A 127,312-nucleotide genomic window follows, 5' to 3' on the forward strand; every position below is an offset into this window, starting at 1 on the left:
TGAGAGAGGCGGGGAAGAGAGCAGAGCCCCTGGGACGTGGGAGGCAGGGCTCCGCACGCGCCTCTGAAACAAGGCTTTCCTCTGCTCGGATTCTTCCAAGGTGTGGGGTCTCCTCCAGCCTCACTGAGGGCAGCACGTGAGCCCGGGCCCCCGTTGAGAGGAGGAAGCCTCTGGAAGCAGGAGGTTGAAACCTCGCCCTGCAGGTCACGCACTGTCCACACCACCGTCCACACGTGCGGAGGCTGAACCGGAGGCCGGCCTGTGAGACCTGCACACCAGAAGTGACTGTGTGGGTTGGACAACACTGTCCCAGGCACCCCAAAGGCCTTCATGCCTCCCATACTGACTGCCCCCACCCCTGCTTTGACCGGAGTCCGCACGAGGGCCAGACGGTGAATCAGCCCCAGCCACACCGGAGAGCCGGCTTCAGCCCAGCCTCGACCAGCTGGATCCAGTGCCCCGTGCGCAGCCAGGCCGGCCCCGGCTCCCAAACAGGCTCCACCCTGCCCGGCCCCTGGCTCATGCCAGCCCCACTGGGTCCTGTTTCCCACCAGAACGCTGCCAACACCAGCTGTTTTCATTTCTCTCAGACGCTCTCAAGGGCCTTCCTTAAGGCTCTTTCCCTAGTGCAGAGACCCCTCTCTGCTCTCCCACACCTGATCCCGCCAGTCTCTGCTCCCAGGAGACCCTGCGATGGGTACCATTAGCCTCCATTCTCCACTCTGAGCGTGTGGGAAGCCTGGCGTCTCCAGGGGCCAGGAGGGAGCCCTGCACACCCTTCCTCCACACCCCACCCCAGCCCCACTCCCTCAGCCTGGCCCCTCCAAAGTGGCCGCCACCGCCGCCTCCTGAGGGGTTCCAGAGGGAACTCGCCAGCTCAAGACCTCCAAACCTAAAGACCTGTGCACGCTCCTTCCTGGACAACCTCACCCATCCTCTCATCCTTGGGGTCTCCCGTCAAGGGTCCTGTCCTCAGGACAGGCATCGCCTCCCCAGAAGCACCCCTCCCCGGGAGCACTCCTTGGCCTGGTGCCTGGACACGGAGTGGTCTCCCCGTCCAGCCACACCACCACCACCCTCCCGAGGTCACCATCACGTGGCCCTCTTGAAATTTCATCGCACTTGTCACTGTCTGAGATGGTCTGGTGGTGGCTTGTTTCTGGGGTTTGCGGGGGGCTGGGCACTGAGGGGTTTCTGGGCCCGGCAGCCAGCAGGTGCGCCGAGATTTGAGGGCCGGGATGCCCCCCTCAGCTAAGCAGGAAGGGCTCGGAGGGTGAGGGTTGGACCTCCCTCGCCCCCGCAGGTGGCATCCAAGGGTCGGGACGCGCGGCGCCGGCCCCACAAGACCGCGCACCCCCGGGCCAATCGCCGGCGCCGGAGAGCTCGGGTCCTCTCCCCCCGCAGGATTCCGGGACCCCACTTCTCCGCGCAGGCGGGGCTCTCCCCCGGCCAGCCCTCCGGCCGCGCGCCCCGCCCGCCCCGCCCCGCCCCGCCCCGCCGTGCGCGCGGGCTTGTTGTTGTGCGAGCGCCCGCGGCGAAGGGGTGGGGGTGCTGCCGGGCCGGCGCGTGCCCGTGGGCGCCGCGGCGGGAGCGCGCGGGGCGCGCGGCAGGGCGCGGCGGGCGGGGCGGGGCTCGGCATCCTCGGCTCCCCCGCCCGGGCTCGCCAACCGGATTGGCTCCCGGCGCCGAGAGCGCGCGAGGGCGCGGCGCGTAGAGGCGGGCGGGGGGCGCGCGCGGCGCCGCCGGCGGCCGCGGAGGAGCGCAGGGAGGAGGGCGAGGGGAGGGAGGAGGCGCCCGCCCCGGCTCCCTGCAAAGCGGCCTTATTTATCTGGGCACTGCCTCAGCCTCCCCGGTGGGAGGCTCGGGGCAGCCGATCCTCTCCCACCGGGGAGCTCCTCTCCGGGCGCGGCCGAGGGGGCCGGCCAGGCCGGGGCGCGGGGCGCGGCAGGGCCCTGCCGGCCAGGCCAGCACCTCGGCCGCCTCCCCGCTTCGCCAGCGCCCATGCCGGGCTCCCCATGACGAGAAGACGCCCGGAGGACGGCGTGGCATGAGCCAGGTGCCCGGGCCGAGGTAAGGTGTGTGCACCGGGCCAGGTTGCGGGGCGGGGAAGGGGCCAGGCCACGCCACGGCGGCGGCCACAATGAGGATTGGGGAGGGGGCTTTGGAGAGGGCTGCCACCATCCCTGGGGGCCTCACATAGGCGCAGCCCCTTCCCAGGCCGAGGCCACTGGGCCTCTGGCCCTGACAGGCCCTCCCACAGACCCCGATCCCAGCGCCGCCTGGTCGAAGCACGGTCCCCCCAGTAACTGGACCAGCGCTGAGGGTCGGCGCCCCCTGACCACAGCCCTGGCGCAGCAGCATTGCAGGCCTCCAGCCCACCAAGCTGGCTGAGGTCCTGGACTTCCTTCGTGCTCTGAGCTCCCCTCCCCAGCACCACGAGCCCCTGGGCCTGTGAGACAGGTGTTACAGTTACACTCCAGGACAAGCCATGCGGATGCGCGGCTGGGGGCTCTCTGCCCTGGACACCTGGGCTGGTGTGGAGCTGGCCATGTGCCTGGTTCTGGAGGGGTCGGGCCTTGGCCAAGGTTGGAGGGCCTCAGAAGGGGAACTGGGCACCCTGAGGCTTGCTGGGGAGGGGTCTGGCCTCCTGGGATTTGGGGGGAAGAGAGCCCCCACCCATCGCCCCAAGAGGGAAGAAGGCCTAGCTGTTGGAGCCTCAGGGAGCCCAGGGCCCAGTGGCCAATCCTCTAGCCCCTCCCGGCCTCTGCACAGGAACCCTTCCCTCCAAAAAGAGAGCAGATGGTGGATGCCGCTTTACCTGCCCACTCGGTCAGTCCCCTACCGCTACCCGCCACCTCCCAGGCCCCTTCTTTCAGCCAACCCCTTTGAGAAGAGGCCTGGGTGGGACCCTGGGAGGGCCAAGGCCTGATGGAGACTTGCTGGCCTGGTAGGAGGCGGCCCTAGGGCTGGACCGGGAGCTGTGGGGAGGAGGGAGATCCAAATCCCCGTCATAAACCTGGGCAGTGCAGGCGGCCTGTTCCGCTCCCAGGGGACCCCGGGACTCAGCTGCCCGCCGTCTCCACTCATCCTCGGCCAGGCCGGCCTCTCAGCACCTGTCGTGCTGGGCAGGCCCACTGGACAGGCGCTCCCCTCCAGCTCCTGTCCACTTCTGGAGCTCTGCAGTGAGTCCTCTCTCCCAGTGCAGTGAGAAAACAAACAGCCCTGAGGGCGGGGGACCTCGAGGCTGCCAGCCTGGGCCTGGGAAGCCTGTGCCGCTGACCCCCAGGGAGACTTTCACCCCAAGGTGGGGCACTGCTCGGTGACCCCATCTTGTCCCATGTGGGTGCTCCTTGCTGTGTCTCAGGGGGAGGAGCGGAGGTGGCAGTGAGGGAAGGCTCCGTGGGCTAAGTGGGTGGTTCAGCACCATCCCCGCCACTGACGAGGAGCCCCAGCCAGACCAGCCGGAGGGTGGGCTTGGGCCACACTTGGCTGGGAATAGGGGGAGGGTTCAAGGCAGCGACCCAGAGAAGCAGGCACTAGATGCCCCTAGCCTAGGCACTGGGCCGGGGGGTGGGGAGCGGTGGCTCAGATCCTTTCAGAGGAGAAGAGCCAAGATGAGGCTTGGAGCCCAAGCCCATTCCCAAAAATGCCCAGTCCCATGTGGCTGAGCTGTCCTGGGCACGACCACAGGACTCGGTCTGATGAAGCGCCAATCCTGGTCTCTTTGGAGGCCATGTGCTCACTTCCTGGAGCCCCTAGTGCACGGGTGGGGCAGCCTGCACCCCAGAAGCATCTCTGTGCTGGGGGCGGGAAGGGAGCATTTTGCTGGCTCATGTGCAAAGTGGCAGGGATGTGAATGTGCCTGAGTCACGGGGCTTGTCATGGAGTTCGTCAGCCCGTGCTGTGTCCCCAGTCCCAAGCTACCCTGGTTGTCACCCCCGTCCCTGGGGCTGTCACCACACATCAACCTGATGTGAATTTCTCAGGCTGCCCATGCCCTGCCCAGCCGCACGGCCCTCAGTGGGCAGGGAGAAATGGTCAGTGCAGGTCCTGCTGGGGCCAGACCCCTCCAGCACTCCGGGAAGCCTGTGTCAGACAGAGCATCTGAGATGAAGGCAGAGATCTCTGAGTTGGAAGCCATGAGGAGTTAGGGGTTTCCTGGGCATGAGCAGTCCCAAAAGAGGGTGTTCTGGGTGGGCATGCAGCTGGCAGCCTCTGGAGTGAGAGCAGGGGCACAACAGAGACAGTGCTGGGAGAGACCAGCAGCCCAAGGTCCCAGGCTGGGAGGGCACCAGGGACTAAACAAGTAGAACAGGGCACAGAAAGGAGGGAAGGGCCTAGCATTGCCCTCTGCACCTCAGTGCCTAGTCTGATCTTTGGGAGTCAGACTGACTGGGGGTCCTAGGATCAAATTCCAGCTCTGTGCAACCTCTAAAACTGTCCCCAACTCTCCCTTCCCCACGTGTGGTCAGGAAGTGTGTGAGGGGACCAGCAACAGCAGAGCGGCACTGGGAAAAGCAGGGCAGCTCCTCCCTCCCCTCTGGCGCCTCCTGTGCCCTCTCTGGAGATGGCCAGGTTGTGGCGGATGGGCAGCCAGCCTCCCTACCGTGCAACCCCCAGAGTGGGGACTCAGCCAGAAAGGAGGTGTAAGCCATCCTCTTCCCAAGACTCTGACGACTTGCAAGGCCTACCACAGACCCCAGCGACCACCCTCACTGTGGACACTGGCCTCTGTCACAACCAGGATTAACAAACTGAGCTACACGCCCCCCCCCCCCCATCCACCTGCCCTCTTCTGAATCTGGCCTGTCCTCCACCAAGCCTCCTGGGCACCTGGCAGCCACACCCCTTTCTGCATGACCCTGGTGACTGCCCTTCCTCATTCATTCATTCAGCAAGCAGTAAGAGACCATTCAGCCACGGTGCTGCCTGTCTTCCAGAAGTCCCCAGCCAAGGGAAGAGACAGATGGGTTGACAGTAATGACTGAGACCCTGGAGATGCTTTTTCAGGGCTGGGGAGTCCCCCAGTGGGAGACAGGGGTGGTAATCACACTGAGGGGTGGAGGATAAGGAGCTGGCAGGATGAAGAAGCAGGGAGGCCTCCTGAGCAAACAGGGGGACCAGCATGTGCCCAGACAAAGAGGGAGAGGGGAGCAGGAATAAGAACAGGGGGTCTGGCTGGGCTGCAGGTTCAAGGCTGGGGGGGAGCCAGAGGTGAAGGAAGCTGTAACGTCGACATGCTAGGGCTCGGGGCCCTGTGACTCAATGGCAAAAGAGGCAGCTCCTTTCAGAGCCTCAGCATGGACATCTGCAGACTGTCAGCTTGGAAGCCACCAAGTTCTGGAGTCCTCCCAGGAGACTTGAGCCCCCGCAGCCTATCCCAGGAGGACCTCCTCCAGAATTCCGCTCCACACGGAGGCACAACACACCACGGGCTGAGGCTCAGAATAGTGCAGGTTTGGCCATCTTTTTAAAACGCCTCTTTCCTAGCGTTAGCTCCTGGTGCTTATTTCTGAAGGAGGAGGCAGTCGGCGTCAGATTGGCAGCTGACGCTACCCCATCCTAACGAGAAACTCCAGGCAGGTCTTCTGAGCCTCACTGCGTGCAGCAGCAGGTACCAAAAGGGTTGGGATCTCACAGTCCCTCTGGCAGGGTGGGTGGGACTAGACAGAGGAGCACATGTCCCAGCCCCCCGCCCCAAGGGACCTCTTGTCTGACAGGAGGACCCATCGCTGACCACAAGCTCAGTTCTCTCCTAAAGCTCTGACCCCTGGACCAAGATGTGGCTGTTTCCAGCTTTGAACCACGGAGCAAGGGATTCTCAGGCTGGGTCAGTGAGGCTGGGGTGTGCCGCGGGAGCCCGGCAGGACCATGGACAAGGTCGGGGAGCAGCAGGGCGGCCTCCAGGAAGAGGCAGTTCCAATCCGGGGCACGGCAGAAGGGCTGACGGACTGGCAGGGCAGGGCCTGGCGGCCAGGATGTGGTGTGGGATAAAGGGCGGCCAGGCCTCGGACACCTCCCCCCTCCCCCGGGCTGAGGCCGTCCCCCGCCTGGCCCCTCCCGCCGCGGGCTCTCTCCGCGGGCTGGCTGGTTTTCACCAGCTCCACCCCGAGGCCTGAAGAGTGGGGATGGGACTGTGGGCGTGTGCAAATGTGAGCTCCGGTGGGGTGCGGGCAAAGAGCCCCGCAGACGCCCGGGGCATCCACGTGCATCCCGCCCCCCACCACCACCAACGCGGGCACTCCACGTGCACACCCGTGGCTGGGAGCATCTTTAACCTAAATCGGCTCCGCTCCGGAGTTAGTTCTCCCCTGGTGCCGCCTCCGCCGCCGCCTCCGGATCCTGGCGGAGCGGGCGCCTTCTCGCCCCGCCCCGTCGCCCGCAGGGCCTCTCCCTGCCGAGCGGGGTTCGCCGGGCCCGGCCGCCGCCCCGCCCCCACCAGCCGCTGTCCGCGGTGGAGCGCGCCCGGGCCTGCTCCGAGCACGCGCGCGGCGGCTGGCGGGGCGCTGTCCATGGTGCTGCGCTCCGCGGCCGAGCTCGCAGGAAGCGGCAGAGGCTGGGTGGGCGGCGCGCCCCGAGCCCTGAAATCGCGGCACCCCGATCCGGGGACGCAGAAGGTATTCACGCTGGGGCTGCCTCCCTGAGCCCAGCCAGCCCACAGGACAGCCTCTCCCCTGCTCCCTGGAGTGGGGACCCGTCGTGGGCTTCCTCCTGTCCCTCCATGAGGCACTGCTGTTCCCCCATGGTCTCCTCCTCACGTACTAGTTTTAAGAGATCTGGGGCACCCCTCATGTCAGGCTGCACCCCCCACCTGCCACTGTGGGTCACCTGTAACTCCTTGGAGCCTCAGGCTCTACCTGAAAGTGAGGTTAACCGTGGTACCCCCAACACACACACACCTGCCTTGGGGCTGGAACACATGATTATCCCAGTGGGTATTCAGCAAACGTTGTTACGAATGTCATGTTTCAGCCATCGTGAGGCTGCTGCTTTCCTGCGGTAAAGGGACAGCCAGAGTGGGGGAGCCTCCCCTAAGGAGGGCTGGCCTGGTGTGGATTGCCAGCTTGGGGTCTCATGGCTGCCAGAGCAGGAAGGCCTTTGGACCCAAAGCTGGGTTGGCAGCCATGAGGGCCCCGTGTTCCAGTAGACTCCTGGTCCCAGCCTAGATCTGCACCCCTCCCCCGATGTGGGATGCCAGCAAGGGTTGAGTCCAGGGCTTGAAGCCAGTGGGGGGCATGGTCCTGGGTAGAGCAGGACAGGGCAACCCACTTCCCTCCCTTCCAGTGGCTCCTGACCCCTTCCCCTAAGGTGGGCCATGGGGCTCAGAAGCAGCCTCTGGGCCACTTTCCAAATGCTCACTGTGAGCCATGAACTATGCTTAGCCCTTTTCACATGTTGTGCTGTGGGGGCGGATCATCCCTTCTCAGGCTTTAAAGCAAGGAAAAAGGAGGCTTGGAGCAAGGAAGTGGCTCACTGAGGCCACAGAGCCTGGCTGTGTGGCCCCGGAGACTGTGCCTGAGCCCCTGGGTGCAGTGCCTTTCGCTGGATGTCTGGAGTGGGGGTGGGCAGGAGAAGATCTGGAATGTGGAGCAGATAGCGGCATGGTGAGGGTCCCGCTATCCCCCTCTCCAGGGCTGTCTGTGCTCCAAGCCGTTTGCCACCCATTCACAGCCTCAGAGGCCTGAGAGGGGAGTCATGGGGGGTGTCCAGTCCCACCTTGTGAGGAACTCTCTACAAATAGGCTTCCACAGCCAGCTCTGGTTCAAGCCTTGGCTCCGCCATTTATGGTGACCTTGGGCAAACAGTTCATGCTGCTTTGTTTTCCTCGTCTGTATAATGGGCCCAGTCCTCATAGCATCACCATCGATGGGTTGGATGGAGGATTAAAGAGACAGTACATGTCCAAGGCTCACTGTGCTGGCATCATGGTACAGCCTGCCCTTTCTGTGGGCAGATTATTGGGTAGATCCAATAGCCACCGAGATTCTCAGGGGCTGGTATTTGAGTCTCAGACATGTACTAGAACCACTCCAGAAAGCCAATGTGGCACCCCATAGTGGAGGAGCCTGAGACCACCCCAAACCATCTCCTTCCGTTTTGCAGTCCCTGCCCAGTAGAGGTAGGCATGGCAGGCACCGAGCGTGGGCACTGGGGTAGTAAAGGTGAAGGGGCAGTCATGAGCGAGCGTCTTTCTGTGTCTGTCTCTGCCTGCCTCTCTTTTCTCATCTCTAAAATGGGAACTGTAGTGCCTACATGGCCGAAAAAGTCTGTGAGTACAGGTGGAGCTCAGCGCACACACTAGGTACTCAGGGAATGTCCTGGTCATGAACAGCCCTGATTTCCTGCCGCTGCTCACAGTCAGGGAAGGAGTGACTTGGATTCAGGTCCTTTCTGTTGGGTGGTTCTGGGAGTGCCATGGGAGGACATGCGCGGGGATGGGGAGCCCAGCTCTCTTCCCGCAGCGACTCATTACACCCTCCCGGCCTTTGTCCGCAGACTGAGCGAGGAAGATGTCGAGCCCAGGTGTGGACGGCGACCCCAAGCCTCCATGCTTGCCTCGCAATGGCCTGGTGAAGCTGCCAGGCCAGCCCAACGGCCTGGGTGCAGCCAGTATCACCAAGGGCACACCAGCTGCCAAGAACCGCCCCTGCCAGCCCCCTCCCCCACCTACCCTCCCACCACCCAGCCTGGCTTCCCCACTGCCACGGGCTGCCCTGGCTGGGGGCCTGTGCCCCCCACCGGGGCTCCCCCTTGGTGGACCAGCCTCAGCCCCTGTTCCCGGGCCCCCAGTGGAGCGGCCACCACTGGCCACAGACGAAAAGATCCTCAACGGCCTCTTCTGGTACTTCTCGGCCTGTGAGAAGTGTGTGCTGGCCCAAGTGTGCAAGGCCTGGCGGCGTGTGCTCTACCAGCCCAAATTCTGGGCAGGCCTTACACCTGTGCTGCATGCCAAGGAGCTCTACAACGTGCTGCCTAGTGGCGAGAAGGAGTTTGTGAACCTGCAGGGCTTCGCTGTGCGTGGCTTTGAGGGTTTCTGCCTGGTTGGTGTCTCCGACCTGGACATCTGTGAGTTCATCGACAACTACGCCCTCTCCAAGAAGGGCGTCAAGGCCATGAGCCTCAAGCGCTCCACCATCACAGATGCAGGCCTGGAGGTGCGCCCCGCTGGGGGCCTGGAAGGGACAGGGATGGTGTGGGCAGGGCCAAGCGGCTGCAACTGAGCTGGCGTGTGTGTGCATGGCGGGGGGGGGTACCCCCAGAGGGGACTTGGGCGTACGAGGAGCAAAGTGGCTGAGGGAAGCGCCAGTGCTCTGAAGATTGTGGCTCTGGGGGAAGGGAAGCAGGACTAGTTAAGTGATTTGGGGGGGCCCAGTCCAAAATGAAAATTTCAAGCCCCTTGTTCAAAGATGATTAAGAATTTCAAGACAGCCACACCAAAGCAATCGATCGATCCAGTGGGAGGCTCCCCTAAGCTCAGGGCCTATGTGCCTGTGAAACCCTTGGGTGGGGGACGCTGCAGGGGAGCAGGTGCACAGGTCAGAGCACCAGCTGCACAGGCAGCCCCTGCCCCCGGGGCCAGGATTCTAAGCTTCAAATCAGTAACACCAGCTCTGGTGCGGCCCTGAGCTCCCAGGTCCCCTGTGCTCTGCCTCTTAGAAGGGTGCCGTGATGGGACAAACCCACCACAAGGGGCACCTGTCACAGAGCAGCTTGATGCGTGTGTTACACGCGTCTACTTCCGGGAGCCCTGCTTCCTGCCCCGCAGCGGCCCCGCCAGCCTCACCGCACCCTCCGCCCACCCGCCCGCAGGTGATGTTGGAGCAGATGCAGGGCGTCGTGCGCCTCGAGCTGTCGGGCTGCAACGACTTCACCGAGGCGGGGCTGTGGTCCAGCCTGAGCGCCCGCATCACCTCCCTGAGCGTCAGCGACTGCATCAACGTGGCCGACGACGCCATTGCGGCCATCTCGCAGCTGCTGCCCAACCTGGCCGAGCTGAGCTTGCAGGCCTACCACGTGACGGACACGGCGCTGGCCTACTTCACGGCCCGCCAGGGCCACAGCACGCACACGCTGCGCCTGCTCTCCTGCTGGGAGATCACCAACCACGGCGTGGTCAACGTGGTGCACAGCCTGCCCAACCTCACCGCGCTCAGCCTCTCTGGCTGCTCCAAGGTCACTGACGACGGCGTGGAGCTTGTGGCGGAAAACCTGCGCAAGCTGCGCAGCCTTGACCTTTCGTGGTGCCCGCGCATCACCGACATGGCGCTGGAGTACGTGGCCTGCGACCTGCACCGCCTGGAGGAGCTGGTGCTGGACAGGTGCGCGCGTGCCCCACCCACGGGGCAGGTGGAGGGCACGACCGGGGCGGGGCGGGGCAAGGCCAGCGAGAGCGTCTAAGCGGGGGAGCCTAGATTAATGGGCAGACCTATAGCTGGAGCGGCGCTGCGGAGCCACGGGGCGTGGGTTGAGGGGCCTAGAGTGCGCGGTAACTACCAGGCGCCAGGGTAGGGGCCCGGGCCTGGCGGGGGCAGGGCCGTGGCAAGGGAGGGGCTATCATAAGCCCTGCAGGAGGGGACGCCCCGGGAAAGGAGGAAGGGCTCGGAAATGACGGGCGGCGCGAGGTGATCTGAAGGCGGGCAGCGCCCCTCTCTCGCCCCCACAGGTGTGTGCGCATCACGGACACTGGCCTCAGCTACCTGTCCACCATGTCGTCCCTCCGCAGCCTCTACCTGCGATGGTGCTGCCAGGTACCGGCCTTCCCCGCCTCCAAAGACTGGGGAGTAGGCAAGGGGAGGTGGGGGACCCGGGCAAAGCCCCCGCCCAGACAACCCGCCGACCTGCTCCCGGCCCCCTCCCTCCCCACCCCGCGGGCGACGTAGGCGGGGCTTAGGGGCTCCCCGGAGACCCCGCCGCCACTCCCCAGCTGCCTCCTGGCTCCTCCGGAAGCCGAGAAACCCCCGTTTCGGACCCCGCCTCCTGCCCCTCCAGCAGCTCCCGGCCTCAAGGCCCAAGGCCTGTCCCCACAGTGGGCTCCCCGCAGGCGCGAGCGGAGCTCCTTAACCCGCCCCGCCCTCCCGCCCAGGTGCAGGACTTCGGGCTGAAGCACCTCCTGGCCATGAGGAGTTTGCGTCTCTTGTCTCTGGCAGGTGAGGCCCCCACCACCCCGTCCCCGACTTACCCCGACTCCGCCAGCCCTGCCGGGCCCCTCTCGCTGTGTCCCACCTGGAGCCGAGTCCCGGGGTCCCAGGGCCGGGGCCGCACGGAGACGCCGGACGAGCCCCGCCCCTCGCGGTGCGCTCGGGCCCCGCGCGCTCAGACGCCGCCCCGCCTCCCGCCCCTGCAGGCTGCCCGCTGCTGACCGCCACCGGGCTGTCGGGCCTGGTGCAGCTGCAGGAGCTGGAGGAGCTGGAGCTGACCAACTGCCCCGGGGCCACCCCCGAGCTCTTCAAGTACTTCTCGCAGCACCTGCCCCGCTGTCTCGTCATCGAGTAGCGCGGGCCTCCCCGCGCCGGGAGCAGGAAGCCGCCACGCTCCGGGCGGGGACACCTTCTCCCGGCCCTGCCCTGGGGGAGCCCTCGCGCCCCCGGCCCAGCGCGGGAGGCAGGGCGAACCCAGTGAAAGCCCCCGCCCCGCGCCCCTCCTGGCCCCGCCCGGGCCAGGGGGGGGGCGGCGGGCGGGCCCAGCCCCACGCACGCACGCACACTCGGGGACTCTGTGCATGCCCCTCGTGCCCGCACTGCACGCCCGCCCTCCGCCGCACCACAGCCGCCTCCATCTTTCGTCGACCCTCTGGGGGGGAGGCAGGGGCCGGCTCGGTCCTGGGGGGCGCTTTGAGCTCTCCTGACAGCCCCCCCTTACCGCCTTCCCCGCCACACCCCGCTCTGTCTCCCCCGCTGTCCCCCCATCTCGGGCAGGGCCCAGAGGGATTGAGGGGAGCTGGGTCCCCCAGGACACAGGGGCCAGAAGAGCCCCAAGGGCTTCCCGCATTTCCACTGCACCGCGCCTGGAGCCCTCGGAGGGGTGCGAGGGGGAACAGGCCACCGCCAAAGCCATGGCCCGCCAAGGAGCCCAAGTCCCCCCCTGCCCTTGCCCCACTTCATGCCAGCCCCACCCAAGAGACCTCCCCTTTTTCCTTGCCGCTGTAGGAGGCAGCCCCCTGCCCGCCCCATCCCCACCTGCAGGCCTACAGGTCCTTGGGCCAGCCTAGGGAAGAACTGTGTTTGAGGGAGGGACAGACTGGCTGACGATCTTGCTATCATCAACGTCAACCAAGCCGGCTGTAGCTTACCTCAACCTCGGGGTGGGGGGGATACAACCACCTTGACCGACCACAAGCTGGAGCGACCCTCAGGCCCGGCAGGCCTTGCACGTAGTCCTGATGGACCCCAACCACAGCCCCTGTAGCCAGCCAGGCCCAGCCTCCTCAGCGCCACACTGTACCCCCGGGGGGTCTCCATCAGGTGGAGGCTGGACAAGTGGGCCCTGGCCAAGGCCCAGCCAGCAAGTCCAGTCTTAACAAGTGGCCAACACACCCCCAGCACCCAGCGGAGGGAGGACGCCTTTCTAGCTGCCCCCCTCCCCTCCCCAGCTTCCCAAACCTCCGCCTGCCCGGGTGGGCTCTAGCCGTGTTCTGTCCAGTCCCAAGACACATGCGAGCCCTGGGGGGACGCTGGCACATCTTGGCAATTGCTGAGGAGGGGGCTGGGACCCCTTCCCATCCCAACCTTGAGCCCCAGGAAGTACGGTGCCCACACCCAATCTTGGGACCCCCCCCCATCTGGTTGGAAGAAAGTAACCAGTTTCCAGAGAGCCAGAGAGTGAGAGAGAGAGCGAGAGAGCGAGCGAGAGCGTGCGAGCGAGAGACGCTGTTGAAGCAGAGAAAGTTCAACAGCCCAAAGATTTCCCTGTCCTGGAGTGCCCTCGGGAGGCTCCGGGGCTGAGGTGGTCAGGAGCCAGTTTCTTCAGCCCCTCCTCCGCACAGCTCCCTAGTGGGGAGGAGGCAGCTGTCCGTTTGTCCAAAGTATTATTGCAACTGCAACGACTGTAGGAGGAAAAATTCAGGGGAGAGAGGAAAACAAACAAAACCAACCCACCCCGAAAATCATTTTCTTATTGTACATAACGACCTCATTCTCCTGTATATGCGGAAGATATAACCTTATATTTGGTAAGTGTTTCTTGTGCTATTTTATCACGTGACCTGTTTATAAAAATATATATTAAAAAAGTTGTAAAAACACGTGTCCGAGTTTGGAGGTCGTCAGACCAGGCGGGGGAGGGTGTGTCCGCGCGGGCGGTCCCAGGCTCGGGATTCCCCGCGGACTGACTGGGTCTTTGAACACGCACAGGCCCGGGCCCCGGGCAGGAAGCACAGCCGGGACCGAGGAGACGGTCCCTCACCTTTCCGGGCTTTGATGCAGCGGTCACGCACGAAGCGTCCACCTCGGGACACCCCGGGCCTCGGGCGTCCGGCTGGCTCAGCCGCGACCCGGTCGTGGGGGACGCCCCTCCCCCACCCCCGCCGCGCGCTCCCCCCAGACGGAAAGGGACCTAGTCCGGCCGCCGGGAGGGCAGAAGCGCGCCCTGCTCGTGCGCCCGGGACCAGAGCTCGCCCCGCGGGGCAGGGACGCCGCGGGGCAGGGACGCCGCGGGGCAGAGCCGAGCCACGCCGGGGCAGGGAGGCTCCGGAACGCGCGCGGGGGGCGCGGGGGGCAGGGCCCGCCGGCCCGGAGTCTGCGGAGACGCCGCAGCCGCGAGCCCCGCCGGAGCAAGGGGCCAGCCGCGTGCGCGCGACAGACAGCAGGACCCGAGGCCGAGCGCCGCGGAGACGCCCTGCTGCGGGCGCGGGCCCCGGGGAGGCCGCAGGAAGCGGGCCCGGAGCGGCGGCGGCGGCGGGGGTCCCGGGGAGACGGCTGGAGGGACGCGGGGCCCGTCAGGGGGGCTGGACCTGCGGCGCAGTCGGGCACGAGCAAGAGAACTCTGTGGCAAAAAGACCGGCCGCTGAGGCGGGACCGGGGGAGCCCAGGGCAGCGCCTCTACCTCCGTTCGGGTCGCTGCCTCCGCGAGCTCGGCTCCCCGCCCCGGAACGTTTGCGGCGCGGGGGCCCGCTTCCGGTGGGAGGCGGGCAAGACGGGGCCACTTCCGGCGAGCCGGCGCCGGGGGACAGGAAAGCGAAGGGCTGCTTCCGGCGCGGCGGTTCCGGCCAGGCCCTGCCCGGCAATTTCAGGAGACGGTGGTGGTGGTCGCGGAGCGCGAGGCTTCTCCAAGCCCCCTGGCCGCGGTGCCGCTGCCTCCGCTCCCCCGCGCGCGCCGCCGGCCTCCGGCCAGGGCCCTCACGTTCCCGAACGGCTCGGTCCTTGGCGTCCGTGTGCGTCCCCCGCGCCCCTCGGTCCCTCCCGGGAGGCCCCGGACGCAGCGTGTGGGCCGCGGGAACTCCCTCGCTTCCTTGCGGGGACTGACGGCCCGAAAGACCAGGCATCGCCCCGATCCGACTGCTGGGGGCATGGAGCGCTGGCCCGGGCTGGGACGGACCGGGTAGGGGCTCCCCGGACGGCCGAGCTGCGCGACGGCGATGTCTCCTCCGCACTGAGGGGCAGCCCGCTGTTGTGGACGGGCTCGCCCAGACTGACCCGCCCAGGACAAGGCCATCCGGGGGGACCCAACCAGGGTGAAGGGTCGGAACTGACAGGCCCCACCGGGCTGACCCGCCCCGCCCCGGTCACCGACCTCCTGTCCCGCATACCGGCGCAGCCATGGAGAAGATGTCCCGGGTGACCACGGCCCTGGGTGGCAGCGCGCTGACCGGCCGCACCATGCACTGCCACCTGGACGCACCAGCCAATGCCATCAGCGTGTGCCGGGACGCAGCCCAGGTGGTCGTGGCCGGCCGCAGCATCTTCAAGATCTACGCCATCGAGGACGAGCAGTTTGTGGAGAAGCTGAACCTCCGTGTGGGCCGCAAGCCCTCGCTCAACCTGAGCTGCGCGGACGTGGTCTGGCACCAGATGGATGAGAACCTGCTGGCCACGGCGGCCACCAACGGCGTGGTGGTCACCTGGAACCTGGGACGGCCGTCCCGCAACAAGCAGGACCAGCTGTTCACAGAGCACAAGCGCACGGTGAACAAAGTCTGCTTCCACCCCACCGAGGCCCACGTGCTGCTCAGCGGCTCCCAGGACGGCTTCATGAAGTGCTTCGACCTCCGCAGGAAGGACTCCGTCAGCACCTTCTCGGGTGAGGCCCCGGAGGCGGGTCGGGCAGGTGGAGGAGCGCGGTGGGCATCAGAGGTCTTCACACCTGCTCCCGGAGCGCACTGGAAGAGTGGGTGCAGGTCAGCCCGGGAGGGGCCGGTACGGGACCAGGGAGAGGGCCGGCCTGAGCGGACTGCAGCCAACCTGGGCCGCCGAGCGGAGGGTCTGTCTTGCTGCCTCCGAGCTCCAGGCCACTTCATGGCAGGAAGCCCACCGGGGCCTCCCCTCTGGGACAGAGAGAGGGTGGGGTATGCTGCCCCCCCCCATTTCTTTTCCCAGCAGGCCCAGCTTCTTGACAGCTGGCCTTGCGCCACCCAGGCCCTGTCCCACCTGAAGAGACCACACGAAGCATGGGGCAGAACCTGCAGTCGCCTCAGAGCATTGGGGGCCTCCTAAGACCCTGAGCTACCTGCAGTGTGGAAAAGCGAGCGTCCTTGAAGGCTCTTGGGGTGGTGGTCCATGGGGGTGGACACAGACCTTCAAGGTCCCCAGTCCCCTAGGACGGACCCAGCAGCTCCAGCTCAGGGTGAAGGGATGCGGCAGACGCTGGGGCACCCTCACGCAGGCCGCCTCGGGCTCCCTCGGGGGAGCGCACACCGCCAGCACGGCAAGGCTCCCGTTAGCTCGGTGTTCTGACAGCCAGTCCTGGAGCCGCGCCGCAGCTCTGTGCAGGAACGGCGTCAGCACAGTCCAGGGGAGAACCGGGGTCCAGGGTTTGGTTCAGAAACTACATGGCGCCTGGCATCCCGCTCACTGGCCTGGTCTACCGTTTCTTCTCTGTGAAGCCTCTCTTGCCACCGTCCACCCCAGGGCTTTCTACTCCTCCTTCTAGGCCTCCCCACTTTGGCTGCGGACAGGCATGTGACCACAGTCCACAGCCTCTCCGAGGGCTCCGGCCTTGGCTGCTCTCTGTCCCGGAGCCTCCTCACCTTCTCCCTCCCATGACATCCCGCCCACAGGCCAGTCGGAGAGCGTGCGGGACGTCCAGTTCAGCATCCGGGACTACTTCACCTTCGCCTCCACCTTCGAGAATGGCAACGTGCAGCTCTGGGACATCCGGCGGCCTGACCGCTGCGAGAGGATGTTCACCGCCCACAACGGTCCTGTCTTCTGCTGCGACTGGCACCCTGAGGACAGGTGTGGGGCGGGGTGGCGTGCGGGCACAAGCAGCCGGGTGGGATGAGCGGGCTTGTGGAGGGTTGCCTCCAGACCTGGGAGGCAGAGAGGGGAGCCCTTCACCCTTGGCGAGGACACTCAGGGCTTCGTGGATCTGTTACAGGGGCTGGCTGGCCACAGGTGGGCGTGACAAGATGGTGAAGGTCTGGGACATGACCACACACCGCGCCAAGGAGGTGCACTGTGTGCAGACCATTGCCTCGGTAGCCCGCGTCAAGTGGCGGCCGGAGTGCCGCCACCACCTGGCCACCTGCTCCATGATGGTGGACCATAACATCTACGTGTGGGACGTGCGCCGGCCTTTTGTCCCGGCCGCCATGTTTGAGGAGCACCGTGACGTCACGACAGGCATTGCCTGGCGCCACCCGCACGACCCCTCCTTCCTGCTCTCCGGCTCCAAGGACAGCACGCTGTGCCAGCACCTGTTCCGCGACGCCAGCCAGCCTGTCGAGCGCGCCAACCCCGAGGGCCTCTGCTATGGCCTCTTTGGGGACCTGGCCTTTGCCGCTAAGGAGAGCCTGGTGTCCACCGAGTCTGGGCGCAAGCCCTATGCCGGTGATCGGCGCCACCCCATCTTCTTCAAGCGCAAACTGGATCCTGCCGAGCCTTTTGTGGGCCTTGCGTCTAGTGCCCTCAGTGTCTTCGAGATGGAGCCTGGCAGCGGCAGCATGAGCTGGTTCGTGGACACCGCTGAGCGTTATGCCCTGGCCGGTCGGCCTCTCGCCGAGCTCTGTGACCACAATGCCAAAGTGGCTCGGGAGCTTGGCCGCAACCAGGTAGGTTGGGTGGTCCAGGGACCATGGCCTTGGGGGCGCCCCCAGCTGGTATACCCAGACCCTACCCTGGTTTCAGTGCTCAGCTCTGGTGGTGGCCACCACCAGCCAGCACCGTGGTAACTGAAGGTACCCTGTGCCCTCCAGTAGGCCAGATGGCCGAGCCACCGCTGGGGTGCGGGCCTGGCGCATTACGGCGTCCAAGTCCCATCTTGTGGCTCATGTTTGCTTTTGGATTTCCCAAGGTGTCTGACTCCACAGAGGTCCACGTAGCTTCTCACTGTCTTCCTGAGACCATGGGCTCACTTCCTTGTTGGCTGCCTTCAATTTCTGCTCCTTCCTGTGCCCTCGTAGGACGGAGAGTAGATCTGTGCCTTTGGCATAGGCGTCAGTTTCTCCAGCTGGGGTGGACCCCGACATTGGGTGCCTGGGGCGGCTGAACACTGAGTCTGAGTCTGGTTCTGTCCAGGAGTCGGGGGGCAGTCTGCACGGGGTGCCAGGAACCCAGACCCCTCGTGAGTGCCTGGCGTCTGCCCCTAGGTAGCGCAGACCTGGACCATGCTGCGGATCATCTATTCTAGCCCTGGCCTGGCGTCGGCTGCCAGCCTCAACCACAGCGTGGGCAAGGGCAGCTCTTGTGGCTTGCCACTCATGAACAGGTGCGTGTCTGCGGGTGGCTCTCCTCGGGGTGGGGACTGTTGCAGCCTGTCGACCCACTGGCCTTCCCTGCCCCCAGTTTCAACCTGAAGGATATGGCCCCAGGGTTGGGCAGTGAGACGAGGCTGGACCGTAGCAAGGGAGACACACGGAGCGACACAGTGCTGCTTGACTCCTCAGCCACGCTCGTCACCAATGAGGGTAGGCTGGGGGGTGGACAGGGCACTGAGGGGAGCCGGGCTAGGGCGTCCTGGAATCAGCAACCCTGCGACGCATCCCACCTCCGTCACGGGCAGATAACGAAGAGACAGAGGGCAGCGACGTGCCTGCAGACTACCTGCTGGGCGACGTGGAGGGCGAGGAGGACGAGCTGTACCTGCTGGACCCGGAACACGCACACCGTGAGTCGGGGCTCGGGGAGTGGCGCTGGCTGGTGACCGGGGCCAGAGGCTCAGACCTTGCCCTCCCCGTCCCTGCCTCACAGCGGAGGAACCGGAGTATGTGCTGCCTCAGGAAGCCTTCCCGCTACGCCACGAGATTGTGGACACGCCCCCCGGCCCCGAGCACCTGCAGGACAAGGCGGACTCCCCGCACGTGAGCGGCAGCGAGGCGGACGCAGCTTCCCTGGCGCCGGTGGACTCCTCCTTCTCGCTCATCTCCGTGTCACATGCTCTCTACGACACCCGCCTGCCCCCTGACTTCTTCAGTGCCCTGGTGTGCGACATGCTGCGCTTCTACGCGGAGCAGGGGGACGTGCAGATGGCCGTGTCCGTGCTCATCGTCCTGGGCGAGCGTGTGCGCAAGGACATCGACGAGCAGACGCAGGTGGGTGACTGGGCGGGCGGGGGGGGGGTCCCCACCACCCCCAGGACTGCCCCCGCAGGCCTGCCTTCCCCGACCCTGCACCCAGCGCGCCCGGTTGGGGGAGCCCCCAGCGCGCCCGCCTCCAGGCCTCGGCCTCCCGCCCGCCCCCCAGGAGCACTGGTACACGTCCTACATCGACCTGTTGCAGCGCTTCTGCCTCTGGAACGTGTCCAACCAGGTGGTCAAGCTGAGCACCAGCCGCGCCATCAGCTGCCTCAACCAGGCGTCCACCACGCTGCACGTCAACTGCAGCCACTGCAAGCGGCCCATGAGCAGCCGCGGCTGGGTGTGTGACCGCTGCCGCCGCTGCGCCAGCATGTGCGCCGTCTGCCACCACGTGGTCAAGGGGCTGTTCGTGTGGTGCCAGGGCTGCAGCCACGGCGGCCACCTGCAGCACATCATGAAGTGGCTGGAGGGCAGCTCGCACTGCCCCGCGGGCTGCGGCCACCTGTGCGAGTACTCCTGACGCGCCTGCGCGGGCTCGGCCGGGGCGAGCCGGGGCGGGGGCCGCAAATAAAGGAGGCACCAGCCGCAGTCTGAGGCTGCCTGTGCGCCGCCGCTCGCGCCGGGCGACTCTGGGGGGCGGGGGGGCACGTCGCCACGGGAACCGGCCGTGGCCGCCGTCCCCTTTCGCGCCGCCTTCCGAAGAGTGCCCTCCCTTCCGGGGCGGGGCCCGAGGAACTGCTTCCGGGGCGGGCGCCGTTGCCACGACGACGGAGCTCCCGGCATGCCTCGCGGCGGCGGGCTCATGGCGCCGGGGGCGCGGCCGCTCTTGCTGCTGGCGGTGTGGACGCTGGCGGCTCTGGCCCAGCGCGGCGCCGGGGAAGCGGGCGCCGGAGGGTGGTGAGCGGCGCCGGGGGCCGGGGCGGGCAGGAGCGGGCCGGGGCGCGCGGTGGGGCGGACCGCTGACCCGCTGTGCCCGCAGGCAGCAGCGCGAGCCCGGGGCGCCGGCGGCCCTGGTGGAGGAGCAGCGCTGCGCGGTGGAGCGTCGGGCCGACCTCAGCTACGCCGAGTTCGTGCAGCAGTACGTGCGCCCCTCGCACTGGCCACCCCTCCTACACCGCAGAGCGCGCGCCCACGCCTCTGCTTGCGGACCCCCCGCCCCCGGGGCTCCCGCGAGCGACCCCCTTTTGAGCTAACGCGGGTGGGCTGGGGCGGGTGGGCGAGAGTGAGACCTGGCCGTGCCTCTGCCCTTCCAGCTATGCCTTCTCCAGACCCGTCATCCTGCAGGGCCTCACGGACAACTCGGTGAGTGCGGGCGCCCCTCCCGGCCACTTGGCACCCGTGCAGGGCCTGGCCCTTGAGTCTTTTCCCACCCCCTCAGAGGTTCCGGGCTCTGTGCTCCCGAGAAAGGCTCCTGGCCTCCTTTGGGGACAGCGTGGTTCGCCTGAGCACTGCCAATACCTACTCCTACCGGAAAGGTGAGCTGCCCCACCCTGCATGCCGGCATCTTGCACGCAGCCGCGGTCAGTCTTGATCAGCCCCTTTCCCGCAGTGGACCTGCCCTTCCAGGAGTATGTGGAGCACCTGCTGCATCCCCAGGACCCTACCTCCCTGGGCAACGGTGAGTCCGATCTGGTTGGCCATGGGATGGGACAGGGGCAGCTGGGAGTGCCCAGGCGCCAAGATCCCCGCACCTTCTCTCTTCTTTGTCGGCAGACACCCTGTATTTCTTTGGGGACAACAATTTTAGCGAATGGGCATCGCTTTTCGAGCACTACTCCCCACCACCATTTCGTCTGCTGGGTACCACTGCCGCTTACAGCTTTGGCGTCGCAGGTGGGTGCCCTACAGAGGGGATCTGGAAGGGAAGAGGAAACTCTGAATTGGGTGGTGTCAGCAGCTGTTCACACATGACCCCACAGGAGCTGGTTCTGGGGTGCCCTTCCACTGGCACGGGCCCGGCTTCTCAGAGGTGATCTACGGTCGCAAGGTCAGCACGAGATGGGGGCTGGGGCTGGGGCTCACTGACCGCAGCAGAGTGACCTTGCTGCTCCCGCCCCCAGCACTGGTTCCTATACCCCCCCGAGAAGACTCCAGAGTTCCATCCCAACAAAACCACGCTGGCCTGGTTTCAGGATATATACCCAACTCTGGCACCATCTGCAAAGCCGCTGGAGTGCACCGTCCAGGCTGGTGAGGTCAGCAGGTGGCACGAAGGGACCAGGCTGGACCCGACAGCACACCAGCTAACCCGTACCCCTCCCTGCGCCCCCTCCCCCCCAGGTGCTGTATTTCCCTGACCGGTGGTGGCACGCCACCCTCAACCTGGACACCAGCGTGTTCATCTCCACCTTCCTCAACTAGGCAGCCTGGGCGGCCGGTGAGCCCAGCACACACCAGCACACACCAGCACACACCCCATCGTGCTCACAGGTTTTATTACAGGACAGCGGCGGTAGCCCCCCACCCCTCGCCGGCTGTTTCTGGCCCAGGTGGGGGTGGAGGTGGGGCTCGTGGTCCAGCAGCAGAACGGATGAGGGTGGGGTTGGGGACACCAGGGTGGAGATCTAGGGACACAAACTATGTACAGGGACTGGGAGCTACGGCCCCAAGGCCCTCCTGAGCCAGGGTACTAGGCAAGGCAGGCAGCTCTGGCCCTTGCCCGGCCTCAGTAGTCCTCCACCCAGCCGTTCTCGGAGATGAACGCATCAATGACCTCTTTCATGGCCAGGTTGGGGATGAGCTGTTCCTGGGTCAGGGGGCTCCGGGTGACAGGGTCAAAGTGGCCCACGCGCTGCAGTGTGCAGTGACAACAGGGTCAGAAAGTGCTCAGCGGTTACGGGTCCTGCTCCCAGCACTCGCGGGCCCTCACCTGCAGGTGCTCCTCAATGTCCTTGCGGTCGTAGGTGATGCCGCTGGGCGTGATGCAGGGCTCGCGCATGAGCTCAAAGCTGATCTTGCCACACAGGTAGTCCGGGATATCTCGCTTCTGCAGCACGTGGGGTGAGATTAGGCACCGGGATGGGAACAGTGCTCCAGTTCCTGCTACCCAGAGGACAGACGGCTTACCTTTCTCTTCTCATCCACCTGGGAGAAAAGCTCATCCATGTCTGCTAAGTACTTGTCCTGTGAAGAACCAAGCAGCTACGCGTGGGCCATATGCCCCATCCCCCTTCCCCGGGCACAGGCACGGGCACCCTCCCGTCACAGGCACGCAAACACGCACACATCCACACGTGGGCTGGGGCACCCTCACGTGCTTGGCCTCGATGCAGGCCTGCTGGGCCCGGATGTGGCCATCGTCCTCATCACCCTCATGGTTCCGCTGGCATTCTTCTAGCTCCCTGGGGGTCGACCAGGGCCTAGTCAGAAATGGGTCTGGCCAGAAGAGCTCCCACTCCACCCCAACCTCGGGCTCATTCAGGTCTCGCTTCCCTCCATCTGCTCGCCAGTGCCGGCCTTCAATAAACACGTGTGTTCTGGACTCAGTTAACCCCGGAGTGCTGACTCGGGGTGGGTGGGGCCCTGGAGCCTGCCCCTAGCGCCGCCCACCTCTCCCGCTCGGCCACAATGAGGCGGGTGAGGTAGGAGTGCAGCTCGTTCTCCTGGTGGATGCGCCGCTCCTCGATGCTGTTCCAGCGCTTCTTCTTGGCGATGCGCAGAGCACTAGGGATGTCATCCCCGAAGTTGAGCCGCTGCTCCTTGGCCAGGTTGTAGGCTAGGGGAACAGGGGCTCCCGTCACCTGGCCAGTCCATTCCCCTGGTCCCAGGCGCCCCTGTAAGCCGACAAGCTGTAGGCCCACCTCGCTGCAGATTGGCGATGGCCTCGTCATAGCTCTCCATCTCCAGCTGGCACTGCCCCAGGAAGAAGTGTGCCTTCACAGACTGCCCGTCCAGTTCCAGGGCCCGCCGGCAGTCGGCCAGGGCCTGCTCGTGCTGCTGCATCTTCAGGTAGCACAACGCCCGGTTGGTGTAGTACACTGCCACCAGAGGATTCCGGGTCTGGGGACCAAGGCCAGGCCAGCCAGCATGAGGGAGTGAGCTCTGCGCCTTCCCCGTCCCAGGCCCTGTCCCAGGCCCAGTTTAGAGCCCACGGCTAGCAGCGCCACACCAGAAACTTCTCAGCTTCGAAGCCCCTGCGTCCTGCGGGCCGCTGGAGGGAGAACTCCCGGTCCTGAGGCCTGCATGAGTCCCCCCTCTTGACTCCCAGTAGATCTCAGAAGCCTGTTTCCCAGACCTGGGGAGAGCCCCAGCTTTGGGCCCGGGGTTCTCAAGGGACAAGGATCCCTGGTCCTCGGTCTACGGGCCTCAAGCACCCTGAAGCTCCCACCCGCCGTACTTCTTCGGCAACCAGCACTGGCTCGAGAGCCGCGGCCCTGACCCGACCGAAACAAGATCATCACTGAGCTCTCAGCGCCCCAACGCCCCCGCGTACGAACCAAGAGCCTCCGAAGGTCCGGAGGGAATGGCCGGGCAGGGGCTCCGGGGAGGACGCGGGGCCGAACCCCGGGCCCCGCCCCCTCCCCTGGCCCGGCCGCCGGTCCCCTCCCCCGGCGCGGGCGCACTCACGATGGCGCGGCCGTAGCAGGCCGCCGCCTCCGGGTACTTGCGGCCCACGAAGAGCCGGTTGCCCTGCTCCTTGAGCTCCTGCGCGCTTGGGCTCTTTTCGGGGCTTCCGCCGCCGGCGCCCAGCCGCGCGCCACCCTCCTTCTCCTCCTTGCCCTTCATGGCGCCGCGCGGCACAGCCTGGGCTTCGCTCCCAGGCTCCGCGTCTGGCCCGCCCTGCGCCCGCAGCCCGAGCCCGCAGCCCGAGCCCCCGATCCGCTCGGGCCCGGTCCAGCGATCCGCCACCGGAAGTTCCGGCTACGCGGGGCGGGGACGCGCATGCGTCCCACGGGCAGAGGGGAAGGGGGGCGGAGCCGGCTGGGAGCATGCGCTCGAAGCAAAGCGACCCAGGGGTCCAAGTCCGGAGCAGCGCCAAGAAGGTGGCCGGCTGCTCTCGGCCCCGCCCCGCAGAGGCCCCGCCCCGCAGAGGCCCCGCCCCCCGCGAACATGGCTGCGGCTCGGCCTCGAGCCGTCGGGCCGCGGTCCTGGCGCCGCACGGGGAGGTGCCGTGGGCGCGCGCGGACCGCCAGGGGCGGCTGGAAACCCCCGACCGAGGGTAGGGCGGAGGAGGGAGGGGCGGCCGGTAGGGCGGACGAGCCCGGTTGCCCGAGCCTCCGTCACCGCCCTTCCCCAGGCACCGAGAGGAGCGCCCGCGGCCACCGGGCGCCGAGCGGGGAAGCACGTGACACGAAACGAGCCCGAGCGGCCGCGGGCGTGGAAGCCGGCCCTGAGGCTTCCCACGAGCGGGCGGGGCCTGGCGGCGCGGGCGGAGCTTCCTCGTGGGGCGGGAACGCTTATCGAGGTCCGCCACCCAGGACCCCCAACCCACCCGGACCCGGAGCAGCCGGGAGAGCTGGGCGCCCCGCGGGGTCGCGGCCCAGCCGGCCGGTCCTTGTCCTGGCCTGAGAAACGGGCCCGTGGCCGTGTCCGGGACACTGCGGGTCCCTGGGAAGGGCAGCCCTGCGTCGAGCTTGTCCAGCCCTGGTGGGGCACGAGTCCGGCTGCAGGGGCTGTGGAGGCGGCGCCTTCGTGTCCCGCCGCACAGTGGCCGCAATTCACCCTCCAGCGCTCCCCGCTGCAGCCCTCCGCAGAGGTGAGGGGCGTGGGCAGGCAGGGGTGCAGTGTGCAGTACGGGAGGACCGAGTGGACAGTGTCTCTGGGCCCCGGCAGCTCCCTGCTCCTCCCTAGGCAGGCCCTCAGGGCCGTGGACCCCTCACCACGTCGAGGCGGCGGTAGGGACATGGGCTGTGAGGCAGAAGCTGTGCCCCAACCTGCTGCCGGACCTGAGCCCCAGGCTGGCCATGCCTGAGGGCACCACGCCCGCCGAGACGAGCAGAGCACAGGCTGCCTGAACCCAGGGTCTGCTCACCTGCCCGCAGCCTCAGGCCACAGGTTGCCCTAGAGGGCGGCCTGTCCGAGCAGGCGGCTAGCTGCTGCAGGACCTTAATCAATGCTAGAACTCACACCTGACCACGAGGACCACAGCTGCTGCCCACACCCGTCTGTCTCTCACACACACACCCTTCCCTCACACCAGCGCAGACGAGCAAGGGGAAAGCTCGGGCTGTCCACGTGGACGGAAGGGCCCTTACACTGCTCAGTGAGAGGCAGGGAGGCCGGGCCGGCCCCCAGAGCCCCGGCACAGCCACCCGGCACAGCCACCCATATTTTACCTGTGTAAAATATTTATTCGTTCTCCAAAAAGGCTCAGACCGCAAATCGTGGGGGAGAGGCCGGGACAGGGTCTCCTCTGGGGCCACACCTGGGGAACTCCACTGCCTGGCCAGGCAGTCCTACCTCCCCAGGCCTGGGAGGGGGTGGCCAGGGCTGGCGTAAGGCTTGGCCTGGACTCCATGGGCTACTGGGGACACCTGCCCCCACGGAGGAGAAGCAGTACATTCACGGAGGGCAGACATGCAGGCTCGCCTGGCGGCCAGCCCACATACACCTGTGCCCTGGCCTGTGCAGCCCTGGGGAGCCCGTCAGGGGGGTGGAGGGGTGTGGGCGCCCAGCAGGTCGTAGGCGAAGACGTTCCAGAAGACGGCAAAGAGCAGGAAAGTGCCGTAGGCAAGCAGCACCACCCACCAGCCGCACTGGTCCCGCAGGCGCTCCTCGTAGCTGCGCAGGATCGTCAGACCCATGCTGACCCCCACCACCGCACCGGCCAGGTGTGCCATGAAGCTGGGCTGGGGGCCTGAGGCAGGCAGTGGTGGGGAAAAGCGGAGCCACACGGCCCGGCCCACCTCGGAACTCACTGCAGAGAAAGGCGGCAGGTGGGGGGCGCCCTGGCCGTAGGCTGAGGCCCCCCAGCCCCCTGACCCCTACTTACTGCACACCAAGGCCAGCACCATCCTCAGCAGCTTGTAGGGACACCTCATCCCAGCCCAGTTCTGATGGGGCGTGAGACAGAGCCTGTGAGGCAGGCCTTGCGGGCCCCTCCCCACACCCGCCCCGCAGTCCGCCCCGTTACCATGACGACGTTGGCCAGGTGTGCCGAGCACAGGGCGTAGACCCCACCAGAGCCCCCCACCACAGGGGCCCGCATGTCGGTAATGGAGACCGTCAGGGAGCCTGTGTGAGCAAAGGGAGAGCCGTGAGGGTGAGGCTCCCCAGGAAGATGGCCAGGGGGCCCCGCGCCCGCCTCACCTGCCAGCACACCGGCCAGGTAGAGTAGGCTGATGCGGAGCAGACCGTGCACCATCTCCAAGGGCACCCCGATCATGAGCTGCAGGAGCGCGTTGAACCCTAGCTGCTCCAGGCTGGCCGTGTGGGTGCAAACAGACACGGGGTCAGCGGTCAGGCCGCCCGCCTGACGGGCCGGATGCCGGGGGTGGCCCCACTCACCCGACGTGCATGAACATGTAGGTGAGGAAGCGCCAGGCTCGGGCGCGGTGGCCAGGGTGGTAGACGAGCGGGCTCTTCATGTACTCGGGGTGGTACGTCTGCAGCACCCACTTGTTGAGGCGGGCCCCGTAGCACAGGAACACCACGATCTGCGGGGAGAGCGTTAGGTCAGGCCGGGCCAGGCCTGTGGGCGGCCGCCGGGCGGCGGGGAGGCGGGCACACCTGGGCAAGGGTGACTGAGGCCATGAACACAGGCGGTGGGCAGCTGCGGTGCCGGGAGAAGTACCAGTGGCGGTCCACCTCTCGGGGCAGGATCTCGTAGGCCACGTAGCGCACAAACCGCTTGTAGACACCCAGGCCTGGCTCGTCCAGCAGCCCGTCCCGCGGCACTGCCCTCTGTCCGTTAGCGATCGCCCGCTTAAAGCTGCTTGAGCGCTTACTGCTGATCTGGGAGGGGGGCGGCCCTAAGCATGGGCCGCTGTGCTACCCCCCCCACCCCCGCCACAAGCCACCCTGCCCCCTTGGCCCTCCAAGTCCAGTCCCAGTCCCAGTCCCCAGCTCCCAGTCCAGTCCCAGTCCCCGCCCCAAGTCCACACCCCTCCCTGGTGGGAAGGGCAGGGAGAGGGGGATGCCTGCCCACCCCACTCGGGCCAGGCACCGTCCCTGCCAAGGCCTATGCCCCTACCCCTGCGATCCACCCATTATGGCACTGACCAGGTCCACCAGCTCCTGGTAGCAGACCTGGCCCCGTTCGTTGCTCTGGGCCAAGGCCACCAGCATGTCCAGCTTGGCCGGGTCCAGGGGCAGCTCATGGCTGTGCACCAGGCCGGTGAAGGTGTCCGCACCGATGAAACCTGTGTGCTCAGGGTCCAGCTGCTGGGGTGGGGGGGCCATCGGCCAAGGCTTGAGGGTAGGTCAGGCCACAGGGCTGGCCAGGCCAGCTGTGAGAGGCAGGCTCCAAGCACCCCGGGGTCAGACCTCTGGACCGGCACAGTCCCGGAGCCACCAGGGGACCAGCGCCTGGGTCCCAGGCCTCCAGCTCCTCCAGCACTCAGGGACCTCCCCACCTCATTTCTGCCCTGCCCATCCTCCTAGACGAGTAGGTCCGAGGTCTGAGGATGATCTCCCTCCCCCCTATGCCTCCCCAGGACCCCTGATCTGGCTCACCCTCTTCTGGGGTGTCAGGCAGGGGGCCAAGGTCGCGGAAGAGGGGGCCAGAGTGTAGGCGCGGAGCGGGGACTGGACCGCGGCTCTCTGGGAGCTCGGTCGCCTCGGCCCAGCCCAGCGGCGAGAGGGCTGCGGCGGGGGCGGTGCCGGCGCCCCCCACCCCCCCCACGCACCTGCTCCTGGATAAGCTGCAGCAGCGAGCTCCTGTCCATAGAGCCAGGCGGGGCCGGGGGCCGGGGTCGGCGGCCGCGGCCGGAAGGGGCTGCTCTGCGGACGACTCCGCTCCGCCCCGGCCCGGCCGCTCCGCCCGCTCCGCGCCGCGCCGCGTCACGGAGCCAGAGCCGCCCGCCCCCGCGCGCGCGCTACCGCCGCCGGCCCCGCCACGCGCGGCCGGAACACGCGCGCGCCCCGCTTGCGGACGCGCCCGGAGAAGGAACGGCCCCGACCGGAGCTCGGGTCTTGCCGCCCCGCTCACCGCCTTCCCGTTCCGTGCCGGGGCTGCTCATCAAGCGGGCACGGAGGCGGGGCAACTGAGTCACAGGTCAGCACCCAGAAGCCTCCCTCGCGCGCCCCTCTGCCTGGGGCTTTAGCGCTGAAGCCCCCTCCTGGCTGCCCAGGACGCCTTCCTCAGGCCCGGGAACCCTGCCAGGCACCCACCGCAGCCCCGCTGCCAGCAGAAGGGCCACTCGTCGGGGCTGGTGGAGGAGGCTTGGTGCAGCTGCCTCCACTCGGTCCACGGACACCAATCCACAGCACCCACCTGGGACCAGAGACCCCTGACCGCGCCTGTGGCTCGATGCTGGACAGGGGGACCCAGGCAGACCCACGGACATCAGTGCGGGGCTGCAGCTGGGCTAGGAAAGGGTCCCCACCTCCTGGGGAGGGCGAGTAGAGCTCTCTATAGAAGGCGGCGACAGAGAGCATGGGGCCATGCCATCAGAGCAACCCCTCAGGGGCCACTCACAGTCCCGATGCCACAGTCCACGCTCCTGGCAGCCAGCCCTACCCAAAGGCAGGTGAGAACCACACCTATGGGACGAGGACCAGCAGGGGAGGCCAGTGGAAGGACTTCAGGGTCAAGCCGGACCTGCATCAGGCCGCCGCATCTCTGGGGAGCGTCCCCTCCCACAGGCAGCACCTTGGGGCTCGGGGGAGGCCTGCCCTGCAGAGACCGCAGGCTCTCCGCTCCAGGCCGCAGAACACAAACCAAGTAGATGCCCTGGCCCCACATTGGGCCCTCTCCTCAGCCCAACAAGCGTTCTCAGTTCCCCAGCCTGCAGGGTGGGGCTTTCTGGCTGTCTCCCACCCAAGGTGGGGGCTAAGGCGTCTGGTCAGGGTGTGAAGGAAAATGGTGATTTGCCAGGCCAGGCCGGTCCAACGCTGCACACCAGAAGCGAGGTGTCTGGGCACACCCCGGTCCCATCCCAGAGTCCTAGACCCTCAGCACACCCCAACCAGACTGCTGAGCTCGCGGGGGGGTGGGAGCAGCCATCAGGAAGGTCTCGCCTCTCAGAACCCAACAGGCCAGCTCAGGCCTGGATGGGATGCAGAGGCTCCCAGACCACAACTGGGCCCTGAGGGAGACCTCGGAATGGGGACCCAGGCCTGGAGAAGGGTGTGGGGCTCAGGAGTGAGGTTTCCAGCCCACGCCGAGACAAAGGACGTGTTGTAGTGGATTCGAGGAAAGTCACCTTCAAAAGCAGGATCCCAGGTGCAAAAGACACAAGTGAAGTTTAATCGGGGGACCCCACTTTGCGTCTTCCGGGAGGAGGGAGGCCCCGAGATGCTCAACCACGTCGTCCCACCCCCCACCTTTGGCCCAGAGGTCGGTCCTCTGACCCCCCTCACACCCCCTGGCTGCCCTGAGAACACGGGATCTGGGGTTCCTGCTTGCTCACCCAGGACGCCCGGTCCCTCCAACACGTGACACCCCAACGGGGTGATGCCTGCCATCTGCAGCTGGGTAGGGACATGGGCTGCCAGGCTGGGGGGGGCTGTCCTTGGGGCTCAGACAGGCCGGTGGGCAGTGTCCCCAGAAGCCCATGTGAGAAAGGAGACCCCGCAAGCAGGCGGCCCCACACCAGTACGCTGGTGGCCTCAGCGGCTCTTCGCCAGGGCCCGGTAGAGTGAGAAGCTGAGGACAGCAGTGACAGCAGCCCCAACGGCCCCCACTGTCACCCGCAGCCAGAAGGAGGTGGCGTGCAGCTCCCCGTGGGCCAGGTGTCTGCAGGAGAGAGAGGCTACTGGAGGCGGCCTGGGGGGCTGCCCAGGTGCGGTCACGGCCCCCTCCCCGCCGCCCGGGGCTGCTCTCTGCCCACCCGGGGCGCAGCCGAAGTCCCCGAGCACAGGGCCCACCCCACACCCAAGTGACTCCGGCCTCGACGCTGCAGCGGCCCTGCCCTCTGGGCCACAGGGATCACGGGTTCCCTGGGACAGCGCCCGGCCTCCCACCACAGGGCCGCGGGCGGGTACACACGGGAAAGCGGCCATGGCGGCGAGCCGGGTGAACACAGCAGCGCTGGGCTTGGCCGGGCCCACGCACGAGAACGGGGTAGGGGCGGGCAGCCGGTGTCTGCGGCAGAACTCCGCAGGCGACGGGCCGGCCGGCAAGATGCCTTCGGGCAGGTCTGCCTTGGAGGACACGAAGAGGCAGGGGGTCTGCCCGTCCATGTAGTGGCGCTGCAGAAAAAGAGGCTGCGTGAGGCGACTGTCCCGGGCGGCCGAGGTGTGGGGACTGCCCCCGAGGGACCCGCCAGGGCGAGCTTGCCTTGTAGACATCGGCACACAGCGCAAAGGACCCGGGGTCGCTGCCGTCGAACACCAAGCAGGCCACGTCACAGGTGGCATCGGGCGCGGGGGCCAGCAGGCTGTCCGCACTCACCTCGCGCAGCTGGACAAAGGCTGGGCTCAGGGAGGGGCGCGGGGTCGGCCCCGTGGGCCACGTGACACAGCGCACCCCAGTGCGGACCGGGTCTGTCCCGGGGCCCCAGCACTCACTATCAGGTATTTCTCCTGCCCGTTGACCTGCACCGTGTTGATGGCATAGATGGCTCGTCCCTCCGCGGCCTCCCCGGTGTCCTGGTGTGGAGAAGGGAGGCGACTGACGCTCGCCGGCCCAGACGCTGCCCAGAGCCCCCGGCTGCCCCCTGCAGTGCTCACCCCCAGGCTGCGGCCCAGAAAGGCCTGCAGGAACGCGGACTTGCCCACTCCGCGGGCCCCCACCACCTTGCACAAGAGAACGTTCCTCTGCGTCTGCCCCTTCTCCTGGTCCAGCCTCTTCTCACGAGTGACTGCGGATGGACAACCAGGAGCAGTGTGACCGACAGAGGCGCCGGGGGGGCGGCGCTGGGCTCGGGGGAGGGCGGGCACCCACCTGAGATGGCGAGGGCCTGCGAGTCCTGCTCGCAGAGCGTGGGGTAGCCCAAGTAGCCCAGGTGCTCGAGACAGCGCCGCACGTCCACGTAGGTCACCAGGCTGAGGGCGGGAGGGCGGGCGGTGCAGGGTCAGGGCCGAGCGGCCGACATGGGCAGTGTTTCCGTGGGCGAGGGCTGAACTCACGTCCACTGGCAGAGGTACCCATGCAAAGACAGCCGGCCCGCCTCGGTGCAGACCTCGAGAGGCAGCTGGGGGCCCCACGGGGCAGCGGGGAACACGCTGAAGAAGCTGTCCAGCTCTGCAGGCGAGAGGCAGCCATCGCGGTCCTGCGGGCAGACGGGCTGCGGTGACACAGCCCGGAGCTGGGTGGGATCGCGGCGGTGCAAGGCAGAGCTCAGGACACCCTCACCTGGTCGTACTTCTCAAACACCCTCTGCACGAACTGGTACCCGAAGTGGTTGAGCTCAGTGCTGCAGCCGGGGGGCACGTGGAGCCTGCGGGGAGGCGGGGCAGTCCGGGTCCCGGGGGAGCCCCTTGCCCACCATGCTCCCCACGACTCCTGTGTCTCTGCACAGGGAGGCTCCTGCACCAGCCCTCGGCCAAACACCGCGGCAGGAAGGCAGCTGGGATGCAGTCGGGGCAGGGCCCTCCGCGTCGTCCCATCCCAGCTGCCCACCACCGGGGAGCCCCGCCCCCACTCACGGCGGGACCAGGTAGTCCGGGGTCAGCGCCAGTGTATCCCCATAGCCGAAGCGCCGTAGGATGGTCCACGTGGTCTCGTGACGGCCCCGCTGGATGAACAGCGTGTTCAAGAACAGAAAGCCTGTTCCAGAAGAGACAGACAACAAGTAGCGCCGAGCACAGGCAGGCCCCTGCTGTTCCCAGGGCACGGCAGGGCGTCCAGACTCACCGTCCAGGGTCAGCCGGTCATCCTGCACGCCTCCGGCCACGTTCTTGCACACCACTGTCTTCACGTCCTCCAGGGCCTGAGGGGCCAGCGGGTGCCCAAAGCAGGATTTCTGCCCCGGAGGGAAGTCGCCGTCAGCGAGCCAGTTCCCCCAGTGAGTACTCGGCTGTACCCTCCAGGGACGGGCGGCAGCAGCAGCAGAGCGGGGGGCCGCACCTGGAAGGCGTTGAGCTCCTCGTCACTGAGCGCCTGGTCCAGATCCTGGTCCGAGAGTCTGAAGATGCGCGTGAGGGCTCGGACACACGCGGGCCTCAGCTGCAGAGACAGCCGGCTCAATGCGGGTCCGGCGCCCCCGCCAGCCTGGCCGCCTCCCCAGAGCCTGCTGCCCACCTGCTTGGCCTCGGGGTCGTAGAGCGGGGCTGTGGGGTGCAGCACCGCCTTCTGCGCGTAGTAGAACAGCTCCGAGATGTTCCTCAGATTCTTGGCAGAGCACTGGTGGCCGCGGGGACAGACGCAGAGACGTGACCAACACCACCAAACGCAGAGGGACCCCCCCCCCATAAGAGGCAGGCACGGGCTGTCTCCCAGGAGACCTGGGGTGTCCAGAGGCCAGCAGCAGGGGCCGGCAGCGCCTGGGCACGTGCTCCCCCCGCCCGCGTACCTGCACGCACGTCTCGATCTCAGGGAACTGGTTCATGACGGGCAGCACAGCCCCCATCGAGCTCCCCGGCCGCAGGTCCGACTTGTTGCCCACCAGGATGATGGGGACTCTGCAGGGAGGGGCCAGCGGTCACCGAGGATGGGGGACCAGTGGCTCCCACCTGGGCCCTGCCCGTTACCTGGAGCCTTCGTCAGTCTCTCCGTTCACCAGTGGGATCCACTTGGTTCGTATCTGAAAAGCAAGGCCTAGCCATGAGCGCAGGCAGGCCCCTGTCTGGAACTCCTGCATAGACTGGGGGAGGTCAAGGCCTGCTGAGGAACAAAGTTCTGGACACTAGGAACACCGCCACTTGGAGACAACAGTCGGCAGATGGACCTCACCTGATCCTAACAGTCCCCAAACACCCCCAAGGAATCTGGAATCAGCAGCCCGAGGCAGCCCCTGCCACGGTCCTGGTAACCACCCACACACTCTGTGGCTCTGGCTACAGGCTCCCAGTGCCCAGGGCCGGGATCCGCCGAGCATCCGTCTGCAGTTTACTCGGTGGACAGCACCGACTGGGGCGTGGAAGGAGCTCGAACCCTCACCTTCTCAATGGTGGCCTCCTCGGACACGTCGTACACCATACACACCACGTCTGCCTGTGGGAAGGGGGTGAGGCACGGCGTGAGCACAGGCCTCCGGCTCCACGCCGGCTTGCTGGGGCCAGATGCCTCGGAAACCCACCCCTCGTCAGCGCCCCGCCACAGCCGGGGCTCCCCAGACGCCGTCAGCTGCTGCTCCTGAAAAGTCCTCCCGCCCCTCCACCGGAGCCGCCAGGTCTGCCCGGTCTCCCGCAAGGCTCAGGACAGACACCGGCAGCCTTGGAACTGGGCACCGGCAGCAGCCCTGCATTCCCGTGTCACTGCACGCACGGAGTGACAAAGACACAAGGGAGGATCGACAAGAGGCTGCTCCCGGGTAGCTGGGGCCTTCGCCCTAGCCCAGTGATGCCCCAGTTCGCAGCAGAGGCTCCCTCCGGCGCTCGGCTCGGGCAAAGGTGCTCCTGATAACAGGTGGGCAGCGGTGACCTGGAGCCTTGCCCAGGGCACCTGCTGTGGCTCCGAAGCTCAGAGCAGTGCCCTGGGCTACGGGATGGTGGCACGGGCCTGGGTAAGGGGTCCCTTCTCCCCAGAGCCAGCGGCTGGCCAGCCCTGCGGCAGCACGGTCCCTCTCCTCTCCAGCGTCCGGCAGGGCGAGCCCAGGGAACCGGACGCGTGGATTAGCGAGGCCTCGGCCCCTGACCTCCTCCACCTCAGCCCTGGCAGGCAGCAGCGGCGCGCAGCCCTCGGGACACAGCGCACCTTGTGAATCTCCTCCCGGAGCTCCTCCGGCGTCTGCTCGGCTTCTGCGGGGAGGGAGACACCGGGGCTGCGGAACCCGCCGGAACCCGCCCCGCCCCCGCCCCCGGGGCACAGCGCGGCCGGCCGGCTCCACCTGAGTAGTCCACGATGTGCGTGGGCACCTTCTCCGGGGTGACGTCTGCGGGGATGGTGATCTCCTCGGCGCGGGGAGGGACCTGCAGCGGACGCGGCGTGAGGGCGGCCCGAGGCCCGGGGCCCGCACCGGGGGCTGCGGCCGCGCGCGCCTCTCACCTCCGCGGGGAACTCCTCGCCCACGAGCGACAGGATCAGCGACGTCTTTCCCACCTGGGCTGCGCGGGGCGGCGCGGTCAGCGCCTCGGCCACGGTCGCCGCGCCCCCCCCAACCCCGGCCCGCCCCGGCCCCCCGCCCGGCGCCTACCCTCGCCCAGGAGCAGGATGCGCACGTCCCGCTTCATGGCGGCTGCACGGGCCCGGGCCCCGACCTCGACCCCGGCCCCGACCGCGGCCCCGACCCCGACCCCGGCCCCGACCCCGACCGGCGCTCCCCCTCCCCCCCGCACTTCCGGCCCCCGTCCGCACTTCCGGCCCCGCCCGCCGAGCCGCACGGAAGAACCGAGCGGGCCAGAGCGTCCCGGTCGTGCGGCAGCGCCACCGCGCGGACATACTGGGTATTGCAGGCCCGCCCCGCCCCCTCAGGCACGGGCAGCAGGAGGTCGGAGCCTTTGGTGGAGGCCGCGCTCAGCCAGGGCAGCGGGAGCCTGGAGTGACCAGCTGACCGCACGCAGAATGCAACAGCCACGTTTATTTCAACTTTACAAGGTAGAGACCTAGGAGAGCCCGCAGGTGGAGAGCCCGCAGGTGGAGAGCCCAGCAAGCACCTTCCGTAAGTTCGGGGGCTCGATGACTGGCAATCCCAGGCCCTCTGGCGCCGACAGACCCAGGCCTTCTTGGCTCCGCAGGAGGCCCTCGGACGTCCCCGCTTCTCAGTCAGGCGGAGGCCCTGAGCCCAAGGGCCGCTCGGAGGCCCGGTGGCCCGTGACTTCCCACACCAAGATGTCACCGTGGGCCACAGAGAAGAGCAGCCGGGCCGACGGGGCAAACCTGCACCGCTGCACCACGTCGTCATGGCCCGCCAGGTCCCGCGCCGCCCCCGACCGACAGTCCACCAGCCTCAGCACTCGCTCTGGGGGCAGACGGCATGCGGCTGGGGCGGGGCAGGCGGAGGGCCGTGCCCACCACACCCCGTGGCTCCGTAGCTCCAGGGCCCAGGGTCCCTGACCTGTCCTAGTGCCGGGGCCTCTGGAAGAAGGTGGGCTCAAAGCCCTGTGTCCTCCACACCCCGGGGACCGCTGCAGCTGGGACCAGGGGTAGCAAACCTCATGGGAGAGCCCATCGGCTTCCAAGGCCCCAAGCCAAGCCAGTGAGTCCCTCTGCTGAGGCCCTGGGTCCGGGTCCCACAGTCCGCAGCTCACACGCCCCATCTCCTGATCCTACAGTGCGCCTGGGCGTGTGTCCTCGCCCCACTGCAGGGATGAGGAACTTGGGGCACTGAGGTGAGACCGGTCTCAGGTGAAGCCAGGACGAGCCCCTCGGCTCTCCTCGGTCCCACTGCACCTGGACTCACCGGCAAAGCCAACTGCCACGAGGTGGGCCCCGGGGGACAGGCTCAGGGACACGGCAAAGAACGGCAGCGGGATCCTCTCCACCACCTGTGGACAGTGAGCGTGAGCCTCCCCTCCCCAGCCCTGGGGCCCTCGGGCTCCCGGCACCACACAGGGGTGGGGGTACACGTGCCTGCTTCTGGCGAAGGTTGTAGAAGACTAGCTCTGGGTGCTCGCTGAGGCCCGCGCACACCAGCAGCGCCCCGTCCCAGGGGCAGAAGGCCGCGAGACAGGGCGGGGGATGGCTGGGAGCCTGGGGAGGAGCACGCACACGGTGGTCAGATGGGCCGGCACCACACCCCCTCCCCCGTGCCCCCGGGACCCTTACCTCTGTGAGGGTGGGCGACGGGGAGCTGAGCCAGTCCACGAGCTCACAGCAGCCCCGCGGCCAGTCGGCGGCCCAGATGCTGATGCGCTGGTCTGAGCTGGCGGCCAGCCACAGGTCGGCCCCCTCTGCCCCGAAGTCTCCATACTGGGGTTGGGGAAGGGCTGGTGGGTGCCTCCCGCCCTGCCCTACCCTACCCAATCTCCCTCCCCTGCCAACATCCCCCAGGCCAGGCCCTGCCTGCTCACGTCACCTCTCTGCTCGTGCTCTGGATGGTGGAGATGAGAGCGCCCTGGTGATCACTCAGGACACGGAAGGTCATTCCTGTGCGGGGGCGGCTCACAGCCACGAGCCCATCCTTGTCTCCGGAGAGGATGGTCTGACCTGGGCCAGACAGGGCCACGCCGTTACCCCATGAGCCCCTGGCCCCCAGCCCAGACGGGTGAGCACACGGGGGCCCCGGGGGCCCCCACTCCTCACCATCGGCGGAGTAGGCCAGGGCCGTCAGCGCAGCCCGGTGAGGGTGCATCTTGAGCTCCATAGCAATGCGGGTGACGCTGAAGACACGCAGGCTGCCGTCACTGTAGCCAGCCGCCACCTGCTGCTGCTCTGGGCGTCCGTAGGACGGGGGGCTCCAAGCCAGACAGAGGCAGCTCTGGGGGCCCACAGGAGGAAGACACGGGCACTCCCCTGGGCATGGGGAACGCAGGCCCAGCCCCAAGGCTGGGAGAGACACCGAGGGAGGATGCGGAGAGCAGGCAGGGCTAGGAGAGGGCCTGGCTTGGCCCTCGGGGCCCCCAGTACCTGGTTCAGCACCTGGAACTGGATCAGGAGCTCCATGCTGGCCAGGGACCACACCCTCACGCTCCCATCGTCACTGCACGTGGCCCAGTGGGATGTGCTGGGGCTGAAGACCACTTCGTTCACCTGCAAGGAGCCAGCCGGCCGCGCTGAGGCTGCGGGGTCCTCAGGCACAGCAGAGACGCGGCAGCGCCAAGGCTGCTTTGTTTTTTAAAGATTCCATTTTTTAACCTAACTCTAACCCCAATACGTGGCTCAAACTCACAGCCACAAGATCAAGACTCGCACGCTCGTCGGACCAAGCCCACCAGACGCCCAGGTGGTCTTTCTGACGAGAACACCCTCTCCCGCACAAGCCTGCCTGGCCCCGTCCACCTCCACGTGGCATCAAGAACCCATCCTGGGGGGCGCCTGGGTGGCTCAGTGGGTTGAAGCCCCTGCCTTCGGCTCGGGTCATGATCCCAGGGTCCTGAGATCAAGCCCCGTGTCGGTCTCTCTGCTCAGCAGGGAGCCTGCTTCCCCCTCTCTCTGCCTGTCTCTCTGCCTACTTCTGTCTGTCAGAAAAATAAAATCTTTAAAAAAAAAAAAAAAAAGAATCCGCCCTGGCCTCCATCCCAAGTGTCCCCACACGAGACCTGGGTGGGACGGAACCTGATGGCTCACTTGCTCAGACAGCACAGAGGGGACTGTTCTAGTTGGCCCTAAAAAGTGGTGATGTGACGATGGGTGACGTGTCCCCAGGCAGCCGCACACAAAAAGTGGAGGAAGACAGCCCAGGCAGGAAACAGGAAACAGGAGACACAGAAGCCACGTGCCCACAAAGGACAAGAGCATGGTCTAGCCTCGGACATGAATTTCAAGGATAAATGCGAACTCCTAATACATCCCCGGAAGAAAAGTAACCAGGGGCGCCTGGGTGGCTCAGTGGGTTAAAGCCTCTGCCTTCCGTTCAGGTCATGATCTCGGGGTCCTGGGATCGAGCCCCGCCTTGGGCTCTCTGCTCGGCAGGGAGCCTGCTTCCTCCTCTCTCTCTGCCTGCCTCTCTGCCTACTTGTGATCTCTGTCTGTCAAATAAATAAATAAAATCTTAAAAAAAAAAAGTAACCAAGCTGTCTGGCTGAGCAGCGGCAGGCCCCTCTGGCACTCGGACCACGACCCCTATGTCCATTTCTCTCAGGAGGGGCCCCCAGACTCTGAGACGGAACAGCCGAGTCTGGTTCTGGGTGGAGCTGCAGAGGGGACCCTGGGATACCTTGTCCCTCCACACGAGAGGGACGTCACCAGGGACCACCAGCTCTGGTCGAGGCCGCAGGACCGAGGGCACGTGTGCCAGCAGGGGAACGGACACGGAGCCGTGTCTGGCGCGGACGCATGCTGTGCTACAGACAACCTGGAGGGCCCCGGGCTCGTGGGAGAGGGCAGACGGACAGGAGCGCCCAGAACGGCTGAATCCACAGCAACAGAGTCGCCCAGGGAGTCCCAAGGGCTGGGCAGGGGAACTGGGGCGGGGCGGGGGAGGGCGCAGATTGTTTGAAGGGTAGGGGGCTTCCTTTTGGGGAGGGGAAATGCCCCAAAATGGGATTGTGGTGAGGGCCCTGCAATTCTTTTCTTTTCTTTTTTTTTAAAGATTTTATTTATTTATTTAACAGATCACAGAAAGGAAGGCAGAGAGAGGGAAGCAGGCTCCCCACTGAGCAGAGAGCCCAATGCAGGGCTCGATCCCAGGACCCTGAGATCATGACCTGAGCCGAAGGCAGCGGCATAACCCACTGAGCCACCCTGGCGCCCCGAGGGTCCTGCAATTCTGTGAAGATAACAAAACCACAGACCCAGCGGGTAAGGGCTACGTGTGTCCTTCGTTCCCGAACGGAGAGCTGCCAGCAAAACTCCACAGGCAGCACACAACACTCGCCCATCCAAGTCCCTCTGATGACAACCACTGTATCAGAACACACGAACAGAGGTGAAAAAAAGAAAACGGATTCAGGAGCCAACTCGAAGGACCTGCCCCTGGCCAAAGACAGGGCTTGAAGGGCATCACGAGAAGCAGTGACCGCGAGGAAGCTGGACCCACATTCCCACCCGGCGGTGCGCACGGAGCCTCGCAAACCTGCAGACCCCGGCGCGGCTGAGGAACCAAGCCGGCACTCGGGAGACCCACCCACCCCGCACTCCCACCTCCGCGCCGCCTCGAAGAAACCAAGCTGGCGAGGTCGTCTCTCCTGGTCGGGATCCCAGCAGCACCCCCGCAAGCCCTGCTGAGCAGGGAGCCATTCTACGCGCACAGCACCGGCAGGCAGGCAGCCCCGGACCAGACCCCGGCCTGGCCTCCAGCCCTCTCGGACCCCAGGAACATAAGGGCCTAGCCGGTGGGGGGTTCCAGGACAAGGAAGCTCGTTTTTCCAACAAATAAGTTATGAGAAAAAAAGGACAAGATAAGGACAGAGAAGGCCAAAAGGCCCGGGCGGGGACGCATGAGAGGCCTGTGTGCAGGCGTAAGCACAGTTCCAGGCTGTCCTCATCTGGGGACTGCCGGGACCACTTCCACGAACCCGCTGCGCTGCTAGTCCTGGCCTGGGAGCAAGCGGGGAAGGAGGAGCAGAGCAGAGCCCGTGTGGCCCACCGCCCCGCCTCCGTCCAGGGTGGAAACGCCCTCACCTTGCTCCTGTGGCCGCTGATGAGGCGGGTGCCGGTGCCCTCCGCCCAGCTGACGTGCCAGAGCGTGCCCGCCGTGGTGCCCACCACACCCACGTCCATGCTGTCGTGGAAGACGGCGCTCACGATGGCCCCGTCCAAGGTCAGCTCGCGCTCCAGGAACACAGAGCTAGACCTGCGGTGGGGGGGTGGGGGCAGGGGGTTGAAAGGGCGGCGGAAGCCACGGCCCAGGGACCTGGGGCTCTGGGGATATGTGCGGATCTTCCGGCTGCAGGACCCCGGCCTCCCCTCCCCCAGCGCCGCGGCCGGCCGGCAGCTCACCTGGCCCGCGAGCCCTCGCACCGCAGCTCCGCCACGGCCCCCACCGCCCAGAGGCGCAGCCGCCTGGTGTTGCTGCCGCTGAGCAGCCGTGCCCCCGAACACAGCAGCACTCCTGGGAGGCGGGAGGTAGCCTGAGCCCCCGCCCCAGGTGCCCAGAGCTCCAGACGAGGTCTCTCAGGGAGGGGCCGCGGGGACGCTGTTGGGCACCCACCGATCTCCCCGTCGTCGGCTTCCCAGGCCAGGAAGCAGCGGCCGGCACGCGTGTCCCAGACGCAGACCTGGCCGGCGTTGGAGCCGCAGTACAGCAGAGGGGCCGCCCCGTAGCAGAGTGAAGTCAGCTCGCCCGCCCTCACCTCCTCGGGGATGGGCACTCGGTGCCCCTGAAGGGACACGAGGGCAGCGGGGGTCAGCAGTGTCCTGGGGCCCAGCCCGACCCCGTCGTCTGGAACAGCCTCTGAACCCTGGCACCTGGAGGCTGACATCGGTCCCGCCGCGCTGTAGGAGCCACAGGCTAATGGCACCTTGGCCCACACAGACCAGCTCGCCGGCGTCCCAGGGATGAAAGGCCACACCGTGCACCGGCTCCGGGAGGCGCGTGGAGGACAGGAGCTCGTACGTGGCCGTGCTCCACAGGGCCAGAGTGCGGTCGCCGTAGTCCCCTGGCGAAGACAGGCGGTAGCTGCGTCAGCTGCCCAGGAGTCCCAGGACGGGCAGCAAAGTGCAGAGGCCACTGTCCTCCCCATACCCCACCGACCCACTGTGACAAGGAGCTCATCATCTGGAGAAAACGCCAGAGCCTGCACGGCGGTCCTGTGGTAAGAAAGGAGGTGCCGGCAGGAGCCCCCCGGCACGTCCCAGATGCGGATGTGGCAGCGGGAGGCCGTGCCGAGGCTGCCCGAGGCTGAGGCCAGGACCTGGCGGGCAGGAGGGCAGGCAGTCAGCTGGAACGGAGTGGCCCACAGGCCCATCACGGTGCTGGCTGGAGGGAAGGCTAGAACAGCATCCCTCGTCCCGCTCCGGAGGGGAGAGCGGCTGCGGCTGTCAAGGACCGGCCGGGGGCGGGACGCGGGGCTGGCACCTGAGCGCCGTGGCTGAGAGCCAGGGTGGAGATCTCCGCGGGGTGGCCGAGCCAGTGCCGCTGGGCGCCGGAGCGCAGGTCCTCCACCACCACCAGGCAGCCGCACGTGTAGGCAAAGAAGCCTGTGGGCACAGAGGGCACCCCTGAGCCAGGCCGCTAGTGCCCGGGCTGCACCATCCCTGCTTGCCTCCACAGCCACGGGGGCTCACGCCGGGAAAGCCACTCGGGGTCTGGAACACAAGATGCTACGAGGAAAAGCCGTCCCAGCTCGGGCATCCGAACCGCCCGAGACGGCAAGTGCTCACAGGCTCTCCCCGGGGCCTGTCCCGGGGCCGACAGAGCTGGCCCCCTCCCTGCCGCTGAGGGGCTGGGAGCCAGGGTGCGCGCGGCCCACACCTGTCTCTGGCTTCCAGACCACATTGGCCCGCCCGTTCCCGTTGTAGCCCACGACCACCTTCAGCAGCAGACGCTCCAGGCCGGTGTTGGACACAGAGACACTCTGCAAGGACACGGACAGGACGCTGGGGTGCCGGCCACCCGCCACCCCTCCCCTCCGCCCCGCTCAACATCTCCCTGATCAGGCTGGGCCCTGGTTGGAGCCTTGGGAGATGCGGGCTCCCAGATGGACACAAATGGCAGGAACGTAAGTCCCAGAACCCACGCGAGAAGACGGCAAAGCGCGAGTGGGAGGCACCTGGCGTCTAGGGAGGCTGGGCAGGGCAGCGAGGCCCAGGGCGGACCTTGGGGAGGGCGCGGGCACAGGATGAGGAAACGGGAGGGAGCCAGGGCCGAAAGGGACGGCTCATCAGGACACCGCCCGGGGCTACCGTGGGCGTCTTCAGGACAGCCAGAGCCCTGGCCGGCCAAGCCAGAGTGCGGGCACAGGGTGGAGGAGGGACCTGCAGGGTACCCGTCACCAAGATCCACCTCAGAGCCCGTCACCAAAGCTGTAAGCTTTGGAAGCCACCCCAGGGAGACCCCAGGAAATCAAGTTTCCCGGGGAAAAGGGACACTCAGGGAAATTACGGGGCCATGCCACCCCCACCTCTGGGCCTGCAGGGCGTCTGCTTGTGGAAGGGCCTGCGATGACCCCCCCACCCCTACTGACCTTGGCCGGCAGGGGGCTCTTATAGCGCGCCAGGAAGTGCCTGTAGCAGTCCGGGCGAGCAGAGGGGCGGACCTGAGCTTTCCTGACGCTCCGAGCACCTGACGAGGGAAGGAAGAGGCCTCGAAACATCAAAGCACCCATGACCCCTCAGAGACCCCTCCCTGCACACAGGCACCAGGCACAGCTGGGCAAGACACAGGTCTGACCCACGGCAGATCCGGGGGGTCAGGCAGGCCACACCCCACTGCTAGCCCAGCCCGGCTGGGGCCTCGGACTGGCCTACTTGCTTGCAGCGAACACGGCTTGTCTCACACAGTCAACCGCGGCCTGTCCGGCAGCTGGGCCTCCCTCAGGCCACCTGGAGCCCGCGCGAGACCGTGGTCTGTCACGAGCACCCCCCCCATCCTGCTGCCCCTCTTCTGCTTACTGGACCAGCTATGGGGGCGGGGACCCATGCTGAGGCCCCAGGGGCCCCCTGGAGACCCCCAGACCCCATCTCCAGCCCTGCTGGCCTCCTTCACCAGCATGGGCAGGCATGAGGCCTGGCGGAGCCGCGTGGGGCCGTGGCTCTCCTCAGAGACTGCTTCTTCATCCGACGAGGAGCAGGCAGCTGGGGAGGAGGCGGAAGGCAGCCATGAAAGGGGCAGAACTCTGCGGCCGCCCCCCTCCCGACCCGGAGCAGAGAAGCGCTGTCCCCTCCGGGGCTCTCCGCCCTACCATGGTCACCCTTGAGGGACGCCACGCAGACGGCCGGCTGGGGCGGGGATGCTGGGGACGGCTCGGGCACCTGCTGCCGGGGGAGACCGCTGGCCCCACACACCGTGTCCTCCAGCTGCCTTGCGTCCAAGCCTGGACACAAAAGAAGCCGGCCTAGGCCACACGACCCCACTTCGGCACTAGGAACCCCAGGAAAGGAAGGGGCGCTACGCCACCCACAGAGAGGGCAGAGCCGGCCCCAAAGATGATCACAAAGCCTGCCCCTGTGGTGGGGCCACTCACCAGCCTCGCAGGTCAGGGGGGCCGCAGGTGAGTGTCCAGCACTGCGGAGGCAACGAGACCGGGTGGGAAGGGGGTAGCAGAAGGCCGGCAGACGCAGCTCGAGGGCAGGCACTTGCCTTCCTGGGGGTGACCTCTCCGGGGGACCCAGAATGTCCCAGAGGAAGATGGCATCCCCCACGCTGAGAAGCTGCTGCTGGTCAGGGCTAAAGCCCACAGCACGTACAGGCTCTGAGTGCCCAATGTACACCTGGGGGCAATGGGAGTCACATAGAGGGACCCTGGAAGCACAGCTACGGCGCCACGGTCCCCCCGGCACCGGGCGGAAGTACCGCTCCCCGCTGCGTACCCTGCAGGCCTGGCTGTGAGGCCCCTGAGTCGCCAGACGGGGGCGGGAGGCAGCGGCTCTCAGGGGCTGCAGGCCCCGGCAGGCACCGGGGAGCAGGGGGAGGGGTCTCGTCCGCCCTCCCTCCCACCCACCCACCAGGCACCTGCCTGCGGCCCCCCACCTGGCAGCTGGGGCAGGACTTCGTCACGTAGTCCCACACCTTGATGGCCCGGTCAGCGGCCATCAGCAAGAAGCAGGCGTCCCCGCTGAGCGCCAGGGAGGGGCAGGCCACGGTGTGGATGCCTGGCAGCTGCAAGAAGCGCTCTGGTCGGTGAGGAGAGACCGGAATCACAGGTCCCCGGAGGGGTCTCCCTTCGCGAGAACTGCCACTTCCAAGGAGCAGCAGGTGGCCCGGGGCCCGCCCTCCTTGTGGCCCCGCAGGCAGGAAAGCTGGAGCGCGGAGGGAAGAGGAGATCACACCGCTGACCACAGCCCCGGGCTCACCTCCCGGACCACGCGGCCCGATGCGGTATCTAGCACTGTGACTGTGTGAGAGGACGTGGACACCAACAGGTGGCCAGGAGGTCCGGGGCCAAAGCAGATGGCCACGGCCGAGTCCAGGCAGCTGCTGGCCGGGTCCAGGGCGCTGACATCGATTCGCAGCAGCTGGGGGAGGGCAGCAAGTTGCCCCCGGCCCGGCCTCCAGGCAGAGCGAGCACCCCCGGAGCCCGAGCACAGAAAGGGAGTCGCCTCAGGCACCCGCTCGGCAGTCCTGCCCACCTGCGGCTTACACGTTCTGAGTCCAGGCAGCAAGGATCAGGCCCTCTCGGGGTCAGCGTGACCTCCCACCCGCCCCCTTGACTCCCTGGCACTCCACCCAGGCCCAAGGAGAGGGCCTGTCCCTCCCTACCACCCTCCGCCCTGGAGGAACCAGAAGAGCCACGTGTCCCCAGCGGGGCACATGCAGAGTGTGCTGGCCAGGCCCGCAGGGACGCAGAGGACCCCAGCTCACCTCCTCCAGGCAGGCTGCGGTCATGACAGTCACCACGTACTTGGAGGGGCCCACGAAGGCCAGCAGGCGGCCGTCCCCGCTAACCGCCAGGGCGTTGGGGGTCGGGTGGGCGTCCCGGCACACCACGTTAGCTGCCGGCAGCATGGGGGCACAGAGTCAACGGGGTGTGGGGGGACCCAGACCCACCCCCAACTGTGGGAACGGACACCAGTGGGCACGAGCTACCGCTGGACCAGCTGGGGTTCTTCCTGGACCACGGCCAGCCGCCAAGGGACCACCTGCTGGCCCAAGTTACTACCAAGTGGCCACAAAAGGGAACACACATGTTCGTCTGACCCGACCCTACCCAGTACTCAGGCCATTCGCCTCCTCCCGCGGCAGGGTTGGCACAGACCCTCACTGACCTTTCGTGCTGGGGGACGCTAAATTCTAAAACCACACTAACCGGGGAGCTGCGGGCAGTGAGCCAGCCCTACGTCACGGGGACGGGACAAGGACGTGGTCAGGAGGCTGGAAGGGGCAGCGTGGGGGCCTGACCTGCCACACGCAGGACGCGGCATGGGGTGCTGACGCACTGGTACTGGGCCAGGGTGCCCGAGGAGCAAGAGCTGAACAGGAGGCCGCCGTCGGGGCTGGTGGCCAGGCCGGTGACGGGTCCTCGGTGACACCTGCACCACACAGGGACAGCCGCTGCCCCGGCCCCGCGCCGCACCACCCACACCTCTCCCGGCTGCTCCCGACTCAGCTCCCCGGGGACAGCAGAGGGCTGGGACTTCTGTGCACGGCCCGTCCCTGCGCGGCCCCGCCGCCCACGTGCCAGCTTCCGCCTCGGGGCTCTGTGGGGCCGGAGCCAACGGGCACCCACCTGTGCTCCACCGGCACCTCAGCGGCCCCCAGGCTGAAGGAGCGGACGGCCCCGCTGCTGAAGCCGCAGAACAAGGCTGGCCGCGTGGGGTGGAAGGCGATGGTACAGGGGGCCTCCTCAGGGGACCGCAAGTCATAAAGCTGGAGGGCAGTGTCCGTGAGGCCGGGCGGGGACGGGCTAAGTGGGCTTCAGGAGCCTGAGAGCCCATCCCTCCAGGTGGCCCCGCGCCCATCTGCACCCCACCCACTGGCCCTCGGGCCCTCCCTCCGCAATGGCACCCTTCTGGCCGCACCCCACCTGCTGCAAGGTCACCAGGTCCCAGACGCGGACAGTGTGGTCCTGGGACACTGTGGCCAGCTGGCCGCGGCGGCCCTCGGTGGCCAGGGCCAGCACTGGCGCGGTGTGGGAGCGAACCAGCACGCTGTACTCCCGGGACGGGACATCCAGGACGCCCAGGAGGCCGGAGGACGTGGCGGACAGCACACGCTGACCGTCGGGGCTGATGCACACGGAAGTGACTGGGCCCTCGTGCTCTGCGCACAGCGGTGCTCGGTGAGCTCCCGGGTCCCGCCACCACAGAGGAAACCCACCTGTCCGCGGGCCAGGACAGGCAGGCTCCCCGATGACCACCACTCCTGGCCTCGAGACTCGACCCCCCGGAACCCTGGGCTGAAGTCTAGCCAGGGGATGACCCAGGGACACGGCCCTCCCACGGCTGCTCTGACGCCGAGACGGCTTCGCGGTCCCACCTGCCTCCAGAAGCACAGAGGAGAAGTCCAGCGGCCAGAGGCGCAGGTAGCCGTCCTCAGAGCCCACAGCGCATATGGCCTGGGATACGCTGAGGCTGCTGATGGAAATGCCAGGGCCTGGGGGGTGGGCAGGGTCAGCCGACAGCGTCAGGAAGCTCCCCCCGCCCACGCAGCAGAAGACCCTCCTACCCGAACTGAACGTCGGCTTCTGTGCGACGGGGCCGTCGGGGGGCCGTGCGGGCAGGAGCCGGCGTGCGTGCCGCAGGGCCATGCGCTGGGGGTCGATCTCCAAGATGTGGCCACTACGGGCGCACACGTAGCTGCTCCGGGAGGAGACCGGTGAGGGCTGAAGGGACAAGCGCGAAGGGGACCCAGCCAGCCTCGGGAGTGAGGGCAGGACTCACAGCATGTGGCCGTCCTGGGCCTGTCCGAAGGCCAGACCGGTCAACTCCAGCGCGCGGTGCTCCCCCAAGTCCACGGGGCAGGACCGCAGCTCCCCGCCTCGCAGCCGCCACAGCCGCACGCTGCCCTGCCCGCACGATGCCATCCTGCGAGGCAGAAATGTGATGCTATGGGGGGGCCCCAACCCAGGGAACAGCAGGCTCCGCCCCCATCTGGGCCCACGGGCCACCAAGGCCTCCTTCCTGCGGTGCAGGGACAGCACCGTCACCTGCGTTCGTCAAAGAAGGCCACTTCGAATGCCTGGATGTCAACGCCGGTGTGCGCCTTTGCCAGAAGGACTGCCTCACCGCCTCGTCCCACCGGGGCTGTACCCCAGGCCAGCACCACCTGCAAGAGGCCTGTACTGAGTGCCCGCAGCCCACCCCCACGCCGCTCGGCCTCTGCCAGGCCTCAGCTCTCCTTTCCCACGCAAGAGTGCCGGGCGGCCAGAAGCAAGGGTACCCCTGGGCTTCTGCAGTCGAGGCTGAGCACGTCCGTGCAAACAGAGAAAACCCCGAGCTCCAAGCAGACACGGGCTTGTGCTGAAACACGGGAAGCTTCCGACACACCCGACCTCAGGAAGGCGGACACATGAACGCGGCCCGTGGAGAGAGCAGGCGGAGCACCGACTCTGGGCGTGGGCCTGAGAGCACGCGGCACCACACGGGGCACACGGGGCCGGGGGCTTGGCAGGGGAGCTCTTCTTCCTAAGGACCTGGACTCTGCCCGTAGCCTGGCACGGCCACCCCGTCCCCCCGACCCGGGCCTGTTACCGTCCTCCCGTGGCGGTCCCTGCCGACGCCGCAGAGCAGCGCCCCGCTGTCGGAGAAGCTGCGGAAGGAAGGGAAGCAGTGAGCGTGGCTGGGGCTGGCCCCCCACCCCTCACCGAGGCCCCGTGCCCACCTGAGGGAACAGAAGGCATGGCCTGGGCTCTGGAACAGGGACAGGCACTCCCCGGTCTGGAAGTCCCAGAGGCGCAGCATGCTGGGGCGCCGGGCCTGGGCTGAGGCCAGCAGCAAGCCGCTCCCAGCCAGAGCCAGGGCAGAAACCTGGCGGCGGCGCACACTGAGCAGACGGCACTGGGCCCGCAGGCGTGAACCTCCCCTGGGATAGGCCGGTGGCGCCCACCTTGTCCGTGTGGCCAAGGAAGCAGCGCTGCTCCCGGGTGTTGAGGTGCAGGACGACGATGACCGCGTGGCAGGGATACACCACGGCAGCGCCGTCCTTGGTCCACAGGGCCTGTGCGCAGGGGCCAGACCCCGACGTCCCAGGCTGCTCAGCCTCCGCCCGCCCCAATCCCAGCACAACCCCCCGTGTCAGGAGCATACACACGCGGGACGTCCCCGAACCCTGCCTGCGGTATTAGAAACTCCAGAGCAGAGGCAGAGAAACACCAGGACCCATAGACACTCGGCCCGCGTCTAGAAGGACCTGGCAAGCACAGGGCCACAGACCCAAAACCGGTGCCCACATCAGCCCCGCACACCAGACAAGCATCAGAGCCTCACAGGAAACGTGCGAGCTCTTGGGTCTAGGGAAGCTCTTGCACCCAGGCCCGTGGTCACGCGGCCTGCGCTCAGGACAGAAGGAACGGACACCGGGATGGAAAGCCCGCACTTCTGCCCAGCGAACGCAGAGCCGTGTGGAGACACAGGCAGGGCGGGGAATCCGCAGGGTCGGGGAAGGGACTCCACACCCTGAGGACGCTTAGACGTCCACGTAACCACGCTGGGGAGACACAGGCTTTTTCCATTGCCCCAAGCGCGACTGACACTCACGCAACCCAGCAAGAGCACGGGACCCTCACCCATTTGGTGGTGTGGCCCCCAAAGCCGATGACTCCCTTGAGCCTCAGGACCGGATCCGGGAGAAGGCTCTGAAACAGGCGAACTCGCACTGAGACCCCAGGAGGTGAGGCTCCTGCCCACTGGGGCCGCACCAGCCCATGCGGGCTCCTCCCTCCCGAGAAGCAACGTAGTCCCGGGGGTTCTGCCAGCTGCACCGGGGCGGAAAGCCAGGACCTGGCCTCAGTGCCGGACCCTTGGGGGAGCCCAGCTCCAGCCCCTGCCTGCAGCCCCTGGCCTCCACAGATCACCTGGTGCCTCCGCACCCTTTGTGGGAAGAGACTCTTGCCCAAAGCCACCTCCTGCCCGTGCTTGCTTTCCGTCAGAAGGCTGGATGACCACAGGCTTCAGAGACCCAGCAGACCTTCCCCACACCTCCTCTAGGTCCCGCCCACACTGGGAACCTGCTGACCCCTCACCTTCCCCGGGGTAGACACTGACCTTGTGCACCGCCACACCCTCGGGGGCCACGGGCAGCACGGTCTGTTTAGGAGCAGACGCGGGAACACCCCTACCGGCTGCGTGCTTGTCAATGACCTCCAGCCTGGCTGAGGGCTCTTGGCTACGGTCACTGGGGCCATTCACAGCGGGGAGCTCTGAGCGCTCACAGAACACGCTGACCTCTGGAAGGGGCCTGGGCTCCAAGGGGGCCTGGCAAGACAGCAGGGGCACGAGGGCCTGTCAGCGCCCTGAGGCTGCCACCCCCCAGCCCATCCCCAGGGACACAGGAGCACTCACAGCTACGGGGCCAAACACCTGCACCACGGAGGGCACACGGTCCTGGCGGGGATCGCTGAAAGCCACCGGGTGAGAAAGAACCTGCGGCATGCGCCCCAGGACATCTGGAATACAGGCAGAGGCCACAGGAGCCGCTCAGCAGAGGGCACAGAGGCCTGGGGAAAGCACATCCCAGGGCCTCGCCACTCCTGCCAAGCCACAGCCGCGGGCCGCTCCTCTACCCCGGGGCCCGGAACGCCCTCCTAGCTGGAGAGGCTGACAACACCAGGCACCAACACCCCCCACACGGGGCATCTCAGGACGTCCTCGAGGCGAGCCCTGGGCCCCGTGGGTACCCCTGCCAGGGTCGCCACTGCCAGCATCGACACCCCCTCCCGCGGAACCCCACGTCCCTGCGTGCTGGAGCCCACCCTCTGCTGACCTCCCAGGCCCACCTGCCTCCGGAGGGGAAGAGCTCTCCTGCGCCGGCTCGGAGGACGCTCTGAAGCTGTTCCTCGGAAACCTGGACAGGGTGCGGGGAAAGTCAGCGTCCAGCGACCAGCCCGCCGTCCCTTCGCCGGCCTCCCGCAGGATGGGCGGAGCCGCTCACCGGACGTGGACATAGCGGTCATACCAGCTCTCCCCCTTTGGCACCGGGAACGCCATTTCTCGCGGTACGGGTGTGACACGCAGCTTCGGGCGCCGCGCCTCGGCAGTGCTGACAGCTGGAGAGCACAGAGCCGGTCCGGGGAAGGAGGCCCCGCCAGCTCCCTCTTCCAGCCCAGGCAGGTCTCCACACCAGATGCCGCCAGCCCAGCCACAACCACCCCCTGCCCCCGACAGGTGCCTCGGTTGCTGGGGGACTCCAGGACGGCACAGCACACGCGTTTCCCTCATGGGCCCGGCTGTCCGCCCCTCCTGCTGAGAACGAGCGCGGGAGCAGGCCGGGGGCGTCAGCACGGCACTCACCAGGGTCAAAGCACAGGTCGCTGGTGTAGAGATTCTTCACCAGCAGACTGGAGCACAGCCTGACGCTCTTGAGGTGGCCGTAGCGCCGGTTCAGGTACAGGAGCAGGACGTCCCGCAAGTCCAGCTGCAGGCATGTCCACCGTGTACCAGAGGGCGTGGCGGCGGCCGGCTCTGCAGAGTGAGCGGAGATCAGTACCCGCGGACCCACCGGCGGCGGCCGGCTCTGCAGTGAGCCGAGATCAGCGCCCGCGGACCCACCGGCCAGCCCGCAGCACTCCATACGTGGCTCCACCACAGCCCGCCCCCCACCTCCCTCTCTGCTCTCAGGTCGCCTGTCCAAGGCTTCCGCCCCCACCCATGCCCCCTTCCGGCATCACCTCCTGACGAAAACCCAGCCTCGCAGACGAAGGGAAACTGCAGCCACGTGGCTGTAGACTTGAACTCCTTGAAGAGGTTGGAGAAGGACACACGGATGACCTGGCTGTCCTGCAGGGCACAGCACGACGGTGAGGACACGAGGGGGCGGCAGGAGGGCACCCCCACCCCCGCCGAAGCCCTCCCCCAAGCTCAGCACCTCGGTGGCCACATCCAGGTGGATGACGAAGTGCTTGGCTGGCAGGGGCCTGAAAAGCACGTACAGGTACCGGCCGGTCAGCCCCAACGACTGGGTGCTGGTTTTGGGCAGCTGGACGTAACTGCCGGCAGAGACGGGACCCCGGATGCGGTACACGGTGCACTTCAGGGTCTTGTCCTGCAGAGAGAGACATGGGGGGGGCAGCACGGTCCGCCCAGGGACGCTGCGAAGGACACCGCCGGCGGGACCCTCCGGTGGTTCTAACAGGTTTCTGGGGGGGCTCAGAGGGCGTCGCGACGGCTGCTGCCAGGTCCCCGGGCCCACTTACGGTCACGGGAGCCACATCGCCTTCCTTAGCGGACCGCTTCCAGTCGCCCACCCGGAAGTGTCTGAAGACGTCGACGAACGGCTGCTGCCACACTGGGGAGCCAGGAAGGGGCGAGGACCCGGTGGGCATGAAGGCGCGTCCCCAGATGCCAGGCCCCGCCGGTGGGAAGGGGCGTCGCGCCGCGGGCCTCCACACCTTCCAGGGAGCGGCCAAAGCCGGGGCCTGGGCTCCCCCCGCCCCCACCTCCGCGCGGCGACAGCGACACTGCGCGCCATCCCGCGTCCTGCCCCGGACCACGGTCTCCGCGGCGCGGACTACCGCCCGCCCCGAGCCCCGTCCCCCACGCCGACCCCCGGTCTCCGCCGCGCCGCCGCCCCGGGCCCCGTTCCCGCCCCCTCCCGCACCGACACGCTGCCCCGGCCCCGGCCCCGGCCCCGGCCCCGCGCGCCGGTACCTTTCGCCATGGCGCAGCCGCTCGCACTTCCCGCCTCGGCCGCCGCGCGCTCCACGCAGGGCACGCAGCGCGCTTAGCAACGCCGCCTGGCAACGGCGCCACGTGACCGCGACGGGCCGGGCGCGCGCCGCCACGTGACCGCAGGGCGCGCGGAGCCGGGTCGCGTGACCGCGGCCGGGGAGGAAGGCTGGCGGGGCTCGCGGTGGGCGGCGACGCGGCCCGGGGCCTCTGCGGTCACCCGCACGCCAGCACCGTGTGGCGACGCCCTAGCGCGGCTGCCGTGGGCCCCCGGGTGTGTGGGGAAGGACGCGCACCCCGTGTTGGACGGCAGCGGTCACACCCTACGGCCGGCAGCCCTCCAGCGCCCACACCTGGCGTGCGCCACTCCGGTCCGCAGGCCGCGCCACCCACCGCAGAGGCAAAGCCGTGTCCCCGAGCCACTCGGCCCCGGGGGATAAGACACAGGACTGAGCATCGGGCGGTCCGGCCCCACTCCTGGGCCTCTGGGACGCTATCCTGGCCAGGTGCTGACAAGTGTGGACCATGAGATGGGGCGCAAGCCCTGGCTGGCAGGGAGAAGGCGGGTGGTGTGGGTCAGGTCCAGCGACATCCAAGGAGGAGGAGCTGGCCCAGGGCCCCAGCACCTGTCAGGACACAGGAGGGCCAGAATTGGGCAGAGCTGCAGCTGAGGGGCCAAGGAAAGGTTAGGCTGGACTGGGTATGTGAGGACCCTGACCCCATCCCCACACCAAATAAAGAGCACTCAAAAACAGCAGTTTCTCAAATTTATTAGCCTGGAGCTCCTCCCTGCCAGCCCCAGGGGCTGGTCCCTGGGCACAGTGAGCAGGACTGAGGTCAGACAGACTCAGCTCCTGGCCCTTGGCAGCACAGGACAGCTGGTCCAAGGGGTCACCAGGTGCAAAAGTCCAAATGCTGGCACTTCAGGTGTGGACGGCTCCCGGCCAGACGCAGGGTGAGGGAGGGCCTGCCGCAGTGGCTAAACAGGGCTCCGCGGTCCTCTCCTGGTGGGGGGGCGGGGTGGTCCACCACGGGGCGGGGCCGAGCCCTGCACCCACACTCCTTCCAAGGCAGCTAGGAGCAGTTCGTGATTCTGGCCAGGAACTGCTGTGCCCACCACTCGTCCAGGTCAATGGGCACGAAGTCTGTGGGCAGAGCAGAAGGCTGGGCAGTGAAGCTGCCTCCCGGATCAGTCAGTGTCTCTCCCCCGGAACTGACCACCAGCCCCTCCCCCAGACCCAATGCAGCAAGCACTAGGAAGAAGCAGGTCAAGTTCAAGTGCCCCCCCAGTCCCCTAAGGCTAGAAGCCAGCAGGGCCAGGACGGGTGGGAGGGAGTGGAGGGGACCCCCTGAGAGCAGGGGAGGGCTCACTCTGCAGCCGGGGGTTGGGGGTCTTCTCCACGTACTGCACAGGCCGTGGCCCACTAGCGCCAGCTGGACCACTGCCCAGCTGCTGCTCCACTTGCTGCCAAGCTGTGGGGAGAGGGCAGTCAGGCTGAGCCGGGCCCCTGGCATCCTGTCTCCCACCCGGGGCTTGGTGGCCACCCTGGACCCCAGCCAAGAATGGGAATGGGGAGCCCACCAGACAGTCACAGGACAGCCAGGGAGACAGTCTAGGAAGAGCCCGGCCCTCTAGGTACTTTGAATCAGGTCACAGTGGGGAGAGGAACAGGGGCCCAGGCCTCACCCTCCGGCCCTAACACTACCTTCAGAAACAAACCGGACGTTTTCCTCATGGGCCAGTGTATAGGTCTCTTGGGTTCCCTCAAGGGATGGAGATGTGGCAGCGGGCCGCCGGCCATTCACCCGATTGAACACAAGCCTTGGCCCTGGACTGTGGAGGGGGGAGGAGCCGGTCAGCAACTGTCCCAAGCCCCAAGGTGACACCTGGCAAAGCTCCAGGAGCAGCAGCAACAGGCCACCCCCCCCACCCCCCCGCCAGGCCCAGCCTGGACACTTCCTTGACCTTCGGGGTAGCTCTGTGCCGCAGCGGGGGCAGAGGAGGCCTCTCTCCTGCAGGCCCAAGCTCCCAGCAGCTCGAGTCACACCTGAAGGCCCCCGTCCAGTGTCCCAGCCCCCAGCAGGGTTCCGTGCTCAAGGCACATGGGCACTCCCGCAGGGGTCTCTCGGGCTCCCCTCCTGCCGCCTGCGTTCCCACCTCCCCAGGCCCGGCCGGGTCTCCAGCAACCCATGTTCGGACCGAAGCAACAAGCACATCACTCCCGACCCAGCCACAACTGGCCAGGAGCAACTCTTGGCCGTCTTCTCCCCCCACGGAAGCTTCTCCATCTCACCACTGCCCCGTGTGGGAGAAAGGACCCAAACAAGAAACAGCCCACCTTGGCCCTTCCCTCTTCCTGGCCGTCCCAGGATCCGTGGGGATGAGCCCCAAGTGATGTTCTGGCCAGAGAGCACTGAGTGGACGAGTTGTGACTTCAACCCCGGCCCAGCCCTGCAGGTCCCAGACAGGCAACACTCTTGCCCCCGGGGGTGGGGGGTGCTGGGTGGGGAGACGGACCCAGGCGCTGGAGCTCAGCCCGATGGGCATGGGGTATCCAGGGAGCCACTGGGCCTGCCCGGCTTGGTAATCAGCGGGGCCCAGGGCAGGGATGGGCTGCCCTTGCCAGCGGCAGCTGGCCTAGCCCTGCACACACAAAGCCCAGAACGGGGCTGTGGAGGGAGCGGGGCCGCACCTACAGCAGGAGGTGGGAGCCGGGAGTCCTGGGCTGCACGTGCCGCTCCGCCAGGCACTCGCGGTCCCGCCGGCCTGCTCGCCTTCCTGGGCTCAGGTGCCCCACCGCCGCTCGGGGGTCCTCCTTGGCTGAGAGGGGCACTAAAATAAAGAGGAGTGTCTTGAGGGGCACCGGTCCCGCCAGCTCCGGGCCAGCGAAGAAACTGTGGCGGGGGCAGGGCTCCTCCCAGGCCTGAGCTGCACTGACCAGAACCTATTAAGGTTTGTCCTCAACCTGGACGCCCCTCGCCTGCCGCCCCCACCCCCACGAGCCTGCGGACTCCAGGAAAGCGGAGGCTGGACAGCGAAGTAGGAAAACCGGAAAGGAAATTGCAGCCATGGGATGTGGCCTCCCGGGGACCAAAGCGGTGGCCCGCCCAGGGCTGAGCACAGAGCAGGTAGGCAGGCACCCACCTGACCCCCCGCCACCCCGCTGGGAGTTGGTTCCTAAGGGTGCTGCACGAGCCCTCCAGGGAAAAGGGCGCTGGCGCGCGTGTGCACCTGCGGACGAGCTGTGCCTGCTCCCGAGGATGCCGCCTCACCGGCCGCCCCGGTGTCCCCACTCAACCCACACAGGCGTCCTCATAGTCCTCTCCAACCCCACTTCCAGCCCTGGGTACTGGGCTCCAGAGGGAAGTGACCCCCCAAACTCACACCCTGCAGCTGGGCACTAGTTCCAGGACGTAACCGCACAGCTGGCGACCTCCAAGCCCACGACTCAGGAACCCAGGCCACCTCCCTGACCTCCTCGAGTGGCCTTCTGGGGGGTCACCGGGTGCCCCGGTATCATATTCCCACCCACGGATATCACCGCCCCTGTCCTCTGCTGTCTGTCTCACAATGGGAGCGAGAGCTGCTCAGAGGCACGGCCCCATGGAGGGCCGGGACCCCAGCCTGCAGAGTCAGCAAGTCAGCCGTTCTGAGCACCGGCCGCGCGCCAGACACCCCAGGCGTGGAGGAGGCGGCCGTGGCCCGGACACCCCCCGTTTCGTGGGCAGGGCAGGGTGAGGGATGCTGGATAATAAAAAGGCACGGCAGAGGAAAAAAACCGGGAAGGACGGACAGAAAGGCAGGTGGAGATCTTTTAGAGGCGGCCCTCTAAGAAGGTTCAGGAGAGGGGACAGGGAGGGCTCATGGGCAGCCCTGGCCTCCCAGCAGGGTCATTTCGAGGCCACGGGGACTGGGAAGGGGCAGCTCTGGAAGAGGTGGGGGGCCAGCCTCACCCTGGGGCACGCAGCAGGACCCCCAACCCTGTGCCACGCAGGGCTGAGGCAGGCCGAGTGTTGCACTCCCTCCGGCCAGGCTCGTCAGCACCCTCCTGACCCGGCAGGCCGCGATGTGCCCAACTGGCTGAGGGCCAGCTAAGGGCGAAGGTGAGGCCTGGGGGTATGGTAAAGGACTCTCTGCCGTCTTTCCCATCTCCCTCCACACCACTCCCCGACCCTGCTACAGGAGCACGGGACTGTGGAGAGGGAGGTGACGGGCTTCTCCAGGTGGGAGGGTCCGGGTGCCCTGCACCACTCTGCCCCCAGGTGCTCTGCCTGGGTGACCAGTCGCAGCTACACACCACACCGTGTTTACTCCTCTGGGCAGCGGAGCGGCTGTGAGGACCAAAGCTGAGGTCACAGGGCGATATTCTAACACAGCCTGGGTCCCAGGAACTGGCCCCCGAGGCCCTGCTTGCTCACTGGTCTCCCCAGGACACACTGGTGGTTAGCCCAGAATGTTTTCGTCACTAGGAAGCAGCCTCAAAATGTCAATGTGCCCCCAGCAGAAGTCCCCTTGCCCCCGCAGGAAGGGCCTCAGCCCAGAAACACCCCCACAGGTTGGCCCCTGCTGCCAGGCCCCCATCACCTGCGCCCTCACAGCTGCCTGGGGGGGGCCCTGAGTCAGCCACCCTGTTTCTCTGCGGTGCTTACCCACCGCCTAGCCCAGGAAGCCTCAGGACTTTGTGGGCTTGAAGAAAGCCCTGGGTCCAGAAAATGCACGGAATAAATGAAACCCAAGGTCCAGAGCTGACACAAAAAAGGGAAAAGCTCTGGGGCATGGGGGGATCTGACCTCCTGGTCAAGGTCATGTGGAGGCCAAACTGGCCAGGACGGGGATTCCTGTGGGGCAGGCGGTGGGCATGGCGGAAGAGCTGGTCAGGAAAGGCAGGAACTGCGGGTTGGGGCTAGGCCTGAGCATCTGTGGGAGGCCTCCAGTCCCCAGCCAGGGTGTCTGGGGTGAAAGGCAACGGGGAGCAGGGGCCTGGTAGGGCCAGAGGGAACCACGTGCACTTTCTCCCCCAGCCCGCTCTGCAAGGACGGGGCTGGCAGCCTCCCGCCCGGCCGGAGCCAGGAGGCCTCGAGGGCCCGCACCCGGGGTTATTTTGCTCCCGCCTTCCTGGGCAGCTGGCCTCAAACCTTGGACTCGCCGCCCAAGGTCGCCCGGGGCATCTGAGTCAGCCGCGTGGAGCTCCTGCGATCCCGGAGCTGGTCCGCTTCCTCCCCACTCGGGCTCCGCCAGGGTCCCACGGGGCCAGAGAGGGCGAGGGGCTCCTGCGCGTCCGGCCGGGCCCCTCCGACCCGCCAGGTGCCCGGGGAGGCGGAGAGGCCGAGGCGCCCAGGGCGGAGGCGCGGAGGCCGGAGCCGCCCGCGCGGGCGGGGTCACACGCCCCGCCCCGCGCCCGCCCCGAGCACGCGGCGGGGTCGCCGTGAACCTTCCCCAAGGTCAAGCTCCCGGTCCCGCGGCCGCCGGCGGGGCCCGCGCGTCTCACCTCGACAGGGGCCAGGGTCCCGGCGGCTGCGCCCGCGGGGGCGCTGGGGTCGGCGGCGCGGGCTGCCGGCATTTCAGGAGCTCGCCGAGCCGGCTGTCCACCTGCTGCTGCGGGGGCCCTGCGGGCACCGGGCGCGTCAGCCGCCGCCGCGCCCGGGCCGTCCCTGCGCCGACCCTCCCCCGGGCCTGCCCGCCCGCGCCCGCGCCCCGCGCCCCGCGCACCTGTGCGGCGCTGCGCGACCAGCTTGCTGGGCCCCTTGGTGATGGTGTACATGGTGCGGAGGGCCCGGCCGCCGCGCGCTCCCCGGGACGCACGCCCTGCCCTGCCCTCCGCCGGGGCTCGCACTCGGCGGGGGCCCGGGGCGCGGCCCCTTTAACGGACGGCCGGGCGCGGCGGGGAGGGGGCGGGCCGCTACACGCCCCCGGCCCTTAAAGGGCCCGCGCGTCCCGGCCGGCCTCGGGGCCCGCGGCGGAGGCGGCGCTCCGGCCCGGGCGAGGCTGGCCGCCCCCGCGTCCCACCCCACACGGCCCAAGGCCAAGGCAGAGGATGCGTCCTGCGGCCCAGCACGGTCTTCCACCGCCGGACGGCCAGGTGAGCCGCGGGGGCGGTGCGGGGGCGCTCCGTGCGGACCCTGGAAGCAAGGCTGTGCCCACTCGGTGGGGAGCTCCCGCCAAGGGGCCTGGGTGGGCCCGGGCCAGCGTGAGGGGTCATTCTTGGCCAGGGTCTTGGGACGGAGGACCCAGAGACCAGAAGTGGGTTTGGGCAGAAACTGGACTCCCTGGGAATCTCCCTTCCACCCGCGGGACAGGAATAGGGGGTGCACTCTGGTCCCTGACGAGCCTCCCTTGCCAAGGTGCACCCCCAGCTCCAGGGACGGGAGGCCCCATTCCGTCTAGGAGCCGCGTGGGGCTGGGATCTTGCCGAGAGAGAAGGTGGGCCTGTGAGGACGCCCGGTTTGCCTGTTTCATCCCCATTGGAGGGGCGCAGTTCCCTCCCCCACCCGCATGACCTGGGCGGCCTGCCGGGAATGACCCCCAGGGTTCCTTCCTGAGAATTCCACAGAAGTGCCCCTTCCTCCCAGCTGCCCGCTGCGGGGCTGGGGGCCTCACCACCTGGAGGGCTCCACCTGAGGCTCCCCTGTCCTCCCTGTGGCTGAGCTCAACCCTTAGCATCCGCCCCCAGCGAGAAATCACCCTGCAGAGTGGTCTTGGAATCTGCCCGAGGCCGAGGCCGACGGGGCTCACGCGCTGCTCCACAAATATTTGAGGATGCCCAGTCCTGCAGGCGCTGGGGCCTTGTTAGGGAGCTGCCGCCCCACGGGCCAGTAGGACTTAGCAGCGCCACGAGATTTCCTCAAGCGTCCCCCACACCTCACTTTGGGAGCAGACCTGAAGCCTCTCCACCCGGGCAGAGGGCACAATGTTGGGGGGGGCAGCACCTGTTGGGGCGTGACAGCAGGAGGAACTCCCTCCCCACCTGCTCTGTGCAGTGTCCCTTCCCAGCTGTGTGACTGCCGGAGGGAGCCAGGCCTGCTCAGGTGCTCCTAGGGAAGCTTAGGTCCCTGGGGCCCCCCTCCCCAGCTTTCTCCTCCCTCCTCTGCAGGCTGGGCTGGGCCGAGCCAGGCCAGGCCTGTGATCCTCGGAGGAGACAGGGTCCCTCCCAAGTGGGCCCCTGCCCTGCCCCCGCCGTGCACCCCTGCAGTGTCTGTCCCTTGCCCCCCCCCCCCCCAGCAGAGTCAAGGCCAGCATGGTCTCGCACACCATTGGTGCTGGCTTGCCCGGCCTTGACCTCGCTGCTCACTCACAAGCTGGGGAGACAGCACACGGTGAGGGGGGAGGACAGAGGAAGCAAGGCCCGATTGGGGGAGCATGGGCCCCAAGTGGACCCAGACGCTGCAAGTCCCTCCCTCGGGCACACTCCTCAGGCCTGCACCGACAAGGTCCCCTCCTCCTGATGGGCGGCGCATTCGCTTAAGCCACCTGCAAACCAAGGCCTGGAGGGCCTGACCAGCAAGCCCTGCCCACAGGCCTTGTTTGAGGTCAAAGGTTGGGTCCAGAAACCTCAAAGCTCTGGGGAGAAGGGCTGAGCAGAAATGATCCTGACAGCTGAGACGGGAGAAAGTGCAGGGGCAGCAGGGCGGGGGGCAGGGGTGAGGGGGAGCCCAGCCCCCAGGGTAGATGGAGGAGGAGGAAGGCCAGGTGCTGGGGGGCAGGCAGTGAAGCTCTCTGCACCTGTTGGGGGGCTGGTCTCCCCCAGAGGGGCCTTGCCAGCCTCACTGCTCCGGGGCACGCAGTGTGTGTGGGGGGGTGGGACCTGGGGACGCGGGGAGCTCAGACTTCCGGCCCCAGCCTCACCGACCTTGCCTGGAAGGCAGGTTGGCTGGGAGGCCTCTGCAGGGAGGGGCGGTCACCTTCCCTGTGGTTGGGGAGGTTGGGAACCTGTCCCCAAGCCCGTGGTGCGGGACGAAGGGGCCTCACCCACTCGCAGATAAAAGTGGCTATCAGGGTAAGACAAGGCTTTCACCTCACAGACCCCACTCGTGGTAAGAAAAGCAAACAGTAGTTTTCTCTCAAAGATTCTGAATACAATACTAAAACTTTATCTGAAAGAAGGTTTTCAGTCATCCCCAGAAATTTTCTCCATCGGAAACCTCTGCCCTCTCCAACACAGAGCGCACGATGGGCTTCTGCCTGCGCGAGGCCGCCCAGCAGACCCCCCGGAAAGGCGCTGCGGGCGCTCCTGTGTCCACTGCCCGGTGTCGGGGATGGCTTGGCCATTCCCAGACCTAAGTGCAGGGGCTTGAGTGGTGTCCCCCCAAGCTGCGTCTCCTGGGAACCTCAGAATGTGACCTTATTTGGAATAAAGGTCTCTGCAGATAGAAGTCCGGCCAGGTTTCGAGATCAGGCTGTCCTGGATTGGGACGGGCCCTGAATCCGGCCGCGTGTGTCTGTGGGAGGAAGGAGAGCCGCGTGCGACCCGGGGAGGGATTAGGTGAACGTGGAGGGAGGGCGGCCGCAGCCCCCGGCAGCTGCAAACGGTGAGAAGCCACCTTCCCGGAGGGCCTCTGGAGGGGCCAGACCGTCTTTATCTCGGACTTCCGGCCTCCAGAAGGACGGGAGGATAAACGTCTGTTGTTTGAAGTCTCGGAGTTGGGGGTCATTTGTTACAGCTGCTCTAGGAAGCCCGTGTATCAGGGCAAGTGGTGGTGTCCGAGGGGATGGGCAGGGACGTGCCCGGGGCCTGGCGAAGCGCTTGGAGGAAGGCTGCGTCCCGACCAGGCCTCCCGTCTGTCTGCGTGTGGCTTCCTCCGCAGTGGAGAGTGCATCGTCCACGTAGACGCTCACGGCCAAGGGTGGCCCGTGCTGGCCTTGCTGGCACGCGGCGGGTGGCAGGCTCTAGAGGGCTGCCCAGGAGCTGGATCCGCCTCGGGAGACAAAATCCTAGGAGGTTCCCCACCAGGCATAGGCCATGGACGGGGACAGACATGTCCAGGGCTCCGCTGTTCAGCATTCACTGCGGGTCCGGGACTCTCCCGGAGTCTGACACACAACCACGACTTTCCAGAAAATGTGTTCAAATGTGTATACACGGGCATTCACACGTGTGTGCGCACACTCACACACACTGCGGCATAAGCCACGGAGTGCAAGGGGGTGTCTCACACAGCGTCCCTCCCGGGGGACACAGGTGGCAGGTGCAAAGGCAGCAGAGAAAAGAAACATTTTCCTTAACTACCCGCAGCCCAGCCACAGGTCCTGGAAGCAGGCAGTGACCTTCCTCTAGGGCTTCAACCGCCGCGCTGTTGACTTTGCTAAGGACAAAAGGCAGTCCTGGCTGAACCGCCCTCCCCACTGCCAGGATCCTGTAAGTCTACTTTAACATATAAAAATCCCTTTGGAAGCTCCCTTTAGTCTGGGCCGTACCACCCTGAAACCCTCTCATCTCGTCTGATCTCGGAAGCTAAGCGGGGTCGGGCCTGGTTAGTACTTGGATAGAAACTCCCTTTACCCCTACCCCTGAGATACATGTTGGAGTCATCCCCAAGCACGTGGCCCACTGCGACACACACCTGAAGAGCCTCATGACTCCGGTTTTATTAGACGGTAATAAATGACCTTTCCTGACAAGAGCTAGCCCCCTCCAGGCCCTGGAAAGCTTGCTTCCAGATTCCTAGGGACTGATGCTCTCCGTAACCCCCTTCCAACATGAAAGTATGTCATAGGAGGCTCAGTGGGTTAAGCCTCTGCCTCCAGCTCAGCTCATGACCCTGGGGTCCTGGGATTGAGCCCTGCATCGGGCCTGCCCGGCAGGCCTGCTTCTCCCTCCTTCTGCCTGCTCTTCCCGACTTGTGTTCTCTCTCCGTCTGCCAAATAAAGCTTTAAAAAAAAGAGTATATAATGGACCACTCATATGACCCCGGTGCGGCTCTTTCTGCCCACGGGTCCCCTCTGTTGTGCTTTAATAAAACAGTTTTGCACCAAAGATGTCTTGGGGATTCTTCCTTGGCTGTTGGCTTCGAACCCTAACGTCTTTCCTACGCCAGCGGGCAGATAGCAACTAAGGTCACGTGCTGTTCAAGGGAAGACACGGCTGGGCAGCTTCTGAAGCTGGGCCGTCCGACCGGGAGGAAGGAGACTGGCCAGTCTGGTTCTTACAGAACACCTGGTGTAAAGGAAAATGCAACACTTGCTGCCGAGGTGTCCTACAGTTTAACTCAGTTCTGGCGCCAGCTGCTGGGCCTGAGTGCGGACCCCCTCCCCAGGCAGCGGCCAGGTCCCACGAGACCGCCCCCATGTCCAGGCTGTCACCAGCTGTAAGTCAGGGTTCCAGACCCCCTTGTCCGGCCATAATTTGCTAGAATGGCTCACAGAACTCAGGGAGACACCTTACGCCCGGTTCCTGGTTCATCGTCAAGGACAGGACAACAGCCAAGGAAGACACCCGCAGGGCGGGGTGTGGAAGGAGCTCGGAGCTTCCAGGCCCTGCCCCTCCCGGGGCCGCCCGTCCCCTGCCAGCATCCCCTGTCCCCTGCCGGCACCCCATGTGCCCGGAGGCTCCCGCACCCCTTCATTTCGGGTTCTTAGCGGGGCTCGGGGCGGATGGGCTCGTGGGTCGTGGGTCATGGGCTCGGTCTCAGCCTTCTACTCACACGTCGGGGCCCTCGGCCACCAGCCCCCCAGCTGCTCGAGCCCCCTGGCTGGTGTGAAGCCGGGCGAGGCGGACCAGGGGGACTGGTCGGGCCCCCGCGGCTGCCCCTCTCGGCCCCGCCACGGAACGGGACGGGACGCCCGGCGCAGCCGACGAACCGGGCGGCGGAGGCCCTGGGCTGGGAGCTGGGTCGCCGAGGGAAGGAAGGTGGTCGCGAGCAGGATGCCCTGGGGCTGCGGCCCGAGTGACCCCCGCCCCGGGGGCCTGTCCAGCCCCGACGGCGCGACCCCGCTCCCCACCCCGGGCGGCGAGCCCGCGCTCCCCGCCGGACCGACCCACAGCCCGGCCCCTCCACGACAGCCGCAGGCTAACGCCGGGGTCGGGGTCACCTCCCGAGCCCCGGCCGAGGGACGTCGGTGCACACCCGCGCGGCCACGGAGGGAAGCGGGCCCAATGCGGACGCGGCCCGGGGAGGCAGCCGGGGAAGCGCGCCCGGACCGCGCAGGGGAGGCTCCGGCGGGAGTCGCGGGTCCCCCGCCCCCTCACGGCGTCCGCGCCCCCGGGGCGGGCGCCCATCGCGGCCCCCGCCGCGTCCCTTAGTCCCGCTCCGTTCGCTCTCGCGCTGGGGGGAGAACGAAGCGACACCGGAGCCTCCCCCGCCCCCTTCGCGCGGACCCGCGCTCCCGGCACTCGCACCTCAACGCGCCCGCCGGCTGGGAGGCGCCGGGACCCGCCGCTCTCCCGCGCGTGCGCCGTTCTGTCCTGCGCGCGGACGCTGCGTCACAATCTCTTAAGTCTCGCGGGCACCCCATGCACCAACAGCGCCGCTGGTGTAGTGGTATCATGCAAGATTCCCATTCTTGCGACCCGGGTTCGATTCCCGGGCGGCGCAAAGCCTCGTTTTCGTTTTCTTTCCCCCCTCGCTAACGACCGTGCTTCCGACAGGAAAGAACACCGGAAACGAGGGAACACCCGCTCCGGAGCAACCCGGACCAGGCAGTGTCAGGGAACGCGAGAGTGACAAGCGCTAGGAAAATGCCGGAGCGGCCTTGGGCCCCCGGGTACTGGGCGGTCGCTCACCCGTAAGCCGGCGACCCCAACTCGAGCGACCGGTGCCCCCGCGCATTTGCCGCTCCCGGTGCGCCTCCCGCAGCTGCGGGCCCTTTAAACTCCCCGCCGGTCTCGCGGCGTCGGACTACCGCTCCCGGCGGGCCGCGCGGCGCCGGACTACCGCTCCCGGCGGGCCGCGCGGCGCCGGACTACCGTTCCCGGCGGGCCCCGCGGCGCCGGGCTACGGCTCCCGGTGGGTCTGGCGGCTGCGGACTGCGGCTCCCGGCGGCCGGCGGAGCTGCTGCGATGCTGGTGGCGGCGGCGGCCGAGCGCAACAAGGAGCCCATCCTGCGCGTGCTGCGGCAGTACATGGACCCGGCCCAGCGCGGCGTCCGCGTGCTCGAGGTGGCCTCGGGCTCGGGCCAGCACACGGCGCACTTCGCGCGGGCCTTCCCCCACGCCGAGTGGCAGCCGTCCGACGTGGACCAGCGCTGCCTGGACAGGTGCGGCGGGGCGCGGGGAAGGCGGGACCCCGGCCGCCGAGGGGCCGGAGCGGGGGCCGGCGGAGCGGGGCCCGTCCCGCTGCCCGGCTCCCCGCGACCGTGCGCTGCCCTCCTGCAGCATCTCGGCCACCACGCAGGCGCAGGGGCTGTCGAACGTGAAGGCTCCGCTGTACCTGGACGTGACCTGGGACTGGGAGCACTGGGGCGGGATCCTGCCGCAGTCGCTGGACCTGCTGCTGTGCATCAACATGATCCACATCAGCCCCTTGAGCTGCACCGAGGTCTGTGCGCGCGCGGGCGAGCCGCCCACCGGCGCCGCGGGACCGCCTCTTGGTGCGGGGCGGCGCGGGCCCCCCTCGGTGCGGGGCGGTGCGGGGCGGCGCGCCTGCCCCACAGCCCGGCGGGGGCCCTGGGGCCTCTAGCCGCGGGGGCAAGCCGCTCACTGACCCCGCGTCCTCCCTCCCCAGGGGCTCTTCCGAGCAGCCGGACATCTGCTCAAACCCAAGGCGCTGCTCATCACCTATGGGGTGAGTGCTCCCGTGGCCCGGCCTCCCCTGGCAGCGCGGTCCTGTTCCCCGCCAGGGCCGGCTGTGTCCTACTTTCCGCACTCCCTTCTCTCGGCCGTATTTTTAGTTGCCTTGTCCGCTGACTACCCGCCGTCGTTAAGCGGCACCCAGAGTCTTCCTTCTTGAGCACGCTCCCTGTCGCCTGCCAGTCTCCCTGCAACCCCCCGCTCACCAGCTGGTTCTCAGCTGTCCCCCATCTTGGGGGCAGGGAGGGGTGCGTCCTTACATTCTCTGGGTGCCAGCGTGCAAGACTGCCTGTGCGTCGCCGGAGGCATGGCTGACCCCTGTCTGTGGGTGGCGGGCAGAGCCGTGTCCCCCTCTCCGCAGCCGTATGCCATCAATGGGAAGATCACTCCGCAGAGTAACGTGGATTTTGATCTAACTCTTAGATGCAGGTCAGAGCTGGCTGGGGGAGGGCGGCTGGCTGGGGGGAGGGGCGGCTGGGCGACCACCCCAGCCACAACTCCACCTTCTTGTCCCCCTCTGCCTCACTGCAGGAACCCTGAGTGGGGGCTGCGGGACACAGCCCTCCTAGAGGACCTGGGCCAAGCCAGTGGCCTGCTGCTGGAGAGGATGGTACGTGGGAAGGGCTGGGGACACAGGGGACTTCCCTGGGGACCAGGTCACGCTCCAGCCAACCCCTCTCCCCTAGGTGGACATGCCGGCCAACAACAAGTGCCTGATATTCCGGAAAGAGTAACTCTTCTGCTCTCGCATGTCTGTGTCTCCACCGAGACCCCTTCTGGACCAAACCCAGATGCCAGCCCCTGCCTCCCTGGGCTGGGCCATGAGGACTGGCCTGGCCCACTCCGGGGCCTCTTGGCTGATGGCCACAGGGCTGCTTAGAACCTGGGAATAAAGTGTTTTCTGCTGCTCACTGCTGGGGTCTCCCATGCCACCCATCACTCCTGGTGGCGCTCAGGGGGCAGGCTGTGTCTTCAAGGGGTCTGCCCTAGTGACAGAAGGGTCTGGCCTGTGGGGTCAAGGCTTGGGGGCCTCCTGGACTGTGCTGCTCTGCTGAGGGCACAGGGGAGGGAGGGAGGACTCGGGCCCTGTGGGTTGAGCCGGCTGCCGAGTTTCCCCGCAGCAGGAGCAGGTGCCCGCCTCAGGCTGGTCACGGCTCGCGCTCCTGCGGGGAAATGGGAGGCTGCGAGGAGGGAGCTCCGGGGGCGGGGAAGCGGGAAACCAGCTAAGGGTCCCCCGAGGAGGTCCATCCTGTGTAGTCCACAAGTTCTGGGGAAACGCTGGCTTTTATTCCATGGGGCAGGAAGGCGGGGGTCGGGGGAGGGCGCGGGGTGGGTGGGGTCAGTCCTGGAAGCGGTTCAGCAGCTCGCAGGCGTTCTTCTCCAGCAGCTCCGAGATCTTCTTGACGCGCTTCTCGCTCGCCGCCCGGACGTAGCTGCCCGCGTCCAGCACGGCCACGCCGTCTCGCACCTCCCCCATGATGACCAGCGGGCCGTCGCCCGCCGTCACGTTGGGGCAGGGGCAGGCCCAGTCCATGCCGCTCAGCGTCATCTCCAGGTACCTGGTGCCCAGGAACCGGAGGCCCATCTTGTCGTCCTTGAGCACCTCGTCCAGGGCGACGCGGGCGATGCTGCCGCCCCCGGCCTCGGGCTCCTCCAGCAGCTCGGTGAGCCGCCCCACGACGGCGAAGTCGCTGCGGCATAGGCTCAGCGCCAGCTTGCTCCGCAGGCGGCAGGCCCGGCAGGGTGGCGTGCGCGGCACGGGGCAGGCGTCCTCGCAGCTGGCGCGGCTCTCGAAGTTGTTGCCGTTGCCCTCGCAGCCGCCGTACAGGAAGGGGTAGCACTGCCGCAGCAGCGGGCTGTAGGCCCAGCGCGGCTCCCAGCCCTGGCAGCGCCCCTGCACGGCCGGCAGCACGCACGCGTCGCCTGGGCCCTTGGCGCAGGCCTGCTGGCACGCCTCGTAGCTCTCGAAGCCCCGGCTGCCGCCCTCGCAGCTGCAGGCGGGGAAGGTCATGCAGCCCCCGCGCTGGGGGTCGAAGTGCCAGAGCACGAGGCCGGAGGGCGCGCTGCCGCAGGCCTGCGGGTCGGGCAGGCACTCGGCGGGGCCCGCGGGGGCACACGCCCCGTCCCGGTCCGCAGCGGAGCCCCGCCGGAGCACGGACAGCGGGAAGTCGGCGCGCAGCAGGCCGGCGGCGTTGCGGGCAGTGCACGTGTAGAGCCCCGCGTCCTCGGGCCGCGCGTTGTACAGCACCAGCTGCCCGATGCTGGTGACCACCACGTTGCCGTACATCTGGTCCGGCCGCATGATCAGGGTCTCCCGCTGGTCGCTCTGCTTCTCCCAGGTCACGGCGGGCGGCGGGCGGCCGCTGACGTCGCAGTGCAAGCTGGCGGTGCCGCCCACGAACACGGCCTGCGGCGCGGGGCTGCTGTAGAGCGCGGGCGGCATGGGCGCGTGGCCGGGCGTGGGGGGGGCCGTGGGGTCCGGCGGCCCCGGGCTGGCGGGCGGCCAGCCGCGCACACGCTTGCAGGGCACCACGTGCAGCCGCAGCCCGCGCCGGCAGGCCTCGGCGTCCATGTAGCAGCGGTTGTAGTAGGTGAGGCCGTCCGAGGCGCAGGTGAAGCTGGGCTCCCTCTCGCAGCGGTCGCGGCAGCGGCACGCCGGCTGCCCGTCCCACAGGTGGCAGGCGGAGCCCTGCTGAGGGCAGGGGAAGCCCTCGCAGGAGGCGGGCGGCGGGGGGCGCGGCCGGGCCCGCAGCAGGGAAGCGGGCCGCCACGCAGCTCTGCAGCCCACACACGTTGGCGCAGCACTTCTCGTGGGCCGCGCAGTCCTGGGGGGTGGGGAGCGGCTCAGCAGGCGCCCCTGCTCTGCCCGTCAGCCGTGCAGGGGCCGCGGAGCCGCCGCCGCCGCTCCCCAGCCACCTGCCCACCCCGCGGAAAGCTCGCCCCGCGGGCTGGCACGTCCTTCCGTGCTCCGCACCCTCAAACTGTCCGCTGTGTCTCGTCACCAAAGCCCACTGGATCCTCGGGTCCTCACCCCGGGAGCGGAGCGGGTTTCGCGGCACCCAAGGAGACCAAGGCGCCAGGTATGGGCGGGGGGGGGGGGGGGGGGGGGGGGGGGGCACATGGACAACGTGTTCAAGGCCACTGCGGGGGCGGCAAGGGGGCGCTGCAGGGCAGATGTCCATGTGGGGCTCCCGCCTTTCAACCTTGCTGGCCCTGAGAACAGCCGGGCCCAGGGTGGGGGTAGGCAGGTTTGGGGGCAACATGAAGGCAAAGACTAGGGTGTTCCCGGGGACCCTCACACGCGGAACAGCCTAAAACCCCAGCTGCGGGACCATGGGGGGCCTGAGGAGGCAGCAGACTCCCAGGAATGGGGGCGCAGGGCAGCTGCTGGGGTTCCCCTGCGGGCAAGGCCTGGGGTTCCCCTAGATTCACGAAGCCTCCGAGGTGCCCCGAGCCCCCCATGGTGTCCAACGCCCCGGCAGGGCCGCTGCGCACGGTACCTGTGCTTACCTGGTCCCCGACGCACTCACGCTCGCAGGTGCTCTGGGCATCCACCCACAGGCTGGGGCTGAGCTGGTTGGGGCACACGCCTGGATGGCTTCGGGGTCCCGGCGGCAGGCTGGCCCCCAGGGTCAGCCCGACCACGAGGAGCAGCAGGAGGAGTGGCCTCGGCGCCAGCATGGGGACCGCGGGCCAGGGGGTGGGGGATGTGACCACCAGTCCCAACGCAGCCGCTGCCTAGCCTGCCGGATGAAGGCATCTACCTCTCCGGGCCTGTGGTCGCTGCCCCTGCCCTGGGGCTCCTGCCTGGTCCCCAGGGTTCCCCCCACCTTGGCCTCCAGGGTCCGAGCCCACAGCAGAGGCTTCGTCTCCCAGAGTGAGGGGCTGGGTAGGGGCTGGGTAGGTTCGGGGCCTCTCCCAGCTCGGAGTCTGTGTGTGTGGCGCCGGCCCCTCCCCTGCCTGGCCCCTCTGTGGTCAGCACAGGGCAGGGGGTGGGGAGGAGAGAAGGACTGGGGAGGGGCCGAGGCCTGGGAGCACAGAAGACACTGGCCACAAGGGTCACAGAGGGGCGGAGAAGGGCCAGCGAAGGGCCGGCTCAGCGGGGGAGGGGAGGAGAGGAGACTCTGTAATTGGAGCCCCTCCTCCCTCTAGGCCCTGGGCTGGGGATAGAAGGGCCGGGGGATCAAAGCTCCTCTCAGACCTTACCCGTCCAGGTTGGGAGGGGGCTGGGCCGGCCAACCCTGCGGGCTCCCCAACCTGCCCCAGCTGTCCCAGGGCCTGGATCTCCCCCAAAGCAGGTCCAGACCAGCCCGAGATTCATCATGTCCAGCAAGACAGAGGCCTGGGGGGTCTGTGTCGGCCCTGCAAGGAGCAGGCATTGTTCCCCTCAAGAAAAAAATCTCACAACCTTCTCCGGGATCCTCCTCAGGGTTACGACCTACCAACAGGTCTTGGGGTCACGATGAAACCATTCCTGCTAGTGGGGAGGCCCCCAGTGACCCGAGCTGATGGGGCAGCTGGGGGCTGGGGGAAGCCGACACAATGCAGGACTCTGCATTTCCAGAGCGGCCCCCAGCTTGGCTCCCGGTCCGGGCGTGTTCCAGAGATGTGCAGTCCCAGGGTGCTCAGCGGGGAGGAACCCGCACCGGCCCGGGACAGCCAGCTGTCACCGGGTTGGGGCTGGTGGGACCAAGGACCTGTGTGTTTACTTGGCCGGACTGAATTTCGGTAGCTGAAGCCCCGCCACACAGCGCTGAGGCCAAGGTCATCTAAACAGCACCCTGGGCAAGCCCTGGGAGGGGCCCTCCCTGAGCAGGGGTGGGGATGGAAGCCCCCTTGGCAAGGCAGGGGCAGGTCCCGGGCTCTTTCGCAGGATCTGCTGTTCCACACCCTTCCCAGGGGCCTGGGGCCGGAGGAGCATCTGCTCCAGCACATCCCAGGGTCCTCCATCTGACCTCCTGACCTGGGAAGCAGGGTAGTAAAAGCCTAGTGCGGTCAGAGTGGGACCAAGAGACACCCCGAGACAGAGGACGCATACCAAGGGGCCATGGGCGCGGCGGGTTCCAGGTCCAGGACAGTCCCTCGGAGCTGCCCAGAGGCCTGGGCCCGGGAGTGTGGGCGGGGCTGGGAGTGGGGAGCTCCTTCAGAAGAGTTCCCCAGCCCTCAGCACCCACCACATCCCAAGGACTTAGCCGCACACACCCCGTCAGCGGGCGGCTTTCCCACCCCAGGCCCAGGTCTGGGTCCAGGAGGCTGTGCTGAGTCTCAGCAGGTGCCCACCACCCTCTGGGAGCAGAGCCAACTTGGCAGTTAGGCCCTGCCTCGGGGCGTCCCGGGTGCCCCCTCCAGAGTGCAGAGGGCTGCCTGTCTGGCTCCCCAAGAACTATGCCGCCCGGGCTCGCCCGCACAGCCCAGACTGGGAGCAGCTGGTGAGGCCTGGCTCCGCCCACACAGCCTGGACCAGCAGCAGCGAGTGAGGCCGGCCCCCGGGGCAGGGGTCCCCGCGTCACCATCACCTGCCACTTGGCCAGTTAAATCCAGAGGCTCAGGGCACCTGGGTGGCTCCGTGGATTAAAGAATCTGCCTTCGGGTCGGGTCATAGTCGCAGGGTCCTGGAATCAAGCCCCGCATCGGGCTCTCTGCTCGACAGGGAGCCTGCTTCCTCCTCTCTCTGCCTGCCTCTCTGCCTACTTGTGATCTCTGTCAAATAAATAAAATCTTTAAAAAAAGAAAAGAAAAAAAGGGCGCCTGGGTGGCTCAGTGGGTTAAGCCGCTGCCTTCGGCTCAGGTCATGATCCCAGGGTCCTGGGATCGAGCCCCGCATTGGGCTCTCTGCTCCGCGGGGAGCCTACTTCCCTCTCTCTGCCTGCCTCTCTGCCTTGTTGTGATCTCTCTCTGCCAAATAAATAAAATCTTAAAAAAAAAAAAAAAAAAAAGAAAGAAAAAAAAATCCAGAGGCTCTCACGGACAGAAAATGCAACCTGCAGGCAGAGCTGAATTAAGTTTACTGTACAAAGAAAGGAAAACCGTCCAAAACGAGCCCAAGAATGGTGTGTCAGACAGCAGCAAAGGGTAGTGTTGATAAAGTGAACAAAGGACTGTCCATGTCCTCGAAACAAAGTCTGTGTGACTGGGTTCAAAGTCCAAAGAAAGGGGTGCCCCCAACACAGGCGAGACAGGATAGGTGTGGCCTCCCCTGCCTGACCCTGCTAAAGCCAGGCCTCATCCGGGACCCCCAGCACACCGGCCGCGGCCCCCATCCTGCCTTCCAGACACGCAGCACAGAAGAGTCCCAGAGCCCAGCGCGGGGCCGTGAAGACGAGGTAGAGCTGAGCACCAGTGTGACCGGTGGCCATGTCGCCAAGCGGGCGGCAGGAGGGGCTAGCCGGCGGGGTCTCCAGGAGCGGCTCGGGTCCACTGCCGGGATCAGTCCTGGCAGCATCACGAAGAGATGCGTCAGACCAGTTTTAGTGATGTACGACGCCAGGCGAGGAGCAGCTGTGGGCTCACACCCCAGGGTGGCCAGGGCAGCTGGCGAGAGCGGAGTCCGGGTGGCCCGGGGGACAAGCAGGCAGGCTGGCGTGCACAGGCACGGCACCCCGCTGCCCCCACCACCTTCTGGGTCTTCTCCTCCGAGGGATAGGAGTGTCACGGGAACGGGGGCGCAGAGCCCCACCCCGTCTGAGAAACACCAGCAGTCCCACGGGAAACCGAGTCCTCACCAGCCCTGAGCCCGTCCACGACACGCAGGACGGTGTCCAGGGGGGCTGGCGGGAGCCCACGCAGCTGCAGCCACACCCAGCCACTGGGGCCACAGCCGCCGCCGGCCATGCTGGGGTGCGCCCTGGGCCCCCACGCTCTCCAAGGCTGGCACATGTGCCCCCCCGCCCCCCACCCAGCCCACACACCGCACGTGAAGTGTCTGTGAATTCCAAGGTTGGAGCCCCGACCAGGACTCCTCTCGACCTCTGCCTCAAACCCCCTCCCGCTCCACATGTCCCAAATCCTGACCCGACCCCGCCGCCGACAGGGCGCACCATGCAGCCGCGTGGAGGCTGCCCTGCCTGCGTGTTACAAATGTACAAAACGGTGAACATCTTCCATATAAATAAGGAAGGGCGCCAGGATCCCCTGGAGGCTGGGGCTGGGCAGGGCCACCCCCGGGATGCCTCCCAGCCGCACCGCACGGTGGGGCCCCATGGAACCTGTCTGGCTGCGACCACCGGCTGCATTGTGCACCCCCACACTCCCTGGGAGGCGGCGTGGCCACAGCCCTCCCTGACACGGCGCCCGGCCCAGCGCCCGGCCAGACGCGTTCCCCAAGCGCGAGCCCTCGCAGAGCGCACCGGACGGCGGGCACCCAGCCTGCCCGCTACGAGATCTTGCAGTTGCTCCTGGAGCAGTTCTGGGGCGGGCTCTGGGGCGGGCGGATGGACTTGGACCTCTTGAGGCTGTTGCCCTTGCTGCTGCCCCCTGCCCCACTGGCCAGCGAGTAGGAGCGGCCGTGCATCATGACGGCATTCATGCCGTTGGCCATGGAGAAGGACTTGAGGTGGCTCTTGATGGTGACCGGCAGCGGCAGCTTGTCGATGAGGTGTACGGGGGTGCAGGACACGATGGCTCGACAGCAGAGGTCCTGCAGGCTGAACACTGCACGTGGGCCAGGCCGCGGGGCAGAAGGGAGTCAGACGGCAGGGGGTGCGGAGGTCAGCCAAGCCCTCGGGGTTCCCCTGCCCTGCACCCTGGACGCCCAGCACACCACCCCAGTCGCCATGCCCTGGCAGGAGATGGAGGCTTCTGACCACCCCGGCCCTTCCAGCAGCTCAGGTGGGACGGGGCTCAGGCTGAGGGACAGGCACGGCTCCCACCCCCGCTGCAGAGAGGGCATCCTGCACGGTCCCCTTCTGGAACACCGGGACCCCACACAGAGCTAGCTCAGCCACCCAGGCACTGCGGAAGCCGCGGAGGAGACCCAGTCTGTTTCCACTTTCTGGCCCACAGCTCGGACAGCCCCTTACCTCGGTTGGGCCTCCAGATCTTCTCCATGCCATGCCTCATGAGCACGATGCGGGAAAGCTCGGTGAAGGACTCGATGACATTGAAGTTGCACAGTGGACTGACCTCAAAGAAGGTCATGCCATTCTTCTCTGCGTAGGCGCGCGCCTGCTCTGTTGGGACTTGCCGCTTGAAGGCCAGGTGCAGCCGGTTCCCAACCAGGATCCGGGGAACCCCAGGCGCATGCTTGGGGGGACACAGGTCTCAGCAGAGGCACGACACAGGACACCCCCTCTAGGCACTGTCTCCCAGGTCCCAAAGTGGGCAGGGCCCTCACTGTCCATTCTGTGGCCATCCAGTGTTACGGGGACACAGAGCGGAGCCCTCCAGGCTTCCTGCTGGGGAGGGTAGTGTGCACACCTGGGAAGGGCGACCCTGGAGGGCTCTGTGCGGGCTTACACCTACCTCATCGATCTCCTTGATCCACCGGTCTATGCCATCGAAGGACCAGCGGTTGGTGATGTCATACACCAGGAGGATACCCTGCAAGGGAGACGCAGGCGTCAAGAAGCCAGGGGCCGCCTGGATGGAAGATGTCCTGCTCCGGGCACAGTGTGGGCCGGTGCACCCAAGGGCCACTCCCTCCCAGCACAGGGGACACCTGGTTCCAGCCACCGGCTTTCAAGCCGACCGTGCGGGTCACTTGCGGGAAATCTTGCCGTGAGATCCCGCCATGTTTCCGAGGCACAGCTGGTACGGGCTCTGCACGCATAGTCTGGCCAGCTCTGCACCCGCCTCCTTGCGGAGGCCAGGCTGTGGCATGGACGGCCTGCACGTGGGCCGTGGCAAAGCGGAGCTCCGGGCTCAGTGCTGCCCCCCGCCCCCATCTTGGGCACTTGGCTGGGACAAAAGGCATTTTTTCAACTTTTCTGTTCCAAACACACTGTAAGCATCAACCTGCGATCATTTAGAAATCACTCAGGTGGGACAGGCAGTCTACGCAGGTCTACAGGTGCGGCAGGCCCTGCCGACAGGCCCGGCAGGCAGACGGCAGCTGGGTCCCCCGGGCGCTGGGCAGAGGGGTCTGCGCTCCAACCCAAGCTTGCGGAGCAGGACGCCAGGCACCGCCACAGGCCCCCTCCAGCCGGTGGTGATCTGCTGCCAGGATCGTCCTGTCACATCCCTCAGAGACCCATCAGCTGGAGCTCAGGTCTGGGCTGTGTGCACCTGCACGGCTCGCCCGGCCTCCCTGCCCCGGACGTCTCGGGGACCCATCACGAGCCTCGGAATGGCAACAGCACCGAGTGAGGGTAGCTGCCGGCCCCCACCTGTCTCCGCCCCCGGAGCGCCATGCCCAAGCAGGCCCAGGACCCACCCGGTCCCGCCCCAGCAAGGCTCTGTTCAGCCTGTGCCCCCATCACACACAAGAGAGTGCCGCTGAGATCTAACAGGGCACTCTCCACCTCCAATGAGCCTTTCCTCTCCAATCTGTCCCCCCAGTTCTGGAAGACAAGTATAGCTCTGAGGTCTTGTAAGCACGGAGGTCAAAATCCCACTCTGGCTGGAAAGCCTCCAGCAGGGCAGCACGGAGCCACCTGCCCACCAGGAGGGACGGCTGGGGAGGGACACTCGCTGGGGAGGGAGAGTTTCCAGGACAGGTGGCCACAACCGCATGAAGTCAAGGGCTAAGACACACATTTCGAGGGCCCTGGAGTCAGAATGGACAGGTCCCGAGACCAGCTGGGTGTGAACCCTGCCGTCTGGGGCGCAGGGAACAAAGCCTCCAGCTGGAGTGCAGTGAGGGCCCGCCACTGACCCTCCCACCTGGAAATAGCCCTTCCAGAAATAACCAGAACTGTGCCTCCGTGGGGCGCCTGGGTGGCTCAGTGGGTTAAAGCCTCTGCCTTCGGCTCGAGTCATGATCCCAGGGTCCTGGGATCGAGCCCCCCACTGGGCTCTCTGCTCGGCAGGGAGCCCGCTTCCTCCTCTCTCTCTGCCTGCCTCTGTGCCTCCGCAGGGTGCCTGGGGGCTCAGTCGTTGGGCGTCTGCCTTCAGCTTGGGTCACGATCCCAGAGTCCTGCGATCAACCCCCGCATCGGGCTCCCTGGTCAGCAGGAGCCTGCTTCTCCCTCTCCCACATCCCCTGCTTGTGTTCCCTCTCTCGCTGTGTCTGTCAAATAAATAAATATAAAAAAAAAGAACTGTGCCTCCACGTCCCAGGACTGCGAAGGAAGTCGAGCTACGGACGCGGCACAGCGATGACCCCGCGCAGGCCCTGAGAGGCACCGACACACGGCGACGCACGGAGGAAAGCGTCCGTGCACAACCACACGCTGGAAGGCCGGGCAGGCCGTCCTGGCTCCTGCTCCCCTGTGTGAGGCTGAAATGCTCCCGCAAGCGGACAGAAGCTCCTCCCTCGGGCCCAGGCGTCTGCCGTACCCCTCGGCCGAGGGAGAACCCCTGGCTGCCCCTCCCAGCTGGCACCGACCTTCAACCACCACCCCTTCTGGGGCGGCCCCAGTCTGACAGCACGGGTCTGACGGAGGAGCTGCCCACGCACACCCGTTACCCCTGCCCCCAGCGGCCAGCACCCCACGCCAGGCTCGCGCGGCAGGACCGTGGCGGGCGCGCAGATCATTTCTCCCACAAAGAGCCCCCGGGCCCTGGTCGGTAAAATCCCTACAAGCGGGCCCGCGGGCCCAGGGGCTGGTGCCCTTATTCTATGCAGGTTATTCCTACTGACTCAGGAGAGCACACGTGTGTGTCGGGGAGGCAGAGGGAGACTCTCCAGCAGACCCCCACTGAGTGTGGAGCCCAACGTGGGCCTCGATCTCACGACCCCGAGCTCATGACCTGAGCTGAAACCAAGAGTCTGACACAGAATGGACTGAGCCCCCCAGGCACCCCCAGGTCACTCCTTCTGAGCCACAGCCTGTCCCTCAGAGGAGGCAGGGAGTCTGGTGAGTTTGGACAAACGAACACCCCGTGCCAGCGGCACCCCGACCCAGGTGCTTAACTGCTGGCACACTTTGTCTGCTCCAGCCCCCAGGGAACGGCCATGAGGGACAGCCTCTGCCTCCCCCCAACGAGCAGCACGGACGGTGGGAGCAGCTGTCAAACGGCAGCCACGTGCCACCCCACCTGGGCAGGGACAGGTGGCAAGCCTGTGCCCCAGCAGCCCTCCATTCACAGAACCTGGGAGCCCTGGACCACTTCCCACAGGAAACCCCTTTCCGTGGAAATGAACTGAGCCTTCTCTGACCAGACCAGTGCCTGGCCATGCTCAGCCCAGCACCGATCCAGCTCAGCCCAAAGCCTTCCCGAAACAACCTCCCCCACCCAGCACCCTCCTTGCACTGAGCCCGGGGGACCCCAGTGGGCAGTGCCAGCCTCCCAGGGCCATGAGTGGCCACCTCAGACCCCAGGAACAGCAAACATGGGCCACGGAAGAAAGCACCCATGGCAAGAGCCCCAAGACAGCCCTGCTGCAGGGCAGATGACAGCAGCCGGGAGCTGGCCAGGGGCTTCTGGGACCGGGACCCTCGGGGAGCTGCAAGGCCTCTCTCTGGTCCTCACGAGGGTAGGAGCTCAAGGAGAGGCCCCAGTTGTCTGGGCGCAGTCCGCTGCACACGCAGGGAGGGGCCCCCGGCAGACCCCTGCACCTGCTCACTGCCACGACCCGGTGGGACCGGAGACCACAGGCGCTCACAGCCGCCACCCGCCCCCGCCCCCTGGCCAGAGATCTGCCGTGGGCCGCTCCGGCCCCAGAACCAGCGGAGCCAAAGCAGGACGCGGGCTGACGCTCTAGGAGAACAGACGAGTAACGCGTGATCCGGCAACCGCGCCGGCTCCTGCTCCCCCCGGGGCACTCCCAAGTGCGTGTCTGCTCGGCCCCCGGCTGACGCTCGGCTGAGCCCAGGGACCCAGCACCACACCGGAGGGGGCCGGCCGCAGCTCTTCACCTTCCTTCCGAGGACAGAACAAATACTGTAATGCGAGAGGAGCACAGCTGAGCTCCCAGAAGCCGCTGGTGCACAAGGACCCCCACAGCTCACGTCTCGTCTCACGCACATAAAATCACACGCAGGCCCCTCCTTAAGGGAGAGGGGCCCGGGCACTGTGCTTCTGGGTGCCTCGGCTCTCCCCACACTCGCCTGAGGGGCTGTTCCTGCTCCTTCACCTCAGCCCCGGTGCCGCCGGCACACTGACAGACGCCCCACAGCTGTACCCTCACCCCGGGTCCTCCTGTGTTCCGTCACGAAGCAGCGGCCGCTCCCGGAGGGACCACCGGCGACACAGCTGCCCTGCAGGGCGCCCCCGACACTGGCGGGGGAGACTTTGGACAGGTGACATGACCAGGCCAGCGGCACGGCTCACACTTCTGGGCCAGCTCCCAGGACAGGAGCCCCCAAGCCCAGCTGGAGAGACTCTCCTGGAGAAAGGGATGGGTTGTCTGCTCCTGTCAACAGCTACGCAGACTCGGTCTGACTCCATCACGGACAAAGTGTCCCTCTGGCTTCCCAGGTCCCACAGAGCAGAAAGAGTGGCACGGGGCGGGGGTGGGGGCGTGCTGGACATTCGTCGCTGCTCACGAACATTCGTCGCATGGGGCTCCTCCCAACCCCAGCCAGAGTGTGTGCGGGGTACCAGGCAGCCCCTGCAGCCCGCACCCCACATGGCCAGGGGCCCCTGCCTGCCGTGCACAGCAGGTCTGACGTCAGGAGTCTCCTTGGCAATTCCAAACCCTGGGGGGTCACAGCCTGCCCTGCAGCACAGATGAGACTCCTGCGTCCACACCGCTCAAAAACGACACGGCAGTGAGAGCCGAGAGATGTGAGCACACGGCCACCTTCCTTCCTCCTCCAGCCTCGAACCATACGCATGCTGGCACGCAAGCATGTTGGGGGGAGCCAGAGGACACAGAAAGGGGGGGGGTGTCCACGCCTGTGCACACTGCCCAGCCCTGCCCTGCTGAAGACCTGCGGCAGCTCCTTCCACGGCGGCTCCAAGGCTCAAGCCCTGCCATCCTAGTCTGCGGTCCAGGCCGGCCCACCCTGGAGCCACCAGGCAGCCCTCCATCGGCAAATCCCAGTCCCAGGACGCAGAGAATTCACCTCTTCTTCCCAGGGGACCGGGTGACTGAGCGGCATGCCCGAGGGTCTTGGCACACATTCTCTGGTGCCTCCTACAGCAGGAGCCACGGGAGCCGATGGCCACAGAGGGTACCCGAGCTGAGATTCCCAGGACGGTCCGACAGCGCGGCCGTAGGGGTCACCCCAGGTCACGGCACCACACAATCGCTAGGCTTACCTGTGCGCCCCTCGAGTAGGACCTGAAGATGGTGCAGAACCTGCCTTGGCCCGAAGTGTCCCTGAAACACAGAGGGTTGGGGGGCGCGGCCCGTGGGACCCCAGCGTGCCCAGCGTCCTCCCTGCGAGGCACCAGCACCCCCAGCCCGTCCACAGCACACCCTGGCGGACCTCCGTGGGTCTGGGTGTCTTGGAACCTTGCCCTGCGGGGCTGGGGAACCCTACCCTGCGAGAATCCCCGCCTCCCGCTGAGGTTCTGGAAAGAGCTTGCTCTGGAGCCCAGAGAAGGGTGATGGCAGAGGGCCGTGGTCACGGTGGAGATGACGTTTATGGGCCAGAGTCAGACCGTGCAGCCCCGACTCCTGGTTTCTGCGTCGGAGTCCGTTCCACGGGGACCCACTGTGCAAACGGCTGCTCCCGTCAACAGGACTCCTGACTCGCCTTGGGCATCATGCAGGGACCCTGGGACACTGCGGTCCCCGCCCTGGCACCTCACCCCGCAGGGCCTGACTCACCAGAGCTCCAGCTTCACGCGCCGTCCGTCCAGCAGGATGGTGGTCGTCTTATAGTCTATTCCTGGAAGGAAGCAAAAGGCAGCTGCAGGCAGCGTGTGGGGACAGGCCCATGAGCACCCACCTCCCCAGGGCCGAGGGCGGTGTCCACCCCCCCACAGACCCTTCCCATGGCTTCAGCCCAGCAACCCAAGCGGGCCACCCCGGTGTGGCCCCAAGAGCCCGTGCCGGGTGCTGACAGACGTGGTGTGGACGGAGGCTCATCTCCGTGCCGACCTACTTCATGTGGGTCCTGACGCCGGCTTCCCAGCGGCTCAGCGTGCCTGGGTTCTTGGGTTCACCGCAGCCCCCGGGTATGGACGACTGGAGCGTGCCGGGAGCACGAGGAAGGGCCAAGTAATCTCTAATGCCGTCTTGGGAGCACTCTCTGCAGAAGCCACACCGGCCCCAGCTCCAGGTTTCACTTTTTTACTCCTTTACGGGACGCAGTCAGTCCGCAAGAAGGCGGTAGGAGAAGGGACGCTTTGCTGACGCGCGACATCTCCCAGTGGCCTGCGGCCACCAGAGACTTCCCGCAAGCTGTGTCTTCCCTCCCCGACTTCTAAGCCTTGGAGAAGCTCATCAGCTTCCTGGCTTTTTGTAACACTTGCTCCAGGAGGGCTTGAGAATGGGCTTTCGTTTTAGGTTTCTTTTTTATTTTAAGATTTTATGTATTTGAGAGAGCGAGAGCGTCAGCAGAGGCAGGGACAGGCAGAGGGAGACGAAATCCCAATCAGGCGCTGCACTGACGCGCGGCTCGATCTCGTGACCCTGAGATCAGGACCTGAGCCGCAACCAAGAGTCAGACACTCACCTGATGGGGCCATCCAGGCACCCCGTGGTTTTTGTGTGTTTCTTAAAAAATGTTACATATGTCTGCGTGTATCTGAGAGCCAGAGCAGGAGCACGCACAGGAGCAGCAGCGCAGGGAGAGGGGGACGCAGACGCCCGCCGAGCAGCCAGCCTGCCGCGGGGCTCTGTCCCAGTCAGCCCTGAGATCCGAGTCACGCGCTCCCCTGACCGAACGCGCCAGGCGCCCCCAAAATGGGCACTTTCAATGCAGGTGTCGTTGGCACACGCGCCGTGTGCCCCCAGCACCTCCTCTGTCCTTCTGCCAACAGCCAGCTGCGCGTGAAAACCCGGCTCCCGTGTGCGAGAGGACATGGACGGCGTGAGAACGGAACTGACCGAGCGGGAGCAAAGGTATCCGATAAGGGACTGCCATCCATAACACAGAAAGATATGCCCAAACAACAAAAACCACCCGATTAAAAAATGGGCAAAAGACCTGAACAGCCATTTCTCCAAAGAGGATACACACACGGCCAATTCGCACGTGGAGAAGTGTTCAACCCCACTCGTCATCGGGGACTGCCACGGTGAGATGGCACCGCGCACCGTTTAGTTACAAGAAAAACAAACAGAAAATCACAGGTGCTGGTGAGGGGGTGGGGAAGGGGGCGGCCACATGGAAACGGGCTGGTGGCCCCAGGTTGCTGGGCACAGAGCTGCGGTTCCACACCAGCGCTGCCCGCAGCATCGCTCACAACCGCTGAAAGGTGGGAACAGCTCGTGTGTGCATCAGCAGACCAAGGGTCAGCGGCGTCGGTCCATGCACTGGACAATCCGCCTGAACGGGGCGGACACGCCAGGGCGGGCTCCACGGGGGGCGGGGGCACCCTCGGGGGCGGCGGTCAGACAAGCCTGTTGCAGGGAGACAAACTCGGGGGCTTCCCCTTCTCCAGGCTCCTCCCACAGTCAGATCCCTGGAGACGGACGGTCAGCGGAAGTCCCCAGGGGCGGGGGCGGGTGGGGCGGGGGCAGTTCCTGGCCATGAGCTTCGGTTTGGAAAGATGGAAAAGCCCCGTGGATGGACGGTGGTCGTGGTCCCATGGCGGCGGGAACGCGCTGCACACTATTTGGAGCTGTGCAAAACCCCCAAAGAGGGAGGATCTTCCATGGCCCCACGAGGCCTCCCCTACATTCCGCGGCCATCCTAGACACAAGAACCAGAGGCAAAAGCCTGAGCTTCCGCCTCACACTTGCCCTAATTTCAGATTGTGAGGGGCTCGCCTCAGGGTCTGCAGATCGGGCCGGCCCTACCCTCGGAGGTGGCAGGGCACCGTGCCCCCCAGCCCTGCCAGGAGCAGCCCCCACAGAAGGCTGAGCAGCCTGTGCGAGGGCACTGAGGGCAGCGGACAGCGGGGCCCAGCTGCGGACGGTGCGGCCGGGCCGAGAGCCCGTCCGCGGGGCACCAGAACATCAGACACACCCTCATCCCCATGCCCAGACCCGCACAAAAGCGTACAGGGCACTTTATAAAGTCTTCGAACACCAGACCAACAGGTCCAAAGAGAGGCCGTGCCCTCAGCAAGGACACGGGCCGACTGGACGTCCCTGCTTGGCCGGCGCCCGCGAGTCCTGGTCTCGAGTCTGCTGCTGCAGAATGCGGTCGCGTCCCCCTGCCTCACCCCACCCGTCCGCAGCACCCAGCACCTCTCTGAAAACCCGTGTGGAACCCAGACCGCGCCGGAAGCCCGGGCGTGACCGCGAGAGCGCCATCCGCGGCGGATGCTCCAAGGACCGCCCGGGGGCGCAAGGGGCTGACCAGGCCTCCTGAGCGCCCGACGCCCAAGCTGATGGTGGCAGCTCACTCGCAGGGTGCGGGAGTGAGTGACCCAGTGACCCAGGTGGGGTGACCCAGTCTCAGGTCCCCACACTCTCTGGACAGGCACAGGGCACCGCGATGCCAGCGGGCCACAGCGGCTCTGCTGATTCCTGAGCCTTCCTCCGAGCCCGCTGTTTCTCCGACAGCCGCTGGAGCCTGGCACCGGCCCAGGGTCTGGGGGGTCTTCCCGGGTCGCTTTCGGCGACTCCAGCTCTCCCCTCCACCCGCTCGGCTGACACGGCGCGCGCCCCGGCCCAGCCGGCAGCTAGTTCTTCCCACTCCCACTTGGCGCCTCCCCCGGGGTCCTGGGAGCTGACCTCGGCCATACCGACCTCGGCCACACCGCTCCCCTCCGCGGCTCCTCCCATGCTGCCTCCCAGAGCTCTTCCCGGGCCTCGGAACGCTGCTTCCCAGCCACAGCTCGACCCTAGTTCTCGCACCCAGTGCGCCTCTGCCTCCCGGGCAACGCCAATGACCCGCCGTTAAGGTGCTCACACCGTGGGGGCGCTCGGATGCCCACCGCCCCTCAGAGGCCCCCAGGAGCGGCCGCGGTTCCGGCGACTCTGCTCGAGGGGGGCTCCTGACAGAGCGGCCGGGCACCTCAGGGTGTGCGGAGGCCGGTCGCCTTGGACTGGGGGCTGTCCCTGCAAAAACCAGCTGCTGCCTCTGGGCAGCTGCGGACACGACATGAGCACCTGCGGTGGGGCCGGTGGGGGGCTCCGCTGCAGCCGCTCCTCCCAGGGAGCAGATCTCCCGTGTCCCCCCTCAGGTGGCTGCGGTCCCAGCAGGACCGGGGCACAGGGTCCCTGCCGGCGCCTCCCAGCCAGGCTTCAGGCCTCCGCCTCGTCTTGGCAGCAGCCCGGCGTCCCGCACAGCCAGCCTCTCTCCCCCAGGGAGCCAGGAGTTCCTAAGAAGGTCTTTTCTGTTGTGTGACCGGGTTTCCCAGGGGAGTGGCAATTCCCGGGACCGACTGGAATCCCCCGACTGGAATCCCCACCTCCCTCCCTCCCAGACACCAGGCGCTGTTCCGGGCAGGCCCACAGCGGCACCCGGACCCAGAGTGACAAGGATCCCTCTGAGGAGGCCCAGGCCCGGGACCGCAGCTGAACGGCCATGCACATGGCCACCGTGCCCGATGGAACAGTCTGGAGCCGCGCAGGCAGCTCCGGCACCCGGTGGGTACCGGTACACGCGAGGCACGCCCGGCCCTCACTGTGCGCCCGGACCCCACGTGCGCCAGGTGCGAGCCTGTCCGACACCCCCACGCAGACGCGGCGCGGACGCCACCACCTCGAGCGCCACGGGTGTCTCGCTGGCTCCGACTCTTACAAGTTCTTCACTGTGGGGAAAAACCATCTTCCCCAGGAACACCTGCACTCGGTAATGTCTGATGTCGCCTCGTCGGCGTCCCTGGGTCCGAGCACGGAGCACTCAGGACGCATGTCCCACATTTAACGTGCCCTGTAATGTGCGTGCCAGCTCTGCGCGCGGAGGGGAGGGATGGCCTGTCCTCCATCTCATGGCCTTTCAGGACAGCACTGGCCCCAGAGGGCCTGACGCGGCTGAGGACGGCACCTGACGCCACGTCCCCGCACCCCAGCCCCGCCCTGGGGGACACCACGGAGGCCGCAGGAGCAGGAGCTGTAATCACGGGCTGCTGACCGGTGTTCTCCGAAGAGACGGGCCAAACAGGAGGTGGAGGAGGAAGGACCAGTCCAGAAAAGGTGACGTTAAGTTTCAACTTTCCGAAATGCCTGTTTTTGACAGTCACCCCGTTCCCGGTGGTTCGGGGGGTCCAACAAGACGCCCCTCCTGCTCGCAGAGACCCACCTCACCAGGCCCTGTGAGCAGAGCTGCGGGCACGCGCAGAGGAAGGCTGAGCACTCCCCTCCGTCTCCCCCGGCCCCTCATCCATGGGAGGGAGGCATCCACGGCCGGTCAAGGACAACCCGGAGCTGAGCCGTGCTGTCCCGTGGGAGTCAGCAGACGGACAGGCTACAAGTCACACTCCCCACTCCACTCCCTCCTTCACAGCTTCACCAGGGCTCCCCCGCCTGTCAGCACGGACTCGGGACCGCCGGCCTCCAAGAAAACGCACGGTCACTAGAATGACGTACCGCTCACGGGGAGGACGCACAGAGCGGAACGCGGCAGCTCTGGCCATCTCCCCGTCGGCCTCACTGGGTGTGCCCGTCGAGGCTGTGAGCTCAACGTTCCACTGCTCAGAGTGCAGACCAGCAGCACGCCTGGCTGGCCTCTGGGTGCGGGCACTTTCCACACGCCTGTCAGACCCGCCTGAAGGGAGAGAGCAAGGAAGGACGTCACCTGCCCAGACAGGACATCAGCCACCACCCTTTCTGTGCCAGGTTCGCCTTACGGAAAAACGGAGACATCAAAGCGTAGTTACGTAGCTACCTCCCAACACGATTAAAGGCCACAGCACGCCTTTTTTTTCTTTTCATTTTATTTTTAAAAGTTTATTTATTTGACAGAGAGAGAGATCACAAGCAGGCAGAGAGGCAGGCAGAGAGAGAGGAGGAAGCAGGTTCCCCACTGAGCAGAGAGCCCGATGCGGGGCTCGATCCCAGGACCCTGAGATCACGACCTGAGCCGAAGGCAGAGGCTTTAACCCACTGAGCCACCCAGGCGCCCCCTTTTTTTTCTAAAGTGAGTTTTACACCCAGCATGGGGCGTGAGCTCACAGGGACGAGAGCTGCACCTCCGCCCACAGAGCCAGCGGGGCGCCCAGCTCTGCCTCCGGCTCCGGCTCTAGTCACGACCCTGGGGTCCAGGGATGGAGCCTCCCTCTCCCTCTGCCCCTCCCCCACCTCATGCTCTGTCAAATAAATAAATAAAATCTTCTGAAAAGGAAGAAAGAAAGAGGTGAGAAAACAAAAAGAAAGAGAGAAACGGAAAGCCCTAGCTGGTGTCCTCCTCTGGAACTGGAACACCAACCGGTGTCTGAGGGGGAGGAGGCCAGTCCCCACAGGCTCCCCCCACCGTAGAGGCTCCTGACAGGGGAGAGGATCCCCAGTGACGCTGGGAGTGCCCTGGGAAGCCAGCTCCACCCCTCCCATGAGGCAGGTCACCCACTGAGCGGGTTCCAGCAGCGACACGTGGATGGGCGACCCCCAGATCTGGCCTCCCAGGAAGGACAGCGGGAGCCGGCTGTCTGAGCCAGGCCGCTGTGCACATCCAAAAGGACGTCCAAACGCAGGGGAGGCAGCTACTGCTTCTCCGATGTTCCTCCCTGGGGGGCGGGGGGCGGGAGAACAAGCGCTCACTAGTCCCAAAGATAGACAAGTGGAGGAGAAACGCTAGGGTCTTCCAGGAGCTGAAAAAGCCGCCGTAACATAGAGGGACGCACACGGCAGTCGTCCCGACGGGCCCGACCCCGACAGCCTCCTGCACACACATGCGGCCTTCAGGCTTCCTCCTCCAAGCAGGGGGCCGCAGCACACGCTTATGCCCCGGAAACGCACCTCTCGCCACCCAGCATGCTTGGGGACATGAAAGGGAACTCCGCATGTCCCTGTTGACAGAGGCAGCAGTGAGCAACGAGGCAGGCACTCCTGTGTGGGCACAAGGTCCCGCGTCCCAGCGCTCATGCCCCTGGGGTCATCGTACAGCCCTCCCCTAGCGGCCGGTGGGAACGAAGACCTGCTGCCTTGGACAGATATCCCTCTGAGGTCCGTTACGTTGGACTGTCTCCTAGGCAGACTCTCTGCCTCGCTGGTTCTCCGAGGCAAGCCGCCCCACGCGGAGTCTGTGTGCCTGGGAAGTGAGCCGGCGGGTACTGCCAACAACCCCCACAAGCCTGGAAAGGATTCTTTTTTTTTTTAAGATTTTATTTATTTATTTGACAGACAGAGATCACAAGGAGGCAGAGAGAGAGGGAAGCAGGCTCCCCGCTGAACAGAGAGCCCGATGCGGGGCTCGATCCGAGGACCCTGAGACCATGACCCGAGCTGAAGGCAGACGCTTAAACAACTGAGCCACCCAAGCACCCCCTGAAAAGGATTCTTAGGGACACTTGGGGGGTCAACTGGCCAAGTGTCGGATTCTCGATTACGGCTCTTGCCATGATCTCAGGGTCGTGGGATCCAGCTCCACGCTCAGGGGGAGTCGGCCTGAGATGCTCTCTCCCTTTGACTCTGCCCCACCCCCACATGGACACTCACACTCTCTCAGATACAGAAATCTTCAAAAAAAAGGTTGGGTCAGGGGCGCCTGGGTGGCTCAGTGGGTTAAGCCGCTGCCTTCGGCTCAGGTCATGATCTCAGGGTCCTGGGATCAAGTCCCGCATTGGGCTCTCTGCTCAGCGGGGAGCCTGCTTCCCCCTCTCTCTTTGCCTGCCTCTCTGCCTACTTGTGATCTCTCTCTGTCAAATAAATAAATAAAATCTTAAAAAAAAAAAAAAAAAAGGTTGGGTCACCTGGTAGCTCAGTGGGTTAAGTGTCTGCCTGTGGCTCAGGTCGTGATCCCAGAGTCCTGGGCTTGAGCCTGCCGCAGGCCCCCTCCTGAGCAGCGAATCTGCTTCTCCCCTTGCCCCTCCCCTTCCCCGTGTGCACACGCACACTCTTCCTCTCTCTCAAATAAATAAAATCTTTTGGGTTTTTTTTCCTTAAAGATCTCATTTATTTATGATGGAGAGAGACAGCGAAAGAGGGAACAGAGGCAGGGGGAGCAGGAGAGGGAGAAGCAGACTCCCTGCCAAGCAGGAAGCCTGACACGGGGCTCGATCTCAGGATGCTGGGACCATGAGCCAAAGGCAGATGCCCGATGACTGAGCCACCCAGGCGTCCCTCAAATAAATAAAATCTTAAAAAAACAAAAGGATTCTTTCTGTTCCAGCTGACCCCTGACTGCATCCCAAGAGAGACCTCGTGAGGACCCAGCTGAGCTGCGCTGGGTTTCTGACCCACAGAATCTGCTGGGAAGTGGGTGCTGCTTTAAGCCCCTCATCTTGCAGTAATTTCTTAGTCGGCTTGGGGCCACTGTGCCAGCGTTCCATCATCCAGAGATGGGCTGCTCATGCTCCAGGGGCTGGAAGCTGGAGACAGGGCGCCAGGAGAGCAGGAGTCCAGGGAGGGCTCCCGTCCTGGGTCACCAACAGCAGGGGCCAGGGGCTCTCTGGGGCTCTCTGGTGAGGGCACTGACCCCATTCCCGAGGTCCCACCCTTGTGACTCAGTCCCTTCCCAAAGGCCCCACCCCTGACCATCACCTGGGGGAGTTCCGTGTGAAGACAGGAACCCTGGCAGACACCGACACTCAGTCCAAAGCAAGAATGAAGACCAGCGGGGTCTACCAGAAGCGCAAACACGCCCTCCTCTGACCAGCCACCCCAAATCTACCCAAACCACAACAACACAGACAACTTTCCAGGGCGGTGCGCTGGGCAGAACAACCCCCCAAGCTGCCCCTGCAGGTGTCCTCCCTCTAATCCCCGGAACCTGCAGCAATGTACCCTGCAAGGCGAAGGGACCTTGCAGGTGTGATTGCGGGATGTGCCTCGAGACGGTAAGGGTCCTGGGTTATCCGGGTGGGCCCGAGGTCATCAGCAGTCCTTAAGATGGGGACTCCGCGCTAGCTGAGTCAGAGAGGAGGCAGGAAGAGGAGAGACTCAAAGCCCAGAAGGGCCTGACCTGGCTTTGAAGACAGAGAAAAGGGAAGGTGAGTGAAGCATGGGGGTGGTCTCCAGAAGCTGGGGCAGCCCTGGTGCACAGCCAGCAGAGACACGCGGGTGGGGATGGGCCGGAACAGACCTCCCTGAGAGCCTGCAGAAAGGAGCGCCCGCCGCCAGAGCGCGGCTGCACGGTGACGTGCTGCAGCAGGAGCAGGGCCGGCGTCGCTGCAGGAGGCAGCGGAGGGCGTCTGCTGTTAGCACACGGGGCCCAGAGTAAAGCCCGCCCGCTGGGCCGGCAGAGCAGCAGGACGTGAGCCCTGGGACCCAGCGCTGTCCTAAAGAAACAGCGTAAGAGCAAAGTGGACAGAACTCTCACCCGCCCTGGCCTCGGGACTGTCCGAAAACCGTGGAGGGGTGACTACTACGGCTGGACACACCCTACAACTCAGCAGCCCCACCCCTCAGGGTGTCCCTGACACACACACACACACATGCAGGCACATTTTCACAGGAACATTATTCAGAAAAAACCCAAACATGAAAACGTCCCAAAGTCTCTGTGCAGAAGAACAGGCAGGGACACCGCAGTCCGCACAGAGGGTGCGCGGCACCCAGGACGCAGTGACAAGCTCGCCACCACACCGCCGCGTCTCAGGGAAAACGGAGCGTGTGTGACTCCAGGAACACCGGAGAAACACCAACTAGTCTGGAACGGGAACACGGGCTGGTCTGCAGGGACCCCGGGGCCGAGGCTGGTGATGCTTTCTCAGGTGTGCCCGTCCCAACTCTCAGAACTGCAAGTGTGAACTGGACCCGGGCTCTGGGCTCATAAATTACACTGCGAGAGCTGACTAAAAATAACCCAAGGCAGGGAGTCGGCCGTGAAGCACCTGCCTTCAGCTGAGGTCATGATCTCGGGGTCCTGGGATAGAGCCCCGCGTCAGGCTCTGCACTGAGCAGGAAGCCTGCTTCTCCCTCTCCCTCTGCCCCTCCCCCTGCTAGTGCTTTCTCTCTTTCAAATAATGAATCTTTTTTAGAAAAGAAAAAAGGCTGACAACATCAAACTCTGGCCGAGACCTACAGCAACCGGACCGCACACATGTTGCTGGTGGGCGTCCAGCATGACGGACTGCAGAGCACAGCTGGCCGGTTTCCCGTGAACTAAGCGCGCACACACTTCGGAATCACGAATGGGTTTCATACCACTAAATCACACGATTATGAATGGTCAGCACAGTACACGTATTTACCACCAAACTGAACTTTTTCAAGTTTTATTTATTTAAGTCATTTCCACACCCAATGACTTTGGGGCACAAACTCATGATCCAGAGACCAAGAGTCACACGTACCTCGGAATGAGCTGGCCGGGGCCCCCACAAAAATAAAAAGTTTAAAAAACTGTACAGGGACGCCTGGGTGGCTCAGTGGGTTAAACCTCTGCCTTCAGCTCAGGTCATGATCTCGGGGTCCTGGGATCGAGCCCCGCATCAGGCTCTCTGCTCAGTGGGGAGCCTGCTTCCCCCCGGTCTCTGCCTGCCTCTCTGCCTACTTGTGATCTGTCTATGTTAAATAAATCAATAAAATATTTAAAAAAAAAAAACTGTACAGACTTCAGGTGCCTGGGTGGCTCAGTCATTAAGCATCTGCCTTCGGCTCAGGTCATGATCCTGGGGTGCTGGGATCGAGCCCCGCATCGGGCTCCCTGCTCAGCGGGAAGCCTGCTTCTCCCTCTCCCACTCCCCCTGAGTGTGTTCCCTCTCTCACTGTGTCTCTCTCTGTCGAACAAATAAAATCATAAAGACAAAAACAAAACAAAACAAACTGTACAGATTTGTACAAGAACATTCATACCAGCATTCTTCACAGCAGCCCAAATCAGGGAATGACAAGTGACCAGAGCCGACAGGGGTACAGAACTGCAAGGGAACGCTTCTCGGGAACAGAACAGACGGCTACGCGTGTGCCCCACGTGAGTGAGTCTCACACCATCCTAGAGAGTGACGCAAACCAAGAGCACACAAGACTCAATTTACAGGAGGTTCTGGAGAGGCAAAAGCAACCTTACAGGGACCCGAAGCCGGCTGAGGGCTGGGGAGGGGGCTGGTCTTCCAGGAGCCACGAGAGAACTTTCAGGGGGAACTGGAAACGGCCGGTACCCTGATTAAGGCAATGGATATACAGATACGTGCCTGTTAGAGCTCCCTGAACTCTGTACTCAAGATGGGGCCACTTCATTGCATTTAAATTGTATCTCAATAAAACTTATTTTATTTTTTTAAATTTTTTTAATATTTTATTTATTTGACAGAGAGAAATCACAACTAGGCAGAGAGGCAGGCAGAGAGAGAGGAGGAAGCAGGTTCCCCACGGAGCAGAGAGCCCGATGCGGGGCTCGATCCCAGGACCCTGAGACCATGACCTGAGCCGAAGGCAGAGACTTAACCCAATGAGCCACCCAGGCGCCCCAAAACTTATTTTAAAAAAGGAAACCCACAGGACATTGACCTGCGCGGAGTTTAGGTTAATAGGTTTCTGACCACGGGGTTCTGCATACAGATGGGAACTGTTCGCGAACACCCGTCCCCTAGCACGCTGAGCACACAGACGTGGTGGGAACTGGGACACGCCGTGAGCTCCTGTCCTCCTCCAGGCCCGAGGCTGCCCCCACGGCCCACATACGTCTGTCGCTGGAGAAAGGAGGCGGGGGGGGGGGGGGGGGCGCCTGATGAAGGACAGAAAAGGAAGCAGAAGTTACCTAATGAATTTCAAAATGCCTTTCTACATACACTCCACGCTGGTTTCAGGAGAAGCTCTGGGGCAGTTTGTGGACGGGTTTCCTAATAAACCAGACCAGACCAGACCACGGCAGAATCCTTCATGGAGAGCAAGCATGCTCTGCGGACAAAACATGGCAAAATTCAGAACACTTAACATTAAAGAAAACAAACACACACACAAAAATTACCCATAACCCCAAAAGTCAGAGATAGTCACCGTTACTGTTTTCGTGTGGCTCCCGGTTCTTTCATTTCACACACACCTGTACATGATGACGTTAGACTCTGGCGGCTTAACGAGGCATCAGAGCTCTCCTCAGGCCCTCGGATGCTCGCTGTTCCCAAACCACCACCTTTAAAGGCTCTGTATGTGAATGTACCGTATGACCCTTGAGGGTTTCAGACTTTTCATTTCTATGCTTATCAAAGAAAAGAAAAAGAAAAAGCACCGTGATTGTTTTTAGCGGTGTCCCCTGTCCTTCCGCAGGAAAGACACCCACCGACTCTCGAAGGCTTGGGAGAGCACAGCCAGCAGACCACTCCGGACACACTCCGGGCACACTCTCCGGGCCGTGCACCACCAGACTGACTCTGTCACGCACCGACAGGTGACCCTCCATCCCCCGAGTTCAACGTCTTTCAGTCTGCTTCTCATGAGAGCCCCCTTCTCTGTGTGCCCGACGGACTTCAAATGAGGAAAATCCTCCTGAAAAGGCTACAACCACCAAGGTGTCCTCACTTACCCAGGGATCTGGTCACTGCTGGACCCAAATCAAATCATGGCCAGCGCCATTGACCAAGACAGCTGTGAGTGTGACAGTCCCCAGGACCTCTGGCTCGCACGGGAGACCCAGCTCAGACCGCGCCACGGCTTCTGCAGCTGACCCGGGACCTGGCAGCTGTGCTCAGGGACGTACGTCCTCCCTGTCCAAGCCGTATCCGTAACAAAACCAGACCCAGCTCCTGCCATCTTCCTGCCAACGTCAGACCCAGAAATGACCAGACCACCCCATGAGAGGTCCCCACGTCCCCGCCGCCACTCAAGGCCATGCACCGTGTTTCAAGTCTTGACAACATCACTTAGCCCACTAGCCATCCTCACAGACCTGCTTACTAGGCACTCACCTGACCTCAGCTGTCCGGGAAGGGGCAGACGGGCAAAGACCCAGCTCGCGACCCCAGAAACTACTAGATGGCGCGCAGGCCCGTCTCGATCACAGCAGCGCTGCCCATCTGGGAACCGCAGTGCTCTGCTCGGCCCCGTCCACACGGCGTCCTGGGCTCACAGACGTGTGTATCACCAGCCAGGATCTCTTCCAGGGTCCACGTGGACTCACGTGCCCAGAAATCTGGCAGCTGGATGTCTGCACCGCGACACTTCTCAAAATCCGTCCAGTCCCTACCCGCTCCCAGGGCTCTCTGTTCCCGCTCAGAGACGCCGGCCTCCTGACACCAGGCCCTCCGCACTCCTTCTTGGTGAGGCCCCTCTCGACCTTCCCTCCCTCTTCGCCATCCCGCAGCCCTGCTTGTCTGAGCAGTGCCCGCCCAACCCGCACAGATCACAGCGCCCTACGAATTCCAGCCAAAGGGCCAGACCCCTCTGCTCCACAAACACCCACCAGCTCGAAGGGCCAACGCTCGTCTGGTGTCCTCGGGTCCCCGCCACACCCACAGCTGCCAGGTTTACGGGGCCGCCTCTGTCCCCCGTCCCTCCCCGACCCTCCCCCCCCCGAGGACGCACGCCCAGAGTCAACAAGGCACTCGACACTCCAGTCTGGGCATGATAGGAGACAGCCGGTCATTACTGGGCCTACAGGAGCACAACCATGAGAAGCAAACCTCGTTACACAGACGCCTTACCCGACTTTCTCCAATGGCAGATGGCAGTACCCGGAGCCCTGTGGCCCCAGGCCCCACAACACCCACTGCCTGGGCCTGGCTCCAACTCCATCCTCTGCCTTCTCCTCTTCCTCCCCACTGGCCACGGCCCCAGACCAGGGACAGGTCAGACGCAGCAGGACGCCAAGTACCCGACGCACCCCGCCCACCCACTTCCTTGGGCCCCACTGGGGTCTCTGCTTCCCGAAACACGCTTCTGTTCACTTCACCCAGCGAGCCGCACTCTTGCGAGTGGGAACGTGACACCGCACAGCCCTGGTAGAGAGGCCACTTGGCACGGCCCTGTGCTGGCCACTGAGGCCTCCGTTCTCTGCCCGCCCGAGCTTACGGAGACCGCTCAGGGTTCAGATGCTGCAGCTGCCGACTCCGGGACAACGTGGGCAGGGCCAGGCCACCTCAAACGGCCACCCAGCCCAAGGAGCTTCATCTGAAGCGGGCACAGAAGCCTGCATCTCCCCGCCTGCCTCCCGGTCAGACTGGGGGAGGCCGATCTTCACGCCACACACACAGCAGGTGAACCCCTGGCCAACGGGGCGCTAGGAATCCAGCCCCGCGCAGACAGCTGTACCCGCGGCACCCTGTGGCCTTCGCGAACCTTCTCTGGAAACTGGGGGTTTGCTGCCCGGGTCAGCAGCTGACCCTGGGTGCTGTCGGGGCTCTGCTCTGCTGCTCGCGGCCAGGAGGGAGCCAGGCAGGGCTGGAGCAGCTCAGTGGAGGGAGAACAAATGGGCCTCAGTGACTGTCCCAGGCCCCAGGGCGGAGGAAGGAGGCAGCCGCAGGGCTGGGGAGGGTCTGTGTTGAGAAGTGGGTCACCCCTGCCAATCAGCACCAGGTGCCCAGTGGCCAGACTCGACTGACAAAGCCTAGAAAGAAGCGTCGACCAGGAACTCAGTGACCAGCTGCCAAGGCCCAGGCGAAGGGGGTCTGGGGAGACGACGGGCGTCAGGCCCCACGCGGCCCACGGCAGCTGCTCTCTCAGCTCGTCCGAGCCTTGGCTCCTCACGCGCCAAACGCGGCGCCGACGGTGCCTCCGTCACAGGACGGCAGAGAGGACTGGCGGATGGAGAGAGCACGGGGGGCCCAGCACTGTGACCCTGCCGGGCACACGTCACACTCCAGGCCAGTAACCCTCTTTGGAACCTGGCATCTGACAGAAGAAAGGCAAATCCCAGTAAATCGTGCAGAAAAACGGCCAGAGTCCAGAGACGAGCACCAACCACACAGAGTAAGAAAAGGGACGACGAAGGGTTGTCCAGTGACCCAGCGACCAACACCAGGTTTCTGTCAACACACTGACGCCGCACGCAGGCTGCTCGCTCCTCTGGGACACACACCAGTTGCTGTCTCCGGGGCGTACACCTCATGCCAACACCGGGACGAAACAGCAGACGAGACGCCACAGGCACACTGTCCAGAGACCGTCCTGACTCAGGAAAACAGCACGCTGGGGCACCTGCAGAGGCCGTCTCTCCTTGGGAAGCCAACTTCCAGCTGGCCGGAACCGTCCGTGAAACACCATGGGGACGTGGTGACCAACGGCCCAGCCATCGGGGTGCTGAAGTGGGCTGAAGCCACGCTCCGGACCGGTCCCATGTGGGCACGGCAGGCACTGTTTGGTCCTACAAAGGTCCGCAGCCAGCAGGCCCCAGACACTCCCAGAGACGTCATGCTTGCCTGGCTTCGTCCGTACCCGCCACAAACACCTCACTCCTCCTCCCTTCCCCGCCCCGGACGCTGGGCTCAGAGCACATGGGCAGCTCCCGGCACACGGACCCCAGAGGAGCAGATACGGAGATGGACTCGCGTCCACTCTGGAGTCCTCTGGGACGCGGGCCTATCCACCACGGCACATTCTCCTCAACGTGAAGGTCTGTGGGAACCAAGGTGCTCGGCGTGTCCCTGCCCTAAACGTTCACGACCCCCAGAGAAGTGGGAACAGGCCTGTGCACCGCAGCAGGACACTTCCTGGGCCTGGGAGTATCCAGGAGTACCCAGCATGCGGCCCTGGGGCCGCACACACTGCCCACCACCCCGGCGGGTGACCTAGGGGTGCCCTCCGGGGTACCAGCTCCTCATAAAACATGGGCACCTCCTTGCAAAGCGTCCTATTACCTCCCCAGGAGGGCAGGGGCCTCCTCTGAACCACTGCCGTGTACCCCGAAAAGAGAACTCGAACCTCCTGAAAGGAAGGCTTCGGGTCTACAGAGACCCGTGAACACAGCGCACACGAGCGTGACCAGACAGCCGGGGCCTGCCGCAGGCGCCCCCGGTGTGGCACACGGTCACAAGCCGCTGTCACGGCTCCGGCGCCGGCCCGAGAAGAGGCCGTCCGATGACTCGGGGTCTGCAGAGCCGGGAAGACGATGCGCGCTCACGGACCTGTCCGAAGAACGAGCTAGACGAGCCTCGGCCGCGGGCGAGCAAGCAGGCCGGCCCGAGGAGAAGAGTTTGACTACACGTCCTTCACCAAGTGGGGGTTTCCCTGCCACGGGTCATCCGCTCCTGCGAGCCCCCGGAAGGCCGGGCAGAACACAAGCCCGGAAACGCGCCGAGGGCTCGTAGCAACGAAGACGACGGGGAACCGCAAGCGCGTCCTTCGTAAGAGAACAGAGACTTTCAACTCGCGCGCTGCGAACCCTGGAACCAGCTGCCCCAGAGCTTCCAAAGCCCTCAAGAGTCGCCCTCAGGAAGCCTCCGAGGGACAGAAGCAAGGGCCCACCCAGCTGCCAGCTTCCCCCGGTACAGAGCCCTGGCCGCTGGGCCCCCCTTGTGCCACGCACACGCTAACCTCCAGGAGCCGAGACCCGGGATGGCACTCTGCCCTCCGCTCGGGGCCGGGCGATGGCCGCGACCCGCGCGTGCACCTCCCCTCGCCACTTCTGGCAGACGGCCGGCGCGCTGGACCAGCTCGCGGTGACTCGGACCGCTCCGCTGCCTCAGGCAGGTCACCACCTTCTCGCTACCGGCCACAGCTCAGTCAGTCACCACGTCGCCACCCGACACGCGCCACCCGACGCCCAGGTCACCACCCGACAGAGAGCACAGGGGCTGGGCCCCGTCTCTCCAGGGAGCTCGCCACACCCCACTGCACCCGCTGACCCTCAGAAGCCTGTGGCGACGTTCCAGGAAACCACCGCTGCCCCAGACGAGGTCCGGCCTATGCCACCCGCCCCCCAGGACGGGCGCTCCGGGGCGCGATGGCACCACGGGAAACGCAGCTCGCCCACTCGCTGTCTGAGGCAGGGCAGACGCCTCTGACCGTCACTGCCCGGCATCCACTGAGGTGGCGGGAACGGATGAAGGGGCCTGTTGAGGACGCAGCCGAGCTCTCCCTCCCCTAAGAAACCCAGCGCGCCCCGCTTCTTGCCGCCCCCTGTGAGGTGGGGCTGAGAGCTCGGGGTTCAGGAGGCGGCCCGTGGCTGAAGCTGCCCCAGCGGGAAGGGCGTCCCGCCAGGGCAGGTGACCCGGCAACCTGGACGAGCCCTAAAATGAAAGGGTCGGAGAGGCCGCGACCTGTCGGCAACAGCTCAGCCGACCGCAGGTGCCGCAGCCGCCGGACAGGACCAACCGGAGTCCCAGACACAAAGTAACCAAGGGTGTGGACCACAGAGGCCGAGGAAGTAAAATCAGGGGAAGGTCCCGCAAACCGGCGGCCGGCGGCCGGGCAGACTTCCTGGTGCCCTCGAAGCACGGCGTGCGGCGGGTCAGGGCCCCATCACAGGGCGGTACTGACCTCCCATTCGGCCTCAGCCGTGGTGCCTAGGGGAAGGCGGAGAGGGGCGAGCTGGGCGCGGCTGCATCGGCCGCGGCGCTGACGACGCCACCCACGGAGGAGCGGGCGTCTCCTTCCACGCGAGTCCCGCCGGCGCCCAGCCCGGCTCGGAGGGGCCGACGGCGCGCAGACACCACGGGCCACACCTGGCACCGCTGCCGCGAGCGCCGGCGGCCGCGCCCTCGGGGCCTCCCCTCCCGGCTCCGCAACACCCCGCTCGCACGCACCCTGCGGGCCGGGGTGGCGGTGCCCACGCGGCGCGGCGCTGCTGGACTCCGGGGCGCACGGCGGAGCCGCCCGCCTCGGTAACGGCCCGGCTGACCGGCGGGCACGCGGACGGCGAGCTCGGGGCGCAGCCGCCCCCGCCCGCCCGCGCCGGCCTTACCGTTGCTGTAGGCGTACGGGGACTCGGCCGCGCCGTCCTGCAGGCTCTCCAGGATCTCGCCCTTGCCCACGTCGCTGTCGCCCACCAGCAGGAACTTGAGCAGGTAGTCGTAGCTCTTGACCGGGCTGCCCTGCGTCCCCATCCTCGCGCGCGCGCGGGCCGCACCCGCATGCCCGCCGCGCCGGCCGCGGGAGCAGGGCGGGAGGAGGCCTCGGACCGACCTGCGGGGCCGGGGCGCGCGTGAGCGGGGCCGGCCGGCGAGGCCCGGGCTGGCGGCGAGGGCCAGGCCCCGCCCGCGCCGCCCTCCCCGCCCGCGCCGCCCGCCCCCGCCGCCGCCGCCGCCGCCGCCGCCAGCCTCACCTCAGCACCGCTGCCGCCGCCCCGCCGCTTCCCGCACGGCGCCGCGCAGCCCCGCCGCCCCGCCCCCAGCCCGAGAGCCGCCATTGGTTGCCCCCCGGCCGCGCAGGCCCATTGGTCCGTGCGCACGTCCTTCACGACCGTCCGCCCCCCCCCTCGCCGTTTCCCACACTCCACCGTTAAGCCCCCGGTCGCCCCGCCTCCATGCCGTCGCCATTGGTCGCCCGCCGCCGCTTTCACATGGCCATTGGTCCGTACGCACATCCGTCACGACTGCCCGCCCCCACCACTCCCTACTCAGCTTTCGTTGGGGGGAGATTCTGGCCGTCGCCGTCGCCGCTGGCCACTCGCCTCCGGGCTTCCCGGAGCCGCTGGTCCGCCGGCACGTCCGCCAGCACCTCTGCCATCCCCGGCGCTCCCCGCAGGGCACCCGGAGTCACCAGCAACCCTGCTCTCTGCCCCCCGCAACAACTCGGCCCTTGCCCGCCCCCTCCCCGTCGCCATTGGCCACCGCTGCCGATCCTCCCGGAGTCACTGGTCCGCCCGCACGTCGATCATAGCCCCTCTAAGCCCGCCCCTCGCCCCGTGCTTCCCGCCCCTCGCCCCACACGCTCACCAATCAGGAGCTTGGGACTTCGGGTTGTTTGCATACGCCCCCTTCCCGCGGGCGGGAGCGGGTGGTGGCTGTGCCCGGCCTCACTGTCCCGCCAGGGATGTGACGCGGCTGGGTCCCGGAGGACGAAGGCCCCTAGCAAGCCGCGGCCGCTGCTCCCGCAGAGACCCCCGCGAGGGTGGCGAGGCGCCTGGAACTGCGCTCTCGGGAGCCGCCCGCCCCGCGGTGGGGCGGGGACTGGGCGTGGCGGGCTGGGGCCGACCAATCAGCCCTCGGAGAGGCCCGGAGGCGGGACTTCCGCTCCGGGCGGGGGCGGGGCCGCCGGCTCGACGCTCGGAGCCGCCCCGGGGGCCGGAGTCCGGCGAGTAAGGCCGCGGGCGCGGGCGGCCGCCTGGTCCGGGACGCTAGCTTGCGGCGCGTGGTCGCCACGGCCCGCCGTGCTCGGGTGTCGGCGGCGCTCGGGCCCGAGGGCTGCACGGCTCGGCCCCCAGGGGCTCGTGGCAGCGGGGCGGGCGTCCCGGGAGCGGCAATCCGCGGCCGCTCCCAGGAGGAACGGGCGGTCGTTCGTGGCGGGCAGCGATGCGTGAAGGCCCGCGCGCACGGCCGAGGGCGCCCTTGCCCGCTCCGGACGGCGACTCCCCCGTGCGGCCGGCAGCACCGGCCGCCCGCGGGGAGCAGCCCTGCCGGAGCCCGCGCGTAGCCCGGTCCGCCGGGATGCGAGCTCCGGGACGGGGCGCTGCGCCCGGGCGGGTCTCGGTGCCCACGCTCCCGCAGGCCGCTCTCCGCACGCAGCCGCGGACTTTGTCCCGCTCGCGTCTGTCCGACGAGGACGTGCAAACGTAGGACGCCCGGTAACGGGCGACTCGGGGGTTCGGGTGAGAGTGCCGGCCGGCCTGGGGGCTCGGCTGCGGGGAGACGGGGCTCTCGTCCGCGCACACTCTGACCCCGGTCGTCCGGCAGCACCGCTCCAGCGGCCCGAGGCCGAGAGCGGTGGGCGAACGCACAGGGGGCGCGGTCCCCCCAAAAGGAAGACGTACTGGTCGGCGCCCGTCCCACTTGGGTGAAACCCCCCGAACGGCAATTCCATAAAGCAAATGAGTGGCTGCAGGTCCCCGGGGAAGGCGGACATGGTCAGTGACGGCGTATTTGACATGGGGTTTCTTTCTGGGGGGACGTGAAGCTGGCCACGGTCATACTGCTTGGGAAAGTTACTAAAAATGATGGACTCGGCAGCTCTCTCTGCCCACGGCCTGTCCCCAAGCTATGACGAAAACACTTTTTTTCACCATAAAACAAAAATCACTGAATTGTGTACACGAAATGGGTAAATTTTATAATATGTAAAACATGCCTCAATAAAGCTGTTAATAGGGGCGCCTGGGTGGCTTCATTGGTTAAACGACTGCTCAGGTCATGAGCCCAGGGTCCTGGGGTTGACCCCATCGGGGACTGCTTCTCCCTCTCCCTTGCTTGTGCTGTGTCAAATAAATAAAAAATTAATTAAATCTTTTTAAAAATAAAAATAAAGCTGTTAAAAACAAGTAAGTGAAAAGAATTAGGTGTCCAACGGGAGCTCAGCACAGCCCTTACCAGGCCAGGTGCTGAGTGCTGTGTGGGCAAAGAGGCCACAGAGACGCAGGCCTGTGCGGGGGCAGCATGTCACAACCACCTGACCCAGTGCACAGCGCTGAGGACAGCCCTGCTGGCACGTCTTCCCAGCAGGCAGGGAACAGGTTGGGTTGCAAGAACTTTCTTCCCAAGGGGTCACTGAACCTGGGCCACGGCTCCAGCAGCAGGTGGCTTTCAGAGAGCAGACCCCAGCCCAGCCGGAGAGGCACCACACCGAGGGACCCCACCCCCGCAAGCTGCGGACAGCCTTTGCTGGGAAGTGTGCCCGCGTGCACAGGGCCAGTTCATTTCAGCCCGTTGCCTGGGGAGCTTCCGGATGAGCTGGTCCCTCGGCTGGGTGAGCAGCACCTGGGCCTCGCTTCCCTGCCTTCTGAGAGGGGCTCTCCTCTGGTCCTCCTGGTCCTCCGGGGAAGCATGCAGCTGGGACGTGGGAGGGCAGAGGCTGGCGGGGGGATGGGCAGGGCCACTTGGCTCATGCATAATCCACAGAGAGGCCCTGATGTTCCTGCTTGTACCTTTGCTCAGGCCACGTCCTGCTGGGGAACCACCATTGCCCAGATGCTGAGTCACAGCAGACAGCCTCTGGCGTCTACAGAGAGGGCACAGCCAACCACAACACACGACGTTACAGAGACAGCCGTCGGGCAGGGTCCTGTTGGGAGGCAGGGGCCAAACCCCCAGAGTGGCCAGGGACTGACACCGACAGGCTGCCCGCCCCTGCACCTCAACCTGTTAGGTCAGGGAGGGCCCGTGGGGTGATGGGGCTGGACCTCTCCCGCGGAGATCACTGTGAGGTAATTTCCTTCTTGGCTCCTGAGGCTGCCTGCAGGGAGTGACGGGGGAGAAGTTTTCATCCCCCTTCCAGAGAACTTAAACGAGACACGTCCTCTTCACTCCTCTCAGGGCTTCCCCTGAAGGGACTCCACCGGCCTTGGGCCCGGCGGCCTGCCCTCCCATCATCCAGGACAAAGAGAGGACTTGGGCTCAGCACACGTTTTCTGACTGAACCTTTCCCAGCACAGCCCGTGAAGCGGGTGCAGCCAGCCCTGTGCTGGGGTGTGATCCCGGGGACAGGCGTGGGCGCACTCTCCTCAGGGGCTTCTGGTCCTCTGCGGGTCCCTGCACCTCTCCCCTCCCCGCTCAGACCAGAGAAGCACCGCAGAAACCCACAGGGTCTGGGGCTGCGGGGCCCAGTCCGTGGGATGGGGGATGGCCCGAGGGGTGCCCCTCCCTGGGCTCCAGGAGGCCTTGTGGGCAGAGGAGATGGCCTCCCACATTGCTGCGTGCACTTCTGCAGAGCCATTCCGGGACCCAGTAAGTGCCCGACCCGGCCCTGGGGACTGAGGAAGGGACAGGACAGCCGCCCCGCCTCTGAGGGACCGCAGGCCAGCAATGAAGCAGCGCAGAGCAGCCCTCTGCCGGCAAGTCCTGGGTCAGCCCTGCCGAGGTACCCCGTAGCAGGTCAAGGATAATTCTGGGTGCCCCTGCCCAGGAGACCAAGAGAATCCGCCACACTGTTGGCTCTGGGGAAGGATGGGAGCTAGGCCTGCAGACCCGGCTCCTGTCCAGGCAGGCAGCGGGGAACAAAGGAAGTGGTCTGAAGTGGTCTCTGCCCTCCCCCCCAGGATAGTCACTGCCCTCTACGCTGGACCCCAAGCCCTGCTCTGCACGAAGGGTCCACGCTTTACCCCTTGGGGCAAACAGAACTTGGCCCCAAAAGCTCTGTGCCCAAGCTCAAGACAGGTGCCAGGGGAAGGCCGGGTCCCGTCAACCACGGGCGGAGGGAGCCAGAAACCTGTGTGCGCCCGGCAAGGGCGGGTGGTAGGTGCCGCAGCCCGTGCACAGAGGGCGGGCGCGGGCAGACAGGCACGTGGTCCCGGATGCCGCTGTATAAGTTACTCCTGAAAGCGTTAGTGGCCGGGGCGCCTGGTGGCTCAGTGGGTTAAGGGTCTGCCTTTGGCTCGGATCATGGTTCCGGGGTCCTGGGATTGAGCCCCACATCTCTGCTTGGTGGGGCGCCTGCTCCCCCCTGCTCTCTCTGCCTGCCTCTCAGCCTACTTGTGATCTCTGTCTGTCAAATACACAAACAAATAAAATCTTAAAAAAATAATAAAATAAAGGGGAGAACCTGGTGATCAGGTGCACGTCACCAGGATGGACAACGGGACACCTCAAGCCTCTCAGGGTGACGCCCTCGGAAGGACACTGCGGCACTGACGTGCTCTTTGTGGCAAGAGCTGAACCTCCCGGTGAGAGTCCTCAGATGAGCCCCGCAGAGGCACAGCCTACCGAGTGACTGGCTGTGTCTTCCACGTCCACGTTGTGCGAGGCAGGCAGGCCGGGACGCTGGCACCAGGCTGTGGCCAGGACGGGCCACCTGGCGAGAGGCTCTGTGGAGGTCACTGGGGCACAGCAAGGGGCCCCATGCAGCTAACCCAATTCCCTGCACCGTGCGTGGCTGCTCTGTCCGTCCTTCGGCCTCGCGGGATGCAGCGGGCATGTGAGGGGTAGAATTCGGGGTAACTGATGATCAAACGGTTTAGAAGAAAACAGCAGAAATATAAAAAAGCAAATGTGGCAAAATGAGAACAAAGCGGAATGCGGGTCAGGGCCGTGCACGGCTTCCCTGCGTCTGAAACGCGTCAGAGCAGAAACCTTTCAAACACAGGGGCGGGGCGGATGGCGGGGAGTGTGTGGTGGGCTCAGACCTGCCTGCTGTGTGGCCCTCGACTCGTCCCCATCCCTCTCTGAGCTCGTCTCCTGGGACGTTCGTGAGGCTGCTCTCTTCCAGCAGCCGTGAGAACCTGAGTGGGAAGTGACGGCCCCAACTGCAAAGGAAACAATGTCCACTTCTTGGGGCGACCTGAGGTCCAGCCTCAGGGCCCTGCCCAGGCCAGCATAGCAGAGGCAGTCAGAGACCTGGGCTGGGGACAGGAGGGCCCACCGAGGAAGGTTTTTCCTGGAAGCTGAGAGTGGCCTGGGAGGTGCCGAGAATGTCTCTTGCGGCAGGAGGCTGGAGTGACTGGTGTTGCCCTCAGGAGACCGAACGGCAGAGCAGCACAGAGAGGGACAGCTGCCACACGAGGCCTGGGACGTGGCCACTACTGCCCCGTGGGCTGGGCAGAGCCCCAAGCGGAGGGGTGACACTGGCCGGGGAAGGCAGCCCCAGAAAGACAGGCAGTGGAGGCCACTCTCAGCAGGCTCTAGGGGCTGGGGGCAGGCCTGGGCACATTCTCCTCGGGGACTTCTGTCCCCTGCAGGTGTCCCTGCATTGCTCGAATGCCCTCTGGCCTCTCCCCTCCCTGCCTCACACAAGGAAGCCACAGGGACCCTACCTGGCTCCCCATCCGGCCGCTGCCGGCCCTTTAGTCGAGGCTGACCTCTCTGGACCCCAGCCCTTCCCTACAAAGCCGGGACGCCAGGCACTCGGGTGGCCACCCGAGGGTCCCTGGAGCTGCACGAGGGGGAAGTCAGGCAGGCAGTGCCTCTGCCCTGCGTGGAGCCCACAGGTTTCAGGGGACAGAGTCACCAGAGCCCGGGCAGCTGGAGTAGGGGAACCTACGCCCCCGCCCTCGGCCCTGTCCCCAACCAGGGCAAGGCCAAAACCAGACAGCAAGCGGCCCTGGCTCTATCCACGCATGCCAGGACACAGTCAAGGGGTCAGACTTGCAGGGAGGCCTGCTCCAGGGGACGGGGTGTCCAGTGCCCGCCAACTCGGCATCAAGCAAGAAACAGGCATCGCGGACGCCTCTAGACGAGCAGTGGGGGCCAGCTGTCCCATGACCCCAGGAAAAGGAGAGCCTCGACACACCCCCACCAAGGTTAGGGCAGAGGTGTGGGGCCTCCTCAGACCCACCGCCCATGCAGCAGCGGGAAGGCAGAGGGCGCACTGCAAACAGCTGGGGGGTTTTATTGTCACCGCAGAAAAAGGCCGACTAGGACCTGGCCCACGAGACGAGACGCCGGGCAGGGGGGACCGCGTCCGTGGGCTCCCGCCGCGGCCCGCAGTCGGAGTCCCGCTCCAAGAGGACTCAACCCGTATGATGCCATCTGGTCACGCAGGCCTCCCCCCCGGGCATGCTGGGGCTCACGCCCACAGCTGGATTCATGTCGGCCAGCGGGCAGCCGCAGCCTGAACACTAGGACGCGCCCTCTGCACACGGGAGGCCACAGACATGTCTGCCCGGGAGCTGCCTGCTTCTGAGGGAAGCCGGTGAGGGAGACGGAAGATCTGGGGCCTCTTCCTGCACGGGCGCGGGGCAGCAAGGTGAACGGGAAGATGGGCGGGTGCTCGGGCTTCAGGAGGCAGTTCCGGGCACCCTGCAGGCCCTGGGGGCAGCTTCCGCTGCAAAGCAGTCTCCCCGGGGGGCATCGTGCAAACCCCGCATGCTCCAGGCTGAGCGCTGCTGCCCGGCCAGCTTCCAGAGGGCCCTGGGTCGCTGGGGCTGCTGGCTCTGGCCAGGGACACAGAAGTACAGCCCCAAGCAAGGAGATGTTTGGGGGTCAGCCTCAGGAGCTGCTGAGTGCGTCCGGGGAGGGGTCCTTCCACGCCACGGCAGGGTGGGCTGCTGGGAGCACCAGGGAGACCCGCCAGCTCGCCCCACCGGGAGCGGGTGTGGTGGGCGGAGGCGGAGGCTCCGGGTGTGATCCGGGTGGGGGGGCTGGTGGGCCCGGGCGGCCAGCGCCATCAGGAGAGATCAGGAGGCGGGTCCCGAGGCAGACACGCTAGTGATGGATGACAGGCCAGTTGGCCTGGCCGGCCGCCCCTATCCACCACCTCAGAACCAGGAGGAGGCACAGAGGCCTCCAACGACTGTGGGCAGAGACGGCCAGACCAGGGACATGTGCCGTCCTGACGGTCCGCACCCCCGGTGAGAATGAGGGCGGAGGGAGGCCGCACGGTGGTGCTGGGCAGCTGGCCGCCAGGGCCTCTCAGTCCTGCTTGTCCCCTCTCTGCCTCCAGGGGTAGAGGAGCTCCCCAAAGAACAGCTTGCGGCACAGGGAGCCCCAGGAGTGCGTGGGCTGGCAGCCGCAGCTGGGCAGGCGGTAGGCGTGCACCACGCGACCATAGGGCAGGGGGTTTATCTGGAAGCGCAAGGGCAGCGGTCAGCGGGGCGACGCCCCCGAACCCCTGAGGCTCCAGCTTGCCGGTCCCAGTGCTCCCTCACGGGGGTCGCTGGGCTGTCGGCTATGGGTCCCCAGGGGCAGGCTAAGCAGCGGGAGAGGCAGCGCTGGGGCCAAGCTCGGGAGTGCTCTCCTCCCGCGGGCTGCGGGCAGGCGAGGCTGCAGGATGAGCCACGCAGGGGTCACGTGGCAGAGCCCGAGAGCCCGAGAGCGCGCCGGACCCCTGAGGAAACCACGCGGGGCCCCAGCTGCCTCGGCACCTCCTCTCTCCCCGAGACGTGGCCCCGGCCAGCCCCAGCAGCCCCCAGCGAGTCACCCAGGGACCCGCCCGCACATTCCCACAGCTCGGAAGGACTTTCTCGGAGCAGGAGTGTGTCCTGAGGCCTTGGCCAAGCCTGTGCTCTTCCTCCTGGAACGAGAGCCTGTGGGGCTCAGGGCAAGAGCCGGGCTGGCTAAAGGCTCCGGACACGGCACAGGGGGTCCCGGCCGGAGGAGTCACGGTGCCCAGAGGTCTTGGGGGTGAGGAGGGAGCCTCCCCTTGGGGCGCCACCCGTCAGCTCTACTGCGCCCGCTTGGCCCTCCCCCAGGGCAGCACGGAGGGGCCGGGAGAGGGTCTGTCCGTGGGCACCGCTATGAGAGGCGCGCAGGGGCCTCACCTGCATCAGGAGGCGGAGGGGCCCGCCGGCCTTGTGCTCCAGGACTCGGAACTTCACACCCGCTGCGGGGATGGCAAGGTGCCCGTGAGGCACACGGGGCCCTCGGCAGACAGCCTCCCGGGCCTCCTGCCCCGTGTGCCTGCAGGGGAAGGGCTGGGCACCGGGGCTGTGGTGGCAGAGACCAGGTGTCCCAGCGGTGCTCAGGAGGCCACAGCCGGGCTCGTCTCCCCCCACGCCGCCCCCACGATCCCGGCTGCCGCTCTGAGCTGTCCGCCCAGCAGCACCAAAGCCTCCGCACGCTTCACGGAGACAGAAGCTGCGTGTCTGGGAGGTGGGGAAGAGTCGGTAGGGCCTCGGGGACGCAGGTGGCGCTGTTCTGCAAGGGGGGGACGGGGCTCTTCCCCCAGAACGGACGGGGTATGCGGCGGGGCGCGGCTGCCCTGCTGGCATCCCAATGCCAAGCTCCGGGTCAGCGGCCGGCTTGGGAACCCACTGTGCCCTTGGCCTGCAGTTGGGGCTCCCAAGCCTGGGAATTTCCGAGGCAGAAAGTTCTTGAAGAGAGAAGCAGGAGCTAATTATCAATTCATGAAGAGCCCCCAAGGCAAAGTCGGGAAAGAGAGGCGGCGGGCACGTCTGTGGACTCGGCCATGAGGCTGAAACGACTCTGCTCTGACCGTGGGCTTCGGGCTGGGTGGGGGCGGTGCTGGGTCTCGGGCTCTTTGCCTGCCCGCTCCTGGGGCTCATTCCCTAGTGAGGACAGAGGCTGGGGTCCCTGGCATGGGCCACCTGGGGGTCTGCAGGGGAGGTGGCCTGCAAAGAGAATTTAAGGGCACCGGCAGGCAGACTTGGTCCAAAGCACACAGAGCAGGCAGGTTCAAGTCCCCTGGCTCTCCTCGGGCTGGAAGCAGCTGCCCGGAGCTCTGGCGAGGGGCTGGGCATGCTGCTCAGCACGGGGGCTGCGGAATGGCTGCTGGTGGGGTCCGTACCAAGAACACCCGCGTTCCCTGATGTGTTCAAAACCCCTGAACAGGGATGGGCTGACTCACGATGCTGGGACTCAGCACCCACACCCCCTGCAGTGGGGATGACCTCCCCTCAGGGGCATCTAACCTAGCAGTTGGTGTCAGCATGAAAACCGGGGCAGCCACCTGCAGAGGGGGACGGCCAGGGGCAGTTGGGGGGGTGCTGTCCCCATGCCGTGGTATGTGGGACGGGAGTGGGAAGCTGCTCTCTAGCACCCTCCAGGCTGGCCTGTCCCCTCCAAGGCTGAGGGGCACCAGCCACACACCCAGTCCCACATGAGCTCACAGGGACGCTTCTTGGAGCCACACTTAGGTACCACCTACACCGCAGACGTATAGCAGCGTAAAGGTCCACACGCGTCACAGAAGCAGGTGACGCAGGAAGGGCTGCCTCTGTCTCCTCTGGACCCTCCAGCTCACTGCAGGCGGCCGGCCCAGGGGAACCCAGCCGTCTCTGCCCGCCCCCATGCCCAGTGCCCTGCACACCGCGGCTTCCAGGCAGGGCCTGCGGGGCACCCACACCCACCCCACACGCAGTCCTACCTGCAAGCCTGTAGGGCCGGCAGAGCCGGAGGCCAAGCGAGTAGAGCGGCAGGGAGTTGATGAGGTCCACGAGCAGGTGGATCAGGCCCTGCACGGCCACCACCAGGAGCCGGAGCTGCAGCAACACATGGCACTCAGAGCCACGTGCCCGAGAGCGTGGCAGCCCAGAGGGTGCTGGGCCACAGCAAAGGGGAACAGGGGCTCAAGTCCCCTGGGGAGGGCCCGGAGCTCATCCTGAGGAGGGCACAGCTCCCCCCAACGCTGAGCCCAGCTGTGAGGGGGCAGGGAAGCAGTGGGCAGGGGCAGCTCACCCCCGGGAAACATGCCACTGGCCCCTTGGGTCCTGTCCCCGGTGCACCCAGCTGTGTGTCCCAGAGCGATGGGTGGCACCCCCAGGCTAGGACCCCTGCCTGCTCTTGGGCCCAGCACACAGCGCCCAGAGAGTCTGGAACAGGCGGCCTGTGCCACACAGCCGGCACTCCCAGTGCTGGGGCCGAGGGCCATCGGCCAGATCCGCCAGGGCCACGCGCAACGCCCGCTGCGCCGCGCGCCTCTTGGCTCACCAGGGTGAACACCAGGTAGTACAGGGCTGTGGTGGGCAGGAGGAAGAGCAGGACGGTGAAGAGCAGAGTCCCGACGAACAGCTGCAGGAGAGCCGCACCGTGTCAGCGCCAGGGGAGCGGCATCGCCGTCGGGTCGGCGGGAGCCCACGCCCGGCAGCGAGCGCCACACCTCCGTGGCCGCCCGCACCACACCCCGCGACAACCAGGCAGAAGCGGGCTGTCTGCCAGCAGGACACCTGGGCTTCCCCAGACACTCAGGAACACCCGCTCAGGACAGCTGTCTCCAGCATGGGAGACACTCGGGGACACAAAACCACCAGCAGGGTGTGAGCCTGCGCACCAAAGGGGGGAGGGCTGTGACCTGCCGACAGGAAGGACGTGCATCCCAGCGGCACGTGGGGTCCCCCTGCAGACCAGCTCAGGTCTGCGCACGCTAGGGGAAACGTCAGAGCTGGGTCCTGTGCATAGGTCACACGTAGGTCGACTCCATGGGCCAGGAGCTGCCGGGGGCCCACCTCCCACCTGGGTTGAGGGCCTGCACTATGAGGGCTCCACGCGCCCCTGGCCCCCTGCAGACCACTCCCGCTCCCCAGGCTCAGCCCTCTGGCCGCCGAGCTGCCCCGTCGCAAGCTGAGCAGCCGTCCTGGCCAGGCTCACAGAGGTGGACAGGAGCACGGGCCAGTCACCCGTGGGTCCCGCAGGCTCCCTGGGCTCCGCTGCCATCTCCCCTGCCCTCCGGCTGCGTACCTGGTCAAGGTCATAGGAGCACGAGTCCACGCGCTGGCGCAGAACGTTCCACTTCTTCCCCCGGAAGAGGCGCCAGAGCGAGGACAGGCCGCAGACCTTCAGGCAGTACAGCCTGTGGGCCACGGTCCGCGTCAGGGCTGCGCCTCCCCGGCCCCGCCCGCACCCCCCCCCCCCCCGCCCCCGCACACTCGGGGCTGGGGCCGCCGCAGACCGGCCGCACGGGGGCGCGCTCACCCACCTGGCGCCGTAGACGTAGAAGCAGTAGATGTGGAAGGTGAGCACGGCGATGATGTCGGACAGCGTGGACAGGGCGACCGTCAGCCCCAGGCAGGCCGAGAGGCCCACGTGCCACAGGATGCGCTCGATGAAGGGGGAAAGGAGGTGGATATAGCCTGGAGGGACGGGGTTGGCCCTGAGGGAGCAGCGGGGGGAAATCCGGGCCCCCAGTCCCTCGCTTCCAGAAACGTGAGCAGCCCCGGCAGGGCAAGGACGGCACTGGGCCCGGCGCGGAGGCACTCACTGATCCACAGGTGCAGGTGGTACAGGAAGAAGCGGCCCAGCACCTGGTCCAGCGCCCGGTTCATCTTCAGCCCAGCGGGCGCCCCCATCAGCCACTGCAGCAGGAGCTGGAGCGCCTCGGCCACGCGCTGCGGAGACACCGGAGGGACAGGAAGCCCACGGCCTGGGCCCCCGCACGGCCAGCCCGTCTGCGCAGGGCAAAGGGCGTCTGGGCCCCCCCACCCCAGGTGTCTCCTAATGTGCTGAGCACACAAGGTCTCCTACACTCGTCTGGCCAAGGAACCTCTCTCCGCAGAGGCTCTGGGACCTGGGCCTGAGAGGCAGAGCCCACGAAGCTGAGTCTGCCCCGGTCCTCGGGCCCCAGTGGGCGTCACATTTCCTCCACCTCAATCCTCTCACCGCTGGACCCCCAGGCGTGCTCAGTCCCACGTGCCCGAGGTGGGACAGACCCCCGTCACCATGGATCTCGCAGAGGGAGTTGATGGGTCTAAGCAGCCTGAGGACACACCCCACCACCTGGCATGGCACCACCCAGGGCCTGAGCTGGGTGTGACCCCGGTGACTCTGCGGGTGTCCAGCCCATCAGGGGCCCAGGGAGAAGGGGGAGAGCTGGAGGGCTTCCTAGAGGGAAGCACAGACGGGGTCTGAGTCCGGAGCAGTGTCCAGGGAGGGCCAGAGACGGCACAGGGGCTCTCACGCAAGCAGGGAAGATGAGCAGCATCCTGGCTACCCAGGGACGAAGGCCGGTGGCCGGGAGCTGTGCCAGTCCCAGCGCACAGGCCCCGAGGCCCCGAGGCCTCGTCAGCAATGCTGAGGCGGTGGCCATGCCGGCCCTGCCCCAGAGCCAGACGCCTGCTGTCCCCCACTGCCCACCGTGCGGGCCACGGCAGCGAGGAGAGGAACAGGACATTCTTTATAAATCGAGCTTATCTAATATTTAAAGGATAAGAGCTGAGCAGCAGGAAGAGGCTTTCGTTTTTAAATTAAATATTTATATTCCCGCACAGTTCTGCAAAAGAGAGATCGAAGACAAAGCCGGCCAAAAGGCAGAACGTGGGTTAGCAAAGCACAGCAGCTAAGTCCCTTCCTGGCCTCCAGGCCCTCCCTCCTCTTGGACCAGGTCTCCCCAAGAAGGATGGGGGGCTCTCGGCCTGTGAGGGGTCCTGTCCACGAGCGGGCCCAGGGCACGTCTGCCGCTGGACGCTGACGGCCACGCCAGAGGCAGCGAGCACAGACCACCCCGCCAGGCCTCAGCCCCGCGAGCACTGCGCGGCCAGTACGTCACTGGGGGAGGCCAGAGGGACTTCCCCAAGCGGGAGGACAAGCTCGCAACAGGAGCGACAGGCCCTCCGGCTCTGAGGAAGGGAGGCAGAGAAGCCAAAGGCTTCGCCCAGCAGGGAGAGCAACAGGCTGGAAATCCGGGAAACCGGGGGAGGGTCATGGGGGAGGGAGGGAGCCCCGCGGCGAGCTGTTGGCACTCAGCGTGGGGACTGCAGAGTCAGCAGGGGAAGCAGCCGATCGCACAGACAGCCCTGGACCCCCGGGAGGTTTCTGTGCGGCTTGCTGCGCCGACAGCCAAGCCCGGAGCCAGTGCCCTAGAGAGCCGGAGCCAGGGACACTGGGCCTAATGGAGGTGGGTGGGCTCCTCCGCCAGACATGACCACCTCCGGGAATGGAAGGTAGAGGCCAGGAGCTAAGATGTGACCCAGTGGGGGCAGGTGGGCAGCCGGTAAGCCAAGGCTGTGCAGCCCAAGGACCCGTCTGGAGTCAGGGATGAGGGCTGCTCCTCTGGCCCAACAGCGGGAGAGGGGCATGGGGCTCTGGCCAGCTGAGGGGCTTCTGCCGCCCCAGGAAGGGCCCCACCCCTACCCCCACCCCGGGACACGGGTGCTCCAGTCGGGACCAGACTCCACCCAAACAACTCACATCAGCCACAGGGACGAGGGCCTCCGCCAGCTGCCCGATGCGGTCCTTCCCATGCAGCCAGGACAGCAGCGCAAGGCCGAGGGCCACATCGAGAAGCACAGAGACAAGCACGTTGGCCTTCCTGGAAGGAAGGGCCGATGGGAGTGGGTGGTGAGGGGGCCTGGCCAGAGGGGGCCAGCGTGGGTGAGCACAGCACAGGGAAGTTGGGGGGCGCCACTGGCCGCGATAGAAACAGACAGGCCCTGCACCTCATCAGCTGAGTGGGGTTCTCGGCCTTCTGGGTGCTGAAGACGAGCGTGAGCTGCTCCAGCCGGTGCCCGAGCTGCCCACACACAGACAGCTTGCTCCAGATGAAGGACAGCGGCCACAGCTTGAACACCCTGTGACGGGCCAAGAGAGGCGGCCGTTTGGGCCATGCAGCGTCCCCTGCCTGCAGGAGCAGGGGCCCCTCTGCTGGCGCCAACACCCCTCCCCAGGCCCAGCTCAAGACCCTGGAGGCCTCGAACACGACGGCCACGCTTCCGAGCTCAGCAGGACAGGGACACCATGGGGGCGGAAGGACACAAGCAGTGACTCGAGGCACCCCCAAAGTCACGAGCTGAGGCCTCGCCCCTGGAGAGGAGAGAACGCACTGTCCCGCCAGCCGGCGCCTTGCCCTGCTGGATCGGCGACCCTCGTCGGGGGTCTGCGGGCCGATCGGACTGCCCCATGGGACTGATGCTTCTGCTCGCAACCCAGCACTGAGAGGAGATGTGCGCAGGCAAAGGTAAAGAAGGCCCTCCTGGCCGCCGGTTCCACGTGTCCGCAGAGCCTTGCTGCCGCAGGAGCCTGCAGGGCCCAAGCCCGGTGCAGAGCCGCCACCCGGCCAGACGCTCAGACGCTCAGGAGGAAGGAGGAAGCCTCCGAGCAGCTCTGAGCCGGCTCCAGGAAAGAGACACGTTCCGCACAGCCGTCCCGAACGCCAATCAAGTGGAAGGCACCGAGCCCCCAACCCCCGCCAGCACGGCGGGGTCCCTGAGGCTCAGACCAGCCCAGGGCAGCCGGGCCCAATAGCATCACTGGGGCTGCCCTAGAGGGCCGGGGGGCTTCTATCCTGCACAGTGACGACGAGGCCACACATGACTGCCACTGTGCTCTCCCCACAGCTCGAGCTAATGAGCCGATCAGGGTCGGGGCCACGCCAGCATCACTAACCTTTCTCAAGTCTCTGGAAGATGGTAACAGCTAAGGACCGGCCCCCAAACTGCACCTAGGCTGACACTCACTTTCCTGTAACTCATTCCAGGGGGTTGTGATGATCCCAAACCCACTGTTCACGTCCAGGTCCCCTGAAGCCCTTAACCCAAGGCACCGTCCACACATAGCTGCCCAGGAGCTCTGCCAAGACAGGCCAGAGTGCTCCACAGCCCTGGGTCAGCAGGCGAGGCCAGTCCCCAAACTGGACAGCCGGAACCCCAGGACCTAAGTAGGGGCACCACCGGGGAGCCAGCTTCTCACAGAGGGAGGGGCCCTGCGGCCGGAATAGCCGGTGCCGCTTCAGCGTTCCCTGAGCCCTCAAGGGCTACTTCCGGGCTGGGGCCGCAGCCAGGAGTATTCCAGGGGACAGGGGCCCACCAGGGCCCGGGAAGCAGGAGGGACCTGCATGCCTTTCGGAGGACCGCTCCCAGGCACCGGGGCGCGCAGACACCAGCCGTTGGTCGGCAACACCCTGCGTCTGTTCACCGTCTCATTCCCCCTGCAGGGTACTGAGCCGCCTGGAGTCCATGCTGGATGGCTCCCCGGTGGGTCCCATGGAAACGTGGAGGCGGCCAAGGAGTCTGCTGTGCCCGGGGAGCAACCGCCCCCCCACCGATGTCCCCGTGGATATCAGGGGAGGGATCAGGAGATGGAAGCGGGGGACTCGGCAGGGCGCATCTGGGCCTCCGCGGCTCCGCACCCTGAGTGGTGGGCCTGGCGCTCAGCGGCCGGCCCCCTCCCACCCCGGCCCCAGGGGCACGTACCGGCAGGCGCTGGCGGCTGAGATGAGTGACAGCAGGCCGGCCAGCAGCAGGCAGACGGGCCCCGAGGCCCGCTTGGCCAGCTCCGCGAGGATGCTCGCCTCCACGCCCTCCGACTGCCAGTGGCTCAGGCGCACGGGGCCCTCGTCGAAGCGGTCGCTCCGGAAGAGCGCCTCACTGCGCGCCACCGTGTCGAAGACGGCAGCCAAGCCCTCGGCGCTGGCCTCGGCGTCCCCCGCCTGGCGGTCAGGCGGCGCTGCGGGCGGGTGCAGCCGGGACAGCAGCACCTGGCGCTGATCGTAGAACACGAGCATGACCTGGTCCTTGACGCCGGGCCGGGCGGGCCCCTGCTGGCAGGTGGCCTTGCAGCTCCAGAGCCCGCTGGCCCGCTCCCGGCACAGCTGCAGCCAGGGCTCGTGGGAGAAGATGGCGCCCAGGCCCTCCAGGAAGGGCCCCAGGCGCTCCTCGGCCTCCTGCCGGCGGTGGCACCAGGTGCCCAGCACAGCCAGCCCCACGCGGCCGGCCCGATGCACCTGGGCCAGCAGCTCCTTGACCTGGATGGGGATGAAGGGAAAGTGCACCACGGCCAGGACCACGGCGCTGCTCTGCTCCGGGACCCAGCGTCCGACCAGCAGGCCGCTGTCGGCCGCGGCGCAGCATGTGGGGAAGAAGGCCTTGAGCACCATGCCGGGCGGCCTGCAAGAGAGGGGAGACGCTCGGTCCAGGGCCGCTGCCACCGCCGACGCCTTACGGCCCAGGGCCACAGGGCCCCCGGGTTGGGCCCTCACGTAGTCTCCAGCCTTGGGTTTGACACAGAGGCTGGTGGGACCCCAGTGGCGCATCTCACGTGGGCGCGGCCCCTACCGCCACCCCAGGCCGGCCTACGCTTCCCCCCAGAACAGGGCGAGGAGACAGGCCTGACCCCCAGGACCACTCACGAGGGGGTGCGGGGCTGAACGTGAGGGCTTTGTTCTTGTTTTCAAGGAAACCGGTGAGAGCTCGTGACGGGTAGCCCGTGGAAACGCACACGGTCTCGTTAGCAATAGAGCAGTGCACGTGGAACGTGAGGAACCTCGATTTCCTCACTAAGCTAGCCAGAGTGAAGATCAAACCGAAGGGGATCGCTGCTGGGCGGAGGGAAGCCAGACGCGGGCACGCTGCTGGTCACCGCGGGCGCTGTGCAGGAGCCCAGCACATACTGGGAGACGTGCCTGCGTCCCACACCCACCCCCATCCGTGAGCCCCGCAGGAGCCTTGGGCCGGGCCCATCCGCCACTTCCGGGCTGGGTCCCGCAGGGCACACTTGAGCTGGGCAGCTGTCTGAACTCAGCCACCCTGGAGGAGGACAAGCTCCCCACTGCCTTCCCTCAGGCTGAGGGCCGTGAACCTTCCTGGCCTCTCACAACTTTCACGTGGCCTCTCGGCAGCAAGACTGGCCCCTGAGTTCTATGGGACCCTGTGCCCCGCCCTGCCTGGAGGTCATTTCACATGCAGGTTCCTCAGCAAGCAGCAAGCCACGCCCCCCCAGATGGTGGGCAGCAAGCCGTCCTTCAGCCGAGGCCTGAGCACGCTCTTTCTCGAACACTGGCTGTCCCCACCTTGTTGGCACAAAGGATCGTGCAGCCACCTGGAGCTAAGACCCACAAGCTGGAGCCCACAGGCCCCGAGGGAGAGACACAAGCCTTGGATGGTACCCAAGACCTCCAGGCCCCACTGCTCCCCAGGCCTGTGGGGACATACATGTTGTGATAGTGGGACATGTCACCAATGTCCTGTCGGCTAGGAGGCTCTGGGAGGGGCCTTACACATACACAAAGGCCCCGGGCTTTAGAGGTCACTGGTCTGGGGTGCCTGGGTGGCTCAGTGGGTTGAGCCTCTGCTTTTGGCTCAGGTCATGATCTCAGGGTCCTGGGATCCGCCCCACATCTCTGCTCAGCGGGGAGCCTGTTTCTCCCTCTCTCTGCCTGCCTCTCTGCCTACTTGTGACCGCTTAAAGAAAATCTTAAAAAAAAAAAAAGGTCACAGGTCCAGCCGCTCTCCCTGCAGGGAGGCCAGGCAGCGGCTGGGAGGTGGAGGCCGCTCACAGCTGGCGGTCCTTCCCCGCCAAGTGACCGGAGAGGGCAAGCCGCAGCAGGTGTCGGCAGCGGAAGGCCGGGAGCCGCACAGCCGCCCCGGCCAAGTTGCTGTGGCCGTCACCGGGTCCCACTTTCCCAACCAACCCTCCCCGCAGGGGCAAGGTGAGCCGGACCGGCCGTTCTGCCTGCGAGGGACCTGGGGCTCCGGGCTGGCAGACCACCGCGGGGGACCGGCCGCACACCGCCCCTTTCGGCGGAGACACAGCAGCTCAGCCCACCTGGGCCCCTTTCCCGGGAGCCAAGGCAGCGGCCCCGCCACCGCGGGAAAGAACGGCCGGAGCGCGAGCAGGCGCGGGGCGGGGGCGCACCTGCCGGAGCGGCGGCCGCGCCTCGCTTTGTGCGCCCCGCGCTTCATCCACAAAGTCCGCCGACGAGGAGCGGCCGCCGCCCTCCCGGGCCTGCAGAGGCGGAGGAGCCCGGGGCGGCCGCTCTCTCGGCGGTGGGGGCCGGCCCGCCTCGCCCCGCCGCAGCCTCGGGAGCGGGATCAGAGACGGCGGCTCCCGCCCGACGCCAAGGAGAGAAGAAAGAGCGCGCGATCGATGGCGGGGGCGGGCGCGGGCGGAGGAGGGGGAGGGGAGGAGCGGGGGGAGGGGGAGGAGAGGAGCGGGGGGAGGGGGAGGGGCGGGCGCGGGCAGGGGAGGGGCGGGGAGGGGAGGAGGGGCGGGGCTCGCTCACCGGCCCCCGCGGAACGCCGCGATGCGACGCCGGGCGCAGGCTGGGCAGGGAGGCCGTGCTCCCCGGACACCGCAGACACCCCCCCGGCCCCCGGGGGCGCGAACTCCCCGCCCCGGCCTCGTGGCCCGCGGACGGCCCTTCCCGGTCCGCCGCGGCCGGCTGCGGTCCGCACCCCGACCCCCGACCCCGGAGCCCGCGCCGCCGCTTCGGAGGAGGAAACGGAGGCTCCGGGGCCGGGGTGGGGGCGGGGGCGGCGCCCCAAGGTCGCCCGCGCGGACGCCGGCCCGCGCCCCGCAGTGCTCACCGGCTGCTCGCCAGGGCCGCGCCCTCGGGCGGCGGGGTCGGGACGGGGTGGCGGACCGCGTCGGGCGGGCCCGGACGGACCGCGGCGCTCGCCGCCCCCAGCCCCGCCGCTGCCGCGCCGCGGGACCCGAGCCCCATTTCCGCCGGCTCCGGGCGCCGCCGCGCGACGGTCCGGCCCCCAAAGGCGCCCGAGCAGCCCGCGGACCCCGCCCGAGCGTTCCGCGCTCGCAACGTTCCAGTCCCGGGCGTCTGCCGGTGTGCGCAGCGTCCTTGTCCCTCCGCCCAGCAGGTCCTTGCCCCTCGGTGTCCCTGTCCCCCCCCACCGTGTCCTTGTGCCCCACCAGCCTCCCTGTCCCCCACTGTCCCCTCCAGCATCCTTGTCCCCCCGTGTCCTTGTCTCCACCAGCGTCCTCGTCCCCCCCACTGTCCTTGTCCCCCCGTCAGTGTCCTTGTCCTCCCCAGCACTCTTGTACCTCCTCCAGCCCCCCTGCAGGGTCCCCAACACTCCCGCCTTCCAGTCCCCCACCTTCTCATAGCCACCAAACCTCCCCCTCCCCCATTTCCTCCCTGAGGGACCTGATGGACCTGGCTTTGAGGGTCCCTGACCTCACCTTGCCACCACCCTCCCAGGCTGAAAGGTCCCCCAAGCCCTGTGTAGGGTTCCAGAGGAGCTGCCTCCCCAGCTCCAGACCAGCCACCTCCAACAACAGTCTCTGCAAAGGGACGCCCCCGGGTCCCCCCAGCGCCCAGTGGGCTAGGAAGACTGGACCCCCGTGGGTCAGCCCAGAGGCCACAGTCATCTGGTCTGGTCGTCAGAGGGGGCCTAGCCCCTCCTGCTCTGGGAAACAGGAGCAAACAGCACTCACTGAGCACGCAGTGTTCAGGACTCCTCACGCTGACCACTGAGACCCCGCCACCCACACGGGCTGGCTCCTATGCAGGGGACCTTGTCAGAGGCCATGTCCGGGTGACAGGCCGGGTCAGGCGTTGTCCCCTCCCGCTGAGACCTCGCTCTGGAGCTAGAATCCCATCTGGGCCCCAAACGCAGGGTCCCACCCTCACATCCCCACCCCTCTGGGGCCTCGTTTGCCTATGGATCGTAAGTAACAGGAGTCTTTCCTCAAAGGGGGGTTCTCCTGGCTTCACCACCACCTGGAACCTTCCCAGCGTGCCCCACCCATGAGCTTGGAGCCCTTTGCTCCTGGTTTGCAGAGGAGAAAATGCAGGTTCAGCCTGAGAGAGGATCTCACCCTGGAGAAGTGGACCAAGGGTGTGGAAGCTCCCAGCCCAGCCATGTGCCACCCCAGGGTGCCTCTGGGGCTGCCCCTCTTCTGTACTGCCTTACCTCAGCTAGGCCCAGAGAAGCTGCAAGAGGCTTGGCACCTGGGGTGCCTCTGAAGATGGGGGGCAGTGAGGGGCCGCTCCCCTGCCCTGCCCTGCCCAGCCCAGCTACCCCCGCCCTGCCTGCTTCTGCCTGATTAGGACGCTGGGACCGGGGCACCTGGCCAGACCGGCTGCCTGGGGGAATGCTGGCAGCCGGCCCGGTGCAAGGTCTGCAGGCGTCAGGGGCTGGGCCCAAAGCTCGGGCCTCCTGGGCCCTGGACTGAGTGGCTATGGGGGCCGTGAGTGCTCGGGCACCCTAACCTGGGGTGTGCAGAGGGCCCGGCTTCGGAGGCTGTGAACTTCGGAGGGGAGGCTGGGAGGCAGCTGGTTGGTGGCTGCCAATGAAGTCTGAACCAACTCCAGGACGAAGGCAGCAGGCAGCTGGCACCCAGGGCAGCAGGAGCTCCAGTTCAGGGAGGGGTGGCCAGCAGTCCTGGAGGCGGGGCCAACCCCCAGCGTCTCTCCCACAGTGGCCCCGGGGCCCGGGGGCTGCACCGGGCTCAGATGGGCGCCCACGGGTCAGGCCGGCCTCGAGCAGTACTGGTACACCTTGATGGCGCCGTCCGCCGCACCTGCCACCACAAGCTGGCCCCGGGGCGCACAAGCCACAGCGCCCCAGTCCCTCGGACGCCAGGCAGACGGGCCCGGACCTCAGGGAACAGGGTCACGCAGCCGTCCACATCAGTGCACACGCCTCCCGGGTTGCCAAAGCCGTGCTCTGTCGGAGCCCCAGCGAGCCCCGGGGCTAGCGGGCACTGCCCAGCAGCCGCACATCCTGAACTCCTTGCTCACAGCGCGGCCCCTGTCGGGCCCCCGGCCCACCCAGTGGGGACCCTCCAGCCCCAACGTGGAGACTGGGGCCCGTGGTTGTAAAGCAGGGCTCAGCGGGACACAGTGCACAGCCCCAGGCATGGAGTCTTTGACCAGAAGGTGGCCGGCAGCCTCCGCAGCCAGGCCCCGGGGGGCTGGGAAGGCACCCACCATGACCCAGTGGCCCTGGGGGGGCTTGGGCAGTGTGCTGAAGTGCGTGGACAGCCCCACGGACGAGGTCGCTGACCACCTTGAGCCCAGGGCTATCATAGCCACATCCTCCAGGACGAAGGCTCTGGCCTCTGGCAGGTGGCAGATGGACTGTCCTTTGAGGCCCATCACGTGGACGCAGGGCACAGGCGCACCCCTAGCCGTCATGAAAAGCAGGCCGTGGGGCGCCTGGGTGGCTCAGTGGGTTAAAGCCTCTGCCTTCGGTTCAGGTCATGATCTCAGGGTCCTGGGATCGAGCCCCGCATCGGGCTCTCTGCTCAGCGGGGAGCCTGCTTCCCTCTCTCTCTACCTGCCTCTCTGCCTACTTGTGATCTCTGTTTCTGTCCAGGGAGCAAAGCAGATCCTGGGGTCCTCCTGCGGCCCCTGAAGGCACCAGGATCTGCCCAAGCAGTGAGGTCCGGCAGGAGCGAGCAGGCTTTCTGGGTGGGTCCATCCCACAGAGCAGGCCGTGAGGGGCCACCTGCCAGCGGGTTGGGGAGGCTCAGGAGACAGAAGACAGACAGGGTGCGGCTAGGGATCACAGTCTCAGCTGCTCTGAGCCGAGGTCGTGAGGCCGGGCCCAGTGCAGGGCTGCAAGAGAAATGGTGCCGCTGTGGGCCAAGCAGAGGCGACCCCTGTCCCCCTGTTCCCTTCTGGGAGTGCGGGTGTGCTCCCGTTTCACACTTGAGGAAACTGAGGCACGGGGGTGGGGGCTGGCTTCAAACCTAAGCCCACCAGGTCCTGAGCGCTGGCCCGATCTATAAGCCCAGCAACCAGCCATGCGTCCACGTCTCCTTTTTCCAGATGTGGCCCCTGGAACACAATTCTGGGAGCCATGGGACCTGCGAAGGCTGCTGCAGGTTTTGCTGTGAGGCCTCCCTGAGCCCCCGGGGATTGGGAGGTCTCAGGGTGTGCGTGCGGGATGGGGGACGGTGACAGAGGGCCAGTGTTTCTCAAACTCCTCTGCCCAGGGAACCCTACCTTCCTTTAGGCAAGGAAAGTAACACTTCTCCGGGGGCAGCCCAAGGCTCTGGCCATCGCCCCCACGAAGCCCCCCGAGAATTCCAACCCCTGCAGGGTGAGGCAGCAGGGCTTTCTGAGGCCTCCCTGTGTGCTCCCGCTCAGAGACGGGGCGGGGGGCGGGCTCCTGCTTGGGGCTAGCGTCCCCGGGAGGCCCCGAGCAGGCATGCGTGTGAGGCAGCCTCGCCCACACTCCCCCAGGAGGACTGCGGGGTCAGGCCCTCGGGAAAGCGGGGAAAGGGGCTGTACCCCTTGCACGTGGGCTGGGTCACTCACCAGGCGCTGGGGTGGGGAATCTCCAAGGGGGTCACCCTGGCCCCCCCCAGACTGGCAGGGTTGGGTCCTGCTTCTGCACCTGCGAAACTGGGTTGATGCCCCCAAACTCACACCTGCCTGGCGGGTGATGAGAAATCTGGGAGCAGAGACGCACAGGGTGTCCGTGGAGGACCAGGTCTGCCTTGGCCTCTCTGGGAAGCTCCAGGAAGGGAGGGGGTCAGCCCCCGTCGGTGACCCAGAGCCCTTCCCACCGGGCTGGCCCACACCCCAGCTCTGAACTTGGCCTTTCAATGCCCCATGGTGGGGTGGACGGCCGATGCTATCTGCTGCCCAGCGCAGTTAATGGAGCAGCCTTAGGTCCTGCTCCGACTGGCCCCAGCCCGGCTGGTCCAGCTTGGGGAGCCAGGCACAGGCAGGAACTGCCCTCCCTGGGGCCATTCCCAGGTGGGTACAGGGGTATGGCCAGCTCCCGGGGACAGGAGAGATTAGCTAGGTACAAGGGTCCCCCAGGCTCCCCTCCCTGGCTGCCCCCGCCTGTGGGAAGGGCCCAGTGTGGCCGAGTAGGGAGAGAGGCAGTGAGCTGTGAAGGCCGCCCGATGCCTATCGTGGCTGCAGGGGCTGGCTGGGGCCCAGCGAAGTCCACGCCTGGCAAACAGCCCTGGGCCACAGAATGTGGGGGCACCGCTTAACCACAGAGGGAGCAGCCTCCAGCCAGGCTCTGACATCCGAGCTGCCCTGGCCAGACCCGCGGGCTGGAGGCAGGCCCAGGGGTCCGAGTCCCCCAGCGAGGTGCTCACACACAGGCCGGACCAGCTCCCAGACCAGACACACCTGCCCCCCAACTCTCCTGGCTCAACCCCCTTGAGGGAAGGCCCCCCCATTCTATTCCCCTACCCGGGGGGCCCAGTGGCGGACACCCAGCAGGCTGGGCTGGGATGCTGCCCACTCAGATGCTGAGACCAGGGACATTTCCTTGGCAGGGACCGACCCAGGGCTGATGCCGGAACAGCAGGGGAAGAAAGAGGCCCAGACCGGGTACGCGATGGTTTCTATTCAAACACTCACAACAGCGATCCATAAGGAGCTATGACTCTGCTGTCCTTTGTGGCACCAAAGACAGGCCACGCTGCGGCCCGGAGCTCAGTCCATGGGCATGCTGGACAGGCTCTGGGCCACACCCCTGGGGCTGGGGCAGGTGGGGGGCAGGCGTCGGACACGGGGGGACGGGGCGTGTCTGCTGCAAAAACGGGAAGCAGCAGATTCTGTAGTCACACCTCCGCACCAGGGGGGCTCTGGAGGCTGGGGACAGCCTCAAGGGGCCAGGAGCCCCCAAGGCCGCCACGGGCCCCCCAGCTGCTGCCAGAAATGACAGGGTCCTCTGCGGCCTGCAGGGGCAGGCCCGGGGGTGGGACGCTGGAGTCGGCCTCGCATTTGGTGGTGCGGCTAGAGAAAGGCTCGGCTACTGTGGGGCCCAGCATGCGCGGTGGCTCAGGGGTCCCCCGGGCCAGCGTGGAGCCCAGCTCCAGCTGCGGCCAGGCCCCCACAGGCCCCTTGGGCCCCTTGCTGGGTGCCCGCTTCACAGAGAGGTCGAGGGGGGCGTCTGGGGGCCGCACGGCCCGCTCCAGGGCCTGGTGGATGGTGAGCAGCTCCTGGCGGATCTTGCCCAGCTGCTCCCGCAGAGGCCGCGGGGCCAGGCCCCCCGCAGGCACCAGCTGCCCCAGGCGCTGCTCCACCCTGGCGTAGTCCCCGAGGGCCCGGGTCAGGTCCTCGCCCACGTGCCCGGGGCCGCCTGGCACCAGGCCCAGTGGCTGCTGGTGCAGGGGCGCCGCAGGGCTCGGGGGCTTGGTGTGGCCCGGCTCCTTGTCCTCAGGCCAGAGCGTCATGGAGGGGCCCGTCCGAAGGCTGGGGGGTAGAAGCCAGTCAAGAGGCTGCACCCATGCGCCCCGTCCCTGCCCCCTTCCACCGGGAACCTCTTTGCAGCCTGGCTGAGGGCCTTGGGGTCCCAGAACGGTGGAGTGCGGCTAGAGGGCGGCTGGAGAGCAGCTTCCTGGCCTTGGTTCCCCCCGTGGACTAAAGAATGGCGTCCAGCCACACAGGCCGGCTTGCCTCCCTTCCCTCCCCAACTCCCGTGGCCAGGGCCCAGACACCTACCTGCTCTGGGCGCCGACCTTCACTGTGCCGGAGGGGCCCTTCAAGGGCTCCAACCTGCTTCCCAGGGGCAGCTTCCTCTTGGGGTCACTCGGGGCAGCCTGGTCCAGCTCTGCCTCCTGCCCTGAGTCCCGGGGGGCTCCACGGGGCCAGGGTCTGCCCAGCCCGGGTACTGGGACCTTCAGCAGCCCTGGAGCCAGGGTCCCAGGGGGCCCCTTCGGGCTGGCCAGGGGCTTGGCAGGGGCAGCCTTGCTGGGCAGCCCCAGGGTGTGCTCCAGCAGCAGGGGGTAGTACAGGCGGGGGACCAGGGCAGGGCGCTCAGGGGTCTGTGGGGGGAAAGCAGAGGCGGGGGGCAACAGGGGGCCGGCAGAGGCCAGAAAGGGCATGTGGGCTGCGGCAGCCAGGGAGGGTCCCAGGTAGGAGAAGAGACCGGGGCCCAGAGGACAGTTGACACCCAGCAGGGACAGATGGAGGCTCTGGGCCTCAGGGAACTCGCTGGGTGGGGGCGGGGGGTAGCAGGGGACGCCCCCGCTCTCAGGCCCAGCTGCAGCCGCCTCCGCCGCGGCTATGCCCCTTCGGCCCCCGCCCGGCCCCGGCTTCCACCCCTCGGCCAGAAGCCCCCCAGGGCCCACGTCCTTCTGGGCATCCCGGGCCCCGGGGGAGGGGGTCCCGCGGGCCCCGTCAGCCCCCAGCTTCGGGCCCCCGACGCGGCTTGGCAGGGAGAGGCCCTGGGGGGCCGGGTCGGGCGTGGGGGGCGTGTCCGGGAGCAGGGGTCCCCGGGGCTGGGGCGGGCGGCGGGGCTGTGCGGGGCCCGCGGGGCCGTCGGGGCTGGGCGCGCGGGGCCGGGGCGCGGCGGGGGCGCGGCGGCAGGCCCAGGCCGGGGGGTCGAGCAGCAGCGAGAGGGAGTCCTTGCAGAGGCTGTACTTCATGTGGTTGTACAGGTGCGACTTCTCCAGGCAGGTGAACGGGCACTGGAAACACTTGTAGTTGTAGGGCTTGCCCCACGGCCGCGGGATGTAGTGCGGCTTCTTGGGCTTCCGCGCCCGCGCCCGCGCCCCGGCGCCCCGGCCGCAGGACCCCGCCTCGCGGGACATGGCAGCCGCTAGCGGGCGGGCCCGGGCCCCATGGCCACCTGCGCGCAGGGGGCCTTGGTCAGCGGCCGCCCCGACCGGCCCCGCACCGCCCCCGCGCGCCCCTCCCCCACCTCCTCCGGGAGCCGCGCGCGCTCCGGCGGCCCCGACGGCGGACGAGCGCGGAAGACCCCAGCGCGGCGTGACTCGGGGAACAGCGAGCGCTTCTGCAGGGGCCTGTCGCGGCGCGCGCTGGGAAGGGGGCTGGAGCTGCGGCTTCTCTGAAACCCAGGGCGAGAGGCCCCCTGTGTTCTATGCGCGGACCCCGGCTGGGGCTCACGCCCGCCCCCGCCGCCAGCCCCCAGCAGGCCCCCTTCGGGGCTGAGCCATCTGTGCCAACCGGCCGAGTGACTCCAGGCCAGGCGTGGCAAGGCCGGTTCCTGGGGACAGCAGCCCTTCCCAGGCTTCCTCCCCCCAGAGCCCTCCTCTGTGCCGGGAAGCCAAGACGGACACCGCCCGGGGAGAGACCAGACCAGCTCCAAGCCGCACGAGCACGGTGTGCAAGTGCGTGGGTGTGCGCGCGCGCGCGTCCCTGCTCCGCGGGCTGCTGGGTGGGCACTGGAGGGGTCAGCCTCGTGTGGGGCCGGGCGGGGGGCGGGGACGTCCCGGCGCGGCCCCACGGCACAGGCACCTGCTCAGCCTAGCCATCTGGGTGGCTTCAGGCAGGTCAGCGGCCCAGCCCGCAGCGGCCAGGCTCAGCCAAGACCCTCCTCTCCCCACACCCCACACACTCGCTCGGAAGCCGCGCCACACTCCATCTGGGCCGCCACCTGGGCCATCCACCGCCCCGGTGTGCGCCTGCGTGGGGCACATGGTGAGTGTGCACACCGGCTTCGGGTGTGTGCACACGAACGTTACAAGGCTCCAGATGAACCCACACCCGGCACCTGGAGGGGCAGCCTCTGCATGGCTGGGCCGAGTCGGTAGAGAGTCAGCAGCCAAAACGCACAGGGCCCAGGCACTCGTGCACACACACACACACACACACACACACCCTGCTCCGCGTGGACATGGCGGCAGTGCCCATGAGAGGACTCAGAGCTCAGCCGGGGCGGCGAGTCGGCACCTGGACACATGCATGGGAACAGACACCCCAGGACCCAGGGCTGGCCAGGGGGTCGGGCAGGGCTGGGGTGCAGCGCAGCCATGGGGCACAGGCTGTCCTCCCTGCTGGCCCTCAGGCTCTGCACACAGCAGGCAGTCACGTCTGCTGCCTCACAACACCGGGTGCCCCCCCGAGGGGTGGAGAGAGCTGCCCATTTGAAGGAGCCCTTCAAAGGGGAACCAGCCTGGCAACCACTAGGGCACGGGGGGCGGGTGGAGAAAGCAGACAGACGAGAACTGACTGGTTTGTGGGTGTCCATGTCTTGTAGGGGACGGGGCTTGGAGAAGGGCGTGGGGGTTGGAAGCAGGGGGCTGGGCTCGGGAAAAGGCCTAGGGCTCCCTGAGGGGCAGCAGACCCTCTTGGACTTGGTGGTGGGAGCAGAGGTGGGCCCCATCCCCGTCTCCCGAGCCCTCCCCGAGATACAGATGACAAATGGGCATGTGTGCTTGGGAGACAGAGACGGCTGCACTGGGGCCATCGATCACCCAGCCCTGGGAGCCACACAGCTGTGCCGCCTGGTGCCATCACCCAGCCCGCCTCCCAGTCAGGCCCCTGGACTCAGGAGGTGGCGGGCTCTTCCCGTGCTCCCCTTCCTATCAGTCACCTGGGTGTGCGTCCGTGGGGGGGTCTTGTTCAGGCACCATCTCAGCAGCTGACCCCATGGGGACCCAGAGGACGCCTGGCACCCGCCCAGTATGCTTGCACACAAGCCGAAGACACCCCCAGACACCAGCAAGCACCCCCCCCACAAAAGCACAGTCGTTTGCACACGTGTCCCTACGCGTGACTGGGTGCAGGGTCCTCGGGCAGCCTGCTGGCCCAGACACCTGAGCCCACCAGCCCTTCCCTGCCCAGGAGAGAACTGGTGTCCAGGCAGGAGAAGGAGGCCCTACCCCAGGGAGGAGAGAGGGCGCCCTGTGCCGGCAGCCACCATCGGCCTGCAGGGAGATTGGAGCTCACCCATCCCCCCGGCCCCCCAGAGACTTGGCCAGAGCCCCACAGGGCTTGGTAGAGAGAGGGGGAGGCTCCTCCTTGGCTAAGGTGGAGACCCCAACTCCTTCCCCCTCCCCAACACACCGCATCCCTGGAGGGAGGGTGCCCTCCTACAGGAACAGGGCTGCGCCCAGGGGGTCCCCTGAGCAGAAGTGAGGGGGCATGGGGGTTGGGGCTGCCCCAGCGGTGCGTGGACACTCCGGGAGTCCCGGCGCCCCCACGCCCTTGGAGCCCAGCCGAGCCCGCGCGGCCCCCAAACTTCCCGCCGCCCGTGCCCGCCCTACCTGCGCGCCGGCGGATCGGAGCCGGAGGCGCCCGGCGAAGTCTGCGCGTGTCCCCCAAGACGCGGCGGGAAGTTCCCGCCCCAGCCCCGCCGGGTGCCAGCCGTGAGCCTCAGCCCTCGGGGCAGCGACACCGACTCCCGCAGGGAAACTGAGGCCTGATGCTGGGAGCCGCCCCCGCGCGGTCTGCGGTCCCTCACTCGGCAGCGGGTCCCCGAAGCGCCCGCCGCCGACCGCGCGGCCCCCCGACGCCGACTCGCGCCCACCGAAGTTGGTGGCGGGATGTCGCGCGTGCGCCACGGCGCGCGGGGGCTGGGGGCGCTGCGACCTCCGACCCGGGCTCACGGGGGAGGGGACTCGCGAGCGGGGAGCGGTCGCCCAGGTGCCCCCCCCCCACAGCCGCCCCCTCGCCCGCACTCACCTCGCGCGCCAGGACCCGCTCGCTCAGCCCTCTCCGCGGCGCCGGTGAGTCCTGGGTGGAACGGTGGCCGGCGACACCGGGAGCTCTGTGGACGAGCGGGGAGCGGAGGCGCAGGTGTGCGGCCGAATGAGGGGCGCCCGGCACCGTCCCCGCCCCCGTCGCCTGCAGGCTGCTGCGGGGTGCGCGGAGGCAGCCAGGTCTCCCGGGTCCGCAGCAGCGGTGTGACGGGGTGTCAGCGGCCGAGGGCGCAGGGAGAGGCGCCGTCAGCACTCATCCGTCAGGGCAGGGCTCTGGCCCCTGGCAGCTGCCCTCCTGAGCCAAGGCCTGGGGGCTGAGCCCTGGGACAGGGGAGCTGTGGGGCACAAAGCCAGCCTGGGCGGGGGGGACTGCAGCCTGGCCTCGGATGGGGCAGGAGCCCAGCCTGGGCAGGAGACAGAGCCCAGGAGGGCTGGAGGCGCCCGGCAGCAGAGCCCAGGGCACCCACAGGGGAGCCGGTCTCCTTCCCCAACCAGCGCTCCCCAGCCAAGCTCGTCTCCAAACAGAGGGCTGAACGGATCTACACTTCCTAAGCCCCTGCCCTGCCCACTGATGGCTCCAGGCTCAGGAAAGGATGGTCACCATGGACTCACGTTCCCCTTTCTGGAAATGCCATCTCACCGCGCCGACTGGAGTCCACCTCTCTGCCTGCCTGCCGGAGGACCTGTGGTGGAGGAGGGGCAGGAACAGGGGCAGCCTTGGGTATCCAGGACCCCCCACAGAAGCCCCTGCTGCTCCTGTCCTCACCCTCACGGCCAGACCTGTTTCCAGCCCCCTCCCCAAGCACGCCGCTTCCACGCTGCTCCTCAAGCTGCGGAAATCTAATGGTCCCGGGTCCCGCTTCTCAGCTAGATCCTGGTAGAAATTCGTCTGCCCCCCAAGTTCTGTTCCAGACGTGAACACAGACATGCCAGGGGCAGGACCAGACTCGATCTCTCTGGGGGAGTCTTGCCTCTGTTTGGGGGGAAGGTACCTTCACCCAGAGATGGCTAAGGAAGGCCCGTGAGGGTCTCCTTCACCCTCCCCCGGGCCGAGGTTCGGGCTCCAGGGTACTCTCCACTCCGTTTTGGGGGAAGGGAGAAGCATCCTCTAGCGGCTCTGAGTATCACTTCTCAAGTGGGGCGCCCAGAGGAGGGCCCTGGATCCAGAGTCCAACACCCCAGGCCCCGTGAACCCGGCCTCCGTTTCCCCATCTGTGCAGGAGGGTGACTGGCCGTGGCTCAGACGTCGGCACGGGTCCCCCGGGGCTCTGGTCACCTGTGACAGGCATCACGAGCAGGACCCTGCGTTTCTGGGGGTGCCCAGGGCAAAGAGGCTGGTTGGAGGGTGAGCGTCTCCATCCTGGCCCTGGGCCACCTTCCCTGACACCACCTGAGGGGACTCGCTTCTTCTCCTCGTCAAATCCGAGGGGTCAGGCTGGGGGCTGGGTGGCACAGCACGCCAGCCTTCTCCTCTCCGCCCGCCTGGCCTGGCCCAGCTGACCAGCTGACCGTGCAGGCAGCCCTAGGCCGGGAGACAGCTTGAGTGGCCGTCACGCCAGCAGCCCCGTGGAGAGTAGAGGCCAGGAGGCCTGTTCCTCCTGCACATGGGCCCCTGGATGTGCTCAGTCGGGCCCGGGTCCCTCGTCACAGGCCAGGACCAAAGGGGGGGGCAAGGGCACAGGCTGCCCAGAGACGGCGTGGGAGGGGTAGGCTCCCGGGCCTTGGCCGCTGGGCCCCAGGGACACTTCCTGGCTCCCACACGCCCTCCGGCGGAGCCCTCTGAGTCTGGGAGGGGCTGCAGCCGCCAGCCCAGGGGATGGGCTCGCTGGAGGCTGTGGCCATCACTTAGGGAAGGAAGGTGATGGGCCAGAGAGTCCCGGGTGCAGAGAGCACAGCGGGGGATGCCCGCCCGCGGGAGCCCAGAGAGGAGGGAGGAAGCTGGGACTCCAGGCGATGGGACACGGAGGAGGCCACCCCTGTGCATGGCCTCTGGAGTCTGAGTTTCATGCGTCTCTGGGCTTCCAGGAGTGTCTGGGGGGGGGGGCGGGGCAGAGCCCAACCGGGTGGCCGCGGCCCAATGGCCTTTGCATGTGAGTCTGGCCAGCCTCCAGGGGCACAGGTGACTGTCCCCACCCCCTGCAGCTGGGCAAGGTGGGACGTCGATGCCAGCCCCTTGTCCCCTGTGCCCTCCGCGCAAGGCCCGTCTGCTCCCTCAGCACTAGGGCATCTTTCCACTCAGGAGCAGGGGTGCGGGTGGGTCAGGACCCCCCGTGGGGACCACCCCACATGTCGGGGGGAGCTCGGGTCTGGACCCCTGAGGCAGGACAGGGCCGCCCCTGGCTCTGGGGCTTGGTCACCATGTGGTTCCGAGCTCCGAGACCCCGGCCTCACTCCCCTCACTGGCAGAGGGCTGGGAGGGCACGTGGTCTCCAGGTGCTTCAGCCAGTCCTGGTGCGGGGTGCGGTGGGGATCCCCGGCGCCTGCCTCGGACCCCTGCGGAGCCCCACTTGGGCCATTTGGCACCTGTGCCTGGCTTACCCACAGCCGTCCGCCCGTCCCCTCCACTCAGGCTGCTGCGTCCGTGCAGGGGCGGCAGGGAAGGCGGGGGGCCAGGGAGCCCACAGAGGCCGTGTCTCACCTCCTCAGCGTCCACGCGCAGTCCTCTCCGGGACACACACTATGGCTGGGGACCCTCCCCCGCACAGCGAGGGGCAAACGCCTAGAGGGCCTGGACCCCCAGGCAGGGTCTAGGAGCCCCTGGGAGAGGTGAGCGCCGCACGGGACCCCTGCGCCCAGAACGCGAGTCAGCCGGTGTACTTCTTCCTTCTCGGCTCTTTGACGGGGCATCAGGGAGTCCTGGCTCGAAGGGCTGGGCCCGGGGCTTGGGCCAAAGGAGGCAGGGTCGCACCCAAGGGACCCAAGGCCAGCCCGAGGCCGCTGACCTGCCAGCCCCATGAAGATCATGGGAGATTCCCGGCCGGCTTGTGCGGGAAGCCGTGGCGGCAGCGACGGGCAAGGACGGGCACAGGCCTGTGGGTCCCCACGGCGGGCTGGGGAGGGCCAGGCACATGCAGAGCCTGGGGAATCCTCAGGGAATCTGTGCGGCGGCCCAAACAGGCCCTGGGACGTGGGGGTGGGGGAGCAGGCCCACCCCAAGGGAAGAGACCCCGCTGGGAAGCTGCCGGCACCGGGCGGGGGACCCCAGGAGAAGCCCTGCGGTGGCAGCTCCCCCGGACCTGCGACGGTGACTCTCCGTCTGCCCATGCATGTGCTTTGCCGTGGCCTCCCCCAGCCGGCTGCAGGCTCCATCCTCTGGAAGCCCCCACGGCCCCTCCCACGGCTCTGCCCCGGACATGCCGGCCCCTGGCCACTCTGGGGTGAGGTCTGTGCGGAGACTCTCTGTGTGCCTCAGGCTGCTCCCTGGAGGGACCGGGGAGAGCGGGGTGCAGCGGGAGCGAGCTCCCTGTCATGGGAGGCATGCGAGCTCTGGCCGCAGAGTGGCCAGACTGGTGGGATGCGGGGCTGAGGCCACCCGAACCCCCACCCGCTTGCGAGCCAGTGTGGGCCGAGCGGCGCCCGGGGCGGACAGCTGCCATATGTTGGGAGAGGAGCTGTGTGCCCGGCTGCTCGGCCCCGGGGGCCCGGCCTTGCTGGGCCTGTCACAGACGATTTTCCCTGCCTGAGTGGCAGGCCAGCCAGCGGGCGGGGCAGGGGGGCCGCCCAGCCGCCGTGCCAGCTCCGGGTCCCCCCATGGCTCTCTTGACACCGGGCCCGAGACTCTGGGGTAGACCCAAGCGCTGGGCCTTGAGCTCTGGCCCCCCGCTATCTGGCTGAGCGCTTGGCCCCGGCGTGGTCAGCCCTGGGCCAGGTCAGGGTCGGGGGCCGCGAGAAGAGCCCTGGTTGGCGGCAGGGGAGGAACAGCCCTGCTGCTCGGTGGTGGGCGTTCGGCCAGGGGTGCACGCGGGCTGTGTGGGTGCCCGGGGCAGGCGGGAGAGCGCCGGGAGCCTCGGCCCTGTCAGTCCGGCGCCAGCAGCCGGGAGGAAGCCACGGCTAATTTGTACACTAAGTGCTTCTGACAGGGACGCCTCACAAGTGAGAACACAGCACCGTCTGCCTGGAGAAGGCCGCCGAGGCCGAGTGGGCAGTGAGGCGGCCCGGACGAGAGGCCCG

At 66.7% G+C, this 127,312-nt stretch overlaps 15 protein-coding genes and 1 non-coding gene across 42 annotated transcripts; 5 read left to right on the forward strand and 11 right to left on the reverse strand.

The window, feature by feature from the left end:
- The first annotated feature begins 1,751 nt into the window (after window positions 1-1,751).
- Window positions 1,752-13,240, forward strand: FBXL16 (F-box and leucine rich repeat protein 16). 5 transcript variants are annotated; one of them, XM_045993164.1, is made up of 8 exons: window positions 1,752-2,070; window positions 5,491-5,614; window positions 5,721-5,830; window positions 8,497-9,155; window positions 9,811-10,319; window positions 10,664-10,748; window positions 11,084-11,147; window positions 11,345-13,240. In XM_045993164.1, the coding sequence occupies exons 4-8, from the start codon at window positions 8,511-8,513 to the stop codon at window positions 11,491-11,493; spliced, it is 1,452 nt and encodes a 483-aa protein (XP_045849120.1). In that variant the 5' UTR covers window positions 1,752-2,070; window positions 5,491-5,614; window positions 5,721-5,830; window positions 8,497-8,510; the 3' UTR covers window positions 11,494-13,240. The 5 variants fall into 5 exon arrangements, with proteins under 5 accessions (XP_045849120.1, XP_045849123.1, XP_045849122.1 ...); XM_045993167.1 differs by having other exon boundaries at window positions 5,519-5,614; XM_045993166.1 differs by lacking the exon at window positions 5,721-5,830.
- A 1,511-nt stretch (window positions 13,241-14,751) lies between these two features.
- On the forward strand, window positions 14,752-19,199 carry WDR24 (WD repeat domain 24). The gene is made up of 8 exons (XM_045993159.1): window positions 14,752-15,234; window positions 16,211-16,388; window positions 16,531-17,203; window positions 17,741-17,859; window positions 17,937-18,058; window positions 18,154-18,258; window positions 18,342-18,682; window positions 18,834-19,199. Exons 1-8 carry the CDS (start codon window positions 14,754-14,756, stop codon window positions 19,185-19,187), a joined length of 2,373 nt encoding a protein of 790 aa, XP_045849115.1. The 5' UTR covers window positions 14,752-14,753; the 3' UTR covers window positions 19,188-19,199.
- A 230-nt stretch (window positions 19,200-19,429) lies between these two features.
- Window positions 19,430-21,766, forward strand: JMJD8 (jumonji domain containing 8). Of its 4 annotated transcripts, none has more exons than XR_006816656.1 (10): window positions 19,430-19,564; window positions 19,647-19,745; window positions 19,921-19,969; window positions 20,046-20,142; window positions 20,217-20,285; window positions 20,381-20,500; window positions 20,587-20,654; window positions 20,728-20,857; window positions 20,948-21,044; window positions 21,633-21,766. XR_006816656.1 is itself a non-coding variant. In XM_045993174.1 (10 exons), exons 1-9 carry the CDS (start codon window positions 19,449-19,451, stop codon window positions 21,026-21,028), a joined length of 834 nt encoding a protein of 277 aa, XP_045849130.1. In that variant the 5' UTR covers window positions 19,430-19,448; the 3' UTR covers window positions 21,029-21,044; window positions 21,633-21,766. The 4 variants fall into 4 exon arrangements, 2 of the variants coding, with proteins under 2 accessions (XP_045849130.1, XP_045849131.1); XR_006816655.1 differs by having other exon boundaries at window positions 20,728-20,862; window positions 20,948-21,097; window positions 21,633-21,762; XM_045993174.1 differs by having other exon boundaries at window positions 20,728-20,862.
- STUB1 (STIP1 homology and U-box containing protein 1) lies at window positions 20,390-23,522 on the reverse strand. 2 transcript variants are annotated; one of them, XM_045993173.1, is made up of 7 exons: window positions 23,234-23,522; window positions 22,468-22,666; window positions 22,217-22,382; window positions 21,921-22,008; window positions 21,734-21,790; window positions 21,537-21,653; window positions 20,390-20,522 (listed from the first exon to the last, which is right to left on the reverse strand). In XM_045993173.1, exons 1-7 carry the CDS (start codon window positions 23,390-23,392, stop codon window positions 20,481-20,483), a joined length of 828 nt encoding a protein of 275 aa, XP_045849129.1. In that variant the 5' UTR covers window positions 23,393-23,522; the 3' UTR covers window positions 20,390-20,480. The 2 variants fall into 2 exon arrangements, with proteins under 2 accessions (XP_045849129.1, XP_045849127.1); XM_045993171.1 differs by lacking the exon at window positions 20,390-20,522 and adding an exon at window positions 21,086-21,458.
- A 1,406-nt stretch (window positions 23,523-24,928) lies between these two features.
- RHBDL1 (rhomboid like 1) lies at window positions 24,929-28,868 on the reverse strand. 3 transcript variants are annotated; one of them, XM_045993169.1, is made up of 8 exons: window positions 27,454-28,868; window positions 26,828-26,986; window positions 26,336-26,560; window positions 26,114-26,262; window positions 25,916-26,028; window positions 25,740-25,840; window positions 25,599-25,659; window positions 24,929-25,523 (listed from the first exon to the last, which is right to left on the reverse strand). In XM_045993169.1, exons 1-8 carry the CDS (start codon window positions 27,490-27,492, stop codon window positions 25,252-25,254), a joined length of 1,119 nt encoding a protein of 372 aa, XP_045849125.1. In that variant the 5' UTR covers window positions 27,493-28,868; the 3' UTR covers window positions 24,929-25,251. The 3 variants fall into 3 exon arrangements, with proteins under 3 accessions (XP_045849125.1, XP_045849124.1, XP_045849126.1); XM_045993168.1 differs by having other exon boundaries at window positions 26,828-26,989; XM_045993170.1 differs by lacking the exon at window positions 25,740-25,840 and having other exon boundaries at window positions 26,828-26,989.
- Window positions 28,869-28,987: 119 nt separating this feature from the next.
- Window positions 28,988-50,795, reverse strand: RHOT2 (ras homolog family member T2). 3 transcript variants are annotated; one of them, XM_045993160.1, is made up of 20 exons: window positions 50,773-50,795; window positions 34,006-34,103; window positions 33,858-33,916; window positions 33,700-33,781; window positions 33,567-33,610; window positions 32,811-32,864; window positions 32,402-32,454; window positions 32,224-32,332; window positions 31,953-32,054; window positions 31,779-31,877; window positions 31,566-31,674; window positions 31,358-31,478; window positions 31,065-31,149; window positions 30,839-30,981; window positions 30,654-30,754; window positions 30,440-30,570; window positions 30,278-30,358; window positions 30,048-30,170; window positions 29,757-29,959; window positions 28,988-29,504 (listed from the first exon to the last, which is right to left on the reverse strand). In XM_045993160.1, the coding sequence occupies exons 2-20, from the start codon at window positions 34,040-34,042 to the stop codon at window positions 29,378-29,380; spliced, it is 1,863 nt and encodes a 620-aa protein (XP_045849116.1). In that variant the 5' UTR covers window positions 34,043-34,103; window positions 50,773-50,795; the 3' UTR covers window positions 28,988-29,377. The 3 variants fall into 3 exon arrangements, with proteins under 3 accessions (XP_045849116.1, XP_045849117.1, XP_045849118.1); XM_045993161.1 differs by lacking the exon at window positions 50,773-50,795 and having other exon boundaries at window positions 34,006-34,069; window positions 34,100-34,118; XM_045993162.1 differs by lacking the exon at window positions 50,773-50,795 and having other exon boundaries at window positions 33,858-33,911; window positions 34,006-34,144.
- WDR90 (WD repeat domain 90) lies at window positions 34,394-50,883 on the reverse strand. 5 transcript variants are annotated; one of them, XM_045993154.1, is made up of 42 exons: window positions 50,814-50,883; window positions 50,360-50,451; window positions 50,032-50,208; window positions 49,835-49,943; window positions 49,458-49,628; window positions 49,099-49,213; window positions 48,944-49,011; window positions 48,510-48,613; window positions 48,213-48,422; window positions 47,735-47,803; window positions 47,056-47,166; window positions 46,831-46,976; window positions 46,701-46,758; window positions 46,157-46,275; window positions 45,891-46,034; window positions 45,676-45,806; window positions 45,487-45,603; window positions 45,035-45,270; window positions 44,738-44,877; window positions 44,410-44,540; window positions 43,873-44,003; window positions 43,365-43,526; window positions 43,042-43,170; window positions 42,652-42,782; window positions 42,536-42,576; window positions 42,254-42,385; window positions 41,964-42,146; window positions 41,537-41,634; window positions 40,825-40,927; window positions 40,429-40,550; window positions 40,105-40,264; window positions 39,819-40,009; window positions 39,562-39,730; window positions 39,351-39,462; window positions 39,033-39,204; window positions 36,378-36,500; window positions 36,054-36,228; window positions 35,827-35,957; window positions 35,577-35,720; window positions 35,382-35,501; window positions 35,212-35,296; window positions 34,394-34,770 (listed from the first exon to the last, which is right to left on the reverse strand). In XM_045993154.1, the coding sequence occupies exons 1-42, from the start codon at window positions 50,821-50,823 to the stop codon at window positions 34,571-34,573; spliced, it is 5,472 nt and encodes a 1,823-aa protein (XP_045849110.1). In that variant the 5' UTR covers window positions 50,824-50,883; the 3' UTR covers window positions 34,394-34,570. The 5 variants fall into 5 exon arrangements, with proteins under 5 accessions (XP_045849110.1, XP_045849114.1, XP_045849112.1 ...); XM_045993155.1 differs by lacking the exons at window positions 34,394-34,770; window positions 35,212-35,296; window positions 35,382-35,501; window positions 35,577-35,720 and having other exon boundaries at window positions 36,054-36,236; XM_045993158.1 differs by lacking the exons at window positions 48,944-49,011; window positions 49,099-49,213; window positions 49,458-49,628; ... (2 more) ...; window positions 50,360-50,451; window positions 50,814-50,883 and adding an exon at window positions 48,038-48,101 and having other exon boundaries at window positions 48,510-48,610.
- A 702-nt stretch (window positions 50,884-51,585) lies between these two features.
- MCRIP2 (MAPK regulated corepressor interacting protein 2) lies at window positions 51,586-56,702 on the reverse strand. 3 transcript variants are annotated; one of them, XM_045993796.1, is made up of 5 exons: window positions 56,542-56,702; window positions 56,321-56,438; window positions 52,538-52,665; window positions 52,203-52,304; window positions 51,586-51,976 (listed from the first exon to the last, which is right to left on the reverse strand). In XM_045993796.1, the coding sequence occupies exons 1-5, from the start codon at window positions 56,591-56,593 to the stop codon at window positions 51,906-51,908; spliced, it is 471 nt and encodes a 156-aa protein (XP_045849752.1). In that variant the 5' UTR covers window positions 56,594-56,702; the 3' UTR covers window positions 51,586-51,905. The 3 variants fall into 3 exon arrangements, with proteins under 3 accessions (XP_045849752.1, XP_045849753.1, XP_045849751.1); XM_045993797.1 differs by lacking the exon at window positions 56,321-56,438 and adding an exon at window positions 53,529-53,664 and having other exon boundaries at window positions 52,238-52,304; window positions 56,542-56,686; XM_045993795.1 differs by lacking the exon at window positions 56,321-56,438 and adding an exon at window positions 53,529-53,664 and having other exon boundaries at window positions 56,542-56,682.
- A 4,033-nt stretch (window positions 56,703-60,735) lies between these two features.
- On the reverse strand, window positions 60,736-62,189 carry LOC123934016 (translation initiation factor IF-2-like). Its single transcript, XM_045993871.1, has 2 exons — window positions 61,963-62,189; window positions 60,736-61,920 (listed from the first exon to the last, which is right to left on the reverse strand). Exons 1-2 carry the CDS (start codon window positions 62,042-62,044, stop codon window positions 61,466-61,468), a joined length of 537 nt encoding a protein of 178 aa, XP_045849827.1. The 5' UTR covers window positions 62,045-62,189; the 3' UTR covers window positions 60,736-61,465.
- A 100-nt stretch (window positions 62,190-62,289) lies between these two features.
- TRNAG-CCC lies at window positions 62,290-62,360 on the forward strand. Its single transcript has one exon. It is a non-coding gene; the product is annotated as a tRNA-Gly (tRNA).
- A 377-nt stretch (window positions 62,361-62,737) lies between these two features.
- Window positions 62,738-64,464, forward strand: METTL26 (methyltransferase like 26). 2 transcript variants are annotated; one of them, XM_045993633.1, is made up of 6 exons: window positions 62,742-63,021; window positions 63,140-63,302; window positions 63,489-63,548; window positions 63,915-63,982; window positions 64,085-64,163; window positions 64,240-64,464. In XM_045993633.1, exons 1-6 carry the CDS (start codon window positions 62,825-62,827, stop codon window positions 64,285-64,287), a joined length of 615 nt encoding a protein of 204 aa, XP_045849589.1. In that variant the 5' UTR covers window positions 62,742-62,824; the 3' UTR covers window positions 64,288-64,464. The 2 variants fall into 2 exon arrangements, with proteins under 2 accessions (XP_045849590.1, XP_045849589.1); XM_045993634.1 differs by lacking the exon at window positions 63,140-63,302 and having other exon boundaries at window positions 62,738-63,021; window positions 63,893-63,982.
- Window positions 64,465-64,833: 369 nt separating this feature from the next.
- Window positions 64,834-69,200, reverse strand: WFIKKN1 (WAP, follistatin/kazal, immunoglobulin, kunitz and netrin domain containing 1). Its single transcript, XM_045992931.1, is given in 3 exon segments — window positions 64,834-66,275; window positions 66,277-66,378; window positions 67,064-69,200. Coding segments are annotated over 3 exon segments (1,656 nt in total). The 5' UTR covers window positions 67,235-69,200; the 3' UTR covers window positions 64,834-64,892.
- Window positions 69,201-69,541: 341 nt separating this feature from the next.
- RAB40C (RAB40C, member RAS oncogene family) lies at window positions 69,542-95,648 on the reverse strand. 3 transcript variants are annotated; one of them, XM_045992934.1, is made up of 7 exons: window positions 95,513-95,648; window positions 94,540-94,760; window positions 77,373-77,433; window positions 76,859-76,919; window positions 72,014-72,091; window positions 71,572-71,794; window positions 69,542-71,203 (listed from the first exon to the last, which is right to left on the reverse strand). In XM_045992934.1, the coding sequence occupies exons 2-7, from the start codon at window positions 94,679-94,681 to the stop codon at window positions 70,926-70,928; spliced, it is 843 nt and encodes a 280-aa protein (XP_045848890.1). In that variant the 5' UTR covers window positions 94,682-94,760; window positions 95,513-95,648; the 3' UTR covers window positions 69,542-70,925. The 3 variants fall into 3 exon arrangements, with proteins under 3 accessions (XP_045848890.1, XP_045848888.1, XP_045848891.1); XM_045992932.1 differs by lacking the exon at window positions 95,513-95,648 and adding an exon at window positions 95,194-95,428; XM_045992935.1 differs by lacking the exon at window positions 95,513-95,648 and adding an exon at window positions 94,900-94,949.
- A 5,375-nt stretch (window positions 95,649-101,023) lies between these two features.
- On the reverse strand, window positions 101,024-114,837 carry PIGQ (phosphatidylinositol glycan anchor biosynthesis class Q). 6 transcript variants are annotated; one of them, XM_045992976.1, is made up of 12 exons: window positions 113,350-113,701; window positions 110,239-110,931; window positions 108,487-108,618; window positions 108,239-108,359; window positions 106,314-106,440; window positions 106,032-106,185; window positions 105,794-105,905; window positions 105,047-105,127; window positions 104,484-104,598; window positions 102,919-102,980; window positions 102,068-102,223; window positions 101,024-101,894 (listed from the first exon to the last, which is right to left on the reverse strand). In XM_045992976.1, exons 1-11 carry the CDS (start codon window positions 113,484-113,486, stop codon window positions 102,071-102,073), a joined length of 1,887 nt encoding a protein of 628 aa, XP_045848932.1. In that variant the 5' UTR covers window positions 113,487-113,701; the 3' UTR covers window positions 101,024-101,894; window positions 102,068-102,070. The 6 variants fall into 6 exon arrangements, with proteins under 6 accessions (XP_045848932.1, XP_045848935.1, XP_045848936.1 ...); XM_045992979.1 differs by lacking the exon at window positions 113,350-113,701 and adding an exon at window positions 114,694-114,837 and having other exon boundaries at window positions 101,024-102,223; XM_045992980.1 differs by lacking the exon at window positions 113,350-113,701 and adding an exon at window positions 114,599-114,617 and having other exon boundaries at window positions 101,024-102,223.
- A 100-nt stretch (window positions 114,838-114,937) lies between these two features.
- On the reverse strand, window positions 114,938-115,880 carry NHLRC4 (NHL repeat containing 4). The gene is given in 5 exon segments (XM_045992974.1): window positions 114,938-115,341; window positions 115,343-115,383; window positions 115,385-115,458; window positions 115,461-115,508; window positions 115,511-115,880. Coding segments are annotated over 5 exon segments (624 nt in total). The 3' UTR covers window positions 114,938-115,250.
- Window positions 115,881-118,245: 2,365 nt separating this feature from the next.
- PRR35 (proline rich 35) lies at window positions 118,246-120,321 on the reverse strand. The gene is made up of 2 exons (XM_045993895.1): window positions 119,199-120,321; window positions 118,246-118,949 (listed from the first exon to the last, which is right to left on the reverse strand). The coding sequence occupies exons 1-2, from the start codon at window positions 120,287-120,289 to the stop codon at window positions 118,316-118,318; spliced, it is 1,725 nt and encodes a 574-aa protein (XP_045849851.1). The 5' UTR covers window positions 120,290-120,321; the 3' UTR covers window positions 118,246-118,315.
- Window positions 120,322-127,312: the final 6,991 nt, after the last annotated feature.

This window comes from Meles meles, chromosome 21 (assembly GCF_922984935.1).
Source record: "Meles meles chromosome 21, mMelMel3.1 paternal haplotype, whole genome shotgun sequence".
Lineage (NCBI taxonomy): Eukaryota > Metazoa > Chordata > Mammalia > Carnivora > Mustelidae > Meles > Meles meles.

Excerpts from the sequence above, each read along its gene's own strand:
- FBXL16 (XM_045993165.1), top strand. The coding sequence starts at position 8,511 with ATGTCGAGCCCAGGTGTGGACGGCGACCCCAAGCCTCCATGCTTGCCT. Across the intron at positions 10,320-10,663 it reads GAGGAGCTGGTGCTGGACAG|GTGTGTGCGCATCACGGACA; the intron begins GTGCGCGCGTGC and ends TCGCCCCCACAG. Across the intron at positions 11,148-11,344 it reads GCGTCTCTTGTCTCTGGCAG|GCTGCCCGCTGCTGACCGCC; the intron begins GTGAGGCCCCCA and ends CCGCCCCTGCAG.
- WDR24 (XM_045993159.1), top strand. The coding sequence starts at position 14,754 with ATGGAGAAGATGTCCCGGGTGACCACGGCCCTGGGTGGCAGCGCGCTG. Across the intron at positions 18,259-18,341 it reads GGACCCGGAACACGCACACC|CGGAGGAACCGGAGTATGTG; the intron begins GTGAGTCGGGGC and ends CCTGCCTCACAG. Across the intron at positions 18,683-18,833 it reads ACATCGACGAGCAGACGCAG|GAGCACTGGTACACGTCCTA; the intron begins GTGGGTGACTGG and ends CCCGCCCCCCAG.
- JMJD8 (XM_045993174.1), top strand. The coding sequence starts at position 19,449 with ATGCCTCGCGGCGGCGGGCTCATGGCGCCGGGGGCGCGGCCGCTCTTG. Across the intron at positions 19,565-19,646 it reads GAAGCGGGCGCCGGAGGGTG|GCAGCAGCGCGAGCCCGGGG; the intron begins GTGAGCGGCGCC and ends CTGTGCCCGCAG. Across the intron at positions 20,286-20,380 it reads CCCTACCTCCCTGGGCAACG|ACACCCTGTATTTCTTTGGG; the intron begins GTGAGTCCGATC and ends CTTTGTCGGCAG.
- STUB1 (XM_045993171.1), bottom strand. The coding sequence starts at position 23,392 with ATGAAGGGCAAGGAGGAGAAGGAGGGTGGCGCGCGGCTGGGCGCCGGC. Across the intron at positions 22,667-23,233 it reads CCTGCTACGGCCGCGCCATC|ACCCGGAATCCTCTGGTGGC; the intron begins GTGAGTGCGCCC and ends CTTGGTCCCCAG. Across the intron at positions 21,654-21,733 it reads AGGTGGATGAGAAGAGAAAG|AAGCGAGATATCCCGGACTA; the intron begins GTAAGCCGTCTG and ends CACGTGCTGCAG.
- RHBDL1 (XM_045993168.1), bottom strand. The coding sequence starts at position 27,492 with ATGGACAGGAGCTCGCTGCTGCAGCTTATCCAGGAGCAG. Across the intron at positions 26,029-26,113 it reads TACATGTTCATGCACGTCGG|CCTGGAGCAGCTAGGGTTCA; the intron begins GTGAGTGGGGCC and ends CCACACGGCCAG. Across the intron at positions 25,524-25,598 it reads GGTGCTGGCCTTGGTGTGCA|TGAGTTCCGAGGTGGGCCGG; the intron begins GTAAGTAGGGGT and ends CTTTCTCTGCAG.
- RHOT2 (XM_045993160.1), bottom strand. The coding sequence starts at position 34,042 with ATGAAGCGGGACGTGCGCATCCTGCTCCTGGGCGAGG. Across the intron at positions 32,455-32,810 it reads AGGAGGCCACCATTGAGAAG|ATACGAACCAAGTGGATCCC; the intron begins GTGAGGGTTCGA and ends CTTGCTTTTCAG. Across the intron at positions 32,333-32,401 it reads GAGACTGACGAAGGCTCCAG|AGTCCCCATCATCCTGGTGG; the intron begins GTAACGGGCAGG and ends CCCTCCCTGCAG.
- WDR90 (XM_045993154.1), bottom strand. Across the intron at positions 42,783-43,041 it reads AGTCCTGCCCCAGCTGCCAG|GTGTACATTGGGCACTCAGA; the intron begins GTGGGGGGCCGC and ends CATTGCCCCCAG. Across the intron at positions 42,386-42,535 it reads CCCCCTGACCTGCGAGGCTG|GCTTGGACGCAAGGCAGCTG; the intron begins GTGAGTGGCCCC and ends TTTTGTGTCCAG.
- MCRIP2 (XM_045993795.1), bottom strand. The coding sequence starts at position 56,593 with ATGTACACCATCACCAAGGGGCCCAGCAAGCTGGTCGCGCAGCGCCGC. Across the intron at positions 52,305-52,537 it reads CGTCCGGTTTGTTTCTGAAG|CTTGGCAGCAAGTGGAGCAG; the intron begins GTAGTGTTAGGG and ends CTCTCCCCACAG. Across the intron at positions 51,977-52,202 it reads CCCCAACCCCCGGCTGCAGA|ACTTCGTGCCCATTGACCTG; the intron begins GTGAGCCCTCCC and ends CTCTGCCCACAG.
- LOC123934016 (XM_045993871.1), bottom strand. The coding sequence starts at position 62,044 with ATGGGCGCCCGCCCCGGGGGCGCGGACGCCGTGAGGGGGCGGGGGACC. Across the intron at positions 61,921-61,962 it reads GAGCCTCCCCTGCGCGGTCC|GGGCCCGCTTCCCTCCGTGG; the intron begins GGGCGCGCTTCC and ends CGCGTCCGCATT.
- METTL26 (XM_045993633.1), top strand. The coding sequence starts at position 62,825 with ATGCTGGTGGCGGCGGCGGCCGAGCGCAACAAGGAGCCCATCCTGCGC. Across the intron at positions 63,983-64,084 it reads GATCTAACTCTTAGATGCAG|GAACCCTGAGTGGGGGCTGC; the intron begins GTCAGAGCTGGC and ends GCCTCACTGCAG. Across the intron at positions 64,164-64,239 it reads GCCTGCTGCTGGAGAGGATG|GTGGACATGCCGGCCAACAA; the intron begins GTACGTGGGAAG and ends CCTCTCCCCTAG.
- RAB40C (XM_045992932.1), bottom strand. The coding sequence starts at position 95,303 with ATGGCAGAGGTGCTGGCGGACGTGCCGGCGGACCAGCGGCTCCGGGAA. Across the intron at positions 76,920-77,372 it reads CGCGTGAAGCTGGAGCTCTG|GGACACTTCGGGCCAAGGCA; the intron begins GTGAGTCAGGCC and ends TCTGTGTTTCAG. Across the intron at positions 71,795-72,013 it reads GGATCAAGGAGATCGATGAG|CATGCGCCTGGGGTTCCCCG; the intron begins GTAGGTGTAAGC and ends TGTCCCCCCAAG.
- PIGQ (XM_045992976.1), bottom strand. The coding sequence starts at position 113,486 with ATGGGGCTCGGGTCCCGCGGCGCGGCAGCGGCGGGGCTGGGGGCGGCG. Across the intron at positions 108,360-108,486 it reads AACCCCACTCAGCTGATGAG|GAAGGCCAACGTGCTTGTCT; the intron begins GTGCAGGGCCTG and ends CCTTCCTTCCAG. Across the intron at positions 106,186-106,313 it reads CCACCTGCACCTGTGGATCA|GCTATATCCACCTCCTTTCC; the intron begins GTGAGTGCCTCC and ends CCGTCCCTCCAG.
- PRR35 (XM_045993895.1), bottom strand. The coding sequence starts at position 120,289 with ATGTCCCGCGAGGCGGGGTCCTGCGGCCGGGGCGCCGGGGCGCGGGCG. Across the intron at positions 118,950-119,198 it reads AAGGTCGGCGCCCAGAGCAG|CCTTCGGACGGGCCCCTCCA; the intron begins GTAGGTGTCTGG and ends TCTACCCCCCAG.